Source organism: Chenopodium album, chromosome 5 (genome assembly GCF_948465745.1).
Source record: "Chenopodium album chromosome 5, dcCheAlbu1.1, whole genome shotgun sequence".
Lineage (NCBI taxonomy): Eukaryota > Viridiplantae > Streptophyta > Magnoliopsida > Caryophyllales > Amaranthaceae > Chenopodium > Chenopodium album.
Window position 1 is genome coordinate 6751757 of NC_137838.1, and position 110514 is coordinate 6862270.

General features: G+C 34.6%; 10 protein-coding genes, 1 long non-coding RNA gene and 2 pseudogenes across 14 annotated transcripts; 9 read left to right on the forward strand and 4 right to left on the reverse strand.

The window, feature by feature from the left end:
• Positions 1–1991: 1991 nt before the first annotated feature.
• Positions 1992–6285, reverse strand: LOC145632497 (uncharacterized). The gene is made up of 8 exons (XM_081684878.1): positions 5752–6285; positions 4202–5503; positions 3777–4101; positions 3354–3615; positions 3046–3220; positions 2570–2940; positions 2338–2448; positions 1992–2213 (listed from the first exon to the last, which is right to left on the reverse strand). The coding sequence occupies exons 1-8, from the start codon at positions 5953–5955 to the stop codon at positions 2165–2167; spliced, it is 2799 nt and encodes a 932-aa protein (XP_081541004.1). The 5' UTR covers positions 5956–6285; the 3' UTR covers positions 1992–2164.
• Positions 6286–13280: 6995 nt separating this feature from the next.
• LOC145632498 (putative ATP-dependent helicase C29A10.10c) lies at positions 13281–17069 on the forward strand. Its single transcript, XM_081684879.1, has 7 exons — positions 13281–13760; positions 14007–15221; positions 15300–15624; positions 15708–15960; positions 16074–16293; positions 16382–16752; positions 16861–17069. The coding sequence occupies exons 1-7, from the start codon at positions 13281–13283 to the stop codon at positions 16985–16987; spliced, it is 2991 nt and encodes a 996-aa protein (XP_081541005.1). The 3' UTR covers positions 16988–17069.
• Positions 17070–31310: 14241 nt separating this feature from the next.
• Positions 31311–32414, forward strand: LOC145632499 (trimethyltridecatetraene synthase pseudogene; annotated as a pseudogene).
• A 394-nt stretch (positions 32415–32808) lies between these two features.
• Positions 32809–40050, reverse strand: LOC145631705 (uncharacterized). Of its 3 annotated transcripts, none has more exons than XM_081683861.1 (10): positions 39926–40050; positions 39762–39824; positions 39544–39658; positions 36320–38682; positions 35958–36096; positions 34907–35876; positions 34516–34637; positions 33733–34415; positions 33517–33632; positions 32809–33424 (listed from the first exon to the last, which is right to left on the reverse strand). In XM_081683861.1, the coding sequence occupies exons 2-10, from the start codon at positions 39819–39821 to the stop codon at positions 33109–33111; spliced, it is 4884 nt and encodes a 1627-aa protein (XP_081539987.1). In that variant the 5' UTR covers positions 39822–39824; positions 39926–40050; the 3' UTR covers positions 32809–33108. The 3 variants fall into 3 exon arrangements, with proteins under 3 accessions (XP_081539987.1, XP_081539988.1, XP_081539989.1); XM_081683862.1 differs by lacking the exons at positions 39762–39824; positions 39926–40050 and adding exons at positions 38812–38876; positions 38991–39026; XM_081683863.1 differs by lacking the exons at positions 39762–39824; positions 39926–40050 and adding an exon at positions 38812–39026.
• Positions 40051–42828: 2778 nt separating this feature from the next.
• Positions 42829–44510, forward strand: LOC145630233 (anaerobic nitrite reductase HB2-like). Its single transcript, XM_081682487.1, has 4 exons — positions 42829–42998; positions 43117–43231; positions 44093–44209; positions 44331–44510. Exons 1-4 carry the CDS (start codon positions 42904–42906, stop codon positions 44469–44471), a joined length of 468 nt encoding a protein of 155 aa, XP_081538613.1. The 5' UTR covers positions 42829–42903; the 3' UTR covers positions 44472–44510.
• Positions 44511–45243: 733 nt separating this feature from the next.
• LOC145631706 (vacuolar protein sorting-associated protein 54, chloroplastic-like) lies at positions 45244–60850 on the reverse strand. The gene is made up of 19 exons (XM_081683864.1): positions 59537–60850; positions 57849–57911; positions 57272–57351; positions 56778–56895; positions 56363–56437; positions 55286–55442; positions 55060–55148; positions 53581–53846; positions 51904–52075; positions 51718–51801; positions 51225–51631; positions 49693–49846; positions 49275–49356; positions 48689–48768; positions 47486–47647; positions 46943–47010; positions 46135–46215; positions 45802–46051; positions 45244–45589 (listed from the first exon to the last, which is right to left on the reverse strand). Exons 1-18 carry the CDS (start codon positions 60365–60367, stop codon positions 45913–45915), a joined length of 3108 nt encoding a protein of 1035 aa, XP_081539990.1. The 5' UTR covers positions 60368–60850; the 3' UTR covers positions 45244–45589; positions 45802–45912.
• A 550-nt stretch (positions 60851–61400) lies between these two features.
• LOC145631708 (uncharacterized) lies at positions 61401–63936 on the forward strand. The gene is made up of 6 exons (XM_081683865.1): positions 61401–61628; positions 61736–61948; positions 62194–62360; positions 63165–63246; positions 63357–63425; positions 63526–63936. The coding sequence occupies exons 1-6, from the start codon at positions 61521–61523 to the stop codon at positions 63694–63696; spliced, it is 810 nt and encodes a 269-aa protein (XP_081539991.1). The 5' UTR covers positions 61401–61520; the 3' UTR covers positions 63697–63936.
• Positions 63937–67023: 3087 nt separating this feature from the next.
• LOC145630234 (uncharacterized) lies at positions 67024–68143 on the forward strand. The gene is made up of 3 exons (XR_014112026.1): positions 67024–67160; positions 67436–67641; positions 68007–68143. It is a non-coding gene; the product is annotated as an uncharacterized LOC145630234 (long non-coding RNA).
• A 396-nt stretch (positions 68144–68539) lies between these two features.
• LOC145630235 (GPN-loop GTPase QQT2-like) lies at positions 68540–74764 on the reverse strand. The gene is made up of 7 exons (XM_081682488.1): positions 74609–74764; positions 74083–74186; positions 73879–73990; positions 73451–73677; positions 71654–71944; positions 69184–69389; positions 68540–69104 (listed from the first exon to the last, which is right to left on the reverse strand). Exons 2-7 carry the CDS (start codon positions 74155–74157, stop codon positions 68834–68836), a joined length of 1182 nt encoding a protein of 393 aa, XP_081538614.1. The 5' UTR covers positions 74158–74186; positions 74609–74764; the 3' UTR covers positions 68540–68833.
• Positions 74765–75977: 1213 nt separating this feature from the next.
• LOC145632500 (protein FAR1-RELATED SEQUENCE 11-like) lies at positions 75978–77650 on the forward strand. Its single transcript, XM_081684880.1, has 2 exons — positions 75978–76016; positions 76616–77650. The coding sequence occupies exons 1-2, from the start codon at positions 75978–75980 to the stop codon at positions 77648–77650; spliced, it is 1074 nt and encodes a 357-aa protein (XP_081541006.1).
• Positions 77651–89241: 11591 nt separating this feature from the next.
• On the forward strand, positions 89242–89993 carry LOC145632501 (uncharacterized). Its single transcript, XM_081684881.1, has 2 exons — positions 89242–89781; positions 89853–89993. Exons 1-2 carry the CDS (start codon positions 89242–89244, stop codon positions 89991–89993), a joined length of 681 nt encoding a protein of 226 aa, XP_081541007.1.
• A 2935-nt stretch (positions 89994–92928) lies between these two features.
• LOC145631709 (glycylpeptide N-tetradecanoyltransferase 1 pseudogene) lies at positions 92929–95155 on the forward strand (annotated as a pseudogene). The gene is made up of 2 exons (XR_014112414.1): positions 92929–93051; positions 93431–95155. The product of XR_014112414.1 is annotated as a glycylpeptide N-tetradecanoyltransferase 1 pseudogene (transcript).
• A 2082-nt stretch (positions 95156–97237) lies between these two features.
• On the forward strand, positions 97238–99204 carry LOC145630236 (uncharacterized). Its single transcript, XM_081682489.1, has 3 exons — positions 97238–97654; positions 98514–98586; positions 98983–99204. Exons 1-3 carry the CDS (start codon positions 97509–97511, stop codon positions 99199–99201), a joined length of 438 nt encoding a protein of 145 aa, XP_081538615.1. The 5' UTR covers positions 97238–97508; the 3' UTR covers positions 99202–99204.
• The last annotated feature ends 11310 nt before the right edge of the window (positions 99205–110514 follow it).

Consider the following 110514-nt stretch of genomic DNA (forward strand, 5'->3'; position numbering starts at 1 on the left):
AACCGGTAAAGTCGCCATTTAAAGGCAAATTGGATATATAGTTCCACCGACCTAATTGGACTCTCGGATTGTATTAGGGACCGTGGTAAAAATTTCGGCAATTTTTATTTCTAGGCGAAGAAAAGTTAAAAAATTCCAAAATTAAAGGCTAATATCCACGCTTTTTGAGAAATTTTGGATGTTTCGGAGCCCGGTGTCGAAAAGCCTTTAGATTTTAAGGGATACATCTCGAGGTCATATAATGTTGTATGGAACCATATATGATAATTATATGTTGTCATAAATGTTTGTGGTAGGCTTGAGTTAATTAAATCGGCGCAAGTTGTAAACCGGTAAATTGGTCGTTTAAAGCCAAATTGGATGGTTCCACCCACTCAATTGGACTCCCGGAGGATATTAGAGACCATGGTAAACATTTCCGCAATTTTTATTTACGGGCGAAAAAAGTAAAAAAAAAATTCAAAAAATTGAAGGCTATTATCCACGTTTTTTGAGAATTTTTGTAGTCGTTGGGGCCTGGTGTCGAAAAGTCTTGAAATTCTAGGGAATACATGTCGGGGTCATATAATGTCGTTTGCAACCATATATGATCATTATTTGTTGTCCTAAATGTTTGTGGTAGGCTTGAGTTAATGAAATCGGTGTAAGTTGTAAACCGGTAAATTGGTCGTTTAAAGGAACTTGGATGGTTCCACCCACCCAATTGGATTCCCGGACGGTATTTGGGACCATGGTAAACATTTCAGCAATTTTTATACCCGAGCGAAAAAAGTCAAAAAATTCCAAAATTGAAGGCTAATATCCACGCTTTTTGAGAAATTTTGGAGGTTTTGGGACCCAGTGTCGAAAAACCTTGAGATTTAAGGGAATCTATCTCAGGGTCATATAATGCCGTTTGGAACCATTTATGATCATTATTTGTTGTCATAAATGTTGGTGGTGTGATTGAGTTAATGAAATCGGTGCAAGTTGTAAACCGGTAAGATGGCCGTTTAGAGGCAAATTGGTGATTCCACCCACCCAATTGGATTACCGGAGGGTATTGGGGACCATGGTAAACATTTCGGCAATTTTTATTTTCGTGCAAAAAAAAGTTAAAAAATTTCCAAAATTGAAGGCTAATATCCACGTTTTTTGAGAAATTTTGGAGGTTTCGGCCTTATAAGGTACACTCATACAACTAGTTAGTTGTATAGCAAACGATATTGATATCCTTGATTTTTGCCTAAAGCTTATTTATACATAGTACAAGTGGGCTAATGTGCACTTTTCATTGGGCTGATTTTACGATTTACGGCTATTTTTAACTGACATTCCATTACACAAACATCAAATAACAATAACTTCGTAAAACTTTTTCTTGACTTGAAGGGGTCTATTACCGTCTATAGGATTTGAACTGTTGAACATCACATACTACCAATATAACTTCGCATTTTCAGGCTCGATTGGGTTAGACAAGAATCACAACATATTACAATACAGAGGAAGTAGTGAGGGAGGTTAGTTATGCATTTGCAAATGCATAACAAATACTAAAATATTAAAAAGCACATGAGGGTGAGAGAAAGCAGGAGAGAGATGGGTAAGTGGGACCACTTTTTAAATGTACCATTGAAAGCATACATAGTATCATTGATTATGTAGTGATATTATTTCTACCGTAGTGATACTATTTATACACGTAGTGAGTACCACTGAATGAATATATAGTACCACTACATACATAAATAGTACCATTGAAATGTTCAATAATACCATTTAATCATCTAGTGATACAATTGATCACCTAGTGGTACTACTCTAAATTCATAAATGCATTTACGTGAAATGACCCTCATGCCCCTCGTTATGCATTTACTCATACATGACTAACCTCCCTTTGAAAGGCCTCTACAATACATGCATGAACAACCAATCAACTTTTAAAAAGGCTAATTTTTGTATAGATTTTATTTCTAGTTAGACAATCTTTAAATGACAAAGGGAGTATGAATGTTTAAAAATGATATTGTATATATCAAAGTCATAAAGCATGTAATAACGACCTGATTGTGCCATGTGTGGGGCCCAAACGGCTCGTTTTAAAGTTGATTACATAGCCATGAAGCACATATGATATCGGTTTATACTATAGTCTCCAAATCACTCCTCTTGTCCCACTTCAATTGCCTTCTTCCCGTTGCACTGGCTTCCATACCGAAACAACGCTTCTACAAAAGTACAAGACATAAGATTAATGAAGGTACTAGATTAATAAGCTTACATACTTGTATAATGCAAAACAAAAGTATATAATAAACGAAAACTATATATAGTTATGGAGGTAATAGTTACCTAGCCCTTGATCTTGGTTCTCCTTGAATGACACCCAAATTCCTCGGAGGATTAGCCGTTTGAGCATTATAAGGAGGGTGAAGTGGCCATGACATTGGTACGACGGAGTTCCTATTAAAAAAAATTGAGTGTATATTAAGGTGTTTATAAAAAACTGTCGATACCTTTAATCTGAAACAAGTGAAGTATTTCATGGTCGTTTATCTAAGAAAATAGAGAGTTTAAGCCGTACCCTTCAAAAGACTTGTACTCGCAACAGTGGATAAAGTCCACGTTGCATCTCCGAATCATGGCACTAAGATTCTTAGCAAGATTAGGCATCTTCGAACCTGGTAAAATGTCCCAAACCTTGATTACTTGTTTGTAGCAAGTTTCTTCCTTAACAATGTCGACGGTCCAAGCAAGAATAAGATTCTCATCAATCTTGTATAGCTTTAACAATGCAAGAGACACGGGATCAGCAATGGTAATCTTGACCGGTTTCTCGATCATGGGAGATTGACGCCAACCATTAGCAATCTTTTGCAGCACTTGCCTCGTTCGAATTTGAGCTTTAATATTTGTGATCGATATAGAGTTTCTAAACTCATTGCTAAAGGTAATCTGCATACAGATCGAGGTTCATCAATATTAACAATTAACATGATATGTAAATCCTTGATTTATATATTATAGACTATTAATGATGAAACTAATTATGTTACACACCTTCCATTTTGCTTTATCAAGTCTTAGGTACCCAAAAAAGTCGTTCTTGATAAGTTCTATGTCATCATATGCTTCATAGAAACACCCTCGAGTTTTGGCATCGTGTACAAGACTCTTCCAGATCGATCCACTGTTGCCTAAAGTACTCTCGCTGCCAACTATCCATAGACAATACCTACAATAGTACAATACACCAGGGTGACAAAACAATTACTTATAAGTTCAATTCACGACTAAAATAAGTTACATTAAGTTCAGCTAACGGACTATTTGGTGAAAAGAACGAAGGTAGAAAAGTTAGATAATACCTTGCCCTGGTAAGAGCTACATTTGTTCTCTGACAATTCGAAAGGAACCCAACTGATCCATTTCCATTGCTTCGAACAGTTGAAATTATTATGATATCCTCCTCTCCACCTTGGAATCCATCGATAGATCGAATGTTGATGCAAAACTTTTCCTTATGTTTGGTATATTTATTCTCAAATTTTTCTTGAAGCAAACCTACTTGACCCTTGTAAGGTGAAATTACTCCTACACTCACCTTCTGCTTTGTGACACAGTAATAATCTGCATACATTTAGTGGCAGATCAAAATAATCTTAGATGTTATGTGTATATGCACATTAGAGTCTAATATAATTTGATGTGTATACCCGTAAAAACAGTTGATCAAACTCATAATGTAAGCTAATAAGTCATACAAGTAGCGAAAATTGATCAATCCTTACCCCTAAAGAGTTTAGCAATAATCCGAGCAACAACAGCTGCTTCTTCAAAATTTCTAGGACTAGGTCCTCTGTTGAAGTTCTCCATTGTGTTAGGCACATTGATGAACGAATAAGGTCCATACATGTCCCCTTTAAGATAATTCTTAACATAGCTTCTTCCTGTTACGCTTGGTGCATCGACAATATTGTTATTATAAAACTGTTCATTTGGGAACAAGCTTATGGAAGGATGCATCCTATACTGAATGTTGAGAAGGCGCTTCGTTTTGCCTAACCGTGATAGCCGTTGAAACAAACTTCTTCCAAAGTTATTTCTTTCCAACATCTAAGAAAGTACAAAATTAAAAAATCTTGGCAGATTACAAAAGAAAAAACAGAGGAAATTCTGAAGGAATGACATAGAAATGATGTACTAGGTAGCTAACCTTGCTCCGGACCATGGCTGGGAGCTGTCGATCATCACCTACTAGAATAGCATTTTTCAGACCAGGGATTTGTAATGGAATCGCAGACTCGCATTCTTTGAGCTGTGCAGCTTCATCTATGATTACCATATCAACAAAAGAAGACACTTTGATGGCGCCTGAAGCAGTGCAAAATAGTAACCGAGCATTATCCAAGCAAAATTCTCTTGTGTTTCCATCAATCCTAGGCACAGGATAATGTTCTTGAAGCATTTTCAATATTGCTAGGATTTCTTCCCTCTTCATCATAATTAGTTCAGAGAATTGATCAACATTACAGTGTTTTGCCTTTTCGAGGGTCATTTGAAGCAGATCAACAAGCTTTATCATCTCCTTTGCCACAAATAGTGGTAAACATGATGTTGGCATGTGAGTATAGAGAATCTCCGCACAAAACATCAAACGATTAGCTAAAGTACTGAATGTCTTCCTCATAAACTCCTCAAAAGTCATACACAATTCGACTTCTTCATCATCTTTTGCTTCACCATCTTCTTCTGAATGCTTGTTTCCTTGACCACCAGTCCTTAATCCTTTCTTATTCTTCACTACATTTTCTCTCACAGACTGAACGATAACTCTCTTCCATACCTTTGTAATATTCATTCTTTCTTCTTTCAGTTTTATGGCCTTGGTTACTTCCACAATGTCACCATCACTTTCATCATCAGAACTATAATAACTCTCAGATTTCTTGTCAGTGTCAGACTTTCTGTTCTGTTCCAAGTAAGCCTCATACTGTACTTGGGGGTTTTCGAGTAAAGATATCAGTGAATTCAGACTCCCCTTCCATCCTGCTAACGGTACCAGACATTGATCAAGTAATTTCACCCGGTATTTAAGAAATACGTCTACAAGCTCATAATGATCATGAATTTTCATCCTTTCATCATTTCCAAACAGGACTATATCTCCCAGGCCATAACTTTCATATTCGAGTGACTCTATGACTAGATTTACAAGCTTTTTCGCGACTTGGATCACTGCTATGTTGGTTGGAGCACAAGTTAGTGTTGTGCAAAACTTCAGCTTAAGTAGTACAAAAAGCAATGAAGCAACTGTCTTGGTCTTCCCTGTCCCCGGCGGCCCCCAAATCAGCTTCACATTGTACTCCTGGTGTGGGCATTTTGCCAAGCAAACACTGCTCAAAATAGCTTCTGTCTGAGACTCGTTTAGTCCAAATGATCCAATAAGGCCGGAAACTACTGATCCTTGAACATTTAAGATTTTTTCGGGGATGCAGATAGAACAATCATCATCTGCCTGTTAGTATCAGATAAATATGATGAAAAATGAATTAGACTTCAAAAACTATCCTGTTTACTTTGCCTTGCAAAAATGTGTCAGTTTGGTTGTTTAGATTAGATTTCCTCAAAAAATCAATTTAGATCAGTAAATAAAAACTATAATCGCGTCTGAAAACTCTAGAAAAGCAGCAAAAATCTGTTTACATCACTTTTTTGTGAAGAGAACAATAGTTCAAGAAAACAAGATATAATAAGGTTACTTACTGAAGAGTTGTGTTGCAGAACACTTTTAATAAGACCCAAATTTTTGCTTTGAGGATCAGGATTTAGTGCCTTCCATATTCTCAAATTGGTTGTAATGTTCAGCAAGTAGGTAACAAATAGCCTCCCTTGTTTCTTCATAAGTAACTCGAGATCAATCTTCTCTGATGATAATATCTCGATATTATTTGCATCTTCTGTCGACATTGAGACATAAGCAAAATGAAATGACCTATCAGGTTTGAGTAAATCTTCTATGCTTCTAGGCCTTCGAGTTGTCACAGCAAAAATGTCACCAGACTCTGGCACGTAATGTTCGTCTTGGCTAACATCCTCACTTATCCTTTTGGTCGAAACTTCATAGTATAAGTCTGTAGGAGGCTTATAGGACGCAGAAAGCCAAACACCGGAGATCTCACAAACAGGAGCATGGCTAATTGAAACCAAACCGGAACAGTATTCTGCGCGAGTCTCCTCTATAAGAGGCAACTTGAATGAGTTGAAGTAGTGAGCAATTGATGAGAATTTGTCAGGTATCTGACGTACCTGCTTAGCCAAGAAAAATCATTTCAAGCATAAATTTACTGGCTTAGTTCTGCATTAAATTGGCTAAACTCCCATGTACATATCAAATAAAGCTTGTGACTAAATGACTCTTCAATGCTTAAATTGTATAGTAATTGATGACAATTTCCTACGAACTAAACAGATGTTTAAGCATGCTTAAATCATCATAGAACCAATTTGGGTTTAAGCCCGTACAATCAAATGTAGAGCAACTAGGATATTGTGTGACAATAATGTACCTCTAAGGCTAAGGTGAAAATTCTATAGGACGACAATTAGACCAACTTCCATTAAGAATGATACGTGAAATCTAGAAGAAGCTAAGCCATGGCAACCGAGAAGTTGAAATTGAAGCGGGAAAATATAGATGGTGTTCATCATCACATGGAAAACTTGGTAAGTTCACCTTAATCCCTCCTCTGTTTTCCCGCTTCCTAAAAGTTTGTACGAGTACATTTCAAATGATGCAATAATAAGGAACGGAGGGAGTATGTCAGTATGGCCTACATTATGTTTTATACGAAGTAGTACTACGTATTAAGCATGTTGCCTCATCTTAACTCAATCACAAGGTGTGCGCAACCATAAAACAATAATAATGCAAGAACACTTTATCAAATAATTATGTAAAACATATGGTAGATGACCAGAAAAATATGAATATTGAATATACATCTATGATTAAAAAAAAAAGGTACAGTTTATTAAAAAAAATGAACATTGTACCTTGTATGCATAGTGATTTTCGTTAAGAACATTTCTGATAGTCCATGAAAATACCAAGTCTAAAAGATAAGGATTATTCCCTCCAACTCCTTCTTCCTTCTTTCCAACGCGGACCTTCATCATTTTCGACTTTTGATTATCGTCAACTGCGAAAATTTACATCAAAAACTAACTTAAACTTGTAAAAAATCAGTGTATCTCTTCCTCTTTCTTTTCTTGGAGGTTATTCATTTTAATCTTTGATTTTAAAAACTCAAATAGAAAGCAACTTTATTTTGATGATTCAAATAAATGTTAAGAAATTCTGATTCTCCAATATAAGGTTCTTTACTTGAATGACTTAACATAGACTTGGTTGTTAGTACAAGTTGCTTTTATAATTAGTTGTTTTCATGGTCACCTTTCCCTGTTGCCTGTGAAGTTCATAATCAGTGTAATATTGCTTTAACTAACTTGAATTCTATGTGTCGGCATAATAGGGTCCCATGTTTTTTTCTTCCAAAATTTACAATTTCATTATACATAAATAAAATTGGCATCAACATGCAATTCAAACTACAATTTGGGGTGCAACATATACAATAGCACCAATAATAAATTGGGTGCAACGGAACCACACACCATAAGTTGAACGTCAAAACATCATCAACTAAAAGATACATTGCGTAACGCCAACTTAAGATGAGTATCCTAAGAAATACAAAGTTTTGAGTTAAATCCTTAAAAATATTTAACAATTTTCTTATTCTAATCTACAACTTCAATGAATAATATAATCGTTAAAAATCATATTCTCATTTCAATAGTAACATTAAAATTGTACGGATAGCTATAAGCCAATAATAATAGTAATTGACCAACAATTTATTGTGACAACCAAGTCTTTTAATAATCTAAATAATGTATATTTTTGGTCATTTGTGCTAGTTTCGTACCACTTTCCACCCATCATTATATTGTTTGTAGAACCTTGACTATTGCTATAGAGTAATAGGCTTTTCTTTAATTGGTGTTATGAGGGATTAATTTTCTATTGCAATCATATCTTTTAGTAGTTGTGGTTGTTAGTATAATGGTAGATCTTATTATGTCATCTTAGCTCCTTGATATTCATCATCATTCTTGACTAAAACTAGGGAGCATAGTAGTCTTAAAGAATGTTAAGATGTACCTTTCTCTAGTACCTATAGATTGTCACAAAAGTATTACTTTTGTAATCTTAGGTCCATATTATATAGGTTGCAATATTATTTGTTGGTAAGGCCATCAATAATAACAATTAAATATATACACACTCTTTATTCCTAAAAGTTTGACTCATTTGACTTTTGTATGATTTGTAACAATTTTTTTCCTCTTATTTCTTTACCATTAATATATTTGACTATTTATATGTGAAAATTATAATTCGTAAAAAATTCAAAGTATAAAATGTGTCTTACTTATTGACTAGGACCATGAAAGACCATTGCATGGAAAAGCTAATATGGTTTTACTTTGTGCATTGGCTGCTAACTTGCTAAGAAAATGAATTTTAATCCATGTATAACACTCTTAGATCAGGAGGTACTAAGATTAAATCCCTTTCAACATTAAATTAATAGCATTTTTTCCTAATCACACAGTAATAGGATTAAATCCCATTCACCAATATATTAATATTGTACCAAGTTAAGTTGTTTGAACACTTCATTTTACCACTGAAGTCGTGTATCAGATCATTGACATCCTGACATGGGTATAGATAATTGAAAGCTTTAGGCACTTAATTAACAACCAAAAATGGTAGGTTTTTTTTTTTGTTTTTAAAGACTAAAAATGGTAGATTTTATAAAACACCCAAGTAGTCCATATAACACTTAGACAGGTATTTATATCCATTATTGTTCCCATTTCACGTTAATATAGGTGCTAATGTGCTATGGTATTTAGGTAATTAAGACTTTGTCCTCCTCATTTTAAAAAATTATACGGAGTATTATGTATTTGGTAAAAATAAGTTAAGTTCAATAAAAATCACTCCGTATTGTTTTTTATTTTCTATTCCCCGAAAAATGGTTTATAATTTTATGTTGTTTGTTTACAATTTCTTCACAATTCTAACAATTTTGACTACGGAGTACTTTTTATTCTTTTTGTTAAACGTACCGTATAACATTAATTAAAAAACTATGAAATAAATAAATAGTGATATCGAATGAGCACTTAATTTTAGCAAATATAATTTACATTCAATAAAAACAAGGTGAAGATAGCAAGTGCAAACTTTTAGGGTCCAACATTTTAATTGAAAAAAAAAAAAAATCATTCAAACACCCCATGATTTGCCAAAAATGCTCAAAACAGAGCACATCAAAGAAAAAACAGGGCATACAATTGTGAATTCTCATTAATCATCCAATTACATTAATTTCGTGCATTAAAACCCTAGCTCAACCAAACATTAATTAAACCCACATAAAATTCAATCAATTAAACACCAAAGCAGTAGTAATTAAGCAATCAAACCAAAAATCAAATTAAAAAACAATACTGTAATAATTTGAGGAATTAATTACCCTTGAGATCTCCTCCTACTAGCAATAATGTTGATGCTTTCAACCACGAAAATCATCAAAATTCCAATTCTCAACCTTCATAAAAAATAGAAAAAATAATCAAATCTGTTAATTTAATGAATATAAATTAAATCGATGGTAATCAAGAAATGAGCATTAAAAAATTAAAGTAAAAAAAAGATTACCAAAGAGAAGTTTCGTAAAAACTAGAGAGAAAGTGGAGAATCAATTTTGCGAGAGAAGAGGGGAGTTGATGAGCAAGTTTATTCAGCGCGCCAAAGAGTTGTATTTATTTATTTATAATTTGGATAGTAATGGGGAGCTATTTTTTTGGTAAAAAAATAAAATGGGAGAAGTGAAGTGGGGTGGAGTGGGGTAGGGTAGGGAGAGGGAGAGGGGGCTAGGTTAAAATCGTAGCCGATACAGACATGAATACGAAATTTGGATACGAAAATGGGGGGAGAAGTGAGGGGGGAGGTGATCGGAGAAGGGCGAGGTTGATTGTGAGGGGTGCTAAATTATTTTTTTATCATGATTTTTTGTGAGGGGTGCTAAATTATTGAATTAATTGATATGAAGAGTAACTGCGAGAACGTTTTTCTTTGTTCTTCAATAATGTTGTGATAATTTTGAAGAAATCTTTCTTTTCTATAAATGTTGATATCTTTCTTGTTTTATTATTTTATTTTCAGCGCTTTTATTTTAATATTTCATTTTATAATTGAAATAATGAAATCACATTTGATACAGTTTATAGGGAAAAAATCACATTATAGGATACGATGTGTATTATGTGCAATCTCTTTAACATTGTATTGATTTTATTTCCACAATTTTTTTTTTTTTTTATACTTCTCCGTTTCTTATTATATGCAATAAAGTAATATTTTATGTCTTATAAATAATATTTTTTATTTTGCACATAAATAAGTAACGGAGATAATATGTTGTCAACCACACCATTAGTTGAGACTTGAAAGTCATTGTTAGTCTTGGCCTCTTGGGTTGTCATTAGTAATGCATTTAACTATTGTATAATTGGGCCTTGCACTAAGCCAATATAGCATTAAATTCTTCATCAACTTAGTTGACACATTTTTAGCACATAACTTAACTAGAACCTAAAATTGACTTAGCCCAAATTTGTCTTAAGCTTGAAATTAAATAACCCGTATGAACCTACCTAAACATGAATCAACTCATAAAACGTCATAAGGATATACAACCTGACATGACCTATCTAAACTTAATATGAATCAAACTCGACTAAACTAAAAGGTTACATTAACATAAGACCCATTCCAAACTGGACCCGACTTGTAATAATCCAACGAATCTCGACCCAAACATGAAACACTTGAACTAATATCTCCACTATATATATATATATATATATATATATATATATATATATATATATATATATATATATATATATATATATATATATATATTTGTGTTTCACTCGATTCATCTATGGGTTAATCCGGATTTGGGATCAGTTTTGGGTGGTTACTGGTTAGATTCTAGTCCCCTCCCAGTTATTGTTGCGGGGGATCGAACACAGGTGTAATCTCAATTACCACTACACCAATATCCAATCTATATCTATATATATTAAAAGTTTAAAACCCATGGCAAGAATTGTAATCATGTCACATGTCATGATTCTTGCCACGTGTCGTCGTAACTTGATAAATGATGTGGGGTCATGTGACTCATGTCCTATTAAAATCGATCATCAATGTTTCCTCATAAAAAAATTTATGTTCATAAATTCTAAATTTTTAATTCAACTTATATATAATCTCATTCTTTCGTTTACTCATCCATAATTCATATAGGTTATATGTACTATGTATTTAAAATATGTAACAAAAAAATATATAGCAATTTTAAAACCACAACATGTGTTTACTTTGAAGAAATTTATGATGGTAGATAAAGAAACCTGTAACAAATAAAACAAACTAATATGAAGTATAAAAGTTAGGTTATTGCATATTTCATAATGAATTTTGAAAAATTCAATAATATTTTATTAAATTATAAAACCACCAATATATTTCACTTTAATTTATTATAATTTTTTATATATAAAAAATGACCCGGGGCATCGTCCGGACCTAAAACTAGTTGGTACTAATATCTCTACTGGTTGCAAACTTACAACTCCTAAGGGATGCGCATGCAGCAGCTAGCTTAACCATGCATCATTGTGAATTGTTCTTGTTTTAAAGACTTTTACGCCTCTTAAATATATGAAAAGACACAAGTCCTTTAGTTTCCCCTTGCAATTAGCTAGAAGTAGAAGAGTCTTATTTATTTAAATTTAATATCAAAGTTGAATCTTGTACAAGTTTTAAAATTAGATTAATTCCTCTCATCTCTTACAAAATCCAATCTTCTTCTTCTCCCTCCACCTCGTGTTGGCCGGAGACTCTTAGATGTGCCATTCTCGTGTGGTCATTCAACAACAACGACACAACGTCCTTAACAAATTTCTGAATTGAATAAGCAAAGCTATACAAAGGTACGTACATATGTACTTTTAAATAAAATTTTATATATAAAGTCCGTAGGAATTAGGACATGTCTTTAAGATCGTGAAAAATCAAAATGCAGCCCCGTACCTTACCTATCTTAACATATAGATCGATATAGCACATAATTAAGTTTTACTCGTCCGTGGAAAGGTATGTAACTATTTCAATTCTAATTAGCTTTTACTTTTAATTTCTTCTTTACTACGGTTTAGTACTGTTTTAAAGGCATAATATAATGTTCTTTAGCTTTTTCTTTTTTGATGATGACATAACCTTTTCTTTGTAAAAACATAAAACTTGACCAAGAGTTTACTCCCATTATAGTCAACCTAGTACGGACATAACACATAACATTATTTTTACCAAATAGTATGTACTAGTTCCTTACTTTACTTTGTTACGAAGCTAGATCGTTGTTTCGTCACATTTGAGGTTTTCGAAAAGTTATTTATTTGTTGCATTATTGTGGGGTTAATTAGTTGATTGTGTTTCATAACATACATTGTTCTTCCAAGCAGCAAAACTCCTTCTAAACATGACAATGGCGAAGTCTACAAGCGAAAAGAAAGTGGAGGCGGCGAGAATAAACAGCTTGCTAAATATTGTGTTTTCTTGGTCTTTACAAGACGTTCTCAACAAAAAGCTTTACAAAAATAAGGTATTATTCATACTTCATAACTTCTTCCTAGTAATATGCTTTGCAAAAATATACATATACAGACGCGTTCATTATATGAATTAAATTTATGAACATAGTAATTTCAATTGGACTAGACTGCTAATGGTGAGTAGTGTTACAACAATAAGGTGAACACGCGGTCATTGTAGTTAGATAGCATCAATATTCTGTAAGACTTTTGATTATAATTTTTCGCCTTCATTATTTAACTAGTCTTTCACTTGCTAGCAAGGTTTAATTTTTGCCAGAGTTCAAAACAAAGTTTCTAATTTAGTATATTAATCATAAACTTAGATTTTCTTGTGATGTATAATTAGGAGATATTCTTTTGTGGTTACTCTGTAGTCTTAGCATGACTTACTTTCGTGTTCGTGCTAAGCAGGTAAAGAAGATACCAGACATGTTCTCTACTTCTCTACCACTGCGCATTACTTAAGCTCATTCCATTATCCACTCATGGAGGAGATTCGCGCTGAGTTTTTTGCTGGTGTGGAATCTGTGGCTCAATCCCCTGCATGTGAGATATTGAACATCAGACTTTCTAAGAATTATAAGCCCCCTAAGAGCTTATACTATGATATTATGACGAATGAGATAAGAGATGTAGAGAATAGTGGTGGACAGTATGTGCTGCAATCCGGTGATCTTGTTGCTTTAACGAATGTGAGGCCTCAGTCCATGGAAGATCTAATCAGACTGCCTGATAATGTGTTTCTGTTTGCCTATGTTGAAACATCAAATGAAGATGAACCTTGGATTCAGATACTGTCTTCAAAGGAATTTGAGCCTAAGTTGAGAAAAAAGAAACATGACAGACTTTTCGCTACTTTCTTGATGAACATGACAACCAGTTTGAGAATATGGAGTGCTCTAAATCCTGATCCTAAAAGCACAAATATGGGTCTAATTCAGAAGGTCCTGCAGTATGACTCGACTGTAAGTGAATCTGATTTTCCATTCTTTTTCCATTGATAAGTCTAATTTATGTATGAATTGTGATATGTATTCATAAATTTTAATATGAAGATTCTTTTTTTTTTGTGTTCATGCACTTTTTAGAATCTTTAGAAACAATTATGATTTCCCACAATTTTCTGATCTCTGACATTTTTTTTTCAAACCCCTGAAATCTCCTTAATTATAAAATTTCTGATGCACTCATTTGTGAATGATAATTAATAGGTGGATGAGGATTGTTCTCTTTGCATCTACGAAGAACGCCTCAATGTTGAAGGGTTGAATGTGATTGATCTTGTAGGCTCATTGGGATTAGATGAATCTCAGAAAAATGCTGTTATAAACAGCATTGCCATGAGAAATTGCTCACATCAGAGCAACAATGTGAAGCTGATTTGGGGCCCACCCGGAACAGGAAAAACCAAGACAGTTGCTTCTTTATTGTTTGTACTTCTCAAGTTGAAATGCAGGACACTAACTTGTGCTCCCACCAACATAGCAGTGGTTCAAGTGGCTAATAGACTTGTGAAGCTATTCCTCGAGTCTAATGGTGAATTCGACACCTATGGTTTGGGAGACATAGTCCTCTTTGGGCATGAAGAAAGAATGAAGATAAATGATCATGATGAGTTAGTAGACGTGTTTCTTTATAATCGAAAGGAAGTTCTTGTTGAATGTCTTGATCCCTTCTGTGGTTGGAAACCTACTTTTAAGTCCATGACATCTTTACTTGAAGATCCCCAAGCGAGGTACAATGCTTACCTGCAAGAGCTGCAACAGCGTAAAAAGAAAGATGGCGAAAAGGGTACTAAGAAAAGTAATGATGAAGTAGCTTCAGAGGTACAAGAAGGGAAGAATAACAAGGTAGAAAACAAGAAGAAAAACAAACGAAAAGGTAAAAGAAATGATGACAAAGCAAATGATGCAGAAGCAAAGATTGAAGAATTTATGACATTTGAAGAGTTTCTCAAGAAGACTTTTGACTCTTTATCTGATCGTCTAGTGTATTGTATGAAGAGCATCTATTCTCACCTACCAACATCATCCTTACCACTAGATGTAGCGAAGAAGATGATAAGACTTGTTCATATGCTTAAGACCATCACAAATGAAAGAAAAAAGGTTTGTCGATTTCCTGATCATGTAAACTTGTTGATGAAGAGGGAAGAAATTCTAAGTATCTCAAGTTACATTAGTCATCGATTCCCTAAACTGAAATTTAAAGGAAGCCTGCGCGATTTTTGTCTGTCAAATGCAAAATTGATATTCTGCACTGCTTCAAGTTCAATGAAAGTGAGTAAAAATGTTGAAATGGTTATCATTGATGAAGCTGCACAACTTAAGGAATGTGAATCAACTATTCCTTTACAAGTTCCTGGCCTTAGGAACGCTGTTCTGATAGGCGATGACAGACAGCTTCCGGCTATGGTTCAGAGTAAGGTAAGTGCCTTTTATCTCCCTGAATATTGATTGATTTCTGAAAATCTGATTCTTATAATCTAAGTGTTACTCATTTAGGCTTTAGGAGAAATGAACTTTGGCAGGAGTTTGTTTCAACGACTGTCAAAGTTAGGCAAAAAGACGCTACTTCTCAACATTCAGTACAGGATGCATCCTTCCATAAGCCTATTTCCGAATAAGGAGTTTTACAAGGGAAGGATCATAGATGCACCTACAGTTAGAGACAGAAGCTATCACAAAAGTTTTCTTAATGAAGACATGTATGGATCTTATTCTTTCATAAATGTGTCGCGAGGAAAGGAGGATATTGAAAAAGGACACAGTCCGAGAAATATGGAGGAGGCAGTTGTGGTTGATCGGATTGTTGCAAAGCTCTTCAAAGGTAAGAGAGTATTTGCTACATCTAGCTATACAACACTTTGCACATTCATAACGTCGTGAATCTGCTCAAATATGCAGGGTTAGATTTCACAAAACAGAAGTTGACTGTGGGAGTAATATCACCTTACAAAGGTCAAGTGTGTCTGATTCAAGAAAAAATTGGCAAGAAGTATGTCAATTATAAGGAAAACTTTGCTGTCAATGTTCGTTCTGTTGATGGATTTCAAGGCGGTGAAGAGGACATCATAATAATCTCAACAGTTCGATGTAATAGAAATGGATCAGTTGGTTTTCTGTCTAATCATCAACGAACAAATGTAGCTCTAACCAGAGCAAGGTATGTATCATGAATCATTCAATAAATTTTTCCTGTCAAGCATATTTTAAGTGTTTCTATTCTGAATTTTGATCATTTTCTTAGTTTACATGGTTCTGTACTTCTGTGTGCAGGTACTGTCTTTGGATAGTAGGGAATTGTACTACATTATCCAAAAGTGGATCGGTTTGGAAGAATGTTGTCAATGATGCCAAAACACGAGGGTGCTTCTACGACGCAGATGAAGACTATGACCTTACACACGCTAAACCAAGAGCCTTATTAAAGACTAGCCAATCAACCTCTAAACTAGACTTCTTTGGTTCCCTAAACCTCGTGAGAACGAAATGGAAGGTATTGTTACACATAATTTAGTGTTTTGTTTCTTCATTTATGATCCTGAATTTCATAATTAAGGTAGTGAATGCCTTAATAATTACAGGTTTCCTTCGGAAATTCTTTCAAAGCCTCAATTACTAGCATAAGCAACAAGAAAATTCAGAATCAAGTGCAGGAAATTCTGAAGAAAATAGCTGATGGCTGGCGTCAGTCCAACTCTGATGAAGCAATAAAGAATGTTGTGATTCGTGGCATAGCATTCGAATTATTGGAGCTATACAAGATTGATGAACAATTATATCTCGCTTGGACCATTGACATCATAAAGGAGGAATCAGAGTATACTCAAGCTATCAAAGTTTGGGATATTTTACCAGCTTCTAAGATTCCTAAACTTGCCAAGGAACTTGATATTCTGTTTAAGAGATATACATTAGACTTCATAAACCGTCGCAAATATAAAGCTTTTGAAGGGTATGTCAACTCTTGTGAAGGGGAGTGCATATACAAGTTTCATAGAATAATAGTTGTGTAAACTTTCAGGACTTTGTTGCTCTAATTTTCGGTTATTTATGCATACAGGAACTTGGTGGTGCCAATGTCTTGGCCACTTCATTCTGTTCTCAGTGCTGAGAATTTGTCAGACCAGTTTTCGGTTATGAATATAAAGGATGATCAAGAAGAACCGAGTTCCATATCACTAAGGTAATATAAATGCTGCAATATATTGATCAGCTCTTAAGTTATACAGCAATATGGTATATTAAGTCGCGGTATTATGAGTTGCAGGAATAATTTGAAGGCTAGAAGTGGACTTGACTCAAGTTTAAGATGGAGAAAGCGAACAGGCAAGGCTGCTTGATGGTTGTAGGGATGTATCTGCCGTTATCTCATTCAGTGTTCTAACTAATGTTAACACCTATATACATTATTCATTACGAGTATTAATTTTTACACTGTTTTGTTTGATACTTCCAAATTACAAGTAGATTATAATACGAGTTTGCTACTCATCTTCTTAATAGTCATAAAAAAAGATCATTTACTCATCTTTTTAATTAAGCATCTTCTTGCTTCATCAATTACATCAACCCACTTTAAGTCACAACATAACTTCCTTTCATAAAAGTTGGTTAAAGTATTTCTCCCGATTTTAGGAGTTTTTAATTAGAATTGATTCTTACCCACCCACCCTTGTGGCTCTCTAAACACCAAAATAAACATACTTCCATTCGTTACCATTCACCTATGGAAGCACCAAGTTAGACTGCCTATGCTTTATTATCCAAAATCTTTGTATACCTGATTAAGCACCTTTGTCGCGGCCGTAAGTTCAACCTTCCACCAGGACCAAAACCGTGGCCAATTATCGGAAACTTCAACCTATTGGACCTCTACCCCAAACTCAATCCATGAGCTCTCTAAAAAAATATGTGCCACTAATGACCCTTAATTTTGGGACAATACCAGTTAATTTATAATCAAAGCAAATGATGAAGTAAATGATCTAAAAAATTGTTTCAATTTTTATTTTATTTCTATTTTTTTAACATCTATATTATGTTACTACAAAATAAGTTTGATATATAAAAATAAATGACAAGCTTTGATACATAAAATTAAATGACAAGTTTAGGACTAGTTAAGTTATAAGAAGTACGAGTATAGAGATAAAAAAAATTATAAAAAAAAAAAAATCAAAAAAGTTGTGTGTGAACAAGCAACAATTTGAGTGGCAACCACATCGTAATATTAGTCCCTTTTTTAGTCCTCAAATAAACGGCATTATACTTTTGACTTATGACTCGTATTTCAATTATCATCTTCCTAATCTTTTGTTTTTCAAAGTTTGCTTTATGACCCATTTTATCAAAGTAAACTTTGTACTTCAATTCCTAAATCAACCTTTTCCAAATTCATACCAACCATCCTATAAAAATTTATCACAACTTATGCATACTAGTAAATTTGCTTACTTTATTTTTTAAAGGAATATTAAGTTATTCATTTTTATTTATGACAACAAATAATTTTACAATTGTAAAAAATACTTGTGATTGAATCATATGGTACCAAACAATTACAATGAAAGACACAAATATATAGGATAAAATACAAAACAAGTAGCGTTAATTTTATGCAACTTTTAATATAATAATAAGAAATATTTAAGCTGTGAATTTATGTTTACTACTTACTACTTTTTATTATTTAATCACACATTTAAATTGCAATATTTTTTTTAAAAAAAATGGAACAAAATGCATGTGAATTTAATAGTAAATCTTTTTAAGCATTTATACTTGTTTTATTTAAATCACTCATATTTATAAAAATGAAACATGAATTATTATTATTAAAGAACAAATCAACTAAATATGTATTTTAAAAGTACACTAACACAAATACACGTAAAAAAGAGAGAAAAATAAGTTAAACTTATAATAATTAGAAGTACTTCATATAATATATTTCAGAGGGATATAGTAAATGAGGTTGTCAAATATATATATATATATAGGAAATGGTAGGTTATATGATAGGTTATATTGTTTTATGAAAATGAAAAAAAAAAAAACACATAACTATTGATAGCATCCTAGCCAACATACTGGCAGCGCCGGAGAAAGATGGGCACCCGGCCCAGCCCGTTTGGTGGTCTCAAGTACTAGTATTGTGAAGCTCAATCACTGCCTTAAGAACCATGGGCGGGACCGACACGCGGCAAATGAGCACGCCTCGCCTTCCCCCATTCGGGTGTTTTGTGCTGGGGCTGATCCCATACTTGATCCTTGAGTTGCCGAGATATAAGAAAAACAGGGAAATTTAGAGAGTAGGGAGTAGTGAGGTGAGAAGTGGGAAGAGGGGTATTTTGTTTATATATGGGGTGAAAAAGTCTCACCCACCAACCACCACTACTACAAAGTACAAAGTGGTTTATGTTCAAAGCACAATTGGTTACTTTTTCTGTATTCTTTTCAATTATTAAGAATATATTGTCACATTCTTCTGTCACATTCTTCCTGGTCAGTAGGTCTAGGCGAGTTGGAAACAAAGGAAATAAATCGATAAATAAATAACCTACCATTAGATTAACAATCAATTCTTTTGTGTTAATGTACCAATTATTATTTAAATCATATATTGTGAGAAATTGATAACAAAGAAAAATAGTAAAGTAAACAAAAAATGATATGTCAAAACAGTAAAAGTTAATTTTGATTTTATGGAGCCATAACAACCTAGGAACAAAGAAACATTAATTAATAGCCTTATAAGGCAATCTGTATTCGGCTGTCTTCCGAATGCAGATTTTGGCACATAATGTATCAATCAGCTTAAATCTTACTTTATGTAAGACATGATTATACACTAAAATGAAAGTACTATAAGGCATCAGCATATGTAGACCATATCACATAAGCCTAAATTTTTTAGGTACCCAAAACCTAAAAAAAGTCTAATAATATGATTATACATACTAATAGATGTAACAGCAATAGAGCAAAGTTTCGTCGATGGAACATTTTTTCTTGGAGTTTTAGTTTGATTCGGGGGCAAAGCATGACGACAACCATCCTAATTCAACTTCAGGAGTGTTTGGGGTTGACGTGCGTGTAGAGCAAAGTTGAAGGCGGTGCAGAACCCACACAGCAAAGACGATTACCACAGCCAAAAATAGCACATACAAAGTATAAAGACGAGTCCACCTTATTGGTTCCACTTTAATATCTACAGTAGACTCAACCTCAATAGAAGTTGCACTTTCAGGTTGACTTTCTAGTACTTCTTTCGCATCAATAATTCTTGCCATATTCGGAGAACTTGCTAAATCATTAGTAATCCAAACTTTGTCTCCTTCAAAGTAAAGAGAATATTAATCAGTATTATTCAACATAACACAGAGGGTGTATTGCAAACAAACTAGATCAAATTAGCAATGAAAATTGTTCTAGAAAATCACGTTTTTTTAATGTGAAAAATCAACAAAACGAAATAATTGATCATTCTTCACAAATTAACACCACACCACTACTATTACTGACACCACTACCACCACCACCACGACTACTACCACCACCATCACCATGACTACCACCACCACCACGACTACTACCACCATGACTACCACCACTAACACCTCTATCACCACCACTACCGCCACCATGCACTATTACTACTACTACCACCACCATCACCACTACTACTACCATCACCACCACTACCACCACCACCACTACTATATTGTACTACATGATATGGTGTTGGCTATTACTACCGATACCACTACCACTACTACTATCACCACCACACTACGCTACTTCTAGCTCTACCATGGCCACTACTACCACCACTATGCTACTACAACAACTAACTACCATCACCACCACCATGACAACGCTACTACTACAACTACTACCACCACCACCATGACTACGCTACTATTACAACTACCACCACCACCACCACCAAGAATACGCTACTACTAAAACTCCCACCACCACCACCATGACTACGCTATTACAACAACTACCACCACCATGACTACGCTACTACAACAACTACCACCACCATGACTACGCTACTTCTACAACTATTTACTACCATCACCACCACCATGACTACGCTACTACAACAACTACCACCACCACCACCATGACTACGCTACTACAACAACTATCACCACCACCACCATGACTACGTTACTACAACAACTACCACCACCACCACCATGACTACGCTACTACAACAACTACCACCACCACCACCATGACTACGCTACTACAACAACCACCACCACCACCACCATGACTACGCTACTACAACAACTATCACCACCACCACCATGACTACGTTACTACAACAACTACCACCACCACCACCATGACTACGCTACTACAACAACTACCACCACCACCACCATGACTACGCTACTACAACAACTACCACCACCACCACCATGACTACGCTACTACAACAACTATCACCACCACCATGACTACGCTACTACAACAACTACCACCACCACCACCATGACTACGCTACTACAACAACCACCACCACCACCACCATGACTACGCTACTACAACAACTATCACCACCACCACCATGACTACGCTACTACAACAACTACCACCACCACCACCATGACTACGCTACTACAACAACTATCACCACCACCACCATGACTACGCTACTACAACAACTAACTACCATCACCACCACCATGACTACGCTACTACAACAACTATCACCACCACCACCATGACTACGCTACTACAACAACTACCACCACCACCACCATGACTACGCTACTTCTACAACTACTAACTACCATCACCACCACCATGACTACGCTACTACTACAACTACCACCACCACCACCATGACTACGCTACTACTACAACTACCACCACCACCAATACTAGTCTACTACTACTGGATTAGCATTCATGCCAAAAAAAAAAAAAAAATAAAAAAAAAAAAAAAAAAAATAAAAAAAATGTACCTTGATTATCACCCTCAATAGGTGCTAGAAATGTGACTGCGCGATTCATTCCATTGTCGGAAAGTTTTCTAGTCTCACATTGTTTTACTGAGAGTAATAATACCAAACTAAGGAATGAAACGAGAAGTTTATTCATCATCACTCCTATCCTTAAGAAAGAGAGCTAGATTGTGTTTGTGTGTGTCGTGCGTTTGATGCAAAATTAGAGGACATATATATACACATACGTCATGAGTGCACGACCTAACCAAGGCACAAATTAACATGAAAATACACTGGATGTGCAATTACCTTTCTGCCCTCTGCTGACTGCTATACACGTGTACGCTCTACATTGCAACATTCTCATATCTTGTACAAGAAGTAATTCATCGTACGTCTTAGTTTTCGGTATGTATTAGACTCGGGTCTCCTTTGCATTACTACACATATTCGATCTCCTCTTCTCATTCCCTTCAAAGCCTGCTTTAATTAGTTTTCCTCTTAATGTTTTCTCATTCCACCTCAAAATCATATACCATGAGGGGAGTAGCCCCTTGTAAAGTGGACACGATTTTTCTCTTTTTCCAATGTGGAATACACATCCATACTCGCTCTTACTTTTACATTCGATTAATGTGGGACAAAACTTTCACTCACATGTGGGTTTGCTCATGGGCTCAACATACTTCTTGCTTACAACCCTAGGTTTTTATTTAATTATGATGCAAAAAGTTTATTTGGAAATTATTCAATGAAAATTCTGTCGTCTATATATATAATAATTGTAGTATTAATTACGTGATTTGTATTGAGTTTAAGATCGTATTGATGAATATTAGTTTTAGTGTTTTTTTAAAGGATATCAAATTTACTTGGTTATACTTCTGGTTCCTAATAAAGTAGGACTCCCATGCTTTTGTCTTTAGCTAGCTTCAAAATGGGCCCTTGTTAATTTGCTATTGTCAAAAAAAAATAATAATAAAAAAAATGGGCCCTTGTTAATTTGCTATTGTCAAAAAAAATAATAATAAAAAAAAATGGGCCCTTCAAAAACCTTTTTAGAAGGTGCAGTGGATAAATTTCTGCTTAGTTTATCAACTATATAGTATATTTTTCTTTTTTTTAAAAAAAAAAAATCAACTATATAGTATATTAACTTAGTAAATCATGTTATCAAGCTTAGTAATTTCATTATCTTATTTGATTAAATTCCACATCTTTGTCTTGACACTTGAGTTCTACTGGTATACTTCTTATATTTTAATTGCCTACTTTAATTTGTGAATCATGGAAATATGGAATGAATTAACTAATGGGCCTTGAGCAATCTAATAGTCTAAGGAATGGTCTACATAATTGTCAAGGGAATGAACTTAAATATATAAAATTATTTACTCCGTAAATAAAATGATTTATACAGCTTTTAATAAAGGCAGAAACTTATGTTCGGTTAATATTATCACAAGTAGTACCAAACATCTTATTAGCTTAATTAGACTTCTCTAACGAGTATTGTCAAAGAATATTGATAATTTTATATCAGATGAAGCTGGTAGATTATCTGATTTCATTTTGTTTTATCACGAATTATAAGCATTTATTCAGATTGCTTGCGAAGTCATTTATTATACTCCTTAGTATTTTTTATAACAACAATGTTATGTACCCTTTAGTTAAGTGTTACTTCGTTTACAACTGTATATTTTTTCAAGTCTGCCCATTTTTGTATGTGTGTGTCTTTTCATTGAGATACTACTAATTGTTGTAAATAGTTCGTTGAAAATGACTACTAACCCCGCATAAAAGGTGGTCATGAATATTAAATAATCCACAAAATACTCAATATTCTTTCAGTGATACATGATTACATAAACTCTTATTTCATTATTCATTATGTGCATATCATGCAGTCTATAAGCTTTATTGACCTTACTAACTTGAATTGATTAAATAATCAATTACACAATATATAATGTATTATTGGTAAATTTAATATTAACAAAAACAATTATGTAGTATTATTATAGATTTACACAAAAGAAGGAAGTACTCGTATTCCCTACATTATCCAATCAATCAAGCAAGTTTCCCGGAATACAATACCAATTTATTATGAGAAAATGGCCCTAATTACCCCCACTTTGCCCCAAATTAAATTATTAACCTATCATGTAGAGGAATATGCAAAAGGAAAAAATGAAAAGGTCGTATGGTTCAACCATAAGTATCCCAAATTATCACATACACATGTGTTCTTTTAATTTTTTAAATGCAATTTGCAGAAATAATCTTTTCACAATCTTTAAGGTCTAAAAGCAATAATAACTAATCTATTAATAATAACTAAGAATATGTATCACTAAACGTCTAAGCTATTGTGTTCCCTCACGTTAGAAGTAAACTTTATATTATTTTCCCTACCTTATAAAGAGTATAAAACTACTCTTATAAATAGTGTAATGCCAAATTTATTCCTCAAAATGTGTATTTACATATGTACCCTCATTAATATATATAAGTTTCTATTAATGAAAAGTATTTGGACAATTATATACTCAAAAATATTTATTTACTCCCTCCGTCCCAAAAACTTTGGGTTGATTACGCGGGTATTAAGGAAGTTAAGTAAAAAGAAGTAAAAGTATATTGGAAAGATAAATTTACATAGGGTTTGTAAAAAAATAGAGAGAGAAAGTAATAAAAATAACATGGAAAATGAAATTTATATATGGGGAGGCTAATTTTGCACAAATATTGTTGCAAATTGGTGGTGTTTTAATGCAAATGGGTCATTCTTTTTGGGACAAAGTTTTGGCCAAATGGGTCGTTCTTTTTGGGACGGAGGGAGTACTTATTTTCTACCATAAATGTTACTCCGTAGTAGACTAGTAGCCATGGTGTTTTTTAAAAAAATAAAGTTACCTTGGATGATAAGTGTTTTATTTGTCCACTTATCATGGTATTTTTAGCACAATTTTGTTGTCATTTTCCCCTCTTTATCCCCCTTTCCGACTCCTTTTTGTGTATGATTACAACTTTTGGCTTCCCCGTTCCTTTTTATGTGTGTGTTCGTGTTTGTAGATGCAAGGAGAAATTGGTCACATAGCATGAACATGAAGAACTATATTGGAAGCAAAGCACAAGAGGAGAGGGCGTGCAGCCTGTTAGGAGCGGGCGCTCCTGCCTGAACTGCCACATTCTGCCTCCCCTGCACTTTTAGGAGCGGGCGTGCACCTATATAGGAGCGGGCGCTCCTCCCTGTTTTCCTACAAACTGCCTCAAATTGCTGCAGGAGGAGAGGGCGCGCAAGATCCAGGAGAGGGCGCTCCAGCCTGAGGAGCGGGCGCTCCTCTATGTAGGAGCGGGCGCTCCTACATGCAGACCCGACTTTTTGGGCGGATTTTACAATGTTATTTCGGGGTGTATAAATACGACCCTTGGCTTCAGTTTTCTGCATCTTCTTCCTTGGAGAAGATCACCTTCTTCCCTTTAGTCTTCTTAGGCCCTTAACTCTCTAAACTCTTATTAATTAGCTTAGTTTCTCTCAAACTCTATCATTGAAGTAGATTAATTGAAGTTTGTATTCTTCCTTTCAACATTTTCTCAACCTTGAAGCTTCATTAGTAATCTCTTTCCTCTATCCCTTACTCTTTAATTTCAGTTTTTATTTACTTTGAATTGTTAATTTCTCTCTTAATCTTGGTTAATTGTTGTTGCATGTTCAATCTACTTTGTTCTTACTACTCTCTTCAATTTGTTAGATTAATTTTGAACTTAGATATTGTTGTTAGAATGTTCTTCACCATGTTTAGTGACTAGTTTCTTAACTAGGGGTTGGGTGAAGACCCAACCAAGCCATGGGTTAATTGATGTTTGTGTTTGCATGTTCATTTTGGGTTGATGATTGATTGTTAAAGAATTGGTTAATTGCATGTGTAATTGGATGGCCACTTATTGCTCATGTATTCACTTCTATGCTTGCATTGAAAGATGAGGTCTAGTTGTGAGCCATTTCTTGTATGATTATGCTAAATTCCTCTTGATTACGGTACCTCGTTTGGATGATGTAATAGTCTTAGTTGCGGTAATTAGGAGAGAAATCCCAATTATTTGTGCCTTAGTACTAAGCTATCTCGAACCGATCGAAAGACAAACCCGAGTTAGTAGTCTACTTCCCATCGTTAAAACTTGGTTGGCCTATCTTGTTAGTCGAGTTTAGTTTAGGAATGCTTAGTGTTGTAGTTTCGAGAGAAGTGACCCTTTTCTTGTATGATTAGACCGAATTTCTATCTTGATTACGGTACCTCGTTTGGATGATGTAGTAGTCTTAGTTGCGGTAATTAGGTGAGAAATCCCAATTATTTGTGCCTTAGTACTATCTCGAACCGATCGAAAGACAAACCCGAGTTAGTAGTCTACTTCCTATTGTTAAGACTTGGTTGGCCTATCTTGCTAGTTGAGTTTGGTTTAAGAATGCTTAGTGTGGTGACTTCAAAAGAAGACAATGTTGAGTGCCCTCTCTATCATCCAATTTGTGTACATGCTTGCCTATTGTTTTGATCCATTGGTTTGGTTGGTGTCTATTCCCATTTCCCCCCCTAGTGTTTGTCTCCATATAGTAGTTATTTAATCAAACCTCCAATTTGTGACCGAACTAGATTGCAACCGTTTCATACTCTCGGTGTACTCATACCCATTCCCTGTGGATACGATCCTCTACTTGCCCTAGACTTGTCTTAGGTTAGTTTAGGTAGAAATAGTGTTTGGCTTGAGGGTGATTGTCCAACGACCGATTATCCCTCTACCATTGGACAATTAAACCACTAAACATAGTTGTTACCCATCAACAAATAAATTTATGATTTAAGGTCAAACCAAAAGAACTTCCAAATATGGCTAGTTATGGCGAGCCATCGCGCACGTTAGCTGTCGTATTAGTAATAAAAGTGCCACAACACCATACATGACTTATGAATGAGATTGCAAAACGTTACACACTTACATTGACCAACATATTAGTCGATTATTCCTAAAAAAAAAAAAAAAAATCAGTCGATTAGATTTTACCATTAGCCATAGATATTTAAAAGATAGAAAGTCACCATAGGAATTATGACTAATAGCAATGAATATTAGAATAAACTTATCTAATTTAATGTCGTGGTGTGACATAGTATCACTGTTTTAAAGTAGAATTTGCCCTATATTGTACACACAGACTCATAGCAATCGACCTCAGTGTACGACGAGTCTACGTACTCTACAACGAGATAGATTGAGAACACTATGTACAATTGCCTGAACAAGATAGATTGAGAACACTATGAAAAATTGCCCCAACAAAGAAGGATATACATGATGTTTGTTTTGATTTTGAGAGGAAAAATCCATTGTCTTTTTCTATCTCTACTTTGGAAGGGAAGGTCATCTTCAATGAAGATGTTACCATAAGATAGGATATGTTGAAACATTGAGTGTAGACAAGAATTGACAAAAAATTGAAAATATAGATATTAATACAATTAAGCAAATATTATCTCGATCACTATTATTAGAAAAAATAAGGGGTTTAAATTTGTCAATATGGGACACTTGGTCTTTTGAAGCAACAAACTTGGAGTTTAATATATAGGATGAAAACGAACACAGAAAACCAAAGGACTACCTAATTATTTATTTCTTTTTGGCAGGTGGGTCTAAAAAAGAAGAGTTAGTTTAAGCCTTTTCTAGCCCTAGTGGCTAGAATATGAGCCTTAGCTTCCTAACACATTCATTTTCTTTCTACTTAAATGCGTGATACAAAATCCATAGTAGAGGAAATAAGCTTAATACTTTCAATAATAGGTTTAATGTATGCCGGAACTGAGTGATGCTACACATACAGTGGTATTGTATGTGGTAGGTATGTGGGCTACCATATACAATACCATTGTATGTATGCCACGTCAAAAGGGAGTAAAAAATAAAAGGGAAAAAGGTGGGCCCCAAAATGCAAACCAATTAAATGCTGTCAATATACAACCATTGTATGTGTAGCCTTTTTCGCCGGAACTAATAGCTTGAATCGCCTCGGGATCAGTGCTATTTGTCTAGATTAGGACTTGGGAGTAGTATGATCGAGCTTGTTGTAGGCTACATATAAAATAGCATGACATTCTGGTTGGAGCACACATAATCTTTGTATACCTCATTAACCACCTTTGTTGCCACGGCCATAAGCTCATTATAATTATGGTTGTGAAAATGATGATTCTTTTTCATTGGTTGTTTTAAAGGAGTTTAGGCAAGGTGGCCTAGGTGGGACCCTCTAGATCCACTCTTTATATCTTTCAAAAATTGGGATGACAACATTCTTTATGGTCCAAGGAATCAGGAAACAATAAACAAGAAAACCTGGCCTACATTTCCAACCATAAATCATATTTAAATACGGAGTAGTAGTATATAGGACTAAATCTTAACTCAAAGGTCAAAAAAGAGAGAGTACTACGGAGTACTCATATTATTTTAAAAGAAAACTGGGCACCAACTTTTAGATTGTGGAAAACTAGCTTTTGATTTTATTTTGATGGTCTATGATTACACTAATTAAGGGCAGATGTATTTATTCGGACATCAATTTTACTTACAAAAACCAAAAAATAAAAAGGTTTGAGATTTCAGATTCTAATAGAATTCCATGTACACAATATAATTACCATTAAAAATATAATTTTGTCTGAAAAATACAAAACACTAACGACAACTTGGCTCTACCCAAAAAAAAAAAAAAAAAAAAAAAAAAAAAAAAAAAAAGAAGAAAAAGAAGAGAGCTTAGGCAATATTTAAAAAGCAATCTGTCTTTGGGATACAAATTTAGGCATAATATAATTTTGGAGGATAAACCTCCTTAATTTTCTTGTAACTTTTGATACTCTTTTAATCTAATTTCTGCCCCCGATTTTGCATCAAAAAAAAAAAAAAAAAAAAAAACTAAGCATAATATAATAGCGCCAACTAGCTTAGACTACTTGTAAGACGTACACTAGCGACAGAAGTAAATAATATCCTTAAAATAAAATGGAAGTAACACCTTACAACTTATTTTAGGTCCCCAAAAAATCTAAATAAATGTGAGGATCATAATTAAATATAATTCAACACAAAACTGAAATAAAAGGGGTTGGTGACTAGCTATATTATACGACCGGCAAAGCTGGATAGGTCATCAAAAGCATGACCATGAGCATCCTAATTCGACTTCTGGCGCAGCAATGTCTGGGGTACGGTTGATGTGCCAATCAAACAAAGTAGCTTGTACAAAGCCCACACAGTAAAGAAAATAATCACGGCGAGAACTAGCGCACACAAAGTTAATCAGTATTATTAATCACAACACGAAGGGTGTAATGCAAATAAATGTCCTAATTAAATTAAATTAGCAAGCAATAAAATTGTTTTTAATGCGGAAAATCAACAAGTCTAATTATGAACTATTTAATTATATGTTTTTGTAAACTTTGTAATTATACATACACTATGTTGTATGTTGTGGAACGAAATTAATCCCCCAAAAAAAAAAAAAGTGATTTATATTATACTCCTATAACTTTTGGTTCCTTGTTATAAATTTGACTTTAATGTCATGCTTCTACCTATGTAAGTCGCTGTTTAGAAGATTTGTATCACCGTTATATGCGGTTTATAATGGAATCAATATCATCTTGTCTTTTACTCTTTTGCTTTTAATAATCTGAAATGGGTGCTTTACTCCTTCATAAAAGAAGTAAAATACACAATCCACAACTTGATTAAAACATGCCCATGTGCTTTGTTTATCAACTTTATAGTATATTAAATTAGTAAATTATGTTATCAAGCTAAGTAATATTATTATCTTATTTGATTAAATTCCACATCTTAACCTTGAGTTCTACTTGTATATTTTAATTGCCTACTTTCTAAATATTTCAAAGACTTAATTAACTGCTGGACCTTGAGGAATATAATATTAAAAAGAGGGACCTACTTATAATTTTTAATTTTACTGAAGAGGAAATTAGATCAATAAAATTAAATTAAAAGATATCTGCTTGTAAAGAATGATGTACATAATTGTTAAAACTTAAAAGGAATGAACTTTGTCGGATAAAATTATTTAAATTAAATTGATTTTCATAGCTTTTAATAAAAGGGGGAAACTTTTGTTTGGTCAAATATCACAAGTAGTACCAACATATTATTAGCTTAATTAGACTACTATATTGAGTACTACTTGTTTAAGATCAAAAAAAAAAAGTACTACTTGTTTAGTATTGAAAATTACTAGATTATCTGATTTCATTTTTTTAATCACGAATTATAAGCAATTAAGATTGTTTGCGAAGTCATTATAGTATTTTTAGTAGTCTAATCTCTTAGTAGACTGCTAATAGTGCTAATTACAAAGATTCTAGTTCTATAAATTAATAAGTTGTTTTTATCACAACAATATTATATCATTATGTACCCTTTATTAAAGTGTTACTTCGTTTGCAATATTTTTTTTCAAGTATGCCACTTTTTAATTGGATGTGTTTATGTCTGTTAACTACTGCTAAAATAGGGAATAAGAACTTTTGTATAAGCCACATCTTTGAGTAAATCATGTTATCAAGCTGAGTAATTTTATTGTCTTATTATTTGATTAAATTCCACATCTTTAATTTGCCTTGACTCTTTAGTTCTACTCGTACACTTCTTATTTTAATTGCCTACTTTAATTTGTGAATCATGGAAATATGGAATGAATTAACTACTGGGCCTTGAGCAATCTAATAGTTTAAGGAATGGTCTACATAGTTGTTAAAGGAAAATATATAAAATTATTTACTCGTAAATTAAATGATTTATATAGCTTTTAATAAAGCCAGAAACGTATGTTTGGTCAATATCACAAGTAGTACCAAACATCTTATTAGCTTAATTAGACTTCTATAACGAGTATTGTCAAAGAATATTGATAATTTTATATCAGATGAAGCTGCTAGATTATCTGATTTCATTTTGTTTTATCACGAATTATAAGCATTTATTCAGATTGCTTGCGAAGTCATTATAGTATTTTTAGTAGTCTTATTTCTTAGTACGCTGCTAATAGTGGTAAATACAAAGATTGCAGTTCCATATATTAATAGGTTCACATTAAGATAACATGAATTTTATAAATCTAGATTACAGAGAAAGGATCAATGTTGGAAAAAAAAACATGCAAATATAAAATAACATATACATACTACGTACTTATTTTAAAATAACAAGAAATTCATATTAAAATAACATAAAATAACATAAATTTATAAACCTGGAGTACCATGCACACGGTACGTTACTTTCGTGTTACCTACTTCTTGCTTACAACCCTAGACTTTTGTTTAATATCGATGCAAAGTTTGGGAGTTATTCAATGAAAATATTGTTGTTATGTTATAATTGTAGTGTCAATTATGTGATTTGTATTTCTCACCCAAAAAAAAAAAAAAAAAAAAAAAGGTGATTTATCTTTCTCACCCAAAAAAAAAATAAATGTAATGATAACTATGTCAATAATCAAGAGAAAAAGGTGGACGACGAATTTAGGCTAATGCTTGATGAATTGTTCGTACTAAATGGGGTGTTAAATCTTGGTGATTGGATACCTCGTGTTAAGTACTTTGATATTCAAGGCTATGAGAAAAGAATGAAGATAATTGGTAAAAAGTTTGATAGGTTTATGGAGCATGTGTTGGATGAACATAATGCTAGGAGGGAAAATGAGAAGGATAATTGGGTGCCTAAAGATATGGTTGATGTGCTATTACAACATGCTAATGACTCCAATAATCAAGTTACGATTGAAAGAAATGGAGTCAAGGCATTTACCTAGGTATATAATGCTTCCTCATTTATGCTTTTTTGGCATATTTCTTTACTACATGTTTACGTACAACAAGATATTCTCTCTGTGCCTTAAAGCTTCTATCTATAAAAAATTGATGGGTTTCAAAATAATTTCTAGGATTTAATTGCGGGAGGTACAGACACTTCTACAATTACTCTAGAGTGGACAATCACTGAACTCATAAGAAGACCTGATATCATTGCCAAAGCAACAGAAGAGCTTGATCGTGTTATAGGTAAGGAAAGATGGGTCTAAGAGCAAGATATACGAAATCTACCATATTTTCCAGCAATAGTGAAAGAAACATTGAGGTTGCACCCAGTTACTCCTTTGCTTGTGCCTCGATTTTCAAGGGAGCAAGTGAAAGTTGAAGGCTATGACATTCCTAAGCGTTCACTTGCTCTTATGAATACGTTCACCATACATAGTGACCCTAATGTGCATGACAAGCCTCATGAGTTTTGGCCTGATAGATTTATTAACAAGGATATAGACGTCAAAAGTCAAGAACTCGAATTTTTACCTTTTGGTTCAGGAAGAAGGAAGTGTCCAGGGTATAATATTGGCTTATAGATTGTTGAGCCTGGTTTAGCCAATCTTCTTCATGGATTTGAATGGAAATTACCTGATAACATTAAACCTCAAGGTATGGACATGGAAGAGATTTTTGGTCTCACTAATCCTAAGAAGATCCCTCTTGTTGTTCGTGCTCAACCAAGGCTTCCGCATCATATGTATTGTACGTGACCACCCAAGGCGGCGTTCTCGTGTATTGTTAGTCATTACCAATTCGATCTTCCTCTTATTATATGTCATCAACTTCAACACCACAAGAGTTCAGCTCAAGTAGTATCAAGGATCAAACTCTATGTAGTTGTATCAAGGATCAACGCCTACGTACTTTTTCTTTACGGGAAGTCTTGGGTTCGAGTTGATTCATTTCTGGGTTGAGACCCGTGAATGTCCACTTCATTATCTAGCAAAACAATGTAATTTTTTTCATGTCATCTTTTCTGTCTCCTTAAATCAAATACATTTCTCAGTTTTTGTGAAAAGGTAAGTGTATAATTTAAAGAATAAACGGAGGAAGTATACATTAATCATCTTGTCCCACCGATTCTTGTTCCTTTCAACAGCATCATAACAATAAAATGTACTTGATGAAAATGCAACCTATAATTCTGATTCTCTCATATATACATTTTTCCTAGTACGATAAAAGCAAACACCCTTCCTTTAAAAATTGGGCGCATGCATAAATATTCCATATAACGGAGAACATCTCCAGTGAACAGGGTTTTGCCAACTCTTTTTGAATCAATTTTCTTATCTACAGCAAAATATTCCTACAGAACTCAAAAGGGTTTGCAAAACTCCATCCATAGATGGCCTTAAATGACTAGCAAAACCGCCTTACTTTCAAAATCTAGGCCACAACTAATCAGCTACACCTATTATCAGGATTCACTAGACTGACCAAGGAGGTTATCTGCTCGCTGCTAAGAGAAGAAAGGAACTTGCTTACAATATCAAATGAAGAAGATGCAGAATGGCTGCCTTCGGCTGGAAGCTCAAAATTGTTACCCTTCTGAAACATCTCTAGACCTTTCGGATAAAGCCCAATCAGTCCATAAACAATTGCCATGGATAGAGTTGTATCACACTTTGAGGCAGCAGTCTGATATAAAAGACCCAATAGGTGGCGTTTAATGCCCTCAATTCCAGTATCATCATAACCACGTGCTTTTACACCCAGTCTGAAATATTGAACTGTTAGTCAGGTCTTAAAAATATTTATCACAAAAGAGGAAAGTGATGCAGCATATAAATTCGGCAAAGAAAACCTCACCTCCCAATATCACCTAGAAGGACAACAAGAGCAGTAGTGAAGACCCTATCCTGATAACTTGATTCTAACATCTTATATAACTTGGGTACAATTTTGTCACAAACCCAGTCCCAGCCCTGAAAAACATAAAACATAGATCAAGCATGTTGCAAATAGGATATAGAAAGAGAAAAAGGACTCGGTATATGCTAATAGTGAAATATGAAAATCAGGTACCATAATAGACGAGATGAGCTCCAGAGATGATAGGACATCACCCAGAAGGCAATTAAGGGCTTCCCTGTTTGATGGATGAGCGGACACAACAGGATCTTGGGGAACAATATGACTTTGAAGTTCTTCTAATAGCTCTGAGGAAACAACATCCACAGATACAGAACCCTCTGAAAATGGGCATCTAACACATGGAGTAAACTGATTCTGAGAATTATCCCCTGGTTGAACGGCATTCTTTGCAATAGTACCCTCCATGAAGGTCACCACAGATCTAACTACGTTCATAACTGATGAGTAATTGCTGATGGAGAAATATTCTTCCCCACATACACGAGCAAAAGAATGAAGAACTTTCAAGGCCAGAGAATACTCGGCTCTGTCAATCTGAAGAAATTTTAGTGAAACTTCACATACATAACCAGTATGACCAACTGCTTTAGAGACTGATGCAAAAACAATGCTCCCTGCGACAACCAAATCAGTTGAAGCCATCTTGGGCCACAAGACAATTTTCTTTCCTTCAAGCAGAATTTCAACACTGGAACCACAACCACCCAGCAACTCACAGGTCATGAAATTAGACATTGTTCTTCTGTTAAGCATAAAATCCTCACTCAAAGTAAGTAATTCACGGAGGTCGCAAATTTTGGCAAATAGATCTCTCGTTTCAGAGTTGAATAGCACTGCATGGATAAAAGATAATTTAACAGTGAGTGACAAAACATCAAGAAGTACATATAGAGGTGATTTTGGTGCCATTAAAGATGGCATATATCAATATACCTGAGTGTATATTAGCAGAGAAAGAATCCATAAGCTCCTGGATGCAGAAATTAACAGGCTTACTAGATGACACCGCAGAAAAATTGAGAAGTATCAGAGAGAAAAGAACACATGCTTTTTCCCTGGCAATGCACAGAGAAAGGCAAAAACAAGTTAGCTATATAATGACGCGGAAAAACTTAATTAAAAGAGACTTAAACACCTTAGAACCTACTCAAAGTACCATTTTGCTACAAAATGCCCACAAGATTGCAGCAAAACTCATGCATAAGATAGAGGTATAATAGCATTTTTGACAATTTAAAAGCCCAACACCATACCAAACAAATCTACACACCATTGCTACATTATAAAAAGAGGATAATTTAGTCAATCTAAATTAACAATTCACCTGGGTCTCAGATCTTTCTCCAACAGTAAGGCCATCAGTATATCCTGCAATGAGAAATCTGTTTGAAAAAACAAGCACCGAGCTAAGCAAGCTCTAGTAGCACCATATATCTGGGTAATACTGCTAACATCCTCTAGATCAGTAAACAACACAAAGTATAGTTGGTTTTCATTGTACGCTTGATGCTCTGCCTCATTGTCTCTTGATATAGGCTCACTAAGCGTCAGTGCTCTGGCCTTTTGTCCAAACTCAAGCAACTCGGGAGGTATAGGAGATAGCGGCCTCTCCATCGCCATTTTGAAACATTCCTCAGCAACTGCGTCATCCAAATCAAGAAGTTTCATGTAATCCCCATTTATAACTTGCTCAAAGTCCGTCATTGTATCTTGAATGTGTTCAACCCAGTCTATCTCAAGATCTGTTGAAGGCTGGGAAATTTCCCTTGTCTCTGTGGCACTTGGAGCAAAAGTTTTATCTACTTCCATTTCCACATTAGGGTCATTAGCTTGCCGAAAGACTAAATCTGGTTCGCGTAATATCTTCCTTTTCTTGCTAGACCAATCAGAATTGCCACATAATTTATTTTTATTGACAGGTAATGAAAAATTTTCCTTCTCTAGCTGATCGTTCATCAAGGGTTGGAGTAATGTATTTTGTAAAGTTAACAGCTTTTTTTCTGCTTCTTGGAAAATGCTTTTACCTTCTAAATGCATATGTTTGATGGACTCAATTTCATCAAGAATTTTCCTTCTCTTTTTGGCATGATCAGTAACAGCCTCAACAGGGCTTCTAATGCTGTGTTCACCAGCAATGCAAATTTTCTCACCAGTTTTTCCTTTGTAGCACTCATTAGAGTCTCTGAGAATTGTTGCTCTCTGTTTTGGATTCTCCACTGACAACCCCGCTGACATGTTAAGAGAGCCAGCAACTCTTTCCTGTGATCCCAGCAACTGTTCATCAGAAAAAGATGCTGTATTCGAGTTAAGGGCAGAAGTTGGTATAGTATCGCCATGAGAACCCCCTTGTAGAGGATCCAATTCATTCTCCATACCTGAGGTTGATTCCATGCCAGGCCCTGCCTGCACGAGACGCATGTTTGGCTTGAAACGACGAGAAGCATCCTTGGACGACAAGCTAGACATTCTGAGCTCATCATCGCCATGATAACGCATCTGAGGTAGGCCTGATTTCTACAAGTATATAAAATTCAGTTAGGATTATATTGATTCATTCATAATTATATAATAAACAGTATTCATAAGGCTCTCAGATAAGCATGGACTTAAAATGATTAAGGAAATTAACATTAGCAGTTTAGCACAATAAGGTGGAAACAGGATAATACGAAACGAGAAATAAATAATTTTATTTTTTTAAAAAAAAAAAGGTAAAAAGGAGCTCTTCTTGACAAACCTTTAGTATGTTAGCCACACCATTTCTTGTGCCAAAAGTATCACTTAGCATACCGAGGTGATCCAATAAACATTGGAAGTCTTGCTTTAATCTCTTTAGCTCCTGTTGTAAAATGATGTTGCGGTCTTTTTCTAACTTGGCAACCTCTTTGGCATGCTTCACTCGCTTCTTCTCGAATTTTAATTGTTCCTGCAAGAGGGTAACTCTTGCAGCTTGCTCATTTACAGCAATAGGAGCCACAACTGAGGTTCTATTCAAACCCCTGCATAATTTCACTTCATCTAACTCATGTTCCACATCCTGAAGCTGTTTTCTAGCATTCAACAGCTCTTGAAATAAATTATCACCGCGGGACTTCTCCTCCATGGCTCTCATTTTATTTGTCACGGCAATTTGCCCTTGTTCTTCTGATTTTAATTTCTGCAAATCTGCGCGTGTTTTCTCTCTGGCCACCTCTATTCTTTCAGACTTGAGCATACCATTCACCTTATTTAGCTCCCTCTCTAAATTCTTAATCATTTCTCTGCTACTCACTAGCTCCTCAAATAGCTTGTCAGCACGGCTCTTCTCCTCCATGGCATTCTTAATACTGGCTTCTGCTAGATTTTTCTGTTCTTCCTTTCTGGAAGTCTCAAGATCCCCACGTTTTCTCTCAATAGCAACCTTCTTCTTTTCTGCCTCAAGATTTCTATTAACCTCATCTAATTCAGAAGATTTGGCAGGTTTTTTAGATGAAACCACTTCCTGCAATTCCCTTTGTAATTTATCAACCTTCCGCTTCTCCTCTTCCAACAGCACTAACAGTTTATCAGCACGACTTTTTTCTTCAGAAGCCACCTTCTTGTTTGCATCTGCAATCTTTTTTTGCTCAATAGCTCTAACCTTTTCTTCTTCAACACATCTTTCCCCTTGAGTAACTTTCTTCTTTTCTTCCTCCAGGTTTCTCTTAAGCTCATCAAAAACACAGGAATCAATAGCTTTCTGAGATGGCAAACCTTCCTGTAACTCCCTTTGCAATTCCTCAACCTTACGCTTCTCCTCCTCCAACTCCATTAGCAGTTTATCATTATGGCATTTTTCTTCAGAGAACCTCTTCTTGTTTGCATCTGCAATTTTTTTTTGCTCCATAGTTCTAACCTTTTCTTCTTCAACACATCTTTGCTCTTGAGCGACTTTCTTCTTCTCTTCCTCAAGGTTTCTCTTAAGCTCATGAAAATCAGATGAATCAATAGTTATCCGCGACAACAAAGCTTCCTGTAATTCCCTTTGCAATTTCTCAACCTTCCGTTTCTCCTCTTCCAACTGTATAAACAAATCGTCAGCACGATACTTTTCTTCAGAGGACCTCTGCTTGTTTGCGTCTGCAATCTTTCTTTGCTCCATAACTCTTGCTTTTTCTTCTTCAACACACTTTTGTTCTTCAACTACTTTCTTCCTTTCTTCCTCCAGGTTTTTCTTCAGCTCATCAAACTGAGAGAAATCAGTTGCTTTCTGAGATGACAAAACTTCCTGTAATTCCCTTCGCAAGTTCTCAACCTTTTGCTTCTCCTCTTCAAACTGCCTCATAAATTCATCAGCACGGCACTTCTCTTCAGAAACTCTCTTCTCACAGGCCTCTGCAATCTTTCTCTGCTCACTAACTTTCACCTTTTCTTCTGCAACACGTCTTTTCTCTTTAGCAACTTCATTCTTTTCTGCTTCAAGTTTTCTCTTAACCTCATCTAACTCGGAAGCATCAACTGAACTTTTCAATGTCATGATTTCCTGCAACTCATTTTGCAATTTCTCAACCTTCTGCTTTTCCTCTTCCAGCTGAGTAAAATAATTAGCATGGCATTCTTCTTCCTGAACCCTCTTCTCATCGGAACACCTTTTCTCTTTGATAGCATCCTGCTTTTCAGCCTCAAGCTTTCTGTTTACTTCTACCCATTTCAAATTTGTTTTTTCAAGTTCATTTCTTAAAGTCTCCAACTGAATCCTATGGTCTTCAGCTTTTCTGGCTGCAGCATCAGACATCTTACTTGCTTCTTCAGCTTTTCTCTTTTCATATTCTAAAGATCTCTGCAATTCAGCAACATTTTTCCTTTCCAACTCAGCAGCATTTTTTTCTACATTAACCCTTGTTATTTCGTCAGCAAGAAGCTGCTTAAGGTGATCTATCTCCATCTCCTTCTCAGAAATGCAAGTTCGAAGATGAGTTGCTTCATTATCCAATCCTGCATTTCCAAAGGTCGCCTGAGGCCCGATGGAAGATGTCTCAGACTTCAATGCAGCAATTTCTTTTTCCATGGAGATCCTAAGAGATGCTTCCTCTCCTTTCTCCTTTTCCACAACATTAACCCGTGCCCGCTCTTCATCACATGCTGAAGATGCACAATTACAAAAGAACACCATTACTCACTGTATAAACTAGTTCCCACAATCCGTTCATGTGCACCATGCAGGAACGGACAGTCAAAAGTATGTAAATGTGCAAAGATTTAAGTGTATACCAAATCATAATTCTCGCTCCCATGGATGAAATTGATGCAAACTTCACAAAAAAGTTGGTCTAATCCTATAATCGAAGAATCCATTCATCGTCATTTTGGAACTAGCTATTTAAAATAAAATTTTAAAGAAGTCACGTAAATTCTGTACATAAATAAATTTCATATCTAAAAGTGCCCACCTGCTTTGAAGATGCAGTGTTTATTTGATAGCCGGTCTTGAAGGCAAAGAGAGTTCAATAACAAAACAAGACGAACAAAGTTAAAATTCGAAGTTGTCTCTCACAGTAGCAATTATTAATCATTTCATATATTGGAAGAATTGTGCTATACATTACCTCGACAACATTAAAATTAAATTTTAAAAAAACCATCCAAAGTTAAGATTACCTAAATTGCCCATTTTCAAACACTCCACATCAACATATACAACCTTGAAAGACCCCGACATCGAAATTATAAATGAAAGAACATCATTATTCAGATTCAAAGTTACTCTTTTCTTCCTAATGTGCAACGACGAAAATGGCTAAATTTGTATCACTAATATGATTCAAGCTTTCGATTTTTTTCAACCAAACTACAATAGAATTTTCCATTTTCAAGGTCTCTGTAATTCCTTTCTGTTCTCCCCTCGTCAATCAAACAATCACTTAGCCAAAGCAATGATAGTATACTCGTACGAAACCGTAAACATTGCGCAACAACAGCAAATCAAATAAAATGAAAAGCTACCTTTCTTAAGGCTGGCATTATCCTGTTGAAGAAGATCAATTTGTTTCTGGAGAATTTCAACACCATTTCGAAGAGCATTCCGCTTACCTTCCAATTTCTTATATGCTTTTACCCACTGCTCAATTAAACAAAAAATTTCGTAAATCTCAACTAAAATTTATAAATTTTCGACGATTTAAGTTCAATTAAAAAAAGTTCAAGAAATCATGAGAAAATACCTTCGAACAACAAGGATTTACCGACTCCATTGTCTTCCCTGGAGAAGAATTCGACACCATAAACTGCAAATTTTTACAAAAAATCCGAAAAATTATAAACAGAATAATTTAAGAACCCTAATTGAAATTAAATAAGAATAAAAAATAAAATTGAATGATCAAACCTTTTTATCAATGGAGAAATTTGATCATTTTTGAATGAAATTCAATCAATTAATTACGAATTTGTATAAAAAAAAAATAATTTGGTGACATTTTTAAAAATAGGGGGAAAAAATCGAGAATTCTGTACTAGGCGGGAGCGAGATTTTTTAGGGTTTTAGAATTAGGAAGTTAGAAAGAGAAGGGAGTGGTGGAAGAGAGAGAAAGATGATGGGCTTTTTACTGGACTTTAGTGAAACCCGTTTTTTAAGTCGGTTATTTTGGCCCAATTTCTTTTTTTGGGCTGGTTCATTTTCTAGAGTTTGGATTTTTTTTTTAAAAAAAAAAAAAATTTATACTACGTATATAAAGATTAGTTGAAGAGGCGATCCAATTTGTATTGCTAAATGTCTGGCACGCAAGCTAATTTATGCTCATGGCGAGGGTCATGGGTCATGCATGAACATTATTTTCAAATGTTGACACTACTAGTGCACAAATGCACAACTATGATGAATGCTAGACTACTAGCCTACATGTACTACACCATACAACCCAACGCATGAAACAAGTCGTGGGTTAGCCTATTTATAGAAGACCAACATGATTAGTCCTTGGTTTGGATCTTGTCTTTAGGTATACTCTATACTCAACCACTTACGCTACAATGACTAGAGGTGTCAATTCGGGTGTTTGGGTTGAGTTCGGTGTACTCAAGTATGAGTAGGGTATAATTCAAACTTGGCTCAGATTAAATTATTGTGTTCATACAAGTCGAAATCTAAATTGAGTATTTCTCGAAACGAGTCGGATGGGTTAGGTTTTGACAACTCTTACACTCTTTTTTTTATAATGTTGTGCCTTGGGTTACTAATAACACAGCAGTCTATTTGATCTCATGTCAAGCCCTAGGTCAAGGCATATGACATGGGAAATACCCAACACTATATACACAAGTTGCATGTAGTATTAAGTAATCTTCAAAAAAAAGTTGCGAACACTAAAGTAAAAAATTTACTACATAATTTATTCGTATAGTAAACATCAAACAAGCAAACTTTCATTAGCCAAGTAATATGCTCCATGACTTACATAGAACCATCTTGCAACAAAAAACATTATTAGACATTTAGACTTAGGGTCTGTTCTCTTCAGTTTAGTTCAACTCCAATCAGTTCAGTTTTGTTCAGCTCTAATCAGTTCAGTTCGGTTCAGCTCCTAATTTTCTTCTCTCATAAAATATTCAATTCAGTTCAGTTCAGTTCTAATCAGTTCAATTTAGTTCCAATCAGTTCAGTTCAACTCACCTAACTTCAGTAAATGTGAATAGACTCTTAATATTTCTACGACCATCAATTTTGATATATATTACAATCTTCCTTATGCAATCATATTATTTTGAAGCCGCCTTTTTCACTTTTACAAAAGAAGATGCTTAATCCAGATAATTTAGTGGGCTAATCTAATCTACAACTCTGCCAAGCTTAATAATACAACAAATCTAATATTTATATATAATCACTTTTTAAAAACTATAATTACTTGATTTCACCAATAATAGACACTTTTAATGGCTAAGTAAAATATCATATGGACTCAATAAGACAAATAATAACGTCTACTTGCATCAATGAAGGGTTACTTTGGTGTATTGTTGCATCTCAATGAAAGATTCTTTGAGCATTTCAAAGTTGATGGATCCACTTGTGACCTTGTCAATTTTACTTGTGCTGTCCACACGAATGCAAATAGCCAAATCAAATATCTTTATCATGTAAAGTTGTATGACCCCTACTTTGGTTCACCCTCCCCCTAGTAAAATTTAACAATGATTGGACCATATTAAATTTAATTTATTTATTATCATACTCTTTTCGGTTATTCTTGTAAATTTCATATAAATTTTTATAAAATTAAATGTAAAGGAGTCTAGTAAGCTCTTGATAAATGTTTAACAAGAAACACATTTATGTTAGATTTTGTTTAATTTGTTTTAAATCTTGATATGCAACTTACATAATATCAATGTTTATAGGAAAAAAAAAAAATGTATATACTACGTATATCACATAATTGAAAATATTATAATTTGACATGTGTCATGAAAAATTCTACAAAAGAAAAATGTGACTAATTGAAACACACAAAAGTAGCAACTATTATCAACCCTTTTTCTTATCAATAGTACGAAATTAATGGGGTTGCTTATAATAAAACCACTTTGGCAAATTTCCCCCATAATAAATTTCTAATACAACCTCCTTGTTACATACAAATTCTAGGTAGGTGGTATCTAAGGTAACAATAATCAAGCCTTGTAATTAAAAATAAAAAAGTTTTTGTTTCAACATTGAATGCTTAAAGAGGAACATAAAAAAAAATATAAAAATTATGGTAAAAGGAATAATAAAAGTCACATCAATCAAAGACCCAAAGTGTTCACCTAGACGAAGTCATCACACACATAATCACACACTCCACACAATATATAAATTAATACTTATTTTTTGGGCACGAGATATCCGGGTTACTGCACTAATTTCATGATTAAAATCATGATATATCATAATGACATGTAACATGGTCATAGTTTAGTGGCTAACACTTTAGATTTTAAACTTAAGACTATTAATTAGTTCAAATCTACAATTTTACAAAAGACTCAAGTCACTCGACTAATTGAGGAAGGCACCACGTGACATCTAGGTTTGTTTAGGTACACCTTTTTTTGTTTAGGAACACCTTATAATATATAGTATAGTTTATAAAGATTCCAAACAAGATAAAGAAACAGATGGAGCAATTTAATAATGATAAATAATGTTAAAAAAAAATTATTATATTATTTTCTTAAACCTAGCTATATGTAACCATGCTAGCTATAAATTAGCCAACTATGCTTCCTCCTTAGCTTCAACTTGTTTACAAACCAAAAACTTCAAGTTACCATTTTCCCTCAATTTATTATTATACACTAGAAAGAAAGAAGGAAATACAAAAAATGACATTCACAGAGAAGGATGAAGCATTGGTCAAAGAATCATGGGATATTATGAAGCAAAATATCCCTGAATACAGTCTTCGTTTCTTCACCATGTAAGTTTATTGGTATATTTTTGATGTTTATAGAGTTTATATAATTAATTATTGACTGTAAATAAATATATATTATCTTCTCTAATTAAAATGGCCTAATTTTTGTGAAATATAACAGAATATTGGAAATAGCACCAGCAGCAAAAGCTATGTTTTCATTTTTAAGGGATTCAGAAGAAATTCCACAGAACAATCCCAAGCTCAAAGCTCATGCTGTTAAGGTTTTTAAAATGGTGAGTTTTATTTCTTAAACAACTAATTTAGATTTTAATATATAATTTATTAAATAGCTAAATATCACGATATACTAATGTAACTTGATCATCACCTTCTTAAGTTCTTAATTGTGTAAATTGTTAAACAAATGCAAGTATTAGTGTATCATTTATGTTAATGTAAGTTGTATACAAATATATGTAATGATGAAATTATCTTAAGTTTAATTTGTGTTAAAACCATCAATAGTATATAGTAAGTCAAGTTTATTCTAAATATAGATTGAGTTTTGTCATTTAAAAAAAAAAAAAAAAAACTAGATTAAAGTTTTTATGAAATATTATGTATGTGTGCAAAATAAAGAAGAATCCATATATTTAAATAGACTAAACTAGTTAATTTATCGAATCTTGAATATTACATATGCACAGTAGAAAATTATATTATCAATTTCAAAATATTTGCACATTTTGTATACTAAGATAAACTCTAGGAAATTAAATTAGCATGATATAATGGCATATCAATGATATTTATCAAAATGAATGGCTATGCATCTCTTGGATTTATTTATAATAATGTATCAGACAAAACACAATACTGACAGTCAGCAATTTTTCCTCAATGAATGAATGGAGGTACAAGCCACTGTATTAAGGGGTTCAAGGCCCAGTGGCCCACTTATATAGGTTGTCAACTTGCTCACATTTTTTAAAGGTAATTCTAATTAGACACTAGATCACTTCTACAAAATTATTACTCCCGCCGTTTTAAAATGATAGTGCATTCTTACTTGTTTCACTTAAGAGTATGTTTGTTTTTTCTTTAAGTGATAAAATATATCTTATTATAATTATATATCGTACGTACATCTATAGACATGTGAGTCAGCAATTCAACTTCGGGAAAAAGGCGAGGTGGTTGTAGGAGAGACTACCCTAAAGTATTTGGGAGCTATTCATTTGAAGAATGGAGTGGCTGATCCCCATTTTGAGGTACACAATTTTGTTATGGTTAATAATTGATTAATACTACCATGAAAATTAATATTCTATTTAATACTCGGTATTGATTAGGCGTACTATTAATTGAGCTATGTTGATTAATTATGAATAGGTTGTGAAACAAGCATTACTTAGAACAATTGAAGAAGCAACCGGTGACAAATGGAGTGAAGAATTAAAATGTGCTTGGAGTGTTGCCTATGATGAGCTAGCTGCAGCCATTAAAGCTGAGATGAAGAAAGAGGCAGCTTAATCATTGGTGTTATATAATTATATAAATTACCCAAAAATATAACAAGAAAAAATATTTAATAAGAAAAAGTTTGAGTTGATTTAGTTGGTCTAAATCAGGCATCTGCTATCTGTGTGAGTTCATGATTGAGAAATCTGTATTGGTTGGGAAAAAAAAAATTAAGAAGTCAGATTCATATCTATTTGTATAATAATATTTAAATCCGGTAATTATACAGAGTATTGTTTATTTTTATTCTACTCTATTAAATTAGACTTTGAAAATAATATTCCATCTGTAATACTGGTAACATAACATAAGATTATATTTGATTTTGATCATTGAATGACAATTTTAAGAAATTGGGTTTAAAAACCACAGGTAATGTCCATATCTAACCGAATTTAGAGCTCTGTATCTATATGGTAGTTTTTACTAATACCCTTCCGTCTCTATTTTTATCCCTATTTGACTTTTCACGGACTCTAAGTTTATCATAGTTGCCTCCTAATTGAAGTTGAATGTAGATTGATGGATCCTTTATTCTTCCTTTTGTCTTAACCTTAGAAACTACATTGTTAAAAGAAGCACGGAGAACAAAAAGATTAATACAAGTATCCAACTCAAGAAATGCAATGTTAGAGAGATAATCAGCCATGTAAGCTTTGTTTAAACTTTAAACTGAAATAAATTGCAGAAAATTTTATCACACATTTGTGCGCGACAATGTTTCTGATCTAAATCTTTACATATCAGCTTGACCGCAATTTGGCCCCTTCCATGAAGAAAAACAGCAAGAAAACAATTCTCATTCTCTTTAGAATTGTGAAACATATATGCAATGCTGTTGATACTCATACAATAACCTCATATGAACATGGTTACCGAAAAAACAGCAACCAAAACCTATAAAGACAACAAAAAGAAAGAGGATGGGGAATGGAGACACAAAACTGTTACACTATTCTTTGTTCCCTGCATCTACTAAATTAAATTAGGGAAAAATCGGAAAATTTGTTTCAGGGGAACAAAGTCTTAAGGATGCTACCCATTAGGTTTGTTGTATTTAGTATACAAAAAAATCCTGGTTGTGAAATCTCCGTGAAAAATAAGAATCCAAAGAATTGTACCTCATATACCTGCACAAATTAAAAAAAAAAAAAAGACTAAGCAAAATGGTACTAAATCTACTACTTGCTACTAAGCCACAAAATCTAGTTTTATGCCTTGATTGGCACAAGAAAAAACTAGAGTTGGGAAAACCCCCATTGTGCAACAATATGATAAATATAGCAAGGGTGTTCCAAAAATTAATAACGTACATGAAATGTGAAAAAAAAAAGGGACTGACCTTTCTACAGCTAGATTCAGAAGCAGAGGATGATAGCATAGCTGAACAGTGGATTTTTCTATCTGCAATAATGCCTTCGGCAGAGAAGAGAAAAAACGTACAAAAGCAAGTCTACTGATCACCTTCACTATCAAATCTTTGGGCCAAGAATTCATCAAGGTGCCCCCAATTTGCAACACCTGACTTGCTAGCAATATCAGTAGGAAGTGAGCGTATACACCCTAGAATATGTTGAACGTCCCGATAAAGTCTGCAATACCATTACATATTTTAGAAAAAAGTTTATAAATCAAGGTTACAGGCATAGTGCTACAATGTAACACACAACAGTACCTCGATTTTGCTTGTGGAGTGCTGATCTCCAAGCGGGAAAATGCTTCGGAAATTTGTGAATGAAATATTATGACCACTTGCCTGCAGATGGGATTCACAAAAGAAACATAAGGTTATTTCAATAAAATAATTTAACTTTTCAATACTTATTGATAACAAATGTCAGAAATTAAGATTGAAATTCAAAATTTGAAACTATATGATGGAAAAAAAGGAAAAAGATGCAGCCACACAAATGCAGATTAAGAAGCTGAACAGATCGGCCAACACAATAGGCAAGTACGACAAAAACTAACACAAACATACATAATAGGATGGATAGTATAATATGAAGTAGATTTCTTTTTTCTTTTTTTTTTTAAAAAAACAGTATAATATGAAGTGGATTGACAACACTACTCCCTGGCTATTCCATAACTCAAGGGCTTTAACAAATTTTTTCGGGAGGTTAAAGTGGTGGATTTCAGAATACAAACCTTTATACATAAATAAATGCAGTATCGAATTCATTTTTTTTTAAAATTCAACCTACCCACCAGATCACCATTTATACACCTCTTTACTATGTATTTGATCAAGCTATCTGACATATATATGTATGTTGAGGCATTTTTATCATTAATTATTACTATCTATGGAAATCTCTGCTTTAACAAATTAGAATGGGGGGTGTGTTATTCTCACATCTTAGCTAGGCATACATCTGGATAAATTTAAAATTTTGGGAAAGAAGAGAAGCACAAAAATGCATATAAACATGTGAGATGACAGAAACTACAAACAATTGATCAACATAATTCAAAATCACCTGAAAATCGCTTGAACATCCGCCTCATGAAGCATTCGAGACAAGACACGTTGAAGATAGCCTACCTCCTACAATGTTATGTAAAAAAATTGTTCACATTTGTAAATACTAAAGACGAAATTTTCACAACAAATAGACTCACAAAGCCCAGGCTTTGCAGACAAACACTATGACTTTCAAAATTTCACATTACAAGGATGATCAAGGGGCTCATAATAAATTTTGAACATTTTTTTTATTTCAATCATGTAGCTCTGAAATAAATGGCCATCAATGCTTCATTTAGTTATTTCACACCTTGAGCCTCAAAATGCAGGCATGTCCTCAATGAAGTTCAGAGAACAGTAGCCACATTCAATAAGCTTAAGCAATATCAGTTAGCTACCGTGTACTGTCATACACAGATCTAAAACAGAATCAAAATAGATTGAAACATTTATAGTAGGAGGAATCAGGAATGTAAACAGGACTATAGGAGGGAGAAAAAAAAGGAGATTAATTTGCCAAGGAAAAGAAACATAAAGAAAAGGTGATATCTATTACCTTTGTTAATGATTTTGCAAACTGACTAGGCTGCGTGTCACCATCATCAGGTTTATTCCAACTCTCAACAATATGAGGTAATCCTCGTAAATGAACTAACAACCTCTCCCTCATGATCTGAACCAGCTTTGTATGTATCTCATCCCGATGGACCTTATAATCCTACAAAGGAGAGAGAGAGAGAGATATATGACTACGTTAAAAGCCAAAAACCAAATAACAAGGTCATTTTCAGAAGAAGCTACAAGCTTCAGAAATGCAGATTTATTTATTTGGGGGTTGGGGGGGGGGGGGGGGGTAGGGGGTAGGGAGAGAATAGGGAAAACAGCAGGTCCAGGCCCCCAAGAATTCGCAGGGACAAGAGTGTGTGCCTTTGCTTATTGTGGTTTCAAGTTTACTCCTAGAAATTTTATTTTAAGGCCATAAGTTGCTAAACATATGCATTACAAATTCCAGATATAGCACACAGACAAGTAGTAAAGTCTTCATTCTTTATGTTGCCTTCTTGCTATGACAATTTTAGATCATCTCCTCAGCCTTCTTAGACATGGCTGTCAAGAAAGATCTGCATAGAGTTTCAGTGGTCTTTGCAGATATAATTCAACTCCAGAGCAAACATATCCACTGAAATGCACAATTGTATTTCTATTAAAGGGAGACTGCATACTTGACAAGTACAGTGGAGAAATAAATTTTCCCTTTCGTTCTCTTACACTGACCAGTCCTTGAAAATAATATAGCATTCTAAGATATGTTCTGAATTAAACATACACACAAATAAAGAACCAAGGATTAAAAACAGACCAATATTTAAACACTTCTATAAGGAAATGAAACCTTGTACTTGACGAATGCAATTGGCAGACACCAAATAAAGCATGATGTCACATAAAATCATATTTAGAATGAGAAATAAGTTGGCTTGTAGGAAATTAAAAAGTATAGAGAAAATGTCTAGCAAGACTAAAAAAAGGCTGTCCAGTTTCAACAAAGCAGGAGTTTCTAATAGACAACCATGGATTATAGAGGAGTAGACGAATCCAATGGCTTGTTTAATTCTCATTGGTATAGACAAGGTTGCGTATGCTGGAAGCTCCATAGAGAGAGAGCACCATATCAAAGGAAACAAAACTGTATAGAGTATGAATGGAAATAGATAACAAAGAAAAACAAAAGGGGGTAACAGCATATTAAAATCCATACCTGTGCCACCCGATCGATCTCTGACTTTAACAGTGGCTTTCTGGTCTCTGGTACATTGAGAAAAAGAACCTGCTTGATATCTTGAAACACAGAAAGTAACATAGCATTAGAGTTTTTCTGGCTAACAATGATTTCCAAAACATTTCCGGTCAAGATGAGTAATATGCTTGATGCTCAATCATAGGCATTACACGAAATAGATTACGTTTTGCTACTAGCAACTCAACAATATGTAACAAACAATTTCTCATGCATGAAGCACTAAATATTTTTCATCTACCCATTTTTATCTTTTGACAAGAACGAGAAAGTAGATAACTAAAATTAAATAATCTCGGCCACAAGTAACATAAAACCACATTAATGGCCAAACAAGATGTACATTTTCTAAAATCCTGTGTCACCAATTTCTAATAATAATGTACATTCATATCATCCAGGAGAATATGAATGCCATCTTTATCTATTCTTTTATCACCCGACTTAATAAAATAAATAAATAAATAATTTTCTTACACTTATAGTTCTTTGCTCAATTTATGTTTCATAACAAGTTCGTTGGGAACAAATTATTGAACTCACGCACCTGGAATAATAGCATATGTAAAACTGATGACTTGACTTGCCAAAGCTAAATGTTTGGAAGTGATCGATTTCAAACCAGACACCTGCAATTTAAACATGGCAATCAAGATTACTGAAACAGTAGGAAAAGCATGCAGATAACTAAGTCAGAGGACAAGAAGCCCAGGCTAATGGTTGACAAACAAACATCCCTCCCCACACCCAATAAGAAAACACAAAAGACATAAGCTTGAAAAATTCAAAAACGAAAGACAGGGAAGGCCCATCAAACGGTCTCAGACCACATACACAGAGTATATTGTAGATTATAAAGCAATTTGTCCAAAAAGAAAAGTTCACATCACAAAGATCATAACAAGCCAACAAAGAAGTAGCAGAAACGTTAATAGCTGTATATCAGCTATGAAATGTTGATTTACCTGCATAGCACCAGCGCCAAGAACCAGCTGGCAGGTCCTTGTATTAAAGAACTTCAAAATTTCTACAACGCGGTGAACTATTTCTGATGAAAGTGACGGCAAACTATCATTCATATCAATATACTCTGACAGCATCTTCAGCAATATCAAGCCACTGGAAGCCACAATATAAAAGCCAAGTGAGTATATTATTTCACTTCGTAAATAAAAAAATTTCAAAACAAATACTGATTGTAAATTGTAATTAACTTCCCAAAAAAGAATGGGGCCAACAAAATCCTTTTTTTTCAGCTCCGGGTTATGACTTAAGAAAAGTCAAGGATAAAAGAAGTTGGATGATGGAAGGACTGAGGATCATCAAAGTTACACATAAAAGAAAGGGAGGCTCCAATCTTGTACTACATAAATCATTATCAGACCAAAGAAAACTCCACAACCAATTGAGCAAAGGCTGTCAGAAGGCTAAAAAACACTACCTACTCCCACAAAGTGATAATGCTAGACATATGATTTCATAAGATCCTGTTTTATCTCTCCAGCCAAATTACCAACAAAATAGCAAATTAAAACAATTTCCACAAAAGATTAAGCTTCTAGCACCAGCCAAAACTAATATAACACTCACACTATAAGACAAAAATATATGCTCAAACAGATTAGCCGAACTAACCCAACCTGTTCTCAATTCTCAACAGCACTAAATAACTTCTGAAAGCAGTTTTTTTTTTATTGCAAAAGTAGGAAAATTCCTGTTCTTTCACTTGCAAAACACAATACACATTATGCATGGATGAAGCAAGAATGTTATTTTAGGTCACCAAATGTACACTGGATCCATCAAGGAAATACAATAAAGGATGACTACATATTTGTGAACTTGAAGCGGATGCTATATTAGTCCAATACATAGTTGGGGTCTATGATTTTTATCAAAAGATAAAGAGCTTGACATTTTACTCTCTTGTGGGGTTTTCACGTGACCTTAGAAATAGGAAGTTGGAGCTTATTATTCTCGATTACATTTCAAGATGAATCCCCCATATATCCAAGAAGCACCCAAGTCCCGACTTTCCTGGCAAATTGCCAATTGCCAACATAACACACACGATTTTAAACTTCTTTAAACCATAAGCAAATTACCAACATAACACAATATCAAAAGCCGTTAATATATCCCATCTCTTAAATCCTAGACAACAACCTACTCAAAACATGGGCAGTCGTAAACCTAGACCAGAAAACATGAAGTGGAAAGGCTGCTGCTAAACCACCTCCTCCATTTTAGATCAAACAACTTCTCCAACAATTCACCAAAAAGAGTCTAGCATAGCCAAGCACAAGCTTTCTCAGAATTCAACTTACAGATGACAGAACAACCTACTCTGTACTCTCCCAACTTCCCAAGACAGTCAACCATCATTGATGTCAGAACATAATAGTACAGTAAATTACTAACATTTGCCAGTAAAAAATTCATGAGATATTTAACAGCTAAGGTGGCAACGACTAAAATAAAAGGTAGAATAACTAACCAGTTAACCATGTGATACCCAACTCCCCTGTACATTAATGTTTGAGAAGTTGATTTCCCACGGTCCTTTGTATTGCTATTTTTGCTGAGGGCTGAAGTACCAGCATCAGCTTTACTTGCATCATTAGCCTCGCCTAAATGCTGAGATTTCTCATGATTGGACACATCACCAGAAACATTGTTTGAATCAGTTCTCTCTATATGCTGCTCAACATCGGATTCTTTACTACCGTCAACCACAGTTGACACACCATTGCTTGAAATTATTGAACTGCCCTGATCGTCACCAAAGTTCTCAGTAATTAAAGAATCTGAACCGTGCATTGAAGCAACAATGGCCTGGAACTCATCAGGAACATCAACTTCTGACCATGTTTCTTGATCCAACACCGCCTTAATTTTTGACACCTGCCTCAGCCAGCAGAGAGGTGGGTTCATGATAAATACGATATTTTCTTGCGACTCATATCAAATAAGCGCCAAGGAATACTTACACGAGATTCATGCTGAAAATCAACAAAGGCTTTTGCTTGTGACTGCAATGTACCTCGTATACTATATCCCAACCTTCCACCAATCTGTTCATATAACCAAGATATGGGCTCAAAACCAGAACATGAACACATTTCTGTAACTTAAGAATAGGACAGATACACAATACAAACACATCTTCACCATACCTTTTCTGTAGCATTTATAAAATCTTGGGTGATGCTGTATATACTAAGAAATTCCGGCAAACGCAACTTGGGATGAAGAAGAGCACGAACACCTAAGAGCTTCGCCCACCTTCCATGGGCAGCATCACAAGCTGCAAAGACAGCTTCAGCATTTTCTCGCAGCACATCAGCTCTGTCCAAAACTAGGGTTTAATCACTACACCTTTTGAAACAGAGACATGCTATCACATATCATTTTTATGCCCAAACACTGTAAAATGTAAGCCATGCTCAACAACTACTAAGACAAAGCTAGTCCAAAAGAAACAAATTGCAGTGATGATTACCAAAAAGAGTATTTTTTCTTTCTACTTAGTGGGAGGTTTGACAAAGTTTGGGAAACTCCAGAAGAACATGGCCTTAACCCTAGGCGGTTAAAAACAATCAAAAGGACAGTTCCCTAAAGAAATGCACTTTATCTTCCTTCTACTAACATGGCAAAAAAAACCTGCTCTGCAGAACAGTCAACAAAAACACTAACAGTAATGATAACAAAAAATAACAGAAACAATAACAACAATTTCTGAATAGACTATCATAATGTGAAACGATATAATACAACTAAAAGGATAGCTAGTGGCACTGTGGCAGACACTTCAGGACATTGGCAATCTCACAGTGAAATAAAAAAAGAAAGAAGATTAAATATTAGCATTAGTAATAGTAATAAGAAATTTACTATTAAGAACAATGTTTGCCCAAACCACCACCACTCAATGAACTGTTAAGTTCGCATGTCCTGAACGATCACAACAAGCAAAATGATAGGTATATGAAAAAAGGTCAAATACAATTCAACAGAAAAATCATCTTCCAGGGATCATGTTCCCATTGCTTAGAGCGGACCATAAATTACCTAATATTCTCACGTCTTATTCTTGGAAAATTCAAATTTCATCTTTCAATATTAATTAATCATTCATGACTCGCTACCTCCATCAATTTTCCTTCAGTTAAAGCATCCTCATTTCTACCACAACTAATTGTACACTTGCTAATAAGGCCAACATTTTGCACAACTGAGAAACTTAATCTCACATCTACTCAAAAGAATTTTCCTTGAGTTGGGATTTTCTTTTCACACTAAATTGCTCTTATATTTCATCCATTCAGCATTGATACAATGCAACATTTTCCTCCACTTCTACATTACCTTGAATTATGGAGCCAAGATATATGAAACAATCTTTCTTTGACATAACACACTTCCCAATCCTACTTTCTATATCCCATATCCCATATCCCATATCCCATAACTTTGTGCCAGTCCTACCTAACTGAAACTTTTCACTGCAAAGTATCACCCCAGAATTAAACCTTTGTCTTGTCTCCTTTACTCATATATTGCCCACAAGAACAATGTTAGCTGCAAATTACATAAGTAGTAAGTACTGACTTTCATACCAGAGTTACCAAACCACTTTACAGACAGTACAAACTATCCCCTAGAATGTGGTAAGAATGTATTTGGAAAACAGACATTTAAAAGAAGATAATGCTTGTTATATGTATATAACAACTGAAAGTAATGTACAGAATTATTTTATTATTCAACACCTACAACAATGATCAATATACATCATGCCAAAAATAAAGATAAGGAACAATGCATCTTAAAAGAAAGGTGAAGCAGCTGACCTGAAATTTTTGGATACATTAGATGTACTTGTCAGTTCAGTAGCCTTCCCTTGTAATGAAGGAGCCTTGGTAGCATTTCTTTGAGAAGAATATGCAATTGCGTGATTAACTTGATTTTGATTATCATTATCATCTTGCGCAGCTTCGGAAGCTGCAGCACCATGTGCAATAGCAGCAGCAACGGACTCGGATGCATAATGACCATCCAGATTAGACATGATCCACTCAATGGACTTTTTAACTTCAGCTGCCCGAACTAGATGTGCCTATATTTACTAAACAGAATAAGTCACGTCATACTTAACAGAGAAAACAAGCAAACTAATTTATAAAGCCATGTAAACATTCATAGAAGTGGTTGAGATGTTGAGGTAACCAGTGTACTCGTTAGAGCCTGAACTAGCTCACTTTAAAGTTGCTAATTTTTGTTAAATGAAAGACCTAAACTCACTCAAGTCTGCAAGCAGGTCAATTACCCCTTAAGTATACGCATGTTCATTATCAAATAAGATACTGGTCAAAGCTCATCATTTGCCCAATTCATATAATCCGAATATTATACAGGTAATACAAACCATATGCTTAGTAACAGCACGTGTCCAAAAAGATAAAGTTAAGGCTTCATCAGAACAAGATAAGCTCTCTAGTCTCTAATATCCTAACTCCACTCTTTTCCTGTCGAGCTGTCAACAAACAAATAGCTCTGCATCAACCTCCACATTTCACTAATCCGCTTAGTCTTTAGCCCTTCTTTTCTTTGCAACTGAAACCTCTTTTGTTGGGCCCAATAGAACCTAGAAGACCCAGATAAATATTCACTTTACTGCCTTTTGAAGAATACCCAAGGGTAGAAAAGTAGAAGATCCTTCAAGTTTCTGCTTTAGGAAATGAATAGTGCACCAAGCTTGAACAAGAGCAATCACTATCATAAGTATGCATAATGTAATCATAGGTCCTCGAATCCTTGCATCTATGAGGTATTCCCTCAGTTAGCTCTTTAACTGATTTGCAAAGATAGCTACTGATATGGCTTTCCTCTCCTCATAAAATTAAAGAAGAAAGGGAAAGGGTTTTAGTTTTGTAATAAGGTGATTCAACGCTGTTCTATCACTAAACATTCTCTGTATTTCATAGTCATGACAAGGGTATATATAGGTTAGTCTTACTATTTTGACAATTTGTCAAACAATATGTTTAAATCATTCCTCAATATGCCCAAAAATTCAACTTCAGTAATGAAATTGAAATTAACTAGTTGCTATGTGAGATCTAGTTGTACTAGGGATCATGCACCAGACTGAATTCTATGATATGCATTTTGCTCAAAAATGTTTTTGCCACATAAAGAGTAAATCTTTTACTTAAAAGCTAGCCTTAAGCCTCTAACCAACTTAACCTAAAACTTATCAATAAATAAATAAATAAATAAAATTACAACATAAATGATCTACTGATGAGTATTGCTTGAGCATACATTACCAGGACAATCTTGAAAACAGCAGCTAATAGCTCAACAAAGCTTTCAGATGACAGGCTCCTTAACCTGCTTGCAAGAGACGAGCCTCCACCTAAATCATACACCAAGTGTCAATAGGTTATTTTCCCTTAATTTGATCTGACTGAATAACTAACAGAAATGACAAAGAAAACAAAATGTTTCTCAGGTGTTTTTAGGATAAAGGGGTGAGTTTGGAGAGTATCTCACCATCTGCATCACCAGTCTTCTCTCCAGCCGAGAAATCTGACTCTTGAGACCGAGCAATCAGAACTGGTAGCAGCTCTGCCACAGCATTTTTAATAGCTGTCTTCATATCAGCAGTAAGTGTATCACGATACATTCTCAGAACAGATGGTAGTTTTGCCTGACAAGTGACACATAGACCCATATGACATGTTAGTTCAGCAAATGAAATAACCCATTCACATATTACTATTTATTACTAAGCATTGAATAGTCAAGACACTGGAGTCTTAATTATATCTTTTACAAACAACACTGAGTACTGCACAAGTAGCCAAAATTTTCAAAGGCTTAGGTTTTCCCTTGCACAGACGGTCTGCAATAATCAGAAAACAAGCATAACATTTTTAGTCATCAGTAACAACAGATCTTTGAATTTATCCTTCTCCTATTTGACTAGGTAGGAAAAAGAGACAGAAGTTTAAAACATTAAACTTCATTCAGGAGCAATAGAAATCTCCTTTACATGTCGTCAATTTAAAACAGGTCAATCAACTTTCCATTCTTCTTTTTTCTAGTTGATTTTGTAGCAAAAGAGAGACAAAAGATGAAGAACTTCATTCAGCAACAATACGGATTTCTCATAGCATAAAATTGCCAGGATATTCAAAAATCATCATGCAATTTAAGTGGAAATACTAAACAGTACATCGACATTATTATATTACATTATTTCAATTTGGCAATACGGGATACAATACACAACGACCACTGCCATAATCTATTATCTATAAGTCAAAGAATCGTAAATCCTCAACTTCATTATAAAGGGAAAACATCACAAATTAATGTAAAGTGAAAAAGTTCTCCTGATAATGCAAAATAACTCATCCACTTCGACCCACTTACTATCAGTAAGAAATTATTTACTGTTGATTAGCAAATTAACAATGACTTTCAAATTTAGCATCCTAGCTTAAGCAAAGTAATCACCAACACAATTTTACATTGCTCTAAAGGCCAACAGATTTATTAAAAAAGAAAAATAGAGCTAGGCAGCATACAAATAAAAATCAATTTTAAAAGGAAAAAGCTTCTCACCGTTCTAAGCAGTCCAATCACAATAGGTAAAACAAGATCTCGGAAATTAGAAGTTTCTTCTTCATCTAGCTTAACCTGCAAAGAGGGAGACCCGAATCAGGTTTCCAGCTACATGCTAGTCAGCCATGAAAACCCTATTCCATTGACCCTCATACCAATTTTAAGGACCAGCAGCAATTAAAGTAAAAATGAGGAAGATTACATAGATAAAATTATCAAAAGATAATAAGGATAGCCACAAATAAGTTAATGGCAGGGTCTAGGATATCAACATGTTACTAGTCAAGGCTAGTAATGAGTTGGTTTCCAAAAAGACTCACCCACAAAAGACACAAGTCATCCACAAATCTAAATCCCTCAAAATTAACAATAAGGGTAAGGAAGGAAGAAACCAGAAGACCAATGTCATACTCACATCATCAAGCCTTCCATTACTGGGTACAGAAGCTCTTTCTTTTGCTGTTGATACAATTATAGCATCTAAATCCCCAGCATCATGCAAAGATGCACGCATGAATTCTGCTGAAAGAATGCTACAAGAATGAATTCAATGAGTTAAAGATAGACCACAGCTAGCAGCCATGACATAATTATCAATTGGAACAACTATATATAATCCAACTTCAAATTGCATAGTTTGTTGCAAAAATAATAGTTGAACAAAAAGGTTTAACAAAGATTGTATATAGGATCCTATCCCATAATAGTTCAAGAACATCAAGCTAAATTGCTAATCCATCATAATCTCCAAAAGTTAACAATAGAAATGATTATCTCCATAGACCAACAAAGGCTTGAATCCACTTGAAAATGTACTTAGAATTATATATTATTTTTAAGAAACCTATGCAACATTAGATGAAGCTTAATTTCCAAGATATATACTGGTACCATGTTGAGTAGACCAACCTGTATATGGAGTCCATTGATGCAGCAACATGGTCCCGCAAATGACGAAAGCAATGTAAACCTGTCAACTCATCCCCATCCTAGCAACAAAGATATATGATCAGAAACTAAAATATTACACAAGTAGACCTTCACACTCCACTTTGTTTGCTATATCAAAGATAAAACTCATTAAACGTAAAATTTTCACAGCAACAAAACAATTCAAAAGTGGAGCAAGAAGCAAACAGATTTGCAAATGCCACCCTCCAGCAGAAAATAGGACTGTAAGGAACTAGAAGGCTAACCTCCTACCCATATTAACTTCTTTGAGCTTTATATATTAGATTGTCTCACTCCCTTTTCTGCTGATGATCAGTGTTTGAGCAAATTTTAATATTATAAAGAAGAATTTAGGTTTAGGTTGGCCCAGATATCTAGTTTGATACATTCAATCAACTACCCAATGTATGACCAACATTTATGATCATTAAAAGTACAACCTCGGAAAAAAAATGAAGAATGTAAACTGGGAAGAAATTCAGATGATGTACACAAAAAAATGGCAGATTAACCAGCACATAGGATTTGCTTATACCAGTAATTGCCGCAAATCATCAGCAACGTCCAATGCTCCAGCACAATCGGCAGATGCAACAAGCTGAACAAACATAAAATATATGGTTATTTACAGATGCAAAAGAATGCAGATATACTGAAGTTGAATATTGAACACCAGCAACAACAATATCAATCATAACAGTGTTTTGTACGAATTAATTAGGGACAGTATTAAAAACCACAAACCCGGGTATTAACAAAGGATATTAAGTGGATATAAAGCACTCTGTTCATTTGACCAATAATACAATAACACCAACAAAATTGACGGCTCCCACAACCTCAACAAGGAACTCCCATCCAACAGAACAGTGGGACTGATGCATAATGCAAAAAGTGTTTCTCTGGATATGATGAATAACAGAAACAGTTCTTAATACCTAAACTTGGGTCACACATTATAAATCTTGTGGAATCAGAGCTATTACACATTAAGAATGCACAAAGCTCCCCAAACTACCTCCCTGCTTTTACCTCAAGCACATCTATAGAGGATTATCAAAGAAATAGCTAATAGAAAGGTGGAATACTCAGCTAGTGAAATACATATCAGATCATTTTTTTTTCAGGTTCCTTTGTTCCTCCGTCAATTTTCCTTAGAACATAATAATGTCTGAGCTAGAGTGCACTTCCTTACAAATAACATAGCTTGAGGGCATGATCTTTTTGCCTTTTTCTGCCCCACCTCCAATTCACAGCCAAATTCTTACTCAGTTGTTTTTACAGTCCAGCTTCCACTCAACCGAACGGTTATGATGGGCAAAAGCGTTCCTTTGCAGGTGGAGATGGATGTAGCGTAACCATTCTAATCTATATGGATTAACCCTTGGTTCACCTGGCACCCTCTTCCCGAAATAAGAAATGGAAATAACTTTGTTACTTAGACCCTTCAATCCTTCATACCACCCTATGTACTCGTACCTAATCCTTGACACTCCAGCATAAGTATGGAGGCTCCACACTTCATTTTGTACCAAAACATTGTAAAAAAAAAATAATAATAAAGCCTTAGACACATAGTAATGTCCAAAACCTTACTGAAAGCACGATAACAACCGCCCAGAAGAACTTAAAGGAGTAATAACTATATTTTCAACCAAAGAAAGTCAAAACAGAAGATCTATTATATTGCACTCATTGTCAGAAGTCACTGTGGGTCATAACCCATGTCCAGAAGCAACACTGCAAGAGTAGACTACTCATAACTTCCGAGATCCCAAAATCACCAACTACAATGTCATAAAGCCACCTATACGTTGTTACTAAAGTTGCAAAAGGCTACTGTACCAAAATAAAGTGCAACCACAACTAAGGCTGATATTGATTGTAACTTTCCCAGTTTCCAGCAATACAATCTGTATCATCCTATAATCACTACACACTGTGAAAATCCCACATTAATAATAACATCACCCTAGAAATATTTCACCAAAGTTATGCGTACAGCAGCATTGTATTCGTATAAATTGCACAATCTGTATCATCCTATACTACTCAAGACCATTCAAAGAATGTACAAAAAAATCAAATTCTATACATTGCAACTCATATAACAGAGAAATTGTGCCCCCTAATCAAATTTCAAGCGAAGCCAATCACATGTTAAAATAAGCAAATACAACATAAACAATAACATGTAGCTATACAAATCAGCAAAGAAGTTACCAGCTTAAGAGCACCAAGAGCTTGATCAACATATAATATAAGCCTAAGTTTCTGCTGAAGCTCTAACAAGTTACCCCTCATTGAACTAAACTCTTGAATCTCCCTGGCCGACCCAACAACATCAGCATCTAGCAACCTGATGGTCTCCTTCAATTCCCTAATCCTCTTACACCCTTCAACAATCTTCACATTCAAATCCCCCAGCTGCTGCTGAGCCTCAAAGAACGAATTCGACCGCAACGAGATCTCTTTCACCAAATGCATCTCCACCACATCCAGATACTGGGACAATCTCTCCTGCAGCACTAAATTCTCATTCATCGTCGAAAACGGGCAAGCAGCCCGAAAAGTCCCCCCATCCTCAAGCTCAAAATCCTCCTTAAAGTACAATGCAGGCACTTCCCTCAAACAAGCAACTAACGCTTCTCCCTGCCCTCCAATATTCTCAACAATATCAACATTCTCCTTACTACTATGATTACGAATATCCTCGAATCGAGCATAATGCTCCGAGATCGAATTCAAATACGGTTGAAAATCAGATTTATTAGCATCTAACCCAGGTTTCGAAGTATTAATTGGGGCAAATTCAGGCAAAATCATCGATGTCGGCGATGACCACCATCCAAGCCAAGAAGAAGCATCACTAGAGTGAGGATTATTAAGAATTGAAGACAAATTATGCTCAAAAATCGCCTTACTTGAAAGAGAAGAATTCGAGCTTGTTCTTGAGATACTATTCTCCCTTGATGGTGAAGATGATGATGATGAAGTACTCGCTGTTGCTGCTTCGAGATTAAACCTTCCCGAAACAGAAGGTCGCGACTCCATTATCAATCAATCGATCGGAAAACTCAGCGTCTTGTACTGTGATTTCGATCGAATTGCATAAACCCTAGAAAATCGGCAGCATTGATTAAGGAATTCAGAGGTGTTAGAACTGTGGATCTTTGCGATTGAATTGGGGAAATGGTGGAGATTGTTGTTTGATTGAATTGAAGAAGTTTGAAGGTGGATGAAAATGGAGGAGAGAGAAAATGGTGTTTGAGTTTCTCTCTCTAAGTTGAAGGTACAACAATGGCGATTTAGATCTGAGAAGTAAAAGAGGGATTACAGCTGGAAATCTGCTACAGTGAGAATGTGAGATGTCCGAATTTTTACTTTGTTTTTTTTTGAGGGGGTTACAAGAAAAGTAAGGTGACTAGAAAAGTCAGAAAGGATGATGAATGGAGGATGCTCATTGTGTTGGGGGTTAAGGGTTAATCCGATCGTTAATTTGTTCACTCGAGAGCATGATAAGGGTTAGAATGTGTTCGGTAAATTAATTATTGTATGAAGTAAAAAAAAAATGATATAGAGTAGTTGTGTAAGGTTAACTAGTACAAATTAGAATATTCATTAGTGGTAATCGTAGTTGTTAAAGTAGTTATTTGATGAACATGTATGAAATAAAAATAATTTTTAAAAACTGAAATATGGAGTAAATGTTACTGTGTAATAAAGATAACTCCAATCACTAATGAAGAACCCAAATTCTTATACAGAGTACTACATATATGGTTGACCACACCATGTGACCAACCATTATAAAGTTTACTTTGTCATTATTAAAGGCGTTATTTCATCAATATCATAGGGTTACTTGATTATTTTTACAAAGGTTACTTGTCAGTGCTATAGATGGGCTAATATTTTATTGAATTCCCACGCTCTTATCCCAAACTATTACTATTACCAAATGCGCCCCGTAATTTTAAAAGAATACAAACCGTAAAATAGATGAAACAACTTCTTTACCGGCCAATCCAATCACTTGTTGGTCCTAACTCAGACTTCACATATCACTTGATATGTCCCTCATTTTATGCTTGTGGCTCTCCTAGTTGCTCCACACTCCCTCCCACCATCATCATAAACTTTGCTATCCACAATCTTCTAACATTAAAAGGTACACTTGTAATTTCTGATCTTTCAACCTCAAAACATGGCATCCTCTCTAATGTCAGGCGCTTCCTCCTCTTGCTCTGCCGCCTTATCCACCAGAACCCACCCTTCCTCTCCTAAATCATGCCCACCCCTTCATCTTCCTCAGGTTTGCTCCCTTTTTTTTTGGTTTAATTTTGCAATTTTTTGATCATTTGATTCACAAATTATTACAATTTCATGTAATTTTAACTGGGTATTTCTTGTTTTGCATAGAAAACCAATTTTCATGGACTTTCTTTGCAAGATGCAAAAAGGGTCATTTTCAGTTCACTTGTAGCTGAAAGAATGAACTATTCTCCCAGTGTTAAAAGAGGGTTTGAGATCAAAGCAAGAACAACTGGTGCTTCCAAGTCAATTGAGGTTGAAGTTGATAAACCTTTAGGCCTCACTCTTGGTCAGAAACCTGGTGGTGGAGTTGTCATCACTGTTAGTAATACTTTTATCTCAATTATTCGCAATTTTAACTAATTATTCGGTTATGATATATGTAGCCCTAAGGACTAACTTAATGCATTACACTAATTTAATAAAATTACGTGTCGTTTGGTGTTATTAATGTTTATCGTATTATAAGGAGTCATCTTTTAATTGTTTGTTTTGTAATTTTTTTAATCCGGGTTTGAAATTTTGGGTGTTTTGGTGGAAAATATACAATTATATTGTTGATGTAGGCAGTAGATGGTGGAGGAAATGCTGCAAAAGCTGGGCTTAAATCAGGTGATCAGGTGATTTATACTAGCAGTTTTTTTGGTGATGAACTTTGGCCTGCTGATAAGCTTGGATTCACTAAAACTGCAATTCAGGCTAAGCCTGATTCTGTTTACTTTGTTGTCAGCAGGTATAATATAGTATGTATCCCTTGTTATATGCTCGTTATATTGATTTTGTTTGGATTGAGTTTTTGTATTGTTGTTGAATATTCAATTTATAGGCTAAGAATTATGTGCCAAGGTAGAAATGTGCCAAGTTTATGGATACATTATGAGTTTTTGTTTCGTTGTTCTTCTATGTTTTCTTCTTCGAACATCTTGTTTAGGCTTATCATTTGATTGGTATTAGGTAAATGCAGATTCTCTAGGGGGTGAATAGACTGAATACAAAGCTTATGGTGGTAGGGCAGAATCGACTAGATGTTTAACACAATGACACTTATACCAGTATAAGTTACACACTGAGAAATCGAAAGGTAGAAGAAAGCTTAGATCTTTTTTAATTTTTATTTTGATGCAAAGAAAGGAGCTAGATAAAATCCAAAAAAAGGCAGAATTACAAGATAGATTTATAGGAGGACATCTGAACAAATCCAGGTTTAATTCCAAAATCTGGGAGGTAGATGAAAAACTGATTTTTAAAACACACTGAATGATTTCCGATATTTTCATATTCAAGGTATGTAGTTAGTTTACTAACCATTCCCAAATATTTCCACGTGTATTTCTTTCCTACACCCCACTTTATGGAGTAACTGAGTAAAAAAATTGTGTTTGCTTAGGAAGGAGTTCCTATATAAGTAGAGGGAAATCAGATAATAGTAATATTTGAGAGCTATATGGAATTATGGAGCTTAACAGTAAATAAAAATCTCTTTATATAGTGTATTGGTATTCTCTTTTTGCTCCTGATGTTCAGCATTTTAATGCAGAGGTGCTGATGTTGATGTGAAAAAACTTCCGAAACGTCCTGCTCCTCCACGTTTTGGGCGAAAACTAACCGAGGCACAAAAGGCAAGCATTCATGGAAGCTCTGATCCAACAATACTCATGATTTTATAGATTTTTTAAGCACATTGTACTTGAATTACTTTTACTTACTGAGATGCTGCTAAACTTTTCAGGCCAAAGCGACTCACATATGCCTTGACTGTGGATTCATATACACATTATCAAAACCGTTTGAAGATCAGGCAAGCTTATCAATCTAATTTTCATTACATTTGATTCCAGGCTGAACCAGGTCTTTAATAACTTGGCCTGATCAACTATTTTGTTTTGTCTGTTTTGTAGCCCGATGATTATGCTTGTCCTCAGTGTATAGCACCAAAGAAGAGGTTTGCACGCTATGATGTGAACACAGGTAAGGCAGTAGGTGGTGCTTTACCGCCTATCGGTGTCATCATAGGGCTAGTTGCTGGTCTTGGTGCTGTTGGAGCATTATTAGTATACGGTCTTCAGTAAGGCAAATCTGAAACCTTATTAGTTCACCCATTCTGTATATCTTCTGGTATTTATGAGACTGCCATGTAATTGGTAATTGTGATCCATTTGTTATATATATTGGAGAGCGAATATTATATTACTGTGTAAAAGCAACCCTTGGCAATTTTCTCCATTGTAAGTGCCGGGATACAAATGTACATCTTATCTGTTTGATTGCAAATTGGTAGTCAAATACTCAAATCTAATGTTATTATGTGACACATTATGTCCTTAATTTGGCATAACCTCTTTATGTATCATGTGTCAGTCTTATTTGGGTTGGCCGTTGGTGGACATGACTAAGTTCCCCGATGCCCCAACGATGGTTTGGCTTTCCCTCTTGCAGAGGAAATCCCATGTCAACTGTCAAGTGGACTCAGGTGGGGAAAGAAGATCTCGGCAGGGATCAGAAGAGGCTAGAGTTGGGCCCAAAGTTGGCAAAGAAGAAGGTAAGGGCATATAAATCGTACATGCAAGATGCAACCTTGTATCCAGTGTGATTCCCTTTGGTGTTGTAGTGGTGGTACAAGATGGCAGGACCAAACACAAAGCCCATCACGAAGAGGAAGTCCATCGACTAGATCAGAAAGCGGGCCAAGATGGGAATATAGGCTACAATGAACCAGTACCCTCTGTGCCAGGGACAGTTCCACAGAAGGGGGCGAAGGGTCTGGGCTTAGACCACTGTACAGCTTGATAGAATCAGTCAATCCATACACCATAACTTTTGGTCCAGATCATTTAACTCGCTCATGTAGACCACCTCGAGGGTGTTATTATTGTAGCTGCCGCTGGTCCCCATAGCACTGAATGAGCTTATCCTATTTTGGAAGATCATAGTTGTTGCTCTGGAAGGCTGGAATGCAATGTCTTAGTAGGAACCAGCACCCTAGGAAGGGAAAGCCGTGTCATTTAAAGAATTCCTTGGACGCATACTTTTTTCTACTCTATCCTGCCACTATTGCTGCTTTTTCTAGGTTCTCTTGGAGTCTTGGATCTTCACTTGCAACACCTTTGAACCAAAAATTAACCAAGGAGGTTATTAAGTCAGACCGACCATGGAAGCCAAATGCTCAAACAAAGGTATAGCATCATACAATATGTAACGCCCATAAACAAAGAAATAGATAAACATTTATACTTCCCATTGCATTACTTTGGGCGTATTAAGAGGTAGCCTGCATAGCATCATTGGCTACAAGAGCAGAACAATGAGTGGTTTCAGGCACCTTTATACAAAAGCACTCCGCAAGTAACTGGCTCTAAAAAAAACTTGTTTGTGGTCAAACTCATTCCTACGAGGGTTTCCATAGTTGTAATTTAATCTGTCTCTCCCCCCTTCCACCCGACATATAAATCTAATGTTACATATACGTATTTTATACTTACATACTTGACCTCAATGGCGTCAATGTCATCCTTAGAGTCCATGAGACCTCCAGGTTCATATTCATGTTCAAGTGCACCATCATTATATAATCAATTTGTTGACATTCCAGTAATAAAATTAATATGCCTTTGAAAACAAACTTTAGAAAAATGAAATACACACAATAGGTTGTACCTTTTACATCATTTTCCCTTAAAGTTAGGAGGAGACCTTGACCTTTAGGCTTTAGGCATGTATATATGAACTCTTACTTGTAAGTAAACATAATAATTCATCAATAAAATAGTCATACGACTTCTAGAATATGAATCAAAAGCTGTAAATACGAAACAATTAAGATCAAAATAATATTCTAATTTGTCGAAATCACGATACATACGTATACACAAACATATTTGATCGATCGTTTACGTTGGAGATACATATTAAGTATAGTAGCGCAGTTATGGCAAATTTCCAGCTTAGTTTTCTATTTATTCAACGGTCTATGAACTGGTTATTGGTTGACGTCAACGATAAAATTAAAATGGAGCAAATTGCTACTTATTTTATGTTCTTGTAAATTATATAACCTTATTTTCATTCTATAGAATTGATCAAATTGCTATATATATATATATATATATATATATATATATATATATATATATATATATATATATATATATATATACACAAGTATATATAAATATGTCATTATAAAAATACATTTGCATGTTACTAAAAAGCATTGAAGAATACATGCATTGTCAACTCTCGAACCAAGCACAAAATCATTGTTAACTGACAAATATCTTCTTTTGTAGGTATTTTTTGAGATTTATTAATAAGTTTACGTTCTAAAATTATACTCCTTTCGTTTTTATTTATTTTATTTCCCTACTTTCTTTATTAGGGTGTTCTAGAACATTGTTCATATCATGATTTTTGTGAGTCAAATTTCTTATTAAGCAAATTTATATGTCCAGTTATTACCCCTTGATCTAATTATTGGACAGGGTAGCATAATAATTAATAAGTATAGGGTTATGATTAATTTATTAATTAGGATTTTTTATTGAACATTTGCTTTAATAAGGGTTATTATTGGACAAGGTTAATAATAAAGAGCTAAAATAAATAAATAATTGCTCAATGATTTTGTAAACGAATATACGGAGTAGTTATGTTAAGAAAACTACATAAGTTTCGTATAATTTTACTTTTTTTTTTTTTTTTTTTTTTGCCTAATCCTTTTTAATTTTCCTTGCCCGTTTAATGATGAATTGCAACTCACTTAAGCCTGACCCTTTTTCACTATTTAAAAAGCAATAGTCAATTTAAACCCGATCTTTTATTGACCTACACTAATCCTGATTCGACACGTTAAATAACTAGGTCTAGTTTCTCACATTTCCACCACCCACTTTTTTCAATCTATATCATTATCGATCTCTGTATTCCATTTTAAAGTGTACGGAGTATTTACAAGTTTGTATATACTACGGAGTATAGATTTACAATAGTAAGTAATATAAATGTGTCAACAATAAAAACTTATTCTAATAACCTTATTTACATAAAAATTTATTCTAATAACCTTATTTATTCTTAAACTTCAATTTTGTGTTCTTACTATGACTACGAAAATCAATATGAAACGAAAAGAATAATAATAATACACACAAGCAGTTTCATTATAATCGCTACGTACATAATAGTCTACTAGACGTGAAGCAGCACATAATCAATCGACAATTCAATAGTCGTATGTATGGAGTGCTTAACTAGGCAGGGCTTGACTGAACATTATAATAAGTTCTGATTTATAGAAATATTATATACCAGGCCAGTACAAGTACATTTGTTGGCTATATATAGCTTACTTTACATAAAAAATAGTTGTATAACCTAAGCTTTTCTCTTAACTTACTCAATTAAAGCATAAGAGCAAGATTAAAAGAAAAGAAGGAAAGTTATGGAAGGAAAGAACATTGCAGTATGTGTAATTGCTGGCGTTCTTGGTTTAATAGCAGTTGTTATGGGCTTTGTTGCCGAGGCTACCAAAGTTAAGGTAATATGTGTTCCCGTCTTCAATAGTGTATATGTCATAATCTTAATATCTAATTGGTAATTTGACACTCGTATAATATAATTTTGAGTAACGTTTAATATTACTCAGTAAGTCGGTATGAAATTAAACATGTTCACTTCATTTTTCTTCTTACTTTCACACCAATGGACTGAATTTTATAGGTCATACTTAATATTTGAAAATTAAACTCGTACTTTATTTGTACTATGTACTCCATATTAATATATTTCGTATATATAATAATATTATTGCAGGGTGATCAAGTAATATTTACACAAGATTATGGGGCTTGTTTTTATCCAACGAGTCCATCGGTGGCACTGGGAATAGTTGCTTCAATAATTCTTTTGATTCAGCAAATACTTATAAGTAGTGCAACTGGCTGTTTTTGTTGCAGACGAAATCCTTGTCCTTCAACTTGTAGTGGCATAACAGCTCTTATTTGCTTTATCTTCTCTTGGTAACTAACTAGTCATTATTCGTGTCGTACTCCCTTCATTTATAAATAACTCATCTGAAATCGATTTTTTATGTAGTAGTATTGATACGCCTATATTTGTTCTTCCTGTTTAGTATTTTATGTGAACCAAAAAAAAAAATCAAATTAAAAAAAAAAAATAAGAACAAAAAAGATCAGAGAGAACATTAGTTTGACTTTTCAAAATGTTAATTACAAACAATGTTATAAAATTTACTCTGTAATATTTTAAAATCACACAAAATCATATAGGAAGTATTTAACTAGATTGATTTACTTGACCTCGAAATATAATGTTAATTCATAAAGATTATGATTTCATAAGAAGACTAAAAACATGCATGCAGGTTGGTCTTCATTGGAGCATTTGTAATGCTGATGTATGCGTCCATTCTCAACACCACTAAGTACCTTGAAGATGCGACCAACACTCTCGGCGAGGGCTGCCTCGTTCCGAAGTCCGGCTACTTCATTGGGGCGGGGGTATTGAGTATTATCAGCATTGCCCTCGGCCTCGTCGCCTACGTAGTCTTGATTTCTAACGAGAAGAGGATTATTCCGAAGGGTAGTGCTCCAAATGTTGGAAAAGAGTCTAGTATTGCCACAGCAAAACCACAAATGCCAACAAATGTGTAAAACGTCATTTTGTGTTCTATCAATTTATGTGATCTTGTGAACTCAAATTGATGTATGTCTTCAAAAATTGATGTATTTGTTATTTGGACGGAATAATAAAGCAAACCTAATCAAGAATTGATTATCATATAAATTCTTCGTCATTTTGCATCAAAATTGATTTTGATTATAAAAGTTCGAACTAGCACGAGCGAGAATTGGAAGTAACTGATAAAAGATGGTACTGGTTTTTAAACACTGCATGTTAGACTGTATAAGAAAACATCATCATAATATATAGAACTAGGTGAAGTTCCAATAGTCAATTCGATAACTCCATTCAGTTACAAAATAATGGAGATATTAGAGTTTCGGCAATCCAGCAGTGTCAGATATTCTTTATGTACAGATCATGGCTATTAATCAATTCCCAACAAATTAGACAATGTATAGGAGTATTTTGAGCAAAGCATATAGGCACGGCAAGACCGAAAAGCTACCATCTCTCTCCCTCAGATCCCATCCCCTTGGTAAAAGAGATTTCTGGCTCATGGTTATGTCAAAAAGAAAACCCGGTTTCCTCGTCTTCATCTTCATCATCTATCATAGCTTCTTCCTCCTCGCTAGACCTCTCATATTCATCTTCGTCTTCTTCTTCATCCTCCTCCAGCATGCTCTTGCTGCCAGACTCTTTGTCCTTCATACCAGTGCTCAAAACCACGGTTTCTCCTTTAGTCTTCTGCATATCGCTCCTAAGCTTCTCCATGTTCTCTCGCCGCCTATCTTCCTCCAACCGTTGCTTCTCTGCCTTCCTCTTATCAAGATCAGCCCTATAAAAACATCACAATTAATACATTTATGCAGTCAAAAGTTTTCTATAAGAAGATGAAAATTGTCCGTTTATGTTACTTGTAAGTCTCCATGAATTCTTCAGCACTATCATCAACAGCCTTGAAGAACTCATTCATCCCAGCACCAGTAAGTGCAGAAACTCCAGCTGATCTTAGATTTTTATAAAATTCATCAAGTACAAGAGATAGGCTTCGAGTCAAGGTTGAAGTGTAAGACTCATCTGACTCAAGGGCTGCATGAAATACCTCAAAATCTTCCATCCACTGCAGTAAAAGGACTAATCAGTTCACTAACAGAAAGCAAGGATCAAATTTGAAAATAGAATTCTAGGATCATAATAACATCATCACATATTCACACCTATGATAACAGAAAATTTTGATCCAAATTTAAAGTGTTATTGAGTATCACCACGAGGTAAGCTCATGCAAGTCATAATCACCACGAGGTAAGGTCATGCAAGTCACATGAGTAAATGCAAAGCACTATGATAACCCAAGAATGGCCAATTTGCAAGAACAAGTCTCATAACATTTGGACAATGTTATTGAGTATCACCACGAGGTAAGCTCATGCAAGTCATAATCACCACGAGGTAAGCTCATGCAAGTCACATGAGTAAATGCAAAGCACTATGATAACTACACTCCCTCCACCCCAAATTACTTGCTCCATTGTTTAATTGCAAGAAGGAGAATAGAGCAAGACTGCAAGAGAGAGAGTAATTTGGCACCCCAAACGAAAATTGGAGCAAGTAGATTGGGAAAAATGAATGTCGAAAAGAAAAGCATAAAACACAAATCAAAGCATAAGAGTGAAGAATTGTACTAATGCTATAATGGTATATTGGTAGAAAATAAGGAAATCATCAAAGATTATACCTATTCTGGTAAATATATAACCTTAACAATTGATCATCAAAAATTATACCTGATGATAGAAGCTGCTATTAAATTAAAAATAAAAAATCATTCATGAGGCGAATTATCAGGCTTCAACAAGTTAGTCATCTCTCTTTGTTCTTCCCAAGTTTACCACATCAATACATAAGGCCATTCCTACTTATCAAAAAGGGGTTGAGGAAAAATGAGACTAAACTAACTGTAATGTAGGTTTGTACAGGTAGGAATAAATAATAAGAACGATGTCAAACCGCTGGTCACCAATGGCAGAGCCGCCTTGACTGAAAATGATAATACTACTACCTGTATTCAGCTAAGCTTATCAGCCAAGAAAATTGACGCAATTAGCATGGAGTTGCTATACATTGTCATTTGTTGGACAGACAAAAAGCAGTTTTTATTTTTCTGAAAGTAGACTATAAATAAATAAAAAGTCCACTAAGATACCACAGTGATATCAAAAATAGTGTAATACCGTGACTATTGACTTGAAACTTCTAATCAGATATTGTTAGATAAAGAATATACATTGTCACACAACTACAAGGAGCAATACAAGTATACAACATTGGGAGGACCAGAGATTTTCCCCAAAAAAAAAAAAGAAAAGAAAAGGCTCAAGCCAAAAATTACGATGCCATGCAAATTGTTCTGTACATCATCAATAAAAGTTAGATCAGTAAGCAATCCTAAAGAAAAACACAGCAAGAAGGGGAGAAACACTATCCCACATAGATTCCAATTTCCAGTAAAAAAATTACTACATCTCATCCACATTTTCATAGGAATAGTTTTGCAAGCAGACAGCAAGTATTGGTAAACAGCCTCTTTCACAGAAAGTTAAGAAAAATAATAATGAAAACAAAAGGCACCCAGACCTCTTCCCACTACTAACCAAACACACATTAAATATCAACTCCTATTAGCTCTCTGCTTCAAATAAACATTAGTGTTGAGTGGACTTAAGTCTCTCCAGGCATGCGTTCAACATAAAAACCCAAGTTAATACCCAAGTTTCCTAGGACTTTTGGCCTTCCAAGTTCCAACCATACTTGAGGAGTAAAAAATGAGATTCAAAAGACCTGGTTAATGGGTGTTCGTAAAAGGAACTGACACCATTTATACGGGGGGGGGGGGGGGGGGGGGGGGAAGAGAGAGAGACTATTAACCTTAAGACTTCAAGTTTCACACCAAGTACCCTGTAAGGCAAGGTATTGAATGCCAGCAGGAAACAGGGATAAAAATTTCCAAAAAAATCAATTCATGTCAACAAACATGGATATTCAGAGTTTCAAACAGCAAAGAAAAGAACAATGAATATAGAGGAAAGCAAGAAGGTAAGAAAATCAAATATTCAAAGAGATGCCCTTCAGCTCCCAATCCCACAGAGACAATTTAGATAGACATTTTAAGCAGATCAAAAACAATTTTCTTCAGAAACACACCATCAATATCAAGCATAGTTGAGAAGTTGCATTTTTCTTGGATGTGACGCATATTATTATGAAAAAGATGAACACAAAATGTTCATCATCTTGTCAAAAAAAAAATGTTCATCAAAGTTACATGCATAAAAGTAAATGTCTCACAGATCAGTAATTATAAAACTCCTAAATAAAACCTACCTCCAAAGCAAACTGGTGTTGAGCTACATCTGTCTTGTTAAATGCCAAAATGAGAGGCAGCCGTGTCTTGTAAAGAATGCTACAAGCGTATAGCATATTACTCATGAATGTGGTTGGGTTTGAAGAGCGAGGGGTGTCAACTACATAAGCAATCACAGTAGGAAAAGTAGATGCAAAGGCTTCTGTAATTATGGCTCCAGAGGCAGACCAAGTAAATATCTCAATCTGCCCAGGCGTGTCCACCAGCACATAATCAAGCTGATCAGCTCTACGCTCAACCACTGAAATAACCTGGAAATTGAATTAGACACCCTTCATTAGGATGCACTACAAGACAAAGTTTAAAAATACAAACATGATGCAACAAAATACCGTCATGTAATGTGGCAATCTCACATGAAAAACAATGAGTAAGTGGGGTGTATGCGTGGAGGTGTGAAAAAAGAGGGGGGGTATTATGGTTGGCTGGATTTTGAAGGTCTAATATGGACTAACATCTACATAAAAGTATGCTCATAATTGTATTTATATTTCAACAATTAAAGTCAAGGAGGATTGTAAAGGTAGCATTTAAAAATTTCAAAATAAATACTACTCATCAAAAGTTTAAATGAATGCAAGAGAATGAGAGATGGGTAGTCTTAATAGATTCTAAAAGGCAATTTCCTAGATAAAGGACCAGAGAAGCATTAACATTGCTAGAAAGTATAAAGTCTAGCTATTGTTTGGGTTGGAGCAGGTTAATAGTTGACTACTCATGTTAACAGGCTGGACAATTTGGACCATGTGGGTTATGGGCCACTATAGGGAAGAAAGAGAACTAAAGAAGTGATGATGCAAAAAGACTCAGCAAGTGAACTAGGTTTCAATATACCTTCTCGAGCATCAATATCTTCCATTAAAGGAGATTTGAGAAAAGATTAAATAGGAAGACACGAATGCCAAAATTGTTAAGCTGTGTCATTTGGCTAATATTGATGTTGTCCAACAAGAACCCTCTTAACTTGATCCTCTCATTTTGATCAGTAGGCTATCCTGCGCATCAATCAGGCTTACTGCCTACCTTGCCACAATGCCTTCTAAGTAAAAAACTTCTCGCTCAGAACAGGATAAAGGAATTGGATACATGTAGCCTTACAAAGGAGGTTGTTAGCAACTGTTCCTTAATCTGAGACACATAAGCTGTGTACTACGGAGTACTTCAAAATGAATAAGGAGGATAGAAAAGGCTGATAAGCTATTTCAATTTAGTCCATGATATTTAAAACTAAAGAATAATGCTTCTAAGTTAGGGACCATTTTAAATGTGAAAGGAATAGTTAATTTTCTTAAATCTTTACCCTGTTCAATAGCTTTAATATTATCATTGGTGGGCCTGCAGCAGGAAGCTTATATTTCAAATAATTTTACAGACAACAGGTTCCTTCTGACAAAATACAAAGTTTCATAATCTTCAACAAGCTTTATATGACTACGAGCCGACGAGGTTTAGGAGCAAGGCACACATAATCTCTTCAGAAGAAAATAAGTTTTATGGTATGATTGATATCAGCTTGTTTCTAATCTATATACTTTTGATGTATTAAAAATTCAACTAGCAACAGATAATCACATAATCACTTAATTTGAAAAATGATAACAGCAAGAGTTTATATCACAATTCACAATGACAATAAAAGATGCATCTCACTATTCTTGTTCTTAAAGTTGGTCATCCTTAACAATGAAATACATCACAGCAAAACCTATAAATTTTTACAAGACTAACAACTAAACAAGAGTGTTTTTAAGCTTTACCTCATCAAACTTGGTAGCAAACAGATTCAGTGAAGTTAAAATTCCTCCATTAGGTCCTAAGTTGAACTGCTTCATAACTTCCTTGTACTTGACAGTGTCTCTTATATCGATATTTGCCCCAAATGGAAGGGTCATAACAGCTGGATCGAGATTAATCACATAACCACGACGGTTTGAAGTATGTGTATGTTGAACCAGTTGACGCATAAATGTCGTCTTTCCACTCCCTAATCACATTCGAATCAAAACTAAGCTCAACCATATTGCAAGCATTACACAATAACATACTAAGATCAATCAAAACTAACATCCATCCTAAAATATGATTATAAATCTTATAACTAAAACCGGTTCGTGCAAAAGCAACATAAATGAATTGTGATAAATAACTAATTGTTCCTCAATATGTAAGTAAGCTGATTACTGACCTGCCATTCCAACAACAATAATAACAACAGGCTTTCTCTTGAATTCGGACGACGATGATTCATCAATATGCAGTTTCTCCAGTGACTGCATCATTTCATCATTTTCCTTGCCCTACAATTTACATTTCAATCAACATCTTCTTTACAAAATTTGCAAAAATTAAAAGTTGTAGTTTTTCACATACAACACAGTTAAATTTATACCTTTTTCGTTGAAGAAGACGCTGTTGCCGAGGCATCTGCAGAAGCTGAATCATGCATCTTTGAATCAACTTCCATTAGCTCGTCTCAAATAATCAACTCAGAGTCTGAAAAAAAAAAAAAAAATCAAATCATCAACAAATTAACCTAATTTCCGCAGTTCTTAAAGATAAAATTCAACCGAAATTAGCAATTAGCATGCAAAGAAATTGAAAATGCAATATTTTTTCCAATTTTCAACCGAAATTAACCTAATTTCCGCAGTTCTTAAAGATAAAATTCAACGAAAATTAGCAATCAGCGTGCAAATAAATTGAAACTGCAACATTAATTCTTCAAATTTTCCAGTTTTCAACAAAACTAGCTGAAATTCAATTAGATTATCTTTGGAAACTTGAAATTGATTTCGACAATCATAAATTCAAAAATTAAAGTTAAAAGACCTAAAAATCGATTTCTAAAATTATACGTAGTATTTGTTTGGGAAATTCAAAGCTTGGATTTCACATTTTCTGATTACTTTACTTACCAAAGAAAATCAACAGAAGTCGGATCAACGTTCAATAGCAATTTTCCGACGAATGAGCGAAAATGGCAGGTTAGTTTGGAGTATGAGCGAGACCCAATGTTTTGAAGTTTTTACAAATAATGAAAAACCCTAAACCCCTCTAATAAAGCAAAAGCAATTTGCAATTAAGTGAAACGGCCTCCTAATTACGGAAATAAAAAAAATAATAAAAAGACAAAGCAGGGGTGTTAATTGAGCTGAGTCGATCTCGAGCTAAGAGAAACCTAAAACTAACTACGAACCACAAAGTATGATTTTAGTTATTGGTCCGTTCTTGTCTGGTTATAAATCTTATATTGTAGTATAATTTTATTCAAATTGATTAAATAAAAAAAAAATGGTATTGAACATTGATTAACCCCCCATGTAGCAAGAGAATTGGTAATATAACACTAAAAGTTGTTGATTGATGTAGATTCGAATTGCACCAAATAAATAAATAAATATTAATAATTGGAGTTAGAACGGATTATGCAAGGATTAGAACTTGGGCGAACCAATAAAATTAGAAAGGGCCGATTTAAGACAAGTTTTTATTGGATAAATTAACTACTCCCACTATTTCGCAACAATCACAATATTTTCCTTTTACATTCGTTTCATAAAATCTGCAATATTTTTTTTATTTAGATATGATTCACTTTTCTCACATACGCTACGGAGTACTTTTTATTTTTTCTCACTCATACTAACTACTCTCTTCGGGTTTTTTTTTAATGCAGCACTTTGACTTTTACATTATTCATTGACTTGTTTTTTACACTTCTATAAAATAAATAAATGTTATTATATAATATGTCATTAGATTACTTATAATGTCTAGTTTCATATTATAGTTTTGTTATACTAGCTCCGTTTTTTTAATTGGCACCTTTCTATTATCACGCTTACCAACGCATGTTTTTAACGCTTAATATCTCTAATTATCAACATCGTAAAATTATAAAAAGTGGATATTAATACAATATTCATCTAGATGATTCAAACAATATCTCACATGTCTATATTTTATAGTAACTATAAATCACAAAAGCGAGTCAAAGTGTAGTATGTGAATAATGTAAAAAGTCAAACGGTGTCAGCTTAAAAAACGGGGGGTGCTAAACGCAACCTAGGTTTACTTGACGCAACCCTTTTTTCCTTATTTTTTAACCCTAATAGAAATATAAAAGTTATCTTTTCTCCTCACCCTTTTCCCCTTATTTTTTAACCCTAATAGAAATATTAAAGTTATCTTTTTCTCCTCCCCTTCAAAAAAAAAAAAGTTATCTTTTCTCCATCTTTGCCACAAGAGTACCAAAATCAATTTATAATACTCATTGGGATTACAATGGATGATGAATTTGATCTGGAAGATCTTGGAATTAATGTAAGTTTATCGATTTTTAATAATTTTTTTTTCGAGTACACTTTATTCTATACGAGTGTAACAATTGCTCTATTTCGGTTACACTAACTCTGTTTTCAATTACACAACTGTACAAATTAAACTTTCACATGTTTATGTAGACCAATTAAGAAAGCTCTTGGATCACCTAATAACAAATTTGTGTTACAAGTTTGACTTCAGTTGTACGATTGGTTTGTGAGTGTAGATTATGGTGAATGATAATCTAAATAAAGCAGCAATTATTGTGAATGATAATCAAAACCGTTGACTGAATTTCGTATAAATTTAACAATATATAATACTTTATTTCGCACATGTTGAACAAAGTCATGTTGTCTGTTTCATATGCATTACCAAAATATCAAGATTATGGACGAATAACAACTATGATGAGTACTCTTTTAACACAAGTTGCATGATTATCTGTTGTGACACAAGTTGCATGATTATCTGTTGTGGCATGTTATATGCTTTTAATGAAATGATATGCTTTAATTTTGAGATCATACATGAATAAAAGGCTTTTTAATTTTTATCATATATATAACACTATTTTTTAAATTGTTTAACTTTGATAGGATGATGCATACATTGAAAAAGTATGTGAGAATGCAATTGACTATAGTGAATATTTTACAACCACAACTATATTTTCTACTAGAAAAGTCATGCTTGATTGGGTCATAGAAGTTGGTAAAATGCACAATATGGTCATTATCATTGCTCGTTCACAATATGGAGAAGGTCATGGATTAGGTACGGCAAAAGCTACCTTAACTTGTGAGAGAGCCGGAAAATATAGACTCAGCAAGTCTGGAGTTCCCGTGGATGTGGAAAAATTTACTGGAACAAAAAAAATGATGTGTCCTTTCAGACTTCAAGCAAAAGAGCATGTTGGTGGTGGATGGAGTGTATTTGTCCGCCATGGTATACACAATCATAAACTTCCAGACTATAATGAGGGTCGTGCAATTATCGGCAAGTTGAGTAAAGATGACCTATCATTAGTACAGGAGCTTTCAAAGTCTCATGTGCAACCACATCAAATTATGAATATTTTGAAAACAGTGAATAAAAAGACTCTGATTACAGTGAAGCACATATACAATGCCCGTCAAAAGTTTAAAACAGAGTCACTGGGAGGTCGATCTGTGATGCAACAACTTATGAAACTAATTGTTGATAATGGCTACATTCAGTGGCATCGGGAAGAAGTAAGCACAGATGTGGTAAGGGATATATTTTTTGCACATCCTAATGTAATTAGTATGCTGCGTTTATTTCACTACGTTTTGATAGTTGATTGCACCTACAAGACAAATAAATATAAAATGCCTTTTTTAGAAATAGTTGGCATGGTTCTCACTGGTAAAAATTTTGCTATTGGATTTGCTTGGTTAAAAGATGAACAAAGAGGGAGTTATGAATGGGCTCTTAGTTGTGTGAAACAATTATTTGATCCAGATAAATTACCAGGTGCAATTGTAACTGATAGGGAATTGGCTCTTATGAATGCTATTGCCATTGTATTTCCCAATTCTTCCCATCTTTTATGTACAAGGCATATTCAGAAAAATGTGGAGAATTATGTGTGCAAGTTGACAAAAAATTGACTTATTGTGAATGCTTATGTGAAAAGGTGGCAAAGAGTAGTAGAAGCTAACACTATTGCTATGTATGAGAAAAGCACTACAAGAAAATAACCTTTTTGTAGCGATTATTTTGACCTTTAGTATCGATTGTAATTGCAACAAAAAACTTTTCCAACGAATGGTCATTCGATACAATATCCCATGTTGCCTTAGCCTATAGTAGTGGTTTTCAGTATCGCTGGTGTTGGCCTCAATAATCGATACGAAAAACTACAATCGCTATAATGTTTAACTCATTTTCTTAAAAAAAAAAAAACATGCGTATGAGCTTTACAAGATTCGAACATGCAACCTCAGACTCTTATATTAAATGTTTCACCAATAAGCTATGACATATTTTATGTATTCTTTGTCAAATAATATTTATATATCTAGTGTTGAAAAGGCTTTTCATATCGATTTTTAGGATTTAGTGGCGATTGTATATGATACGATTTCTCAAAATTATATAATTGTGTAAAAATAGTGTGGAAATATATTATTATGTTTTCCGTATCGATTTTATATAGGAAAACCATGGCGATTGTAAAAATGATACGATATCCTTATTTATTTCACAAACATACTTGCATATTGTAGCGAATGTATAATCGCTACGAAATGTGATTTTTCTTGTAGTGAAGGTTCAAAGAAATGACTACCGCTTTTGCTAAAATGCCTGCTATCCTCAAATATGTGAATAAATCATGGATTATTCCATATAGAAACAGATTTGTTCGATCATATACGATGAATGTTCTACATTTTGGAAACAGAACAAGTAACAGGTACTTAATTAATTTTATAAGAAATCTATATTTGCTTTTTTTTTTTTTATTTATGAAAATACATGAAACTAGTAGATTAATATTTTTTTAATCATTTTTCTCTTACTATATAGGGCGGAAAGTGGGCATGCATCATTAAAATGTTGGTTGAAGACCTCGACTGGGAGTTTGGATACCATATGGCCTAAAATTCACTCATTTTTAGAGTCACAAACACACGAAATCAAGGCAACTTTTCAAAGGTCGCAAAACAGAGATCCCCATGTCACTGTCTTACGACTCTTTATGTTTTTAAGAGGCAAAATTACTCATAAAGCTTTACGCTTACTTGATAATGAGTATAAACGGATGGAATCTGTTGGTGTGGATGATACTATTTGTGGGTGTTACTTGAGAAAGACACATGGTCTTCCATGCGCGCATGAGATGATGACAATGGAACGTGAAGGTAGGAGCATTCAACTTTCTGATATTCACCCTTTTTGGAAATTGCTTAATATAGATGATGCTTCTTCACAAGATATGCCATCAGATAAATTTGAATTTGAGTGTCAACATGATATTGATAAAGTATTACATTCATATTTTATGGAGATTTTGAATCAACCTGAAGATAGGAAGAAAAAATTGGCAGCTGAATTAGAAAAAATGATTTATCCTGAACTCACAAGTTTGAAAGAGCCAGAGTGTAATGAAAATAACAGAGGTCGTCCATCAACAAAGAATAATTCTACAAAAAGAGACCCATGCAATTGGGAGTACACTGAACAAATGTGCTCTAAATATTCTAAAACGACAGTCACAGGTCCACTACAAGAAAACAGCAAAATTGCGACGGAAAACGTTCGTCGTAAACTATGTAAATTCCATCGTAAAGTTGGTTTACGACGGAATTCCGTCGTAAATGGTTGTCGGAAAACCCTTTGTAGGAAAATGGCCTTTTTACGACGGAAATTCCATCGTAAACCAACTTTACGACGGAATTTACGACGGAAGTAAAATCGTCGGACGTGGAATTAGTCTTTCATGAATGTCCGTCGCAACTTTCCGACGGAATAATTTCCGTCGCAAATTGTAGATTACGACGGAATATTCCGTCGTAGAAAGTTATTTACGACAGAAAATTTCTGTCGCAAATAATTATTTACGACGGAATAGTCCGTCGCAAACCTTATATTACGACGACATATTCCGTCGCAAATAGTATTTCCAGCCCAAAATAAATTTTTGTAATTTTCTGCATTTTCAAACCTGAATTTTTTTAATGATAAATCGACAAAAAAAAATAAAATAAATGTTGAGTCCTAAAATTGTTGTTTTTAAAAAATTAATTACCGACCTACAAAATTAGGGTTATGTACATATATATATATAATAATTATGTCCTAGTACAAAAGATAGTCCACATTTTGGTATCTATACCAAACAAAAGCTAGGTTAGAGTGATTCTATGCTAGACTAAAGCTAAGCTACGCAATTGCCTGGAAACCCTGGCCTGCTCCACCACTACCCGGGTCGTTCCTAGGGTCTCGATGCTGAGGATGAATGGTGGAACATGAGTCGTTGCTGTTGAGACGACTCATCATCTCATCGAAACTCTCCTTGTATCTCCTCTCCATTTCAGCCATTCGGGCTTCCATTTGAGTTTGGAGAGTTTGCACCCTGTGTTCCATCTGGTCTTGCATTTGAGAAATGACAGACGGCGTGTATTGTTGTGAAGAACGGGAACCTCGACCCTGTTTACCATAGTAGAGCTCTGCACTTTGGCCAAGTCCCTTCACACGCCCCTTCTTATTGCGCCCACCCACCGACTCCCAGTACAACTCATTGGGACTCTTCTGAATCCCCTGACTCATTGTTTCTTCGAGCTTCTTCTGGTAGGTGTCCTACAAAATATTGAAGATAAAATAAAATATTGTTAAAAAAACAACCAACAATATGGAGTTATATCGCATACTTTTAGGTGCCTAAGGATAGAAATTAAGAGAAATAAGCACATAAGTCAATTTTCAACCCTCACTCATCCAAAATCATCCAAATTTGGCCTATATGGCTAAAACCATGCCTATTTTCTATGTTTTCAAGCAAATGGACTCGTTCTTTCTTATAACATTCCAATATCACATACTTTTAAGTGCCTAAGGATAGAAATTAAGAGAAATAAGCACAAATGTCAATTTTCAACCCTCACTCATCCAAAATCATCCAAATTTGGCCTATATGGCTAAAACCATGCCTATTTTCTATGTTTTCAAGCAAATGGACTCGTTCTTTCTTATAACATTCCAATATCACATACTTTTAAGTGCCTAAGGATAGAAATTAAGAGAAATAAGCACAAATGTCAATTTTCAACCCTCACTCATCCAAAATCATCCAAATTTGGCCTATATGGCTAAAACCATGCCTATTTTCTATGTTTTTAAGCAAATGGACTCGTTCTTTCTTATAACATTCCAATATCACATACTTTTAAGTGTCTAAGGATAGAAATTAAGATAAATAAGCACAAATGTCAATTTTCAACCCTCACTCATCCAAAATCATCCAAATTTGGCCTATATGGCTAAAACCATGCCTATTTTCTATGTTTTTAAGCAAATGGACTCGTTCTTTCTTATAACATTCCAATATCACATACTTTTAAGTGCCTAAGGATAGAAATTAAGAGAAATAAGCACAAATGTCAATTTTCAACCCTCACTCATCCAAAATCATCCAAATTTGGCCTATATGGCTAAAACCATGCCTATTTTCTATGTTTTTAAGCAAATGGACTCGTTCTTTCTTATAACATTCCAATATCACATACTTTTAAGTGCCTAAGGATAGAAATTAAGAGAAATAAGCACAAATGTCAATTTTCAACCCTCACTCATCCAAAATCATCCAAATTTGGCCTATATGGCTAAAACCATGCCTATTTTCTATGTTTTTAAGCAAATGGACTCGTTCTTTATTATAACATTCCAATATCACATACTTTTAAGTGCCTAAGGATAGAAATTAAGAGAAATAAGCACAAATGTCAATTTTCAACCCTCACTCATCCAAAATCATCCAAATTTGGCCTATATGGCTAAAACCATGCCTATTTTCTATGTTTTTAAGCAAATGGACTCGTTCTTTCTTATAACATTCCAATATCACATACTTTTAAGTGCCTAAGGATAGAAATTAAGAGAAATAAGCACAAATGTCAATTTTCAACCCTCACTCATCCAAAATCATCCAAATTTGGCTTATATGGCTAAAACCATGCCTATTTTCTATGTTTTTAAGCAAATGGACTCGTTCTTTCTTATAACATTCCAATATCACATACTTTTAAGTGCCTAAGGATAGAAATTAAGAGAAATAAGCACAAATGTCAATTTTCAACCCTCACTCATCCAAAATCATCCAAATTTGGCCTATATGGCTAAAACCATGCCTATTTTCTATGTTTTTAAGCAAATGGACTCGTTCTTTCTTATAACATTCCAATATCACATACTTTTAAGTGCCTAAGGATAGAAATTAAGAGAAATAAGCACAAATGTCAATTTTCAACCCTCACTCATCCAAAATCATCCAAATTTGGCCTATATGGCTAAAACCATGCCTATTTTCTATGTTTTCAAGAAAATGGACTCGTTCTTTCTTATAACATTCCAATATCACATACTTTTAAGTGCCTAAGGATAGAAATTAAGAGAAATAAGCACAAATGTCAATTTTCAACCCTCACTCATCCAAAATCATTCAAAATAAGCATATATTGAGTTTTACTTTGCTAATTTGCCATATTTCAACTCATATAATAAGTGTTTACCGCAATCCTTTTTGCTTTGTTGTTGGCAGGCACTTGGCCTTTACCAGGCACTTCCTTGAAGTGTGTCTTCAAGAAAAGATCATGGGCATTTGGTAATTGGCCTTGGTTTTTTGCAGCCTTTATATGTACATGCAGAAAATCAATGAAAACATGTTAGCCCACCAAAATTCATTAATAGACAAATGACATAATTGTTACTGGACATATTGTAGTAACCTTACCATCTTTTTAGCATGTTGTACAGATGACATTGAACCTTGAAAGTGGGTCGGTTCAACGATATTTTCCATGGATCCGCCTCTTCGGTTCTTCTTGTTTTGTTCCGACCGCTTCTGATATTTTGGATCGGTGGCAACAATTTTCATCATGCCTTCGTGGACATCCTTATTAAGCCATCTTGGTTTGCGACCATTCAGCCTGTGTGTGATGTTGTAGAACGTATCACGTAGGCAATTTGCAAACTTTTCTTCGAAAGTGTCCTTCACTTGGTTGTTTAACTCAGGTGCCCACTTGAATTTTTTCTGCAAATCAAGAAAATTTCTTCATTACAAGCTTCAACTCCATCAATATAATTTATAAAACATGTATTATGTTAGGTTAAAGTTATCATACATTGAACAAGTTCCAAAAGTGCTCTCTCGAATCTTCATCAACCTCTCCATAATTCCTCCAAGGCTGAACATAGTAGCCGGTTAGCGAGTCGGAGAGCACATTCTTCACCGGCCTATCATCAAACCTATAATAAAGGATAGACATTCGTGTAAGTAGATAATCAACAAAAAGTGAACAAAACATGGTTAAAGTAATACAAATTCACTTTATCAAAGTAAATACGAATTTAAGGATATTTCATTATACCAAAGTGTGGAAGGGTCCAACTCTAGCAAGTCATTAGGATGCGGGTCCTGTAGCTCATGTTCCTGAAGCTGCTGTTGCTCCTGTTGCCCTTGTACATTTCTGACGATTTCTTGAGAGGCCCCCAAATCATGTGCCTCCGCTTCCTCCATTGACTCATCCTCGTCAACACGTACAATAGGAGATTTCCCCTTAGACTTTCTCCTGTTGGACGTTTCTCCTTTATTACCTCCTCCCATGATGACCACCTGAAAAAGTTATTAGTACCATAATCGCACATTGTAAATTCATAAATTAGATCCATAAGACATTAAAATAATAAAATGAGACCAAAAATGTAATGCAATATTACAAATCCGAGTAGTCATTAAAAACTAAACATTCGAAGACAATAGTAAAAGGAGTAACTACATATTCTCCTCTTCATTACTCTTATCACTACTACCACTATCATTATCACTATCATTATTACTATCACTAGTGTCATCTAAAAATACATCGATGTCCTCTTCTTCGTCACTGTCACTGGAGCCAATGCTTTCTTCTTCTTCTTCATCGCTTGAGATAATAAAGCCATCGTCATCATCATCATCACTATCAAGTTCATAGTCTGGAATGTCATTTGGTGGACAAAGCGTTGCATGTACTTGTGGGGAAGGACCCTGCAAAAACTCTAAATCCACCGGAGCATCAATCACCGACCTTGCTTGAGTTCTAAATACAGCCCACCATTGAACCCGATCACGTTTAAGGCTAGGGTAAGATGCATAATACACTTGAGACACTTGGTAAGATAAGACAAATGGATCATACTTGGGATACTTCTTAGTATGATTTACTTCGACAAGCTTGTATTGTTCATGAATGTTCATTCCTTTACCACAATCCATCCAACTACAACTAAACAAAATAGTCTTGTACTCTTTTTCGGGACCGGTGTAGACAAGTTCAATTATGTCGTTTAAAATGCCAAAGTACTCTCCACCATCCTCACTTGACACACACACCCCGTAATTCATCGTAGATTTGTGTTTGCCATAGGACTGTGTGTGGAAATTAAAGCCACCGACAAATATTTGGTTCCAAGTTCGAACACGCTTGAAAGGCCTCATAGACAATGCTCGCATCACATCGGAACTTGGTTTTTGTTCTCTCACCTATAACTGTTACGAATACAAGCGTCACACTAATTGAAATGAAATATATTATATTATATTATCACAAATTAATCGAGATGCAATGTTCGAAAAGTATTATCACCTTGTGATGAAACCAATCAGGGAATTCACTTTCGCATTTCTCCATGACATCTTCTCGACACAAATAAGTTCGAGTACTAAGAATGTAGTCCTCAAACTGCCTAATAGATTAATGACACATGGTTAATCATTGCAGCAATTATATTAAATTAAAGGGATTTTCAAAACTTTATCGTAAACATATATACCTTTCGTATTCACCAAGAATGCCGGTATTTCTTAAAATGAACAAATGAGCACGTTCGAGTTCCTTATCATCTAAATACCGAGTTTTACCCAAATTTGACACACGACCCTTATCCACCGTGAACAGCTCTGGGATTTCATCGTTGTCAGCCGGGGATTCCACATCAGCATTCACATTTCGACCTAGATCTCGTGTTTTTGTGTCAACTGAGGGCTGAAAGTAATTGGAGCAGAAGTTTGATATCTCTTCAGTGAGATAAGCGTTGCATATGGAACCTTCAACACGAGCCTTATTACCAATTTTTCGTTTCAGGTGATTGAGGAACCTGTAATTATGTTTATGTAGCCGTACAAGTATAAGTAACGGAAATCAATGAAAGAGATGAAAGTAAGAGTTGAGAAAGGACCTTTGATTTACCTTTCGAAAGGATACATCCACCGATATTGAACAGGTCCACATAACTTGCCCTCATATGGCAAATGAATTGGTAAATGCTCCATGGAGTTGAAGAAAGATGAGGGGAAAACCTTCTCAAGCTTGCACAGGATCTCAGCTATGTTTTTTTCCAATCGCTCCATGTCGCTAACTGTAATTGTGTAGCAACATAAATCGCGAAAGAATTGGCTTATCTCTGTAATTGCATTCCATATATGAGTAGGGAGCAATTCTCTCAAAGTAGTGGGCAACAACCTCTCCATGAACACGTGACAATCATGACTTTTCATTCCATGTAACTTACCTGATTGCAAATCAACGCATCGGCTCAAATTGGAAGCGTAACCATCAGGAAACCGCAGCTGTTTGACCCACTCACACAAAACCTTTCTCTGAGCCTTGTCAAGAGCAAATGGAGCCTTTGTCATGAATTCTTTTCCTCTATCATCCTCTTGAAGATGTAGCTGGGGCCGTTTACAGTATTTAGCAATGTCATTCCGAGCTGATGGGGTGTCACAAGATTGCTTTTTCACGTCCATTATAGTGTGAATCAACTGATCAAAAAAGTTTTTTTCAACGTGCATGACATCTAAGTTGTGACGAACAAGCAGATGTTTCCAATATGGAAGGTCCCATAGAGTGCTTTGCTTGAACCACCCTTTTTTTGCATTCTTGAGACGTTTCAGTGCCTCGGGGCCATCTGTTGCTTTCGGGAGATTTTTCACACATTCCCAAAGTTCCTCTCCTGACATGATGTGAGGTGGTGAACCTTTTTCGACTTTGTTTTTACAAAATGCATTTTTACTATTTCGAAAAGGATGATTTGTCGGAAGGAATTGACGATGGCAGTCAAACCAAGAAACCTTACCACCATTTTCGAGCCAAAATGCTTTGCTTTTCTCCATGCAATATGGACAAGCCTTCTTACCGGCTGTGGTCCAACCAGATAACATACCATAAGCCGGGAAGTCACTAACGGTCCATAGGATGGCTGCTCGAAGATTGAAATTTTGTTTTCTCGAAATATCATAAGTATTTGCCCCAACTTCCCACAACTGTTTCAACTCGTGTATGAGCGGCTGCATGTAAACATCCAAGTTGCCCTTAGGGTTTTTAGGACCAGGAACGAGTAACGAAAGAAACATGAACTGTCTTTTCATACACATTGACGGAGGCAAGTTATAAGGGGTCAAAATGACAGGCCAACATGAATACTGTCCCCCAAACTGACCATGTGGAGCAAATCCATCCGTACATAGGCCAAGTCGAACATTACGAGGTTCAGAGGCAAACTCAGGAAAGCAACTATCTAGGTGTTTCCACGCTTCACTATCGCTAGGGTGTGCCATTGTGCCTTGAACTCGAGGATTTTTAGCATGCCATGTCATTTCCTCAGAAATGTTTTTAGTTGCAAAAAGCCTTTGCAACCTAGGTGTGATAGGGAAATAAAATAGAACATTCAAAGGCACTAAGCTACCTTTAGAAGTCTTCTTGTATCGGTCGCTGTCACACACCCTACATGTAGATAATTGAGCATCATCTTTCCAAAACAACATACATCCTTTCGGGCATGCATGAATCTTTTCATGGGGCAGCTCTAACCCCTTAACAATTTTCTTAACCTCATAGAATGTCTCGGCCATGTGGTTGTTGTTAGGAATCGCTTCATTAACCAAAGAAGCAAATCCATCAACACATCTGTGCGGCAAATTATACTCACACTTTAGGCTAGTGATTCTAGAAGCCATCTCTAACACAGACAATGAACTCCCTTCGTACAACGGTTGTTCAGAAGCCCTTAACAAATCAAAAAATGGCTTGGCTTGTGCATTAGGCTCCTCCTCTAATGAAACAGGTGGCTCTTCGGAATGACCTTGATCTTGAGACTGACCAAAGGCATCCAAAACCATTTCACGATATTCATTTGACTCCTTTCTACGAGTTCCTGGAAACCCTTCCCCATGACACATCCACTCGTAGTAATTAGGTAAAAAACCGCTGCGATACAAATGAAGTTTGACCGTATCTGGATCCCAGAGACGTTTGTTTTTGCATTTAAAACATGGACACCTAACTTCATTCGGGTTGCTACTCTCGGGATGATCTTCCACATATTTAAGGAATTCATCTACCCCCTTCAAGAACTCAGGATTAATAGAATTCCCAACCTTCCTTTCGTACATCCAACTACGTTCTTTTCGTTTCATGATTACAAGTTCTACACAACTAACACATATGCCATTAATCACATTAGTCATAAAGCACAATATATATTCATTGTAGATCAAACTGTTATGGAAATGCAAATGAGAAGAAAAATGATTTCCAAGGGTCCTTATCACTCCAACCTAACCCATCCTTGTACGTTCAATCTCACTAGTGAATGTATGCCAGAATTTCAATTCTATGGAAAATCCGGCAGCATCTCCCTACAGTTCCCCGAGTACACAATATAGGCGATTAGAAACACCTATATATGTACCTAGAGAACATTGTAGAGAAATGACAAGCAAGGATCTTCCTTAGAATTAAAACAAAGGAATACATTCACCACCTAAGTGAGAATAAACGTACAAGGACAGTCCCAACCGGGGACTATTCAAGACATACTCCTAATGTGTATGCCTTGAACGGGTATCTAGGCATATGATTATGCAAATGATTTTTTTAAAGATATTAAAACTAAACAAACATACAAAAAATTATACGGATATATCATAATTAAACTTAACATAAACAAACATATCATAAAACCTTAACATTAATATAAACAAATCAAACCAAACAAAACCAAACTAAACTAACATATCATAATATTAAATATAGTAACATGCATTATAAAAAATTAAACTTAAGTAAGAAACAATATATTAAACTAAACAAAACTAAACTAGATTATAATGAACTAAAGTAATCTAACATACATCATATTAAACAAAACAAACAAAACGTACCTAAAGTTTCATAATATTAAACTAATCTAATATACTTTAGTAAAACTAAACTAAATTAAACCACATTATATTAAAATAAACTAAACTAAAGTTTCATAATATTAAACTAATCTAATATACTTTAGTAAAACTAAACTAAATTAAACCACATTATATTAAAATAAACTAAACTAAAGTTTCATAATATTAAACTAATCTAATATACTTTAGTAAAAGTAAACTAAATTAAACCACATTAAAATGAAAACTAAACTAAACTAAACTAACATACTTACACAAAAAAAAAAGCAACTAAACTAAACTAAAACACATTATATTAGGGTTTGTAATGTGACTAACCTTTAGATATGCACTTCTTTTTGACAAATTGTACAAATCCTACATACAAAATAATTAAAAAAAATAATTAAATTAAATAAATAAGGGTTTATTATTAAAAAAAATATTAAAAAAAAAATTGGGGAAAGGACAACTTACCAACTGCTTCAGCCACGGCGAGGGAAGGGAGGAGGCCGGAGGCTGCGGTGGTCAAGGGAGGCTGCGGTTGTGGTGTCAAGGAAGGCTGCGATTTGAATGTGTTTTAAAAAAAAACCGGAAAAAAAACAACAACAAAAAGCAAAAACAAATTACCTAGACGCGGTGCCGGCAACAACCAGGAGCGTCAACGACGGAGGGTCGCCGGAAAACGGAGGCTCGACCTCTTTCTCTTTCTCCTCTTCGTCCTCTTTCTCTTTCTCTTTCTCTTTCTCTTTCTCCTTTTCGTCCTCCTTTCGTTTTGGTCTTCGTCGGCTGCAGGTTGGTGACGACCGGCGCCGGAATCGGGACGGCCGGCGAGGATCGATGCCCCTTTTCTCTTTCCCTCTCTCTTTCTCTCTCCTTCTCTTTCTTCTCTTCCTAATTCGATTTTTTAGGTTTAGCCGTTTAGTCCCCAATTTGGGTATTTTTTTAAAAAACGTATAATTTTGCGACGGAAATATTTTCCGTCGTAATGTTCTACTTACGACGGAATATTCCGTCGCAAATATATTTTCGACGAAATATTCCGTCGTAAATAGAACATTACGACGGAAAATATTTCCGTCGCAAAATTACTACGGAATATTCGTCGTAGATATTTAAATCCGTCGTAAAGTTGCGAGGGAAAAAAATCCGTCGTAATTTTGTTAAGTTTGCGACGGAAAAACCGTCCGTCGGAAGTAAACCGTCGCTATTTTGCCTATTTCTAGTAGTGGTCGTGGTCGTGGACAATCTTCTTCATCTGCCTCTGTTCCTGGACGTGGTATGTCTTCTTCTTGTGGTCGTGGAAAATCTCCTACACACGTCTCTTCTAATAAAAGTGTTAAATCCTCAAAGAATTTCCAAGGTCTGTCTATGAATGTTGCTCCATTTGCTGATGATCTACCTTTGCCCATTCTGCCTTTCGTTCAGTATATCCATAATGTTATTGGAGATGGAAATTGTGGGTATAGAGCCATTGCTCGATGGATGTACGAGGATGAACATCGATGGCCAACCGTGAGGCATGAACTAGCTATTGAAATTGAAAATAGATATACCTTGTATTTTGATGTATTAGGGGAACGTGACTGTAAGAGGACTTTGCATTCCGTTCAACATTATGTGGGACCAGCACCAAAATTTCACGTGATGAGTATGATTGATATGGGTTTCATCATTGCCACTAAATATAATGTTGTAGTTGTTAGTTGGGCAGTGGACCAATCTTTGACCTTTCTACCCTTAATTGCTGAAGACGGAAAAAGCTCTCCAGAACGGATTATAACACTTGGGTTTTTAAAGTCATCTGAGCACTTTATAATGGTATGTGTTGGTTGTATATTTAATTTAATTCAATGTTACTTTGCATCTAATTAACTTTATTTATTGAACAGATTGAGATGAAAGAGGATTCTCCACTTCCACCCATATATCCATATTGGCGCCATCATCATCCTGGTATCAATGGATGGGACAAACCTTTGCAATCAAGAATTAATCAGTGGCACAAAGTTGCAAACGTTCGAGGACGTTAAACAGTAGCTTAGCTTGTTTGAAAAAGTTTGTTTTGTGCTTCAACTATAACATTAGTAATTGATTTCAGGAATTATATTTTATTACTTTCATTTAGTATTTTGTTTTGCACTATTTAGGAATTTATATTTTAAGTGCTAAGTGATTATATAGAATAGAGATTGTAATGGTAATTATCTCCATAGTAGAACTAATTTCAGTACTTCTGACTAGTATGCATGTCTATAATAAATTAAGTTCTCTTCTTGCCTTACCTTTTTTTTTGAAGCAAACAAGGGTGGAATATTAATATATTATTAAATCAAAAGTAGTTTCCCAACGAGCCACACTATGAGCAACCACATTTCCCCCCGTTTAACATGCTTACAAGTAAAAGAATTAAAAGCAAGACTAGCTCTGATAAAATCCTCATAAAACAAGTAGATTGGGGCAACTCCTCTATGCTTACTGTTAACAGCTCGAACAACATTTAGCGCGTCACATTCTAGCTCCACGTCATTGTACCCCAGTATGGTGGCGATATTCACCCCATATGCTGCAGCTCCTGCTTCTGCCAGATCAGAAGACCAGCACACATCCATCTTCTTGACAGCAGCCGCAATCAGTTCACCTGCTGCTCTTCTTATAACCACCCCAAAGCTTACACCATTACCAGCCATGACATGTGCATCAACATTCACCTGCTGCTTTTGCCGTACCTAATTGAAAATCAATATGTAATTTGATTAAAACCTTAAACTCAACTGAACCCATTGAAACTGATTAATATTAATTAGAAGTGTTAAACCCCGACCTAGAAATCAGTTATACACTTATGAACAAACTCTTTTTCCGACTCCCTTTGTTTAACTTAAATTGCTATCAACTTGGCTTGATCTTTATTACAAAAACTAACACTCCATATGCAATTGAACACTTAAAGCCCCAAAATTGTCAAACTCGAGCGCAAAAAACCCAGAAAATAAACCCTAAAATTAATTGAAAAAATGAGGGAGATTGTGAAGTTACCTTTACCACAACAATGAAATATTAGTAGCGAAGATGACGATGTCACGAATTTCTGATAATTAGCTTGAAAAGAATTTATGAAATTCCATTGGCATTATATGAATTGGGTGTATGATTTAACTAAATGTTTTGGGATTTTAGGGTGAAAGAGAGGGAAGAGACAAAAGAATTAGAATATGAGAAGGTAAGGGCATAATTGGGTTTTTGAGGGGGTGTGTAAAGTAAGTGAAGGTTGTGTTTAGCAACCGTGTAAAAAACAGAGGTAGTAATTTTTAGTAATAGTTCATTAAAGATATTAATGTTCAAAATTGTATCTAGGCAAATGTGCCGGTCAAACTTATGCATTAAAAAAACAGACGAATAAAAGATAATGGTCACTACTCTAAATTCTCTAAATTCCTATAAATTTGCGCATACTCTAGTGTTGCGATTATTACGAAACAAAATAGTTTAACTAGAATCAATTCGATCCATGACGGATTTCAAAGGATTTTAAATTAGATTGAGTCAGAAATCAGTTGAATATCTAGATTGTTTACCTTCAAATTAATTCCAATTTAACTCATTTATTTGATTCATGCCCTTAAACCCCATATTTACGGTGCTATCCAATACTTAAAACAAATCAACTCCATACTATTGACTTTGCAATAACATGACTAACATCTATTAGTATTCCATATTTATCAACATATAATGTTGATCAACAATATTTTTAATTATCAAGGAGTGAATAATTTTTTAAAATATAAACTAAAAATTTGCAAGTTTATATATATATAAATATATATATATATATATTAAGGTATTAAGTGGTTATAGTGTAAAATTAAAGTTTGCTCTTGTTTTAATTTTTTTTTATCTTTGGTACATATCCATAAACCCCACATTTGCGAAGCCGAAACCTTCAAAATTTATCAAAAAACGTGGATATTTACCTTTAATTTTGGAATTTTTTGACTTTTTTTTCACCCGGAAATAAAAATTGCCGAAATATTTACCATGGTCCCTAATACTCTTCGGGAGTCCAATTGGCTTGGTGGAACCATCCAATTTGCCTTTAAACGGCCAATTTACCGCTTTACAACTTGCATTGATTTCATTAACTCTAGCTTACCACGAACATTTATGACAACATATAATGATCCTATATGTATCCAAATGGCATTATATGACCCCGAGATGTATCCCCTAAAATCTCAATGCTTTTTGACACCGGACCCCGAAACATTCGAAATTTTTCAAAAAGAATGGATGTTAGCCTTCAATTTTGGAATTTTTTTTGACTTTGTTCGCTCGGATATAAAAATTGCCAATATGTTTACCATGATCCCAAATACCTTCCGGAAGTCCAATTGGGTGGGTGGAACCATCCAAATTTCCTGTAAACGGCCAATTTATCGGTTTACAACTTGCACTGATTTCATTAACCCAAGCCTACCACAAACATTTATTACAACATATAATGATCATTTATGGTCTAAACGACATTATATGATCCCGAGATGTATCCCCTAAAATCTCATTTCTTTTCGACACCAGGCCCCGAAACCTTTGAAATTTCTAAAAAAACATGGATATTAGCCTTCAATTTTGGAATTTTTTGACTTTTTTTTTTTGCACGGAAATAAAAATTGCCGAAATGTTTATTAATGGTCCCTAATACCCCACAGGAGTCCAATTGGGTGCGTGAAACCATCCAATTTGCATAAACGACCAATGACCGGTTTACAACTTGTACCTATTTCATTAACTCAAGCCTACCACGAATATTTACGACAACAAATAATGATCATATATGATTTCAAACGACATTATATGACCTCGAGATGTATTCCCTAAAATTTCAAAACTTTTAGACATCGGACCTCGAAGACTCCAAATTTCTTAAAAAGCGTGATTATTCGGTACTCAAGAAAAGTAAAAGTAGAAAACTTGGATAGTTCACTTCAATATTCTCGTTCTCATCATAAAGTCACCAACGAGACCCATCTCACTCTATTTTTCACTCTCCCTCGCCGCTGCAATCATCTGCCCCTGCCATTGACGGAGGTTTGTAATTCTCTCTCTTCAATCCATTTTACTACTTTCCTAAATTTTATTATTATCTTACGCATTTTAGGGTTTCATTTCAATCCGTAATTTATCCATGTTGATTTCGATCTGAAACTATTCTAGGGTTTTTTGGAATTGGATTGAATCCATCCATAAATCGATTAAATTTACCTGCTCTTGATTAATCTAGAGTGAATCATAAACATTTCTAGGTCGATGATTATTTTGCTGATTATCTTTCGATTTATCTATCTTGTTGTCATTGATTGAATGCGAATTAGAATGTGTTGATATTTTCTGTGATTGTTATGTTAGTGACCAAAAATTGGGGTTTTCTTTTTTGATTCATAGATTTGGGTATTTTAATTTTATATAGGAATTTGGTCATTATGGGAGATAATAATTCACCAACGACTGAGAAAAGAGACCCAGAACCTGATGAAAACCCCGAAAGCAAAACGGGTGAAAATAGCATTGAGGCGATAAGTAGGAGGGTTCAGGAGTCCCTTGCTATCGAAAACCGACACAAGTTTTGGGAGACCCAGCCTGTTGGGCAATTCAAGGACATTGGAGATTCGAGCTTGCCCGAAGGACCCATCGAGCAGCCTACCGCAGTGTCTGAAGTCAAGCAGGAGCCGTATAAGTTGCCTGCGGATTATGAGTGGATTACTTGTGATTTGGAAACCGATGATATGTGCAGTCAGGTCTACAACCTTTTGACTAACAACTATGTTGAGGATGATGAAAACATGTTTAGGTTCAACTATTCTAAGGAGTTCCTTCAGTGGGCTCTTCGACCACCTGGTCACTTTAAGAGCTGGCATATTGGTGTGCGAGCAACGAAGTCAAAGAAGCTGGTTGCTTTCATTACTGGTGTTCCAGCTAGGATACGGGTTCGTGATGAAGTTGTTACCATGGCTGAGGTTAACTTCCTGTGTGTGCATAAGAGGCTGAGGTCGAAAAGGCTTGCACCTGTTATGATCAAGGAGGTGACTAGAAGGGTTCATCTGGAAAATATATGGCAAGCTGCTTATACTGCTGGTGTTGTTATTCCAACACCCATAGCAACCTGTCAATATTGGCATAGGTCTCTTAACCCTAAGAAGCTGATTGATGTTGGATTCTCTAGGCTTGGCCCGAGAATGACAATGAGCCGTACCATAAGGCTTTATAAGCTACCCGATTCAACAGTTACACCTGGTTTCAGGAAGATGGAGCTTCGCGATGTTCCTGCTGTTACCCGACTTTTGAGGGGTTACTTGAGCCAGTTCATTGTGGCTACTGACTTTGATGAAGATGATGTTGAGCATTGGCTTCTTCCCAAAGAAAATGTAGTTGATGGTTATGTTGTTGAAAGTCCTTTGACTCATGAGATCACTGATTTCTGCAGCTTTTACACTCTCCCTTCTACTATTCTTGGCAACCCAAATTACTCAACTCTGAAGGCTGCCTACTCTTACTACAACGTGGCTACAAAAACCCCGCTGCTTCAGTTGATGAATGATGCTCTTATCGTTGCAAAGTCGAAGGACTATGATGTTTTTAATGCCCTGGATGTTATGGAGAATGAATCATTTCTCAAGGAGCTGAAATTTGGGCCGGGAGATGGAAAGCTTCATTACTATCTGTACAACTATCGCTTAAGGCAACCAATAAAGCCTTCAGAACTTGGACTTGTACTCTTGTAGGTTGAGTTTCCTGGCAGTAATTGAGTGGACTTTCAAGATATCCTTGGTAAGACCTCATTTTGCTGAGTTATTGGGACTAGAGATTTTTGAAATGCATTATTGTCTCCTCATGTTTGATACTCTATTTAAATTTGGTTTCTGTTTACTGATTGAAATTATGGGCAACTTGTTAAATGCTGTAGTTAGAGGCATTAAACGTGTCTTCTATTGCTTTCAAGTATTGCAATTACTACTTATATGCCACTTAGAAAAGGTCTTTAACTTGTCTAACTGTCATTAACAGTATAGAACGAGTCCATCATTTTGATTTATTTTATGATGGCTGGTGCCTGCATTTTGTCATGTACGCATTGCACAGTGGATGGCTGCATCCTGTCAATGCTACTCCCAATAGATGAATTTTGTTCTTGCCTTTTGTTATTAGCTACAGATCTGATATTTATTTGTTGGAGTTTACGATACACAGTGGATGGCTGCATCCTGTCAATGCTCCTCCCAATAGATAAACTTTGTTCTTGCCTTTTGTTATTAGCTACAGCTCTGAATCATCTGATATCTATTTGTTTGAGTTTTCAATGCTTGATACTTCTGAAATCTTGAAGAAAATGAGAAGGGAATTTCCATTAATCTGCAGAAAACAGGACAAAATTTTGACAGTGATGTTCCAAATTCCCCTGGCTGTTTAAGTGGAAATTTATAGGTTGACAAAAATACTAGAAAGATTGTGTTAAGTTGTTCAAGACTAGGGAAGTAGGTTACCTAGCTTTCCTTTAGGCAAGTTTCACTTTATGCGGGAAGATTAATGTCTTAAACCTTATCTTTGTCCCCCCTTAGTTATGAGTTTAACTACTGCATCATCAACTTTCTACTGTTCTGAGGATTGGTATCAGTTAATGTATATTTGATGTCAAATTGTCAATTATATACCGTCATATAGTAAAGAAACAAGAAAACTCGTATAGACTACCTCCTTTAGCCCTTTGGATACATTTGGCCTGAAGACCTCGATTGCTGTCTATAAGTATGGATTAGTAGATCAATCATGCCCACGCTGGCCTTGCATAATTTCCTCTCTGATTTTTCCATGGTGGCTCTCTTTTACTAGAGTTTTCTCTTTCCGATTTCCATGCCCACTAACCATAATGTCATCTATGCTGCACACTGAGCACTTAAGCAGTTTCACCTCAACTACTGTTTTTTTTTTCACAATCTTTATGTTTACAAATTTATTTATTTATTTTTTAAAATCTGCTCGGTCCTACACTCCTACTTAAGCTCCTTGTGATATTAGTTGCTACTTTGTGACTTTAGCTCATTAGCGAATTGATCTATGAAGGCATATAATTTCACCATTTCAAGCTTCAGTGACCTCATTTCAGAATCGAGCTCATCGTTCTTTCAATGACAGACAAATGAGACAATGAACCTTATTGGGTGTATCAATAGTTTCTGTGAATGCTCGTTGTATGCCTTTTAATTTTGATGCACGGACTATGTATTTTTCACATTACCTAAAGTATAGTGTAAAGTCTTAATTTATTATACCAATCTAATCAAACTGCAATCTCTCCGAACAATGCAGCAAATCATCTTTGATAAGATCTTGCTGTAGGCTTACTGAAAGTGGGTTGCAAGAATCCGCAGATGTGAGAGTTTGCCAACCAAGAGGTTGAAAGAGTGTAGAGAAGGCCAGGAATCTGTTGTCATGTTAAAATTTCTTAGGCTGACGACCACTTTTTTTTTGTGTTCATCTTAGTCTATTAGGAGCATACCAAATGAGTTGGTGACGACGGATATGGATTGACCCATTTTGATTACCGCAAGCCACTTGGATACTGCTGAAAACTTGATACCCATGGTTTCAGTATTTGTAATTTTTTTTTTTTTTTTTAAAAAAAAAAAAAAAAAAACTCTCCATAACATGAATTATTTGAGAACATAGGGAGTATGTACAAATTATACAAAGCCTACTATTTCTCTCCAAATTGGTTGATAGACCAAGAAATAATCAACTTAGGGCTTGTTCTCATTGAACTCAGCTGAACTGAATTGAATTTATTAGAGCTGAACTGAACTGAATATTTAATAATTGAAGAAAATTAGGAGCTAAACTAAACTGAACTTATTAATAATGCAAAAAATGATTTAAAATGGCTATTTTTCTATGTTACTTACAGTGTTATATGGTGTTAGAAAATTTTAAACAATAAAGTATTACAAAGTCAAACTAGTATAATGGAGAGCTTATTAGTATATGGATAGAATCATAGAATATTTCACAATTGTGTTTTGGCAGTAATGATGATACATTACGTTTAATAAGCTGTCTTTAATATTTAATGTTAATGACTTGTGAACCATAACTATCTTTCTCAATAAATTATAAAATGTACCTTAAAACATATCGTATGATCCATTGCAACCTGCGTTGAAACTAAAGAGAGGGATCAAGGATGAATGGTAAAACTGTTGTGGCTAGCATAATTGTTGGAATTTTAGGGTTGATATCAACTGGCGTGGGTCTTACTTTCGCGGTCTTGCCTTTTAAAAATCAGGTACGTGCTCGAGTTATCCTAGTTGAATTAGGGTACTTTGAAATGAAAATACCCGAGATTGGATTTTATCTATCAATAACGAGCAATTAACAATAATCTTTTTCTTAATACGTGTATCATTTTTATTTTTTTTGGCCAGATTCGTCTGCTTTACTTCAGATGTACAAACGATTTATGTGTAGTGCACGAATGCCTATACTTTCGAAGTCCAATGTTTTATATGATCGTTGCTGCAATAGTTTGCCTAATAGTGGCACTAATCTTAATTAGCATTTCAGCTGATTGTGGTTGTGGCAGAGCAACTAATTCATCCTCTACTTCAAGAGCATTAGCAATTCTTGCTTTTGTCTGCTGTTGGTATGCATTTCTAATTCATATACTGGAAGTATATAGGAAGTTGATAGAAAATGTAACCATAAATACTGGAGTACTAGTAAGTAGTAACAAAGAGAGATTACTAAGTTTTACAAAGTGGAGTCATGTTTCAAAGATATACTTTAGCTATTCACAAACCTAATCAATTAACCTTTATTTTATGCGACATTGATTTATTTTAATATTTATATCCTACTAATAACCTATTAATTGTTTGAAAGGGCAACTCCCAAAATAGAAGTCGCCCTCGAATCTCTAACTAACATATGTAAATTTAGGTTATTTTGTGGGCGTTAGTTAGATATTCGAGGGCGGTATTTAATAACCCCCTTAACAAAGTAACAATAAAAATTTAAAGAAAATTACTACTTCGTATGTTTGAAAAAAAATATCATTCCCGTAAAAAAAAAAAAATAAATAAATAATCATTATACTACATATGTTTCTTATTATTTGTAATAAATGGGTATTATTGGTTTTATTTTTTTGACAAAATGGGTATTTTTTAACTGAAACAGAGATAGTAGAAAACTTGCAAGCTTTTAAACAATCTTGTTATTAATTATTTTCAACATATGCTTTATCATTAATAAGGGTTTGTTCTCATACGTTTATTTTCAGTTCAGTTCAGTTCCTAATTTCCTTCTCTTATAAAATATTCAGTTCAGCTTAGTTCAGTTCAGTTCAGCTGATTTCAGTCTATTAGAACATGCTCTAAGTACCTCGATTAATGAGTTTGACTAATACGTGTTACATGTAATGTGTTGACTATGAAATTGAAATTTGAAAGCAAAGCAATTACTATAATTTCTGTTACTGAATTGAGAAATTTGTACTGCAGGTTGACATGTATACCAGCAATTATCTTATTCCTTTATGCTGGAGCCACACATTATGGAATACGGATCTCCAAGGTTTTTAATTCACTCTGTTCAATTATATAAGCATGTTTGCACGTACAATTTTTTTTTTTTTTTAAAAAAACATCATTTCAATTCATTTGATAAGAAATAGTGGATAAATAAATAATTAGTGGATAAATAAAAACCTAATAACTTATGATTTTATCTATGATTATTCGCAAATATGTGATTTACATAAAATTAGGGGTAGGTATAATTACATGGACAATTGGACATTGAAATCAAACCTTCTTTATAAAATTACATTTAAATTCATTAATTTTATCAGTTTTGAAACAAATGAGTTTTAACTGTCTTCCTTAATTATCATTAAGTGCAACTATAATGTTAGTAATTGGAAAGGGTTATTTTATGTTCCTTGTTCTAAATGATCGAAACTTATTTTAGAACGGAGGGAGTATATCGTTCACTGATGCTTCATCAAGTATTGGTGTTTTTTACCGAAGTTGCTTCAAGGTAAACCATGGAGTATTTGGTGCATCAGCTGCATTGTCATTTGTCGGTATTGCCCTTGGAATCATAAGTTACATTACTTTAGTTTCTGAAGATCACAGAATCAGAAGACCAAATCAAGCTAGAAGGGGATCTACAAATGAGCTTCAATAATGATCTCGATCTTTATCTAACTAGACTCCCAAGTGAGATTGAAGCTTAATGTATGATGTTATTATTGTTAATAATTGTGGTGTATATGTTATTTTTTACATTTTGATTTGAAGCATCAATTTTGAGATCAAGTTTGTGTACAAATTTATTAGTTAATTAATATAATTTATGCATAACATACCATATTACCATATAGTCAAAGTTAATGCGGATATTAACAAATCTTATATTTCTCTTATTCCTAAGGTTGATAATCCGGTTAATTTGACTCAATTCAGACCAATAGGGTTATGTAATACTGCTTACAAGTTGATCACCAAATTAATATCTTGTAAGCTTAGATTCTTTTTGAATAATTTGATTAGTCCTTTACAGTCCAGTTTTATTCAAGGAAGGGGAATTGAGGGTAATGTTATCATAATCAAAGAGATGTCTCATATTTTCCATAAAGCTAAGATAGGAAAAAACATAATGGCTCTCAAACTTGATCTAACAAAGGCTTATGACAGTTTGGAGTGAATTTTTATTGAAGAAACCCTAATTGGTTTTAATTTTCCTATGAACTTTGTTAATTGATTATGTTTTGCATTACAACTCCTCAAATCTCAGTTTTATGGAATGGAGAGATTACTTCTGAATTTACTCCCTCAAGGGGTATTAGGCAAGGTGATCCCATGTCATCTTATATTTTTGTCTTGTGCCTAGAAAGACTTTCTCTCTTGATAGAAAACAAGGTGAATCAGAAACTTTGGAAGCCAATTAAGGTAACTAAATCTATTTCCTTGTCACATATTTTTTATGCAGATGATGTGTTCCTTTTTGGACAAGCTTCTAAAGGTAATATAAGACTAATATGAAGGTTTTGCAGGATTTTGGGGATATTTCTGGTTTAAGGGTTAATCAGAATAAATCAACAGTTATTTTTCCAAAGAAAATGAACTATAATATAAGAAAAGATTTAATCAATGAATTTAGTTTCACTTCCACTTCTTCCTTTGGTAAGTATTTAGGAGTTGAAATTCATTCTAATAAGTTAAAAAAAAGGTGATTATTTTGGTTTGCTTGATAAAACTTTTAATCAAATCAAGGGTTGGCAATCCAAATTATTAAATATGGCAGGAAGATGTACTTTGGTTAAATCTGTTCTTTCTTCCTTTCTTGTTTATTTAATGCAAACTAGTATTCTCCCTTTTTCTGTGTGTGAGGATATTGAAAGAAACTGTCGAAAATTTCTATGGAATAAGGTTGATAAATCCAGATATTCCACAAGATTAGGTTGGAATCATATCACTAAGCCTATGGAAATAGGAGGGTTAGGGATTAGAAGATTAAAATTGTGGAATATGGCCTTCATGGCTAAATTAGGGTGGATGATCCTTACAAAACCAGAAAAATTATGGGTTAGGATTTTGAGTGAGAAATATTTAAAGAGAGGAGGTCAGCTTTTTTATTGTCATGCTAGCCCTAATCATTCTCAAATTTGGAAAGACATCCTAAAGGGCAGGGAGTTACTAGCCTCGGGTTTAAGGGTAGGAATTGGCAATGGGAGTTCTACATCAATATGGTATCATCATTGGTTAGGTTCCTCAACTTTGAAGGATGTGATGACTTGTGATATTCCTCCTCACATGGATAATTGGAAGGTGTCTAATATAATCAAGGATAAAGCTTGGTATTTAAATGATATTCTTCACCTTCTACCTCAACATGTTCTCACCATGTTCAAAGCCACCCCTTTGTCGAAATTTACAGATTTAGAGGACTTTATCACTTGGGATTTAAGCAAGGATGGTATCTTTAGTGTTAGATCAACTTATCATTTTCTTTTGAAAGGAAAGTGCCTTGCTTCTTCTAATATTAATTCTTGGAAAGGCTTATGGAAAATTCAAGCTCCCTTTAAGTATATGATGTTCTTATGGAATTGTGCTCATTCGATTTTGCCTGTGGCAGAAACTTTGGCTACTTATATGCCTTTGATATCTCCTATCTGTTCTAGGTGTAACATTTACTCATAATCTCATATTCATATTTTTAGGGACTGCTTCTCTTCTTCAATTTTGTGGAATGATATTTTTAGCAAAGCTTATCTTCCTAATAATTTTAATTTCGATATCTTTAAGAATTTTTCTTGGGAGATTTGGATAAACTATAATCTTGACTTGGATAAGAAGTGGAAGATGATTTTTGTTACAGCTTTGTGGCACCTCTAGCTGCATAGGAATAACACTATTTTTTAAAAGAAACAAATTGGTCCGATCTCTTTGTTTACTAAATTCTACTTCGACTATAAAATTTCAAACTCAATGTTACAGGAATGCAAGAGCAGGAAGGGTAAGGAGCAGATTTCCTGTAACTCTGATTGGAAGGCACCCAGGGAAGGATTTTTTAAGATTAATACAGATGGTGCTTGGCTTAATTCTGCTGTCTCTTCTGGAGGAGGGGTAATTAGAAGGTATGATGGTTCGTGGTATGTGGGATTCTGATGCAAATATGATGCAATTTCACCATTTCTAACTGAGCTTTATGCTATGAATGATGGCTTATCTATTGCAATGGATTAGGGGATCAAGAAGGTGATCGTTGAAACTGATGTCAAAGTCCTTTGGGATATGCTAATGATAGCAGGTCCTAATCCACATCACGAGTTAGCTGCAGCTATTTGTGATGTGGCTGCTGTTCTGTCCAAGTTTGAGGTTGCTGTGGTTACTCATATCCCGAGAGAAGGGAATGGATTGGCTCACCGTCTTGCTGTATTTGGAAGAGAGATGGTTGTTGGCTATAAAACACATTATCTGGTTCCATAGTGTGTTTCTGAACTGCACGAGTCAGAGAAAGCAAATGTTGCAGAAGCAGCAACTCACTAGAGGCAGAAGGTCCTTCCCGTTGCTTATGGATGTTGATATGGATGTTGATAGCTTTTGGGATCTTCAAATGGCTGTTGCCAGTCTTTAGATGTCAGTTATGGATGTACTTAGCTTTTGGGTCACTAATGATGTATATACTTTTCTCTATAGGAGATCAGTTTCGGCCTTAGACTTAGCCTTACCAGTAGGCTTATTTTGCTGTTACATCAATTTTCTTTGTAATTACTATGGGATGTATAATGTAAATAATAAGGCTATAGCCTTTTAATCTATATATATCTTCTATTTATGTTAAAAAAAATATAGTCAAAGTTAGCCTTTTAAAACAAATGAAACAATAATTATTGTGCTAAGGGTGCTAAATTATGCTATTTGAGGTGCTATACAAAGGGTTTCCTTTTTTTCTTTTACTTGCACTATGCTGATTTGTCATTCTTCTCAATGTATAACTTTAAGGAAATTTTCACTTTTGCTACTAGTAAAACACATGCATTTCACTTTTGCTACCGGGAAAAAAAAAATTATTTTATTTTACTACCATATAAAAGCAACTTTGTTAAAATTGCTACCACAATTAACGGAATCTGTTAGGTTCCGTTAAGTTAATTCAAAAAATAAAAATAAAATTAAAATTAAAATTTTTTTTCTAAAAAGAAAAACCTAGCCACCACCACCTTCAACTGCCAACCACCATCCCCCTACCGAAGGCCGGCGCCCAAAGTGTCGCTCGGCGCCGGTAACTCCACTCCAATCCCGACCCCTCCCTTTCCTCCACCTACACAGCCTAACCCTAACCCTAAACCACCACCCCAAAACCACCTTAACCGAAACCCTTAAACCCGTTTAGGGTGGATTCGGGCTGATGGTTCAGGGTCAAAGGTGTCGGTTTTGGTGCTGGGGAGTGGGGTGGCGACTTGTTCAGAGGGAGGAGCAGCAACAATAGCGCCACATTTTGGTGGTGTTGCGAGATGCTGAAGGTGAGTAATGACGGTGCGATGAGAAGAGATGTCGTGGGTAGTCGAGAGGATTAAGGGATGGTCGCGACAGAGGAGGAAAGGGAGGGGAATGGGTCGCTGGCGTCGGTCGCCAGTAGAGAGGAGGGGGCTAAGCTAGGTGGCTAACGGGAGAGGCTGAGGTGGTTTCTTGGTGGCTAGATTTAAAAAAAAAAAATAAAAAAATTTGGTGGCTGACGGGGACAGTGGTGGATCCAGGATTTTTAAGGTGCTGGGTCACTGTCACCTATCGATCATCACCCATCGACCGCATACCGAAGGTGGATGAATTTTGTGATAGAGGATGATTTTGTGGAGGAGGAGGATGCATATTGGGACTAAAGAAACTTGTTTTATCATATGTTTTTTAAGAAAATTAAGTCACAATTTCAATTTAATTACTAAATCCAATATTATCAAAAATAGATTAATTCAATCTTTTTGCAACTTGTCTATTATCTACCCAATGAGTTAATATTTTTTTAAGAAAAAAAAAAATACCCAATTAAATTATACAAATATAATATATACATCACAAATTAGAAAAACCACTTAATGTAATGTCTTATCATCACAAAATATAACAACATTGAAGAATAATCAAATTAATCACATGATAATCAAATTAATCACACGATAATCAAATAGTCATAAGTTCATAATCATTTTTAAAAGGAAAACCAAAAAAAAAAAAAAATCTATTACTAGCTAATACTGCTACAATGAATTAAATGAAAAAAGAAGGGGAGGAAAAAATAATAATAATCACATGAAAATCAATAAATCACATAACCATAGGAAGGAAAAAAAAAAAGATAAGGAATACAAAAATTGCAAGTATCAATGCTCGAACTCAAGACCTGAGTGGCTGGGCCCTTTGTAATCCCCCGTATTTTTAAATATTTCATAAATGAAATTTTATTTTATTTATAATATTTATTTGTACTTTTCCGGAATTTAATTATAAAAGTTTCAAATTATTAATATTGGCCGAAAATTATTTTAGCACAAACTATTTTATGAACCTATGTTCTACAATTCATGATCATACAAACAAAGCCTAGTCCATTTCATTTACCTAATTGGCCCATCAATTTTATGAGGCTCAATCTTCTTACTTACCCTATAACATTCTCTCCTATAAATACCCCATTAATCCCCAAAAATTTCCCACACAAAAAGGTTAGTCTTGTTTTCTCTCTCCTTTGTTTTATTAATTTGTATAATTATAATTATTGATTTATGGATTTTGATTTTATTGTTTGAAAGTAATTTAATTAGTATCAATTTGTATTTTGATGATTAAACTTTATAATTTCAGATTTTATAATGTCATAATTTTAAGATTTTGTAAATTTTATAACTAAGGGTTTTTAACTATTGAAAATCATGATTTTAGGGTTTTTATGAACAATTGATTTAGGGCTTTTATAGTAATGATGTTTTGAAATTTTGGTGATTATAAATACTAATTATTTTAACTTAATTCCAGATTATTTTGAACAGTTAAATTTGTGTTTTGATTTTAAGATTTCCGTTCATTAATATTAATCTCGTTTTAATCCCGATCAGGTTCTGAACTCATCCGATTTTGATGAAAAAGTAGTGTTTTCATGTGAAAACAACGTTTTAAGAAAGAATCACTACCTTTGGTAGTGGGCACCACCCTCTCGTGGCCAAATTGAGCCTCTAAATATGATTTTTGAGCAGTTTTTTATTTTAACGAAGTTTTTTTTATACTTAAAATATTATTCTTGAGTTTGATTGATAAAATTAATTATGTTTAAAGTTAATTAGGCATAAATATATGTTTTTATTGAAATTTTAAGTGCTGGAAATAGTTTCTAAGTACTACTTTTGATGTTTTATAAGGAGGGTTTAATCACCCATTAAAAGGGAGATTATTAGGGGTTTTTAAATAATTTTAAGATTTTTATTAAACTTTAAACTTGCTGTAATTTCATGTATAAAAGTGTATTTTAAGGTTTTTATGAAGAAAATTTATGAACTATATACAAGTCTTTAATTTTAACTAAAGGGACGGTTTTAAAGTGTTGTTTGATTTGGATTTTGAAGGTTTTAAAGTAAGTTAGTATTGCTGTAAATTCGATTGATTGGGTATTGATTGAGATGTTATTGTTTAGTTTAGGAGAGGAGTTTATTGAAGGTGATTTCTAGATAGTAAAGTGGCATACCAATTCGTTTACTCAAGGTACGTACAAGTTACGAAACCTTGCTTGTAGGTGCATGTTTAAGGACGGATCGAGAACTTAGTATCATGTATAGGATTGACTGGGTTAAATTGTTTGGTTATACATTGTGAATTTTAAATGATGTGCACTAGTTTATAATGCAAGTATTATTTGTGCTCTAATTATGCAAGGTGCGTTTAAAGGCAAAGGTATGTGATTGGTGTAAAGATTAAATTATTACTCATTCATGATTATGCAAACAGGATGAGTAAAGGAGGAATTCAAGTCTTATAAGACGAGGTTAAGGTTTTGGGGTGCCTTATGCACTCAATGTGTTTATACACAGAGGTAGTAAAGGAATAATTAATAAATGTTGTTTGTCACTAATAAATCAAGAATTTAAATTGGGAGTTTGCCATGTTTGGTTGAGTTGTGTTCGGAATGTTTGTATTGTAATGTATATGAGTCATCACCAAATCTAAACCTGTAAATCACGTAAAGTGCAAGATGGATGAGCAATAAAACTCTGGATTGGTGCACTTCTGGAGTAATGACAATCAGGGGTTGGGGTACACGGGGTATTAGCCGTGTACTTTTATCGAGGCCGTCTAATCTACGAGTCTCCTATTTCAAATATTTTTTTAAAACTAGGAGTTGGGTGAGATCTCATACTAACTACGGTCACGGAGTCGCGCCCGTGGTCTTTGGATGTTTATTGATGTTTTCCGAAAGGAGGCATGGGGTTTTTCTTTTATTGATGTTCCAAATGGGGCATGGGTTGGACAGTCTTGTCTATTGCGTAATCCAATGAATAAAAATAATGATATACCTATTATTAATTAATGGAGTCTTAGCAATATAAATAGTTGAGTCATGTGTCGAGTCTATAAACTAATGATGCGTGATGATTGACTATTAGTAGCATGTTAGAGATTTCTTTTATGTTTTGCAGCTTGTATGTACTCAGCTTTACTGATTGCGTGCTTTATGTTTCTTTCTTTGGTCATGGCTTTCGCCTTTCAATGACCCTGTGACGATCCAATTTTTACACTTGTAATACTGGAGAGCAGATTAACCACAGGTTCTTACATATGCAGCATTCACATCAGGGTTGTGGGATTTTGAGTGTAGAGTTGGTTATTGTTCGCAATTTATTTCTTTTGCAAGTTTGAATTTATTTAAACTCTGGTTTTATTTATTTACTACTTTTGAGGGGTTTTGAATAAGGGCCTTAATGGTTCCAAGTTGTAAGATTTAATTTGGTTTTGGTATTGGTTTTGAAACTTATTTATAACTGAGTTAGTTTTTCCGCTGCTATTTTCTGATAAAGCCTTAATGTTTGAACACGTGGCGGTAGCACGCCAGTAATTCTCTTGAATTTTGTTCAGGTTATTCACAGGTTTTTAAGAGAGAATTATTGGGGTGTTACACCCTTGCTTATTAGGCTTTGTCTCAATCCCTCCAAACACTATGCTACAAGTTTATATTGTTAAGTAATAAACAAAAATAATCTTTATATCTTATTTTCAAATGGGTGCCATTTTTTTAAAAAAAAAATAGATTTTTTTTTTTTTTTTGCTAGGTCACGTGACCCAGCAGGACCAAGGCTGGGTCCGCCACTGGACGGGGAGGCAGTTAGGGTGGCTTAGGAGGGAGTGGTAGCCGGAAGATGATAATGAGGGTGGCTGGATCTCACTAACAGAATTATTAACTGAAAGTGTTAAGTGGTAGCAATTTTTAACAAACTTGCTTTTGCATGGTAGTAACTAGTAAAATAAAATTAAAAAAAATCTCCGGTAGCAAAAGTGAAATGCATGTGTTTTGCTGGTAGCAAAACTGAAAATTTCCTAACTTTCATCGTTAATATGTTTAACTCTTAATAAAAAAATTTAGGATTTTTTTTACTTTTACCAACAAAAAAACACAAAATTATTTTTTTACCATTAAAACCTCTAAAACTTTTATTTTACAACCGATTTTTTTTTACCACATAGGGCTTGGATTTCCATGCCTAAAACATGTTCTTTGGGGATTTAGGGGGACATTTTGTTTCTTTGGATTCAATTTGAGGTCAGAATTGATAAAAAGTGATCTAAAATACCTCGTTTTGTGTAATTTTACGCAATTGTGATATTTTTTAGTAGGAAAAACAAACAATTTCAATCAATTTTGTCAATTTGAACCTCAAATTGGACCCAAAGAACCAAAATGCCAACCCCCCCCCCCCCCAAAAAAAAAAAAAAAACCTAAGGCGCATGTGTTTCGTGTTTTAGAATTTGAAAGTAAAATTCAATACGATTTTAACAAACTTACATGAGTATATTATTCAATTACATATACTCCTTTCATCCTAGAATATGACATAGTCCTAACTTATAGGAAATTTTAGATTTTAACACCAGAAAAAAAAAAAAATGAAAATGGTATTTAACACCCAAAAAAAATATATTTTAACACTAAATTTTTTTAACAATTTTAATTTTACCACCGCTTAATTGATTCCGTCCAAGAATCCGTTAAGTGGGGCCATAAAGCCACGTGTTGCTTATTTATTGGGCAAAAAAAAGAAAAAAAATATATATAAAAAAACCTAAATCTACCCGACCACCCAGCCCTATCACTGCCACCTTCATCCAACGCTGTCGTTGGCCATCCCCTCCCCTTCCCTTACCCGACTCACCTGTTTTCTTTCCCTCCCTTTCTCGCAGCCTTATTCCGCTAGTTTACCTTAAATATGTACAATTAAACATTAATAGGGAAAAAAGAAATCTACATGTGAATATTATGAAACTTTTTTGTGATACATATTTATTTATATGTTTCTAAAGTGATATTTTCTCTTGATTTCCTATATTTTTTTTTTTGGAAAGAGAAGTAGAAAATGGAGGGCGGTCGTGAGTAGGGGTGGAACCATAATTTTTTTTTATAAGGGGGGCCAAGCGTAATATATGTACTAATAGGTCTCATATAAAAATAGTATGGGGTATATTGAAATATTAAAAAAGAATGAGACCAAAAAAAAAAAAAAAAATATTAGGGAGAAGGTTCGAACTTGGAGCTAGAAATTAAAAATATCTCTATATTCTCACCCAAAACCAACTCATCTATGATACAACTAACATAATTTAATGCAACATTTATTGGATAACTAAAACCAAGGGGAAGACCAAGGCCCACCCCAGCCCATCCTTGATTCCGCCCCTGGTCGTGAGGGGTGGGGGTTTTGGATTGGGTTGATGTTAAGGGGTGGGGGTTGTTGGACAATGGATGGGGTTGTTGGGAAGAGGTAGGGGTTTATGAGTGAGTTTGTGGAGAGAGAAGAAGAAAATGGAAGGAATTAATTAAATGGACCCCACAAACGGAAAAAGTAATAGAAATTATTAAGTGGTAGTAAAATTTACCCCTCTGTCCCTAAATTACATGTTTATTTCTAGCATTTATTCATTACGTAATAGAGAAAAGTAGGAATCTAATTTAGGGACGGAGGGAGTATTTTTTTTTATTTTGGTTGGTAATAAAATAAATAAAATAGTAATTTAGATGGGTAGCAATAATTAAAGTGGTACTCCCTCCGTCCCCTTTTTTACATTCCTATTTCTAAACTTACACGGGAATTAAGGAACTTGGAATAAAACAAAGAAACAATAATACAAAGTACAATGGGAATTACAAGACATTAATTGATGTTTTTGAATAAAACAAAGATTGAATAATATTTAATGATGCACATATCATCAATCATTTGAAAAGAAAAAGGACCGATAACATTTTTTGGTGAAAAATAAAAGGACCAATCATATTCATCTAAAGTGATGCACATGGATTTTGAATTTTTTAAAGGCATTAATAAGAGTGAGAATGAGAAATAAGTGTGAGAAAATACAGAAAGCATTAATTACAAAACTGAAAAATAGGGATAATTTGGGATATTTGATAAAAATTCCTAATTTTATACAATTTCCAAGAGTATATTAGGGCTATATATAACATTACCCTTTATTTATTTTATGTTTTTTTTTTTGACAATCCGCAAAAGCATAGCAATTTATTACTCCATCAAAGAGTCACAGTCAGTACATATATCATCATGTATCTCACTAGGATACTCTTCAAGCCAAATACGACATTCCTCATACTTACTACTTAGTTTTGCTAAACTATGCGCTACACTATTTCCGGATCTTTTAACAAAAGAAAAAGAGAAAATGGCAATCGGAGACAAGCTTAAGTATATCTTTCAATTTTTTTTTTTTTTTTTGAAAGAACCCACCTTATGGGATTAATATTAAATATCAAGCAAAGCTACATCAAGGATACGAGTCGGGATTACATCAAGCCACATCTGTTGGCCATACTCCCATGGTTGGTAACGAGCCAACTCATGAGCCACTTTATTCCCTCCTCTCTTCACGAAGCTGAAATTAACTTAATCAAAATTATTACAAAGATGAAAAATATCCTCTAGTAGCATATGAAAATCACTAACTCCTGTCTCTTTTTGCTTCAAAGCTTGGACCCCCTGCAAGCAATCACTTTCAACTTCCACCCGTCGCACCCCCTTCTCGGCCACCACACACAGTCCCCAAAGCACAACCTTCACTTTTGCCACCTTCACTTCCCACCTCTCCTTATGCTGCGCCACACCAGTAGCTAGGACAGATCCCCTAAAGTCCCTCACCACAACTCCTAACCCGCAACCAAACTCCCCCACAAAACCCGCATCAACATTTACTTTCACCCTTTCCACCCTAGGAGGAACCCACACTGAGGGGAACACAGATAGTAGCGTAGCTCCCCCCCTCCCCTCTTTTCTCACCACAACCCCAGCTTCTCTGGCACTTGAGAATTCTTCCCCAATATATATTTCTTGCATAGCTCACCACCTCACTTGGGGACCTATGCACACCCTCCACAACAAGAGAATTTCTAGCACCCCAGATAGCCCAACATAAAGTGATAACTCCAGCCACATCACTCTCACTCAGCTCTAAAAAACACGACTCCCATCAGTCAAGCATGGTGTGCGCTCTCATTTCCGCAACAAAGAGTTTAATATTTTTTCTATGTTTAACAAAATATTAATAACCTTTTTTTTTTTTTTTTTTATTTATTTCGTGTCAGTTTAACATTTTTGGCTACATTTATCATATTATATTGGTGTGTTGCTCTCAACGACCAACATGATGTTCAAATTGACGATTTTTACCATTGTTTGTCATGCGCTCCAAATGGTTTGCAGGGGCCGCTGCACTATGTTTATTTAGT

What these genes read in the sequence shown, in the direction of transcription:
- LOC145632497 (XM_081684878.1), bottom strand. Translation starts at nt 5,955, where the DNA reads ATGTCGACAGAAGATGCAAATAATATCGAGATATTATCATCAGAGAAG. An exon ending in TATTGCTAAACTCTTTAGGG is followed by an intron (nt 3,616 to 3,776) that starts GTAAGGATTGAT and finishes AAATGTATGCAG; the next exon opens with ATTATTACTGTGTCACAAAG. An exon ending in GAACCAAGATCAAGGGCTAG is followed by an intron (nt 2,214 to 2,337) that starts GTAACTATTACC and finishes GTACTTTTGTAG; the next exon opens with AAGCGTTGTTTCGGTATGGA.
- LOC145632498 (XM_081684879.1), top strand. Translation starts at nt 13,281, where the DNA reads ATGGAGGAGATTCGCGCTGAGTTTTTTGCTGGTGTGGAATCTGTGGCT. An exon ending in GTAGCTCTAACCAGAGCAAG is followed by an intron (nt 15,961 to 16,073) that starts GTATGTATCATG and finishes TTCTGTGTGCAG; the next exon opens with GTACTGTCTTTGGATAGTAG. An exon ending in TCGTGAGAACGAAATGGAAG is followed by an intron (nt 16,294 to 16,381) that starts GTATTGTTACAC and finishes TAATAATTACAG; the next exon opens with GTTTCCTTCGGAAATTCTTT.
- LOC145631705 (XM_081683861.1), bottom strand. Translation starts at nt 39,821, where the DNA reads ATGGTGTCGAATTCTTCTCCAGGGAAGACAATGGAGTCGGTAAATCCT. An exon ending in TAATGCCAGCCTTAAGAAAG is followed by an intron (nt 38,683 to 39,543) that starts GTAGCTTTTCAT and finishes GTGCATCTTCAG; the next exon opens with CATGTGATGAAGAGCGGGCA. An exon ending in CTCTGCTAATATACACTCAG is followed by an intron (nt 34,416 to 34,515) that starts GTATATTGATAT and finishes TTATCCATGCAG; the next exon opens with TGCTATTCAACTCTGAAACG.
- LOC145630233 (XM_081682487.1), top strand. Translation starts at nt 42,904, where the DNA reads ATGACATTCACAGAGAAGGATGAAGCATTGGTCAAAGAATCATGGGAT. An exon ending in CTGTTAAGGTTTTTAAAATG is followed by an intron (nt 43,232 to 44,092) that starts GTGAGTTTTATT and finishes GTACATCTATAG; the next exon opens with ACATGTGAGTCAGCAATTCA. An exon ending in TGGCTGATCCCCATTTTGAG is followed by an intron (nt 44,210 to 44,330) that starts GTACACAATTTT and finishes AATTATGAATAG; the next exon opens with GTTGTGAAACAAGCATTACT.
- LOC145631706 (XM_081683864.1), bottom strand. Translation starts at nt 60,367, where the DNA reads ATGGAGTCGCGACCTTCTGTTTCGGGAAGGTTTAATCTCGAAGCAGCA. An exon ending in GGGTATCACATGGTTAACTG is followed by an intron (nt 49,847 to 51,224) that starts GTTAGTTATTCT and finishes TGTGGCTTCCAG; the next exon opens with TGGCTTGATATTGCTGAAGA. An exon ending in TACATATGCTATTATTCCAG is followed by an intron (nt 48,769 to 49,274) that starts GTGCGTGAGTTC and finishes CTGTGTTTCAAG; the next exon opens with ATATCAAGCAGGTTCTTTTT.
- LOC145631708 (XM_081683865.1), top strand. Translation starts at nt 61,521, where the DNA reads ATGGCATCCTCTCTAATGTCAGGCGCTTCCTCCTCTTGCTCTGCCGCC. An exon ending in AACTAACCGAGGCACAAAAG is followed by an intron (nt 63,247 to 63,356) that starts GCAAGCATTCAT and finishes TAAACTTTTCAG; the next exon opens with GCCAAAGCGACTCACATATG. An exon ending in CAAAACCGTTTGAAGATCAG is followed by an intron (nt 63,426 to 63,525) that starts GCAAGCTTATCA and finishes TCTGTTTTGTAG; the next exon opens with CCCGATGATTATGCTTGTCC.
- LOC145630235 (XM_081682488.1), bottom strand. Translation starts at nt 74,157, where the DNA reads ATGGAAGTTGATTCAAAGATGCATGATTCAGCTTCTGCAGATGCCTCG. An exon ending in TTGCTACCAAGTTTGATGAG is followed by an intron (nt 71,945 to 73,450) that starts GTAAAGCTTAAA and finishes TTCAATTTCCAG; the next exon opens with GTTATTTCAGTGGTTGAGCG. An exon ending in AACACCAGTTTGCTTTGGAG is followed by an intron (nt 69,390 to 71,653) that starts GTAGGTTTTATT and finishes CTTTTACTGCAG; the next exon opens with TGGATGGAAGATTTTGAGGT.
- LOC145632500 (XM_081684880.1), top strand. Translation starts at nt 75,978, where the DNA reads ATGGATGATGAATTTGATCTGGAAGATCTTGGAATTAAT. An exon ending in TGGAAGATCTTGGAATTAAT is followed by an intron (nt 76,017 to 76,615) that starts GTAAGTTTATCG and finishes TAACTTTGATAG; the next exon opens with GATGATGCATACATTGAAAA.
- LOC145632501 (XM_081684881.1), top strand. Translation starts at nt 89,242, where the DNA reads ATGTCTTCTTCTTGTGGTCGTGGAAAATCTCCTACACACGTCTCTTCT. An exon ending in CATCTGAGCACTTTATAATG is followed by an intron (nt 89,782 to 89,852) that starts GTATGTGTTGGT and finishes TTTATTGAACAG; the next exon opens with ATTGAGATGAAAGAGGATTC.
- LOC145630236 (XM_081682489.1), top strand. Translation starts at nt 97,509, where the DNA reads ATGTTTTATATGATCGTTGCTGCAATAGTTTGCCTAATAGTGGCACTA. An exon ending in CTTGCTTTTGTCTGCTGTTG is followed by an intron (nt 97,655 to 98,513) that starts GTATGCATTTCT and finishes TTTGTACTGCAG; the next exon opens with GTTGACATGTATACCAGCAA. An exon ending in ATGGAATACGGATCTCCAAG is followed by an intron (nt 98,587 to 98,982) that starts GTTTTTAATTCA and finishes AACTTATTTTAG; the next exon opens with AACGGAGGGAGTATATCGTT.